We start from the raw sequence: 136913 nt of genomic DNA on the forward strand, positions 1-136913 counted from the left end.
AACACAACAGTAAATTAACTTTAACCTAATAAAAATCACTGCATTTGGCAACAGCTTGGCATCAAGCTGAGCTTCACAAAAGCACAATTGCTTAAAGTCCTGTGAGAACGAGATGTTTCCTCCTTCATTCAGGCTCTCTAACAACAGGACTTTTAGGAGACACAGACAAATGAACTCATTTAAAAGTGTCAGGCACACTGAAATGTCAGACAGCTCTTTGGGAGCTGCTCCAGTCACACACACAAAAGATCCAACAGAGAGACAGATGGAGAGCTGATGAGTTAGGCTCATCTTCTTTCTTTTTATTCCTTCTTTGAAATCCACTGGGAAATTTCCTTCGGGACAACAAACATTTCAAGGTACATTCTAATCCCAGTGGCACTTTGAGCCCTGTCATGTGAGCTGGGTCAAACAGCAGACCGGCCTTCAGCCTGAAGCTGCTTGGCATGAACAAACGCTAGTTTGTTGTTTGTACATGTGACACAACTCTTATAGTCAGATAACAAAATGTTCTTCCTCAAGCGGGGGTAAAAACATATCCGGTAACTAACTAATGGTTTTTTAAAGCCTCAGTAGTAATAAACAAATTAAATGAAAAAGGGAAAAACATCTTTATGTAGTTCTGCTCTCCTTATTCCAAGTCCCTACCACCTGTGCATATACTGTACACATGCTTCAGTGGACCCATTACTTGCAAGCAGGTCGGAAAATATATATTTTTCCCTAGCGACTAAGTTTGCCAACTGGTCTCTAGGCCTTCATCTCAGTGGCTAAGCTACTCACTGAATTTTGCACTAGTTTTCAAGTTATATTGCTAGTTTGTATTACTATATAACCACTGACTAGTTGCTGGACCCCAATTTCAAAAGTCCTGGGAACAACCCTGTGTATGTCCTCTAACTTGTGGACATGCACAAGGATAGCTGGAGACCTGACACTGAGTCGTCATCCCTGTAATACTTTACTTGGATGCAGGTGTATTTGCTCCAGCGGACTAGTCTGTGCGGACCCTTATGCTCATTGCCTGATGATCAACCTTATATAAGAGGGATCTAGGCAGACCCTAGAGGATGCGCAGCTGCAGAAAGTATAAAATCCCAGTTGGTTCCCATATGGTCTAGCGGCTAGATTTCCTGGTTTTTACCCAGGTGGCCTGGGTTCAACTCCTGGTATGGGAATAATCTTCTCCCAGTGTCAGAAACGAGCTCAACTATTGAGTTACGGCTGTCTCTTTCAATTTAAAAGTTCTAGCATCACTAACCAATACATATTTAGCAGAAAGGAAAATATGTTCAACATACACAGCATTTATGTTAAACATAAAATTCACCTTAAAGGGAAAAACAACTGCTGTCAATTTCAGAAACTCGATATGTTAATATGAGTGCATTTCTTCCAGTGACGAAAACATGATGAAGTTATAGAAGTGAAACACACTTGCATAATGTATGTCAGAATACATTTACCAACCACAACAACAACAACAAAGCGCTCGCACACACAGCAGACTCACAGCATGATTTTAAATAGGAAACAGCAGATGTTTAATAGCAAAATGACTCAAATCAGCATTTGTGAGTTTCTGTGAGTTTGTGTTTTGTGTAATGCATCCACACAGATTTCCTGAACACGAGTTCCCCCTTGGCCTCTGCATGCCAAGTGTACAGCGTAACCAGTTTTTTTTGTAACATTTTATCGATTCATCATTGACTTTTTTGTTTCACAAAGTTTCTTAAAGTCAGCCTCCAGTTCTGCAGAAATCAAATGATCTGCATCGCCTGATCAACATGCATTTATTTCCTGAAACTACTCGCAGGGACGCATCAAACCAGCGTCTTCATATCTCCGTCAGTGTTTATCTGACACACAAATCCTTATCACTAACTTCCTCCTCCTCTTCCTACTTATCCACATATCTGACTGTCTCTGGCACGGCCTGGCATATTTGACATGAAAAGCTTCATCAGGAAGAAACCAGAGTGAGCTCGAACACGTCTGCGAATAATTTCCGTATCATCTGGTAGTGAACACACAAAACAAACATGAATTATTTAGCCAGACCATAACCATAACCAACGAGCAGCTCCGGGTGTGAGAGTGTGTAAATATTTAAATGTGCAGCAACAACTTTTCTATGAGTGAAGGTCCAACATGTAGGAGTTATATTATTTCCAATGCTCTGTGGCACAAAACAATAAAGAAGTGCTGAATTAGCACGAAAGTTGGCGATCCAGGATGCAATTATACATCGCAGGTCATCGTCGTTAAAGGAGTTCTAGATGCAAGGTGTAAACAGCTAAACAACAGCTAAAGCATAAACACTTAAATCTCAGGTGCTTTGGTCTCTACACAGCAAATCCAGCATGTCCAAATTAACACTGTCGGATTTGATTTCAACACTATTAAAGTGTCTATATGGGTCCACACCAGAGAGTGTTAATTTAACTCTTTTTGGAGAGTTGGTACGTTAACTCTGATTTAGTGTTAAACACCAAATCTGTCTGGAGTTGATAATTTAACACTTGGTGTTAAGAGTTTATATATTAACTCTCAAAGAGTATTTTAGTTTAACTACGTAAGAGTTATCTTCTAATTCATTCTAAAAAGCGGGAATTTTACTGTTCTGAATTTCTAGAAATTTCTTTTGGAACTAAAAAGATGCAATGGTTTTTGGAAAACATTTATTCTGAACTGTGTACCACAATTTCAAAACATTTTCTGAAAGATGTAACAGTGTACATGTTCTCACTTTCATTAGAATTTTGTTTATCAAAAGGTCTGACATGGTAAATGCAAATAACAGCATTCTCATCACTTATTTCTTCAATACAATATGCATGTCCTTCATTCATCCCTTTGTGGAACTTCAACGCACTTCTGCTCTCCCCCATATTCCATCTTCACAAGCATATCCTGTGCGGAGACCGAATAAAAATTAGTTGACACTAATTAATGGAACAAATAAGCCAGTAAACAATTGCAGCACAGTAAAAAAAAAAAGGAATCCTCTTTGAGCCATTACTTGTGTAAAGTATTTTCCCAAAAGACAAGGACACAGGCAACAGGTAATACTGAACTAAATGTAAAACCTCAACCTTTTTCATTTTTACCTAAACCGTGTGCACAAAACTCTGGAGGGATCTATGCTAACGTAGAATCCAGTCAGGACGTCAGCTACTGCTGTTTGCTCGTTTTTTTTTATGGGCGATCGTTTTCAGGCTTCAAGTAGCACCATTATACCAACATTTAACATTCTAGACATTGTTTTAGGTGTATTTGACCAAAAGTTTGACTGAAAATTCACATGCAAGCTTTTTTTCATGGCTGTGGTATTTGCCCGCAAACAATACCTTTCAGCTAGCTAAAACAGAATATTATGCTATCACCGAGCAACATGGCTAATGCCTTTCACACAGCTTTGTCTCAACTCCAAAGAGCTACAGAAGTAAAAGCTAATAACAATAATTGAAACAATCTTTGAAAAAATGACTTACCAAGCATCGCAAACAACTCAAATATGTAGAGCAAAATGTTCTGAAATGGCTTCACTTCAGCTTCGATTGGAGCCGTGCTGGGGGCGGAGTCTGTGAATTTACTCTGTTGGTGTCATAGCCCCTCTAGGAGTTCAGAGTTAAGAAGTCAAGAGTTAATGTTTCCATTGTAACACCTCCAGATTTGACAGAGAAACACTCATTTTTAACACTCAATTTTAACTACTATCATTTTACACCTCAGAGTTACACTAAAAGAATGTGACTCTGCTTAGAGTAAAATTAACTCTACTTTTGCAAGAAGACTGTTAACACCAAAACATTTAACACTTTTGAATTTGCTGTGTAGTGGAAATTTTTTTGATTGCCACTATTTATAATCCAGTTTTTTAAGAAACTGTAGGAGTTCTAGAGAAACTTTAATTAGTAACATTAATAGATGCCAATTTCCTGCCTGTCTGCATAGCTCACGTTAGTCAGCTCGTTTAACCACGCCTGTGGCACGCTCCAGCAAATCAACAAATTCTCACCTCAGGGCAATCTGTGATTGGCTGAAAGTTTATCTCAAACTGTAAATGGAAGAACCAGCAGAGTTCATCACAAAGAGGGCAAAGTGCAAAAAAACAACGGAAGAAACAGAAGCAGATTTTACTTGGTTCACTACACCACAAAAAGTGTTTTAAGAACAATGGAGGGGCAAAAGGAAGGGGCAAAGCAAAGACACCAGCACTAGTCCAAACATGAATGAGAGCATATGTATTTCCAATTGTTCTCCCCCAAAAGAGAGAGGGGAGTATGTAATCCATTCCCTTTGTTTGTCTGTCTGTTTGTCTAGTGTCCAAAGTTTTCATGATATCATGTTCAATTCTGTGTGATGGTAGATACCAATAACAGCTTGAGCTGATTTAATTTTGGTGAAAATCTAATCAAGGTTGCACCAAATGTGAAAATCAATAAAAGCTTTATATTACCCACAATTTTCGATGGATCATCTTCAAAATCCACAGCAGTATACTATCAATTGGGGGACATGAATATATAGGATGGCTACGCACTTGAACTTGACCTTCAAGTCGATCCTCAAAATAATTTGAAGAAACAGAAATATCCAGTAATAAATTACATGAAAGAGCATGGCGAGAGCTGTACGACACACTATTTTTTAATATGTTGCCCTACAACATCACATTGTCGCCCTAGCAGGCTAAAGTCACGATATTGCAATAAAACCATCATAAAACACCAGTTTTAGTCTAGCCCTTTGCCTTAGAGGGGGGCTGTGCTCTGTGAGTGCTGTTTTCACATGTTTTTCACACTGCCCCACGTGGCAGCGTGTACAGCTACGACATAAAGACATGGAAATGCAAATGAAGTATTTTTCCTTGCAAATTATAAACAAAACACTACTGATGTTTTTTGCCATGTTTAGACAGTAAAGGCAAACTCCAGGGATACAAAATTAAACCAATCTAAAAGCCACTACAGCTCCTCTAGTGGCCGCTAGAGGCTACAGCGATTTCACAGCACATTTGCTGCCTGCTATTAAAACAAAACTGTGTTTGTCTCCTTGGAAAGTTTCCCCCTTTGTAACAACTGTAGAGCGGTTGTTCTACTGTATAACTCCAGGTAAGCGTAAGGTTTGAGGTAAGTCCATTAGGGGAGTGGCTGCTTTTTTTGGCAGGTGAGCTGTCAATCAAAGCAGCTGCAGGAAGCTGCTGTCTGCTAGTTTTTACCTCCATTCCTCAAGTCCCTGAACGAGACTTCTCCACTGTGCTTGAGCTGTTGGTGCCTTTTGAAGAATATTTTATTAAAATATCTGACAAACAGTAAGACCCATGATACACACCACTCAAGAAATGTGTGCTAACATTTTAGTGAAGAAAGGTCTAGATTTTAATTAGTTTGTTGACTGCACTGATGATCAGGAGTGTGTGTGTGTGTGTGTGTGTGTGTGTGTGTGTGTGTGTGTGTGTGTGTGTGTGTGTGTGTGTGTGTGTGTGTGTGTGTACTGCACCTAATTAGTAGTTACAGGAAAACCTAGCAGCTCTATTGTTCCAGTAGCAGAGGAATGTTTTCAGGAAACAAAAGCAAAAACTGTGCAGACCCTCTGCTAACAGTAAGAATCAGTAAGACACAGGAAATGATCCTTTGGTTTCATTAACCAGGGGCAGAATGTGTAGACAGTAACAGTAACTGTGGTCATTTTAATATCGTACAACACAGTGAAATGTATAAAACTAGGCCTTTGTCATAGTATTTTTTACACATACATATAGATGTTTTCAAAAAACAGCCTGACCAAACTTTTATGAAAGACCGGAGGAAAATTAGAGTATAATGCAAATACACTGTATTTTAGGCAGCACGTAGCAGTTTCCCTTCATGTGACTTTATCACGAAGAGACCAACAGAGGGCATTACTACCCTGCCTGGTTTTATTTGTTGGCTTAATTAAGATGAATTAAGTGAAATTTCTGAATTCAAGTAAATGTCAGTTCACTGTTGTAGCTAGCTGTGGTGACACATACTTTACATACATGCTTTATGTATGTCAACAGTCACCAGACAAAGAGGACTCAAATGCAGGACACACATGGAAGCAGAGAACAAAAAAAGAACAATATCCAGGTGTATTATTAACAAATGATAGGGCAGCATGGCGAAGAATGCATGTAAGGGGCAGTCATGAAAGCAAAAGTGAAACACAAGGAACACTGTAAGGATGAGATCATGGAAAGCTTGAGTAAACAAAAAAGACCATCTGACAATTGATCAAGAGTCGGAGAACTTAGAAGTATACGTGCAGGTGTGTCACAAACAGAAAGTGAACGGAACAAAAACTCGAGAAAGATTTCAAAATAAAACAGAAAGTGGTGAAAAAGAAACCCCAATGGCAGCAGTAAGAAGTGTCCAACAGAGGCGAAAGACACTAAATTGTCAGTCAGGAGATTCCCCTGATGCACACTGCAGGGCTGCTCCCAAAGGTGTGAGCCAGAGTGTATCTTCTCTACACCTTCCTCTTCATCACATCCTCATCGTCCCACAAACACAGCTCGTTTCACAAACCAACTCTGTAGGTTTGCCACACATGAACACACACACACATCAGCCCTACAACACAACACTTATGTGTTGACTGGGCACTTGAAGACACACTTGACATGACAAGACAATAAGACAATAAGAAAATAGCTCCACCTTTAAAGAAATGCACTCTAAAGGATGTGATCGCCTTCTCCTCATCTTCATTGTCCCCCGTCCTCGCCTGTGCTGGTGATCGCCTCCTTTTCCAACGCATCTATCTATCTATCTATCTATCTATCTATCTATCTATCTATCTATCTATCTATCGATCCTCTCACTTCACTCCTTTTCCCTTCTCTCTCCCTCTTATTTCCCTGTCCTCACCCCTTTGATTACACTTACCTCTCTCCCTCGCTGCCCCTCTCCTCGCTCTCTCTCTCTCTTTCACGTGGTCTCTTTCCAGCAATAAAAGCAGCAACAGTGACAGTTCACATGATAAACCAATCCCATGGTGTGTTCGTGTGTGTGTCCACGAGCGCATGTTTGTCCTTCCACATATCTGCACATGCTCAACGTGTCGTTTCAAATGTCACTTTAATATCCGAGCGTCACATTTGTGAGCAGTTTGTGCAGCTGTAGTATATACAAAGTTGTGCTCATGTGTATAAAGTGTGTGTACACGAGTGTGTGTACCCGCCTCTATTGCACGCCAAGCTGCAGTTGGTTCTGCTGCGTCAGCCTGCCCCCCCATAAACAATCACACACAAACACACTCACGGTGAAGCAGAAATAAACAGGCACACGCAAATAAACACAGAAAGCAACAGATGTTATACAAAAACAAATGCACCTACGCGAACAAGCTAAAAAACATGCACGTATTCAATTACGCTTTCCTGTTTTATCCTGCGGTCGCTTGTTTGTCTTACTTCATGAGTTCTAACAGCAGCTATTATTATAATTAGGTTACCATTACCATTAGATTGTAGTATCTGATACCAGGTACTTTTTTGGCAACTGGCTCAGCCGGGAATCCAAGACATCTGAAGCAATCTGAAAATGTGACATCAACTAACTGCATGCAGCCAATTGGCCATACAGTGCATTCACTCAATGAGTCATGAGTGACTCCTTCACAAAAATCTAAACTGTCAATTTTTAAAAGCTGGAAACAGCTGCAGAAAAACCGACTTCATGGTCGTCAATGTTGATCTCTGTCAGACAAAAAGCCTGTAAACAAAGGATCTGTAAGACACTGTGGTTTTCTTCTAATAACTGCTTATAATCTCATTACATAATTTTCTTAAAACAGTTAAGATGCATTCAGGCTGCTGATGGTAGTGCAGGGTGTCTACCATTTAGAAGCTTAGTGGCTCTATCCACTGGTTCCTCTCATCCTCATGTTCAAGTATCCTTTGGCGAGCACACGAGTCACATGCGTGTGAATGCTAGGATACATGCTTAGGCAGGCAGAGAAACATTCAACAAAGTGTTTGTGTGGGACTATAGCTGTGATCCTTTTTGCAGTAAGAGTTAGAATGTAACACTGTACAATAATTGGGTGGACTTGCCTATTGTTTTTATTGTTTTGGCTCTTGTTTCTATGAGTACTACAGTAACAACACTTTTCTCACTACTTAAACATCCAGGAATGCAAAAAAAGCACAAAACCCCCTCACACACACAGAATCAGACAAGGTTTGTTTAACCAAAAGATGAAAACGCAATGTCCAGATAAACTGAATCCACTTTCTGCAAAAAAGTAAAAAGCGACTGTCCATCTCACATTCACTCTAATACACTTCTAATAAAAACTGCTCTTTTTTATAACCCTAATCCTTTACAAACACACGAACAAGCCTAAAAAAGTTTGTAAGTTAAACATGGAGTGTGTTATTTGAACATGTGAACATGAGAAGGGACCATGAACTATGAAGAGGAACTAAAGGACAGGCAGGTGTGTTCTTTGTTTCTGCACTGACTCTCCATGCTGTGTGGCTGAAATAAGGTTAGTTCCTCATTTTGCCCCGCAGACCAGAACAGACCCTCATGAGGCCTCAAAAATAAATCTCAGTGCTGAAAGACACACCCAACTGTTATATAATCTCATGGCCCCATGTTATAGAGAAGATCTTTATTAACAACTGACAACTGAAATTCTTAGTCTTTATAACTCATCAGATCTTGTGCATTTCTAAATAAACTCATTTTCACCACATGCCAAAAGTTTAATGCAGCTCTAGTTAGATAAGACACAAAGCAACAATCTATTGTGGACGAGTCATGTGTTTATAGAGGTTTCAGTAAACAAAAAAGAAGCAGCAACACGTGTGAGAGGTTTGAATTGATGCAAAAATATAAGCACTGGAAGCAGAACTGCACTGCAAAATGCATTTAATTTGAGAAAGTTAGTAATAAATGTGCATTTATCACAATCTCATAATGTTCATGTTGCTTTGTTTGTGTGCAGTTTCCAGCATAGCTATTCTTTCTTTCCTTCTTTCCTTGGAGTTGAAATTAGTGTCTGGCTAACTTACAACATTTAAAAGAATAACACATTTTATTGCATCTCCATTAAAGGTGAGTGGGTGAAATGCTGAAAGCTGAAAAACAGCTTCAACTTTAGAAGATATTTAAATGAAGAGTTTGCACTGCAATCGGATCTAGTAGAGTCTGAACTGTCTACAGCTTTGTGAGGCAAAGTAAATAAGCTGTGTGAGAGTGCAACGGGGCAGCGTGCCTGTTTCACACAGGGCACTAATGACTACAGAGGGCGGATAGAGGGCATGGAGCAACACACAGGCGCACATATGAAGCCAGGACAGCTGAAAAACATGAGCTACACTGGAGACCAAAGATGGTTTCTTTACGCCAAAACTGAGCTCATGATGCACACATACAAATAAAAGCTCTGAACGTACAAGTACACAAAGGCAGTTTGGAAAAAATTTGCAAATAGCCCTTGAAAGGCATTCTGAGAACACACGTGGAGCAGGGACAGCAGATGCTGACTCGAACATATTTTTTTTTTCACCGTTTAAAATAATCCTTTGGAGTTTTTTTTAAATGAAGTTTATGTTTGATTGGTTTCTTTTAGGTCTCCTTTGGTTTTCTTTTTGAAAAGGGTCCAGGCGTTGCTTCAAGTACAAATATTTCTGATGTTTTATTGGATGAGGATGCAGGACTTTTTTTTCCAACAAAAAATGTCCCTCTAATCACGGACATGAAAGAAAAGCCTGAAAGGAAATCATACATTGCACCTATGAGAAAAAAGAGAATCTTGATAACTAAATGAGAGTTTAATGGATGCTTCAGGTTAATGTTACCCTCTTGTGCTATCTTTAAACTCTCCACGGCTATTACAGCGATTTAAGAGAATATATGCTGAGAATATAATGCTTTTCACTTTGCTGCAGTGATGTAGAAGTACACAAATTGGTCTGTATGTCTGTGGATGTGTTTTCTGTGTTGTTTAGGAAAAAGAAACAAAAATAAAATGAGATAAATAGCCAAGCATTGTGAAGTCTTTCTACAGACTGGATTTCGACTGTTAATTTGGTTGGAGAAAGGAAGAGCCAGAAATGAGATTCTTTGCATCTCTATGTTGCATTTTCAGTGGTTAAAATGTTTTATTACACATCAAAGTCACATCGTAAGAAATCTTACATTAAGTATATCTGCAAAAAAAAAAAACTAGTCGAACTAAAACTACTTGAAAAAAAACTGATTGACAATGTTAGTAAGTTTGCACTTAGCCAGGGGTTGGCTGGCTTTCCTTATGTTTCCCTCTGCAATCACAGCACTGAAAGATGGTGAAACATGTACCCTTAGTCCTGCTCCCTCCGTTCAAAGATGGCCATTTGCTTTTCACATAAATGGCCTCCTTGACTCCCCGCTCACACTATCCTACCTCCCCGCCCAGAATGTGTACATCCTCATCAGTAGAAGAGCGGCCACTGAACTGTAGGTCTAAACAGACTGCTGAGAACTGGCCTGACCAGCTAGCTGTTTTGTGTCGTGACATGCGCTTAGCCAGGTTTTGGCTGGTTTTCCTGTTTCCTTCATGGCAATCCTAAGGGGAAGAGGGAAAAGTCTGTATTCTGCTCCTGCTTGGAGAGTATTGACTGGAGGTTGCAAATGGGTATGCAGTGCTGCACTAAGAAGCTCCTTGTGATTGCTTTGTTCACTAGCACATTGTCAAAAGGCAACAGGTACCTGCCAATAACCATCCCCATTTATCCCAGTAGAGGAATAACACACGGTACACCTTGGCTTAGGGAAACATTAAAGACATGTTCCCATACCGGGAGTTGAACCCGGGCCGCCTGGGTGAAAACCAGGAATCCTAACCGCTAGACCACATGGGAGTGAGGTGCTTGCACACCACTGTAGTGAAATCAAGGACACTTTTGTAACTCTGCAGTCATGGTGAGTGCAACACAGCACCACCTTAACCACTCCCCCACTGGCTGCAGGTTCTGGTTAAAAGCAGTAACTAGTCAGGGATGACACCATGAGTGAAAACCAACAAATTAACTTGAAAACTGGTGGGAAAATTCTGCAAGTTGTTAAGACTTCAAAGCCCTCCATCAAAAGATTTACTCTTGAGCTGATTCCTGCAAGTTGGACTTGGCATACGTGTGGCAACAGAATTTAATCTCCATGCCATGTAGGACTTTCCATTTATTGGCAAGACATGAAACCCAACACCAAGGGAACTTTGCAGCTACATCTGCGTGGCAGCAGTGGGATTCGAACCCACGCCCCCGAAGAGACTGGAGCCTTAATCCAGCACCTTAGACCGCTCGGTCATGCTACCACTACAACTAGCAGCCTCCTAGCCAAGTACTAGACGGTAAAACTTGAAAAGGTGCAGCACAAACTAGAAGCCCAGAACATTCAGCAATGCTCTTAATGTTGTAGGAAAGAAATGGTCTCCTACTTCACTGAGTGTTTTTGGACAGGATGGCATCTGCCTGCCCTGGGTAAGATCCTATTGCAGCAATGAGATTTCAACCCACACGTGTGAAGAGCCCAAAGCCTTAACCCAGGTCCTTAGACCTCACAACCTAACACCTTACAATGCGGTGGACTTGAAGCACACTTGAGTGGCATGTAGTTACAGCAGGGAAACAGCAAAGCTTGCAAAGGTGTAACACAAACTGGAACGAGTTTCTTCAACTTCATAAACAGTACCTTTGCATAATACCCAAAACTGATTAACAATGGTGATCAGTTTGTTTGCACTGATTAACAATGGGCTGTTGGCTCACTTTCATCATCATTCACATGCAAATTGCCACAACCATTGATCAATGGACAGGATTACCATTCACAGAGAGTTGGGGAATGGCTGCAATCACAGCACTGAAAGATGGTGAAACATGTACCCTTAGTCCTGCTCCCTCCGTTCAAAGATGGCCATTTGCTTTTCACATAAATGGCCTCCTTGACTCCCCGCTCACACTATCCTACCTCCCCGCCCAGAATGTGTACATCCTCATCAGTAGAAGAGCGGCCACTGAACTGTAGGTCTAAACAGACTGCTGAGAACTGGCCTGACCAGCTAGCTGTTTTGTGTCATGACATGCGCTTAGCCAGGTTTTGGCTGGTTTTCCTGTTTCCTTCATGGCAATCCTAAGGGGAAGAGGGAAAAGTCTGTATTCTGCTCCTGCTTGGAGAGTATTGACTGGAGGTTGCAAATGGGTATGCAGTGCTGCACTAAGAAGCTCCTTGTGATTGCTTTGTTCACTAGCACATTGTCAAAAGGCAACAGGTACCTGCCAATAACCATCCCCATTTATCCCAGTAGAGGAATAACACACGGTACACCTTGGCTTAGGGAAACATTAAAGACATGTTCCCATACCGGGAGTTGAACCCGGGCCGCCTGGGTGAAAACCAGGAATCCTAACCGCTAGACCACATGGGAGTGAGGTGCTTGCACACCACTGTAGTGAAATCAAGGACACTTTTGTAACTCTGCAGTCATGGTGAGTGCAACACAGCACCACCTTAACCACTCCCCCACTGGCTGCAGGTTCTGGTTAAAAGCAGTAACTAGTCAGGGATGACACCATGAGTGAAAACCAACAAATTAACTTGAAAACTGGTGGGAAAATTCTGCAAGTTGTTAAGACTTCAAAGCCCTCCATCAAAAGATTTACTCTTGAGCTGATTCCTGCAAGTTGGACTTGGCATACGTGTGGCAACAGAATTTAATCTCCATGCCATGGAGGACTTTCCATTTATTGGCAAGACATGAAACCCAACACCAAGGGAACTTTGCAGCTACATCTGCGTGGCAGCAGTGGGATTCGAACCCACGCCCCCGAAGAGACTGGAGCCTTAATCCAGCACCTTAGACCGCTCGGTCATGCTACCACTACAACTAGCAGCCTCCTAGCCAAGTACTAGACGGTAAAACTTGAAAAGGTGCAGCACAAACTAGAAGCCCAGAACATTCAGCAATGCTCTTAATGTTGTAGGAAAGAAATGGTCTCCTACTTCACTGAGTGTTTTTGGACAGGATGGCATCTGCCTGCCCTGGGTAAGATCCTATTGCAGCAATGAGATTTCAACCCACACGTGTGAAGAGCCCAAAGCCTTAACCCAGGTCCTTAGACCTCACAACCTAACACCTTACAATGCGGTGGACTTGAAGCACACTTGAGTGGCATGTAGTTACAGCAGGGAAACAGCAAAGCTTGCAAAGGTGTAACACAAACTGGAACGAGTTTCTTCAACTTCATAAACAGTACCTTTGCATAATACCCAAAACTGATTAACAATGGTGATCAGTTTGTTTGCACTGATTAACAATGGGCTGTTGGCTCACTTTCATCATCATTCACATGCAAATTGCCACAACCATTGATCAATGGACAGGATTACCATTCACAGAGAGTTGGGGAATGGCTGCAATCACAGCACTGAAAGATGGTGAAACATGTACCCTTAGTCCTGCTCCCTCCGTTCAAAGATGGCCATTTGCTTTTCACATAAATGGCCTCCTTGACTCCCCGCTCACACTATCCTACCTCCCCGCCCAGAATGTGTACATCCTCATCAGTAGAAGAGCGGCCACTGAACTGTAGGTCTAAACAGACTGCTGAGAACTGGCCTGACCAGCTAGCTGTTTTGTGTCGTGACATGCGCTTAGCCAGGTTTTGGCTGGTTTTCCTGTTTCCTTCATGGCAATCCTAAGGGGAAGAGGGAAAAGTCTGTATTCTGCTCCTGCTTGGAGAGTATTGACTGGAGGTTGCAAATGGGTATGCAGTGCTGCACTAAGAAGCTCCTTGTGATTGCTTTGTTCACTAGAACATTGTCAAAAGGCAACAGGTACCTGCCAATAACCATCCCCATTTATCCCAGTAGAGGAATAACACACGGTACACCTTGGCTTAGGGAAACATTAAAGACATGTTCCCATACCGGGAGTTGAACCCGGGCCGCCTGGGTGAAAACCAGGAATCCTAACCGCTAGACCACATGGGAGTGAGGTGCTTGCACACCACTGTAGTGAAATCAAGGACACTTTTGTAACTCTGCAGTCATGGTGAGTGCAACACAGCACCACCTTAACCACTCCCCCACTGGCTGCAGGTTCTGGTTAAAAGCAGTAACTAGTCAGGGATGACACCATGAGTGAAAACCAACAAATTAACTTGAAAACTGGTGGGAAAATTCTGCAAGTTGTTAAGACTTCAAAGCCCTCCATCAAAAGATTTACTCTTGAGCTGATTCCTGCAAGTTGGACTTGGCATACGTGTGGCAACAGAATTTAATCTCCATGCCATGGAGGACTTTCCATTTATTGGCAAGACATGAAACCCAACACCAAGGGAACTTTGCAGCTACATCTGCGTGGCAGCAGTGGGATTTGAACCCACGCCCCCGAAGAGACTGGAGCCTTAATCCAGCACCTTAGACCGCTCGGTCATGCTACCACTACAACTAGCAGCCTCCTAGCCAAGTACTAGACGGTAAAACTTGAAAAGGTGCAGCACAAACTAGAAGCCCAGAACATTCAGCAATGCTCTTAATGTTGTAGGAAAGAAATGGTCTCCTACTTCACTGAGTGTTTTTGGACAGGATGGCATCTGCCTGCCCTGGGTAAGATCCTATTGCAGCAATGAGATTTCAACCCACACGTGTGAAGAGCCCAAAGCCTTAACCCAGGTCCTTAGACCTCACAACCTAACACCTTACAATGCGGTGGACTTGAAGCACACTTGAGTGGCATGTAGTTACAGCAGGGAAACAGCAAAGCTTGCAAAGGTGTAACACAAACTGGAACGAGTTTCTTCAACTTCATAAACAGTACCTTTGCATAATACCCAAAACTGATTAACAATGGTGATCAGTTTGTTTGCACTGATTAACAATGGGCTGTTGGCTCACTTTCATCATCATTCACATGCAAATTGCCACAACCATTGATCAATGGACAGGATTACCATTCACAGAGAGTTGGGGAATGGCTGCAATCACAGCACTGAAAGATGGTGAAACATGTACCCTTAGTCCTGCTCCCTCCGTTCAAAGATGGCCATTTGCTTTTCACATAAATGGCCTCCTTGACTCCCCGCTCACACTATCCTACCTCCCCGCCCAGAATGTGTACATCCTCATCAGTAGAAGAGCGGCCACTGAACTGTAGGTCTAAACAGACTGCTGAGAACTGGCCTGACCAGCTAGCTGTTTTGTGTCGTGACATGCGCTTAGCCAAGTTTTGGCTGGTTTTCCTGTTTCCTTCATGGCAATCCTAAGGGGAAGAGGGAAAAGTCTGTATTCTGCTCCTGCTTGGAGAGTATTGACTGGAGGTTGCAAATGGGTATGCAGTGCTGCACTAAGAAGCTCCTTGTGATTGCTTTGTTCACTAGAACATTGTCAAAAGGCAACAGGTACCTGCCAATAACCATCCCCATTTATCCCAGTAGAGGAGTAACACACGGTACACCTTGGCTTAGGGAAACATTAAAGACATGTTCCCATACCGGGAGTTGAACCCGAGCCGCCTGGGTGAAAACCAGGAATCCTAACCGCTAGACCACATGGGAGTGAGGTGCTTGCACACCACTGTAGTGAAATCAAGGACACTTTTGTAACTCTGCAGTCATGGTGAGTGCAACACAGCACCACCTTAACCACTCCCCCACTGGCTGCAGGTTCTGGTTAAAAGCAGTAACTAGTCAGGGATGACACCATGAGTGAAAACCAACAAATTAACTTGAAACTGGTGGGAAAATTCTGCAAGTTGTTAAGACTTCAAAGCCCTCCATCAAAAGATTTACTCTTGAGCTGATTCCTGCAAGTTGGACTTGGCATACGTGTGGCAACAGAATTTAATCTCCATGCCATGGAGGACTTTCCATTTATTGGCAAGACATGAAACCCAACACCAAGGGAACTTTGCAGCTACATCTGCGTGGCAGCAGTGGGATTCGAACCCACGCCCCCGAAGAGACTGGAGCCTTAATCCAGCACCTTAGACCGCTCGGTCATGCTACCACTACAACTAGCAGCCTCCTAGCCAAGTACTAGACGGTAAAACTTGAAAAGGTGCAGCACAAACTAGAAGCCCAGAACATTCAGCAATGCTCTTAATGTTGTAGGAAAGAAATGGTCTCCTACTTCACTGAGTGTTTTTGGACAGGATGGCATCTGCCTGCCCTGGGTAAGATCCTATTGCAGCAATGAGATTTCAACCCACACGTGTGAAGAGCCCAAAGCCTTAACCCAGGTCCTTAGACCTCACAACCTAACACCTTACAATGCGGTGGACTTGAAGCACACTTGAGTGGCATGTAGTTACAGCAGGGAAACAGCAAAGCTTGCAAAGGTGTAACACAAACTGGAACGAGTTTCTTCAACTTCATAAACAGTACCTTTGCATAATACCCAAAACTGATTAACAATGGTGATCAGTTTGTTTGCACTGATTAACAATGGGCTGTTGGCTCACTTTCATCATCATTCACATGCAAATTGCCACAACCATTGATCAATGGACAGGATTACCATTCACAGAGAGTTGGGGAATGGCTGCAATCACAGCACTGAAAGATGGTGAAACATGTACCCTTAGTCCTGCTCCCTCCGTTCAAAGATGGCCATTTGCTTTTCACATAAATGGCCTCCTTGACTCCCCGCTCACACTATCCTACCTCCCCGCCCAGAATGTGTACATCCTCATCAGTAGAAGAGCGGCCACTGAACTGTAGGTCTAAACAGACTGCTGAGAACTGGCCTGACCAGCTAGCTGTTTTGTGTCGTGACATGCGCTTAGCCAGGTTTTGGCTGGTTTTCCTGTTTCCTTCATGGCAATCCTAAGGGGAAGAGGGAAAAGTCTGTATTCTGCTCCTGCTTGGAGAGTATTGACTGGAGGTTGCAAATGGGTATGCAGTGCTGCACTAAGAAGCTCCTTGTGATTGCTTTGTTCACTAGAACATTGTCAAAAGGCAACAGGTACCTGCCAATAACCATCCCCATTTATCCCAGTAGAGGAATAACACACGGTACACCTTGGCTTAGGGAAACATTAAAGACATGTTCCCATACCAGGAGTTGAACCCGGGCCGCCTGGGTGAAAACCAGGAATCCTAACCGCTAGACCACATGGGAGTGAGGTGCTTGCACACCACTGTAGTGAAATCAAGGACACTTTTGTAACTCTGCAGTCATGGTGAGTGCAACACACACCACCTTAACCACTCCCCCACTGGCTGCAGGTTCTGGTTAAAAGCAGTAACTAGTCAGGGATGACACCATGAGTGAAAACCAACAAATTAACTTGAAAACTGGTGGGAAAATTCTGCAAGTTGTTAAGACTTCAAAGCCCTCCATCAAAAGATTTACTCTTGAGCTGATTCCTGCAAGTTGGACTTGGCATACGTGTGGCAACAGAATTTAATCTCCATGCCATGGAGGACTTTCCATTTATTGGCAAGACATGAAACCCAACACCAAGGGAACTTTGCAGCTACATCTGCGTGGCAGCAGTGGGATTCGAACCCACGCCCCCGAAGAGACTGGAGCCTTAATCCAGCACCTTAGACCGCTCGGTCATGCTACCACTACAACTAGCAGCCTCCTAGCCAGGTACTAGACGGTAAAACTTGAAAAGGCGCAGCACAAACTAGAAGCCCAGAACATTCAGCAATGCTCTTAATGTTGTAGGAAAGAAATGGTCTCCTACTTCACTGAGTGTTTTTGGACAGGATGGCATCTGCCTGCCCTGGGTAAGATCCTATTGCAGCAATGAGATTTCAACCCACACGTGTGAAGAGCCCAAAGCCTTAACCCAGGTCCTTAGACCTCACAACCTAACACCTTACAATGCGGTGGACTTGAAGCACACTTGAGTGGCATGTAGTTACAGCAGGGAAACAGCAAAGCTTGCAAAGGTGTAACACAAACTGGAACGAGTTTCTTCAACTTCATAAACAGTACCTTTGCATAATACCCAAAACTGATTAACAATGGTGATCAGTTTGTTTGCACTGATTAACAATGGGCTGTTGGCTCACTTTCATCATCATTCACATGCAAATTGCCATAACCATTGATCAATGGACAGGATTACCATTCACAGAGAGTTGGGGAATGGCTGCAATCACAGCACTGAAAGATGGTGAAACATGTACCCTTAGTCCTGCTCCCTCCGTTCAAAGATGGCCATTTGCTTTTCACATAAATGGCCTCCTTGACTCCCCGCTCACACTATCCTACCTCCCCGCCCAGAATGTGTACATCCTCATCAGTAGAAGAGCGGCCACTGAACTGTAGGTCTAAACAGACTGCTGAGAACTGGCCTGACCAGCTAGCTGTTTTGTGTCGTGACATGCGCTTAGGCAGGTTTTGGCTGGTTTTCCTGTTTCCTTCATGGCAATCCTAAGGGGAAGAGGGAAAAGTCTGTATTCTGCTCCTGCTTGGAGAGTATTGACTGGAGGTTGCAAATGGGTATGCAGTGCTGCACTAAGAAGCTCCTTGTGATTGCTTTGTTCACTAGCACATTGTCAAAAGGCAACAGGTACCTGCCAATAACCATCCCCATTTATCCCAGTAGAGGAATAACACACGGTACACCTTGGCTTAGGGAAACATTAAAGACATGTTCCCATACCGGGAGTTGAACCCGGGCCGCCTGGGTGAAAACCAGGAATCCTAACCGCTAGACCACATGGGAGTGAGGTGCTTGCACACCACTGTAGTGAAATCAAGGACACTTTTGTAACTCTGCAGTCATGGTGAGTGCAACACAGCACCACCTTAACCACTCCCCCACTGGCTGCAGGTTCTGGTTAAAAGCAGTAACTAGTCAGGGATGACACCATGAGTGAAAACCAACAAATTAACTTGAAACTGGTGGGAAAATTCTGCAAGTTGTTAAGACTTCAAAGCCCTCCATCAAAAGAATTACTCTTGAGCTGATTCCTGCAAGTTGGACTTGGCATACGTGTGGCAACAGAATTTAATCTCCATGCCATGGAGGACTTTCCATTTATTGGCAAGACATGAAACCCAACACCAAGGGAACTTTGCAGCTACATCTGCGTGGCAGCAGTGGGATTCGAACCCACGCCCCCGAAGAGACTGGAGCCTTAATCCAGCACCTTAGACCGCTCGGTCATGCTACCACTACAACTAGCAGCCTCCTAGCCAAGTACTAGACGGTAAAACTTGAAAAGGTGCAGCACAAACTAGAAGCCCAGAACATTCAGCAATGCTCTTAATGTTGTAGGAAAGAAATGGTCTCCTACTTCACTGAGTGTTTTTGGACAGGATGGCATCTGCCTGCCCTGGGTAAGATCCTATTGCAGCAATGAGATTTCAACCCACACGTGTGAAGAGCCCAAAGCCTTAACCCAGGTCCTTAGACCTCACAACCTAACACCTTACAATGCGGTGGACTTGAAGCACACTTGAGTGGCATGTAGTTACAGCAGGGAAACAGCAAAGCTTGCAAAGGTGTAACACAAACTGGAACGAGTTTCTTCAACTTCATAAACAGTACCTTTGCATAATACCCAAAACTGATTAACAATGGTGATCAGTTTGTTTGCACTGATTAACAATGGGCTGTTGGCTCACTTTCATCATCATTCACATGCAAATTGCCACAACCATTGATCAATGGACAGGATTACCATTCACAGAGAGTTGGGGAATGGCTGCAATCACAGCACTGAAAGATGGTGAAACATGTACCCTTAGTCCTGCTCCCTCCGTTCAAAGATGGCCATTTGCTTTTCACATAAATGGCCTCCTTGACTCCCCGCTCACACTATCCTACCTCCCCGCCCAGAATGTGTACATCCTCATCAGTAGAAGAGCGGCCACTGAACTGTAGGTCTAAACAGACTGCTGAGAACTGGCCTGACCAGCTAGCTGTTTTGTGTCGTGACATGCGCTTAGCCAGGTTTTGGCTGGTTTTCCTGTTTCCTTCATGGCAATCCTAAGGGGAAGAGGGAAAAGTCTGTATTCTGCTCCTGCTTGGAGAGTATTGACTGGAGGTTGCAAATGGGTATGCAGTGCTGCACTAAGAAGCTCCTTGTGATTGCTTTGTTCACTAGAACATTGTCAAAAGGCAACAGGTACCTGCCAATAACCATCCCCATTTATCCCAGTAGAGGAATAACACACGGTACACCTTGGCTTAGGGAAACATTAAAGACATGTTCCCATACCGGGAGTTGAACCCGGGCCGCCTGGGTGAAAACCAGGAATCCTAACCGCTAGACCACATGGGAGTGAGGTGCTTGCACACCACTGTAGTGAAATCAAGGACACTTTTGTAACTCTGCAGTCATGGTGAGTGCAACACAGCACCACCTTAACCACTCCCCCACTGGCTGCAGGTTCTGGTTAAAAGCAGTAACTAGTCAGGGATGACACCATGAGTGAAAACCAACAAATTAACTTGAAAACTGGTGGGAAAATTCTGCAAGTTGTTAAGACTTCAAAGCCCTCCATCAAAAGATTTACTCTTGAGCTGATTCCTGCAAGTTGGACTTGGCATACGTGTGGCAACAGAATTTAATCTCCATGCCATGGAGGACTTTCCATTTATTGGCAAGACATGAAACCCAACACCAAGGGAACTTTGCAGCTACATCTGCGTGGCAGCAGTGGGATTTGAACCCACGCCCCCGAAGAGACTGGAGCCTTAATCCAGCACCTTAGACCGCTCGGTCATGCTACCACTACAACTAGCAGCCTCCTAGCCAAGTACTAGACGGTAAAACTTGAAAAGGTGCAGCACAAACTAGAAGCCCAGAACATTCAGCAATGCTCTTAATGTTGTAGGAAAGAAATGGTCTCCTACTTCACTGAGTGTTTTTGGACAGGATGGCATCTGCCTGCCCTGGGTAAGATCCTATTGCAGCAATGAGATTTCAACCCACACGTGTGAAGAGCCCAAAGCCTTAACCCAGGTCCTTAGACCTCACAACCTAACACCTTACAATGCGGTGGACTTGAAGCACACTTGAGTGGCATGTAGTTACAGCAGGGAAACAGCAAAGCTTGCAAAGGTGTAACACAAACTGGAACGAGTTTCTTCAACTTCATAAACAGTACCTTTGCATAATACCCAAAACTGATTAACAATGGTGATCAGTTTGTTTGCACTGATTAACAATGGGCTGTTGGCTCACTTTCATCATCATTCACATGCAAATTGCCACAACCATTGATCAATGGACAGGATTACCATTCACAGAGAGTTGGGGAATGGCTGCAATCACAGCACTGAAAGATGGTGAAACATGTACCCTTAGTCCTGCTCCCTCCGTTCAAAGATGGCCATTTGCTTTTCACATAAATGGCCTCCTTGACTCCCCGCTCACACTATCCTACCTCCCCGCCCAGAATGTGTACATCCTCATCAGTAGAAGAGCGGCCACTGAACTGTAGGTCTAAACAGACTGCTGAGAACTGGCCTGACCAGCTAGCTGTTTTGTGTCGTGACATGCGCTTAGCCAAGTTTTGGCTGGTTTTCCTGTTTCCTTCATGGCAATCCTAAGGGGAAGAGGGAAAAGTCTGTATTCTGCTCCTGCTTGGAGAGTATTGACTGGAGGTTGCAAATGGGTATGCAGTGCTGCACTAAGAAGCTCCTTGTGATTGCTTTGTTCACTAGAACATTGTCAAAAGGCAACAGGTACCTGCCAATAACCATCCCCATTTATCCCAGTAGAGGAGTAACACACGGTACACCTTGGCTTAGGGAAACATTAAAGACATGTTCCCATACCGGGAGTTGAACCCGAGCCGCCTGGGTGAAAACCAGGAATCCTAACCGCTAGACCACATGGGAGTGAGGTGCTTGCACACCACTGTAGTGAAATCAAGGACACTTTTGTAACTCTGCAGTCATGGTGAGTGCAACACAGCACCACCTTAACCACTCCCCCACTGGCTGCAGGTTCTGGTTAAAAGCAGTAACTAGTCAGGGATGACACCATGAGTGAAAACCAACAAATTAACTTGAAACTGGTGGGAAAATTCTGCAAGTTGTTAAGACTTCAAAGCCCTCCATCAAAAGATTTACTCTTGAGCTGATTCCTGCAAGTTGGACTTGGCATACGTGTGGCAACAGAATTTAATCTCCATGCCATGGAGGACTTTCCATTTATTGGCAAGACATGAAACCCAACACCAAGGGAACTTTGCAGCTACATCTGCGTGGCAGCAGTGGGATTCGAACCCACGCCCCCGAAGAGACTGGAGCCTTAATCCAGCACCTTAGACCGCTCGGTCATGCTACCACTACAACTAGCAGCCTCCTAGCCAAGTACTAGACGGTAAAACTTGAAAAGGTGCAGCACAAACTAGAAGCCCAGAACATTCAGCAATGCTCTTAATGTTGTAGGAAAGAAATGGTCTCCTACTTCACTGAGTGTTTTTGGACAGGATGGCATCTGCCTGCCCTGGGTAAGATCCTATTGCAGCAATGAGATTTCAACCCACACGTGTGAAGAGCCCAAAGCCTTAACCCAGGTCCTTAGACCTCACAACCTAACACCTTACAATGCGGTGGACTTGAAGCACACTTGAGTGGCATGTAGTTACAGCAGGGAAACAGCAAAGCTTGCAAAGGTGTAACACAAACTGGAACGAGTTTCTTCAACTTCATAAACAGTACCTTTGCATAATACCCAAAACTGATTAACAATGGTGATCAGTTTGTTTGCACTGATTAACAATGGGCTGTTGGCTCACTTTCATCATCATTCACATGCAAATTGCCACAACCATTGATCAATGGACAGGATTACCATTCACAGAGAGTTGGGGAATGGCTGCAATCACAGCACTGAAAGATGGTGAAACATGTACCCTTAGTCCTGCTCCCTCCGTTCAAAGATGGCCATTTGCTTTTCACATAAATGGCCTCCTTGACTCCCCGCTCACACTATCCTACCTCCCCGCCCAGAATGTGTACATCCTCATCAGTAGAAGAGCGGCCACTGAACTGTAGGTCTAAACAGACTGCTGAGAACTGGCCTGACCAGCTAGCTGTTTTGTGTCGTGACATGCGCTTAGCCAGGTTTTGGCTGGTTTTCCTGTTTCCTTCATGGCAATCCTAAGGGGAAGAGGGAAAAGTCTGTATTCTGCTCCTGCTTGGAGAGTATTGACTGGAGGTTGCAAATGGGTATGCAGTGCTGCACTAAGAAGCTCCTTGTGATTGCTTTGTTCACTAGAACATTGTCAAAAGGCAACAGGTACCTGCCAATAACCATCCCCATTTATCCCAGTAGAGGAATAACACACGGTACACCTTGGCTTAGGGAAACATTAAAGACATGTTCCCATACCAGGAGTTGAACCCGGGCCGCCTGGGTGAAAACCAGGAATCCTAACCGCTAGACCACATGGGAGTGAGGTGCTTGCACACCACTGTAGTGAAATCAAGGACACTTTTGTAACTCTGCAGTCATGGTGAGTGCAACACACACCACCTTAACCACTCCCCCACTGGCTGCAGGTTCTGGTTAAAAGCAGTAACTAGTCAGGGATGACACCATGAGTGAAAACCAACAAATTAACTTGAAAACTGGTGGGAAAATTCTGCAAGTTGTTAAGACTTCAAAGCCCTCCATCAAAAGATTTACTCTTGAGCTGATTCCTGCAAGTTGGACTTGGCATACGTGTGGCAACAGAATTTAATCTCCATGCCATGGAGGACTTTCCATTTATTGGCAAGACATGAAACCCAACACCAAGGGAACTTTGCAGCTACATCTGCGTGGCAGCAGTGGGATTCGAACCCACGCCCCCGAAGAGACTGGAGCCTTAATCCAGCACCTTAGACCGCTCGGTCATGCTACCACTACAACTAGCAGCCTCCTAGCCAGGTACTAGACGGTAAAACTTGAAAAGGCGCAGCACAAACTAGAAGCCCAGAACATTCAGCAATGCTCTTAATGTTGTAGGAAAGAAATGGTCTCCTACTTCACTGAGTGTTTTTGGACAGGATGGCATCTGCCTGCCCTGGGTAAGATCCTATTGCAGCAATGAGATTTCAACCCACACGTGTGAAGAGCCCAAAGCCTTAACCCAGGTCCTTAGACCTCACAACCTAACACCTTACAATGCGGTGGACTTGAAGCACACTTGAGTGGCATGTAGTTACAGCAGGGAAACAGCAAAGCTTGCAAAGGTGTAACACAAACTGGAACGAGTTTCTTCAACTTCATAAACAGTACCTTTGCATAATACCCAAAACTGATTAACAATGGTGATCAGTTTGTTTGCACTGATTAACAATGGGCTGTTGGCTCACTTTCATCATCATTCACATGCAAATTGCCATAACCATTGATCAATGGACAGGATTACCATTCACAGAGAGTTGGGGAATGGCTGCAATCACAGCACTGAAAGATGGTGAAACATGTACCCTTAGTCCTGCTCCCTCCGTTCAAAGATGGCCATTTGCTTTTCACATAAATGGCCTCCTTGACTCCCCGCTCACACTATCCTACCTCCCCGCCCAGAATGTGTACATCCTCATCAGTAGAAGAGCGGCCACTGAACTGTAGGTCTAAACAGACTGCTGAGAACTGGCCTGACCAGCTAGCTGTTTTGTGTCGTGACATGCGCTTAGGCAGGTTTTGGCTGGTTTTCCTGTTTCCTTCATGGCAATCCTAAGGGGAAGAGGGAAAAGTCTGTATTCTGCTCCTGCTTGGAGAGTATTGACTGGAGGTTGCAAATGGGTATGCAGTGCTGCACTAAGAAGCTCCTTGTGATTGCTTTGTTCACTAGCACATTGTCAAAAGGCAACAGGTACCTGCCAATAACCATCCCCATTTATCCCAGTAGAGGAATAACACACGGTACACCTTGGCTTAGGGAAACATTAAAGACATGTTCCCATACCGGGAGTTGAACCCGGGCCGCCTGGGTGAAAACCAGGAATCCTAACCGCTAGACCACATGGGAGTGAGGTGCTTGCACACCACTGTAGTGAAATCAAGGACACTTTTGTAACTCTGCAGTCATGGTGAGTGCAACACAGCACCACCTTAACCACTCCCCCACTGGCTGCAGGTTCTGGTTAAAAGCAGTAACTAGTCAGGGATGACACCATGAGTGAAAACCAACAAATTAACTTGAAACTGGTGGGAAAATTCTGCAAGTTGTTAAGACTTCAAAGCCCTCCATCAAAAGAATTACTCTTGAGCTGATTCCTGCAAGTTGGACTTGGCATACGTGTGGCAACAGAATTTAATCTCCATGCCATGGAGGACTTTCCATTTATTGGCAAGACATGAAACCCAACACCAAGGGAACTTTGCAGCTACATCTGCGTGGCAGCAGTGGGATTCGAACCCACGCCCCCGAAGAGACTGGAGCCTTAATCCAGCACCTTAGACCGCTCGGTCATGCTACCACTACAACTAGCAGCCTCCTAGCCAAGTACTAGACGGTAAAACTTGAAAAGGTGCAGCACAAACTAGAAGCCCAGAACATTCAGCAATGCTCTTAATGTTGTAGGAAAGAAATGGTCTCCTACTTCACTGAGTGTTTTTGGACAGGATGGCATCTGCCTGCCCTGGGTAAGATCCTATTGCAGCAATGAGATTTCAACCCACACGTGTGAAGAGCCCAAAGCCTTAACCCAGGTCCTTAGACCTCACAACCTAACACCTTACAATGCGGTGGACTTGAAGCACACTTGAGTGGCATGTAGTTACAGCAGGGAAACAGCAAAGCTTGCAAAGGTGTAACACAAACTGGAACGAGTTTCTTCAACTTCATAAACAGTACCTTTGCATAATACCCAAAACTGATTAACAATGGTGATCAGTTTGTTTGCACTGATTAACAATGGGCTGTTGGCTCACTTTCATCATCATTCACATGCAAATTGCCACAACCATTGATCAATGGACAGGATTACCATTCACAGAGAGTTGGGGAATGGCTGCAATCACAGCACTGAAAGATGGTGAAACATGTACCCTTAGTCCTGCTCCCTCCGTTCAAAGATGGCCATTTGCTTTTCACATAAATGGCCTCCTTGACTCCCCGCTCACACTATCCTACCTCCCCGCCCAGAATGTGTACATCCTCATCAGTAGAAGAGCGGCCACTGAACTGTAGGTCTAAACAGACTGCTGAGAACTGGCCTGACCAGCTAGCTGTTTTGTGTCGTGACATGCGCTTAGCCAGGTTTTGGCTGGTTTTCCTGTTTCCTTCATGGCAATCCTAAGGGGAAGAGGGAAAAGTCTGTATTCTGCTCCTGCTTGGAGAGTATTGACTGGAGGTTGCAAATGGGTATGCAGTGCTGCACTAAGAAGCTCCTTGTGATTGCTTTGTTCACTAGAACATTGTCAAAAGGCAACAGGTACCTGCCAATAACCATCCCCATTTATCCCAGTAGAGGAATAACACACGGTACACCTTGGCTTAGGGAAACATTAAAGACATGTTCCCATACCGGGAGTTGAACCCGGGCCGCCTGGGTGAAAACCAGGAATCCTAACCGCTAGACCACATGGGAGTGAGGTGCTTGCACACCACTGTAGTGAAATCAAGGACACTTTTGTAACTCTGCAGTCATGGTGAGTGCAACACAGCACCACCTTAACCACTCCCCCACTGGCTGCAGGTTCTGGTTAAAAGCAGTAACTAGTCAGGGATGACACCATGAGTGAAAACCAACAAATTAACTTGAAAACTGGTGGGAAAATTCTGCAAGTTGTTAAGACTTCAAAGCCCTCCATCAAAAGATTTACTCTTGAGCTGATTCCTGCAAGTTGGACTTGGCATACGTGTGGCAACAGAATTTAATCTCCATGCCATGGAGGACTTTCCATTTATTGGCAAGACATGAAACCCAACACCAAGGGAACTTTGCAGCTACATCTGCGTGGCAGCAGTGGGATTTGAACCCACGCCCCCGAAGAGACTGGAGCCTTAATCCAGCACCTTAGACCGCTCGGTCATGCTACCACTACAACTAGCAGCCTCCTAGCCAAGTACTAGACGGTAAAACTTGAAAAGGTGCAGCACAAACTAGAAGCCCAGAACATTCAGCAATGCTCTTAATGTTGTAGGAAAGAAATGGTCTCCTACTTCACTGAGTGTTTTTGGACAGGATGGCATCTGCCTGCCCTGGGTAAGATCCTATTGCAGCAATGAGATTTCAACCCACACGTGTGAAGAGCCCAAAGCCTTAACCCAGGTCCTTAGACCTCACAACCTAACACCTTACAATGCGGTGGACTTGAAGCACACTTGAGTGGCATGTAGTTACAGCAGGGAAACAGCAAAGCTTGCAAAGGTGTAACACAAACTGGAACGAGTTTCTTCAACTTCATAAACAGTACCTTTGCATAATACCCAAAACTGATTAACAATGGTGATCAGTTTGTTTGCACTGATTAACAATGGGCTGTTGGCTCACTTTCATCATCATTCACATGCAAATTGCCACAACCATTGATCAATGGACAGGATTACCATTCACAGAGAGTTGGGGAATGGCTGCAATCACAGCACTGAAAGATGGTGAAACATGTACCCTTAGTCCTGCTCCCTCCGTTCAAAGATGGCCATTTGCTTTTCACATAAATGGCCTCCTTGACTCCCCGCTCACACTATCCTACCTCCCCGCCCAGAATGTGTACATCCTCATCAGTAGAAGAGCGGCCACTGAACTGTAGGTCTAAACAGACTGCTGAGAACTGGCCTGACCAGCTAGCTGTTTTGTGTCGTGACATGCGCTTAGCCAGGTTTTGGCTGGTTTTCCTGTTTCCTTCATGGCAATCCTAAGGGGAAGAGGGAAAAGTCTGTATTCTGCTCCTGCTTGGAGAGTATTGACTGGAGGTTGCAAATGGGTATGCAGTGCTGCACTAAGAAGCTCCTTGTGATTGCTTTGTTCACTAGAACATTGTCAAAAGGCAACAGGTACCTGCCAATAACCATCCCCATTTATCCCAGTAGAGGAATAACACACGGTACACCTTGGCTTAGGGAAACATTAAAGACATGTTCCCATACCGGGAGTTGAACCCGGGGCGCCTGGGTGAAAACCAGGAATCCTAACCGCTAGACCACATGGGAGTGAGGTGCTTGCACACCACTGTCGTGAAATCAAGGACACTTTTGTAACTCTGCAGTCATGGTGAGTGCAACACAGCACCACCTTAACCACTCCCCCACTGGCTGCAGGTTCTGGTTAAAAGCAGTAACTAGTCAGGGATGACACCATGAGTGAAAACCAACAAATTAACTTGAAAACTGGTGGGAAAATTCTGCAAGTTGTTAAGACTTCAAAGCCCTCCATCAAAAGATTTACTCTTGAGCTGATTCCTGCAAGTTGGACTTGGCATACGTGTGGCAACAGAATTTAATCTCCATGCCATGTAGGACTTTCCATTTATTGGCAAGACATGAAACCCAACACCAAGGGAACTTTGCAGCTACATCTGCGTGGCAGCAGTGGGATTCGAACCCACGCCCCCGAAGAGACTGGAGCCTTAATCCAGCACCTTAGACCGCTCGGTCATGCTACCACTACAGCTAGCAGCCTCCTAGCCAAGTACTAGACGGTAAAACTTGAAAAGGTGCAGCACAAACTAGAAGCCCAGAACATTCAGCAGTGCTCTTAATGTTGTAGGAAAGAAATGGTCTCCTACTTCACTGAGTGTTTTTGGACAGGATGGCATCTGCCTGCCCTGGGTAAGATCCTATTGCAGCAATGAGATTTCAACCCACACGTGTGAAGAGCCCAAAGCCTTAACCCAGGTCCTTAGACCTCACAACCTAACACCTTACAATGCGGTGGACTTGAAGCACACTTGAGTGGCATGTAGTTACAGCAGGGAAACAGCAAAGCTTGCAAAGGTGTAACACAAACTGGAACGAGTTTCTTCAACTTCATAAACAGTACCTTTGCATAATACCCAAAACTGATTAACAATGGTGATCAGTTTGTTTGCACTGATTAACAATGGGCTGTTGGCTCACTTTCATCATCATTCACATGCAAATTGCCACAACCATTGATCAATGGACAGGATTACCATTCACAGAGAGTTGGGGAATGGCTGCAATCACAGCACTGAAAGATGGTGAAACATGTACCCTTAGTCCTGCTCCCTCCGTTCAAAGATGGCCATTTGCTTTTCACATAAATGGCCTCCTTGACTCCCCGCTCACACTATCCTACCTCCCCGCCCAGAATGTGTACATCCTCATCAGTAGAAGAGCGGCCACTGAACTGTAGGTCTAAACAGACTGCTGAGAACTGGCCTGACCAGCTAGCTGTTTTGTGTCGTGACATGCGCTTAGCCAGGTTTTGGCTGGTTTTCCTGTTTCCTTCATGGCAATCCTAAGGGGAAGAGGGAAAAGTCTGTATTCTGCTCCTGCTTGGAGAGTATTGAATGGAGGTTGCAAATGGGTATGCAGTGCTGCACTAAGAAGCTCCTTGTGATTGCTTTGTTCACTAGCACATTGTCAAAAGGCAACAGGTACCTGCCAATAACCATCCCCATTTATCCCAGTAGAGGAATAACACACGGTACACCTTGGCTTAGGGAAACATTAAAGACATGTTCCCATACCGGGAGTTGAACCCGGGCCGCCTGGGTGAAAACCAGGAATCCTAACCGCTAGACCACATGGGAGTGAGGTGCTTGCACACCACTGTAGTGAAATCAAGGACACTTTTGTAACTCTGCAGTCATGGTGAGTGCAACACAGCACCACCTTAACCACTCCCCCACTGGCTGCAGGTTCTGGTTAAAAGCAGTAACTAGTCAGGGATGACACCATGAGTGAAAACCAACAAATTAACTTGAAACTGGTGGGAAAATTCTGCAAGTTGTTAAGACTTCAAAGCCCTCCATCAAAAGATTTACTCTTGAGCTGATTCCTGCAAGTTGGACTTGGCATACGTGTGGCAACAGAATTTAATCTCCATGCCATGTAGGACTTTCCATTTATTGGCAAGACATGAAACCCAACACCAAGGGAACTTTGCAGCTACATCTGCGTGGCAGCAGTGGGATTCGAACCCACGCCCCCGAAGAGACTGGAGCCTTAATCCAGCACCTTAGACCGCTCGGTCATGCTACCACTACAACTAGCAGCCTCCTAGCCAAGTACTAGACGGTAAAACTTGAAAAGGTGCAGCACAAACTAGAAGCCCAGAACATTCAGCAATGCTCTTAATGTTGTAGGAAAGAAATGGTCTCCTACTTCACTGAGTGTTTTTGGACAGGATGGCATCTGCCTGCCCTGGGTAAGATCCTATTGCAGCAATGAGATTTCAACCCACACGTGTGAAGAGCCCAAAGCCTTAACCCAGGTCCTTAGACCTCACAACCTAACACCTTACAATGCGGTGGACTTGAAGCACACTTGAGTGGCATGTAGTTACAGCAGGGAAACAGCAAAGCTTGCAAAGGTGTAACACAAACTGGAACGAGTTTCTTCAACTTCATAAACAGTACCTTTGCATAATACCCAAAACTGATTAACAATGGTGATCAGTTTGTTTGCACTGATTAACAATGGGCTGTTGGCTCACTTTCATCATCATTCACATGCAAATTGCCACAACCATTGATCAATGGACAGGATTACCATTCACAGAGAGTTGGGGAATGGCTGCAATCACAGCACTGAAAGATGGTGAAACATGTACCCTTAGTCCTGCTCCCTCCGTTCAAAGATGGCCATTTGCTTTTCACATAAATGGCCTCCTTGACTCCCCGCTCACACTATCCTACCTCCCCGCCCAGAATGTGTACATCCTCATCAGTAGAAGAGCGGCCACTGAACTGTAGGTCTAAACAGACTGCTGAGAACTGGCCTGACCAGCTAGCTGTTTTGTGTCGTGACATGCGCTTAGGCAGGTTTTGGCTGGTTTTCCTGTTTCCTTCATGGCAATCCTAAGGGGAAGAGGGAAAAGTCTGTATTCTGCTCCTGCTTGGAGAGTATTGACTGGAGGTTGCAAATGGGTATGCAGTGCTGCACTAAGAAGCTCCTTGTGATTGCTTTGTTCACTAGCACATTGTCAAAAGGCAACAGGTACCTGCCAATAACCATCCCCATTTATCCCAGTAGAGGAATAACACACGGTACACCTTGGCTTAGGGAAACATTAAAGACATGTTCCCATACCGGGAGTTGAACCCGGGCCGCCTGGGTGAAAACCAGGAATCCTAACCGCTAGACCACATGGGAGTGAGGTGCTTGCACACCACTGTAGTGAAATCAAGGACACTTTTGTAACTCTGCAGTCATGGTGAGTGCAACACAGCACCACCTTAACCACTCCCCCACTGGCTGCAGGTTCTGGTTAAAAGCAGTAACTAGTCAGGGATGACACCATGAGTGAAAACCAACAAATTAACTTGAAAACTGGTGGGAAAATTCTGCAAGTTGTTAAGACTTCAAAGCCCTCCATCAAAAGATTTACTCTTGAGCTGATTCCTGCAAGTTGGACTTGGCATACGTGTGGCAACAGAATTTAATCTCCATGCCATGTAGGACTTTCCATTTATTGGCAAGACATGAAACCCAACACCAAGGGAACTTTGCAGCTACATCTGCGTGGCAGCAGTGGGATTCGAACCCACGCCCCCGAAGAGACTGGAGCCTTAATCCAGCACCTTAGACCGCTCGGTCATGCTACCACTACAACTAGCAGCCTCCTAGCCAAGTACTAGACGGTAAAACTTGAAAAGGTGCAGCACAAACTAGAAGCCCAGAACATTCAGCAATGCTCTTAATGTTGTAGGAAAGAAATGGTCTCCTACTTCACTGAGTGTTTTTGGACAGGATGGCATCTGCCTGCCCTGGGTAAGATCCTATTGCAGCAATGAGATTTCAACCCACACGTGTGAAGAGCCCAAAGCCTTAACCCAGGTCCTTAGACCTCACAACCTAACACCTTACAATGCGGTGGACTTGAAGCACACTTGAGTGGCATGTAGTTACAGCAGGGAAACAGCAAAGCTTGCAAAGGTGTAACACAAACTGGAACGAGTTTCTTCAACTTCATAAACAGTACCTTTGCATAATACCCAAAACTGATTAACAATGGTGATCAGTTTGTTTGCACTGATTAACAATGGGCTGTTGGCTCACTTTCATCATCATTCACATGCAAATTGCCACAACCATTGATCAATGGACAGGATTACCATTCACAGAGAGTTGGGGAATGGCTGCAATCACAGCACTGAAAGATGGTGAAACATGTACCCTTAGTCCTGCTCCCTCCGTTCAAAGATGGCCATTTGCTTTTCACATAAATGGCCTCCTTGACTCCCCGCTCACACTATCCTACCTCCCCGCCCAGAATGTGTACATCCTCATCAGTAGAAGAGCGGCCACTGAACTGTAGGTCTAAACAGACTGCTGAGAACTGGCCTGACCAGCTAGCTGTTTTGTGTCGTGACATGCGCTTAGCCAGGTTTTGGCTGGTTTTCCTGTTTCCTTCATGGCAATCCTAAGGGGAAGAGGGAAAAGTCTGTATTCTGCTCCTGCTTGGAGAGTATTGACTGGAGGTTGCAAATGGGTATGCAGTGCTGCACTAAGAAGCTCCTTGTGATTGCTTTGTTCACTAGCACATTGTCAAAAGGCAACAGTTACCTGCCAATAACCATCCCCATTTATCCCAGTAGAGGAATAACACACGGTACACCTTGGCTTAGGGAAACATTAAAGACATGTTCCCATACCGGGAGTTGAACCCGGGCCGCCTGGGTGAAAACCAGGAATCCTAACCGCTAGACCACATGGGAGTGAGGTGCTTGCACACCACTGTAGTGAAATCAAGGACACTTTTGTAACTCTGCAGTCATGGTGAGTGCAACACAGCACCACCTTAACCACTCCCCCACTGGCTGCAGGTTCTGGTTAAAAGCAGTAACTAGTCAGGGATGACACCATGAGTGAAAACCAACAAATTAACTTGAAAACTGGTGGGAAAATTCTGCAAGTTGTTAAGACTTCAAAGCCCTCCATCAAAAGATTTACTCTTGAGCTGATTCCTGCAAGTTGGACTTGGCATACGTGTGGCAACAGAATTTAATCTCCATGCCATGTAGGACTTTCCATTTATTGGCAAGACATGAAACCCAACACCAAGGGAACTTTGCAGCTACATCTGCGTGGCAGCAGTGGGATTCGAACCCACGCCCCCGAAGAGACTGGAGCCTTAATCCAGCACCTTAGACCGCTCGGTCATGCTACCACTACAACTAGCAGCCTCCTAGCCAAGTACTAGACGGTAAAACTTGAAAAGGTGCAGCACAAACTAGAAGCCCAGAACATTCAGCAGTGCTCTTAATGTTGTAGGAAAGAAATGGTCTCCTACTTCACTGAGTGTTTTTGGACAGGATGGCATCTGCCTGCCCTGGGTAAGATCCTATTGCAGCAATGAGATTTCAACCCACACGTGTGAAGAGCCCAAAGCCTTAACCCAGGTCCTTAGACCTCACAACCTAACACCTTACAATGCGGTGGACTTGAAGCACACTTGAGTGGCATGTAGTTACAGCAGGGAAACAGCAAAGCTTGCAAAGGTGTAACACAAACTGGAACGAGTTTCTTCAACTTCATAAACAGTACCTTTGCATAATACCCAAAACTGATTAACAATGGTGATCAGTTTGTTTGCACTGATTAACAATGGGCTGTTGGCTCACTTTCATCATCATTCACATGCAAATTGCCACAACCATTGATCAATGGACAGGATTACCATTCACAGAGAGTTGGGGAATGGCTGCAATCACAGCACTGAAAGATGGTGAAACATGTACCCTTAGTCCTGCTCCCTCCGTTCAAAGATGGCCATTTGCTTTTCACATAAATGGCCTCCTTGACTCCCCGCTCACACTATCCTACCTCCCCGCCCAGAATGTGTACATCCTCATCAGTAGAAGAGCGGCCACTGAACTGTAGGTCTAAACAGACTGCTGAGAACTGGCCTGACCAGCTAGCTGTTTTGTGTCGTGACATGCGCTTAGCCAAGTTTTGGCTGGTTTTCCTGTTTCCTTCATGGCAATCCTAAGGGGAAGAGGGAAAAGTCTGTATTCTGCTCCTGCTTGGAGAGTATTGACTGGAGGTTGCAAATGGGTATGCAGTGCTGCACTAAGAAGCTCCTTGTGATTGCTTTGTTCACTAGAACATTGTCAAAAGGCAACAGGTACCTGCCAATAACCATCCCCATTTATCCCAGTAGAGGAATAACACACGGTACACCTTGGCTTAGGGAAACATTAAAGACATGTTCCCATACCGGGAGTTGAACCCGGGCCGCCTGGGTGAAAACCAGGAATCCTAACCGCTAGACCACATGGGAGTGAGGTGCTTGCACACCACTGTAGTGAAATCAAGGACACTTTTGTAACTCTGCAGTCATGGTGAGTGCAACACAGCACCACCTTAACCACTCCCCCACTGGCTGCAGGTTCTGGTTAAAAGCAGTAACTAGTCAGGGATGACACCATGAGTGAAAACCAACAAATTAACTTGAAAACTGGTGGGAAAATTCTGCAAGTTGTTAAGACTTCAAAGCCCTCCATCAAAAGATTTACTCTTGAGCTGATTCCTGCAAGTTGGACTTGGCATACGTGTGGCAACAGAATTTAATCTCCATGCCATGGAGGACTTTCCATTTATTGGCAAGACATGAAACCCAACACCAAGGGAACTTTGCAGCTACATCTGCGTGGCAGCAGTGGGATTCGAACCCACGCCCCCGAAGAGACTGGAGCCTTAATCCAGCACCTTAGACCGCTCGGTCATGCTACCACTACAGCTAGCAGCCTCCTAGCCAAGTACTAGACGGTAAAACTTGAAAAGGCGCAGCACAAACTAGAAGCCCAGAACATTCAGCAATGCTCTTAATGTTGTAGGAAAGAAATGGTCTCCTACTTCACTGAGTGTTTTTGGACAGGATGGCATCTGCCTGCCCTGGGTAAGATCCTATTGCAGCAATGAGATTTCAACCCACACGTGTGAAGAGCCCAAAGCCTTAACCCAGGTCCTTAGACCTCACAACCTAACACCTTACAATGCGGTGGACTTGAAGCACACTTGAGTGGCATGTAGTTACAGCAGGGAAACAGCAAAGCTTGCAAAGGTGTAACACAAACTGGAACGAGTTTCTTCAACTTCATAAACAGTACCTTTGCATAATACCCAAAACTGATTAACAATGGTGATCAGTTTGTTTGCACTGATTAACAATGGGCTGTTGGCTCACTTTCATCATCATTCACATGCAAATTGCCACAACCATTGATCAATGGACAGGATTACCATTCACAGAGAGTTGGGGAATGGCTGCAATCACAGCACTGAAAGATGGTGAAACATGTACCCTTAGTCCTGCTCCCTCCGTTCAAAGATGGCCATTTGCTTTTCACATAAATGGCCTCCTTGACTCCCCGCTCACACTATCCTACCTCCCCGCCCAGAATGTGTACATCCTCATCAGTAGAAGAGCGGCCACTGAACTGTAGGTCTAAACAGACTGCTGAGAACTGGCCTGACCAGCTAGCTGTTTTGTGTCGTGACATGCGCTTAGCCAAGTTTTGGCTGGTTTTCCTGTTTCCTTCATGGCAATCCTAAGGGGAAGAGGGAAAAGTCTGTATTCTGCTCCTGCTTGGAGAGTATTGACTGGAGGTTGCAAATGGGTATGCAGTGCTGCACTAAGAAGCTCCTTGTGATTGCTTTGTTCACTAGAACATTGTCAAAAGGCAACAGGTACCTGCCAATAACCATCCCCATTTATCCCAGTAGAGGAATAACACACGGTACACCTTGGCTTAGGGAAACATTAAAGACATGTTCCCATACCGGGAGTTGAACCCGGGCCGCCTGGGTGAAAACCAGGAATCCTAACCGCTAGACCACATGGGAGTGAGGTGCTTGCACACCACTGTAGTGAAATCAAGGACACTTTTGTAACTCTGCAGTCATGGTGAGTGCAACACAGCACCACCTTAACCACTCCCCCACTGGCTGCAGGTTCTGGTTAAAAGCAGTAACTAGTCAGGGATGACACCATGAGTGAAAACCAACAAATTAACTTGAAAACTGGTGGGAAAATTCTGCAAGTTGTTAAGACTTCAAAGCCCTCCATCAAAAGATTTACTCTTGAGCTGATTCCTGCAAGTTGGACTTGGCATACGTGTGGCAACAGAATTTAATCTCCATGCCATGGAGGACTTTCCATTTATTGGCAAGACATGAAACCCAACACCAAGGGAACTTTGCAGCTACATCTGCGTGGCAGCAGTGGGATTCGAACCCACGCCCCCGAAGAGACTGGAGCCTTAATCCAGCACCTTAGACCTCTCGGTCATGCTACCACTACAGCTAGCAGCCTCCTAGCCAAGTACTAGACGGTAAAACTTGAAAAGGCGCAGCACAAACTAGAAGCCCAGAACATTCAGCAGTGCTCTTAATGTTGTAGGAAAGAAATGGTCTCCTACTTCACTGAGTGTTTTTGGACAGGATGGCATCTGCCTGCCCTGGGTAAGATCCTATTGCAGCAATGAGATTTCAACCCACACGTGTGAAGAGCCCAAAGCCTTAACCCAGGTCCTTAGACCTCACAACCTAACACCTTACAATGCGGTGGACTTGAAGCACACTTGAGTGGCATGTAGTTACAGCAGGGAAACAGCAAAGCTTGCAAAGGTGTAACACAAACTGGAACGAGTTTCTTCAACTTCATAAACAGTACCTTTGCATAATACCCAAAACTGATTAACAATGGTGATCAGTTTGTTTGCACTGATTAACAATGGGCTGTTGGCTCACTTTCATCATCATTCACATGCAAATTGCCACAACCATTGATCAATGGACAGGATTACCATTCACAGAGAGTTGGGGAATGGCTGCAATCACAGCACTGAAAGATGGTGAAACATGTACCCTTAGTCCTGCTCCCTCCGTTCAAAGATGGCCATTTGCTTTTCACATAAATGGCCTCCTTGACTCCCCGCTCACACTATCCTACCTCCCCGCCCAGAATGTGTACATCCTCATCAGTAGAAGAGCGGCCACTGAACTGTAGGTCTAAACAGACTGCTGAGAACTGGCCTGACCAGCTAGCTGTTTTGTGTCGTGACATGCGCTTAGCCAGGTTTTGGCTGGTTTTCCTGTTTCCTTCATGGCAATCCTAAGGGGAAGAGGGAAAAGTCTGTATTCTGCTCCTGCTTGGAGAGTATTGACTGGAGGTTGCAAATGGGTATGCAGTGCTGCACTAAGAAGCTCCTTGTGATTGCTTTGTTCACTAGCACATTGTCAAAAGGCAACAGGTACCTGCCAATAACCATCCCCATTTATCCCAGTAGAGGAATAACACACGGTACACCTTGGCTTAGGGAAACATTAAAGACATGTTCCCATACCGGGAGTTGAACCCGGGCCGCCTGGGTGAAAACCAGGAATCCTAACCGCTAGACCACATGGGAGTGAGGTGCTTGCACACCACTGTAGTGAAATCAAGGACACTTTTGTAACTCTGCAGTCATGGTGAGTGCAACACAGCACCACCTTAACCACTCCCCCACTGGCTGCAGGTTCTGGTTAAAAGCAGTAACTAGTCAGGGATGACACCATGAGTGAAAACCAACAAATTAACTTGAAACTGGTGGGAAAATTCTGCAAGTTGTTAAGACTTCAAAGCCCTCCATCAAAAGATTTACTCTTGAGCTGATTCCTGCAAGTTGGACTTGGCATACGTGTGGCAACAGAATTTAATCTCCATGCCATGTAGGACTTTCCATTTATTGGCAAGACATGAAACCCAACACCAAGGGAACTTTGCAGCTACATCTGCGTGGCAGCAGTGGGATTCGAACCCACGCCCCCGAAGAGACTGGAGCCTTAATCCAGCACCTTAGACCGCTCGGTCATGCTACCACTACAACTAGCAGCCTCCTAGCCAAGTACTAGACGGTAAAACTTGAAAAGGTGCAGCACAAACTAGAAGCCCAGAACATTCAGCAATGCTCTTAATGTTGTAGGAAAGAAATGGTCTCCTACTTCACTGAGTGTTTTTGGACAGGATGGCATCTGCCTGCCCTGGGTAAGATCCTATTGCAGCAATGAGATTTCAACCCACACGTGTGAAGAGCCCAAAGCCTTAACCCAGGTCCTTAGACCTCACAACCTAACACCTTACAATGCGGTGGACTTGAAGCACACTTGAGTGGCATGTAGTTACAGCAGGGAAACAGCAAAGCTTGCAAAGGTGTAACACAAACTGGAACGAGTTTCTTCAACTTCATAAACAGTACCTTTGCATAATACCCAAAACTGATTAACAATGGTGATCAGTTTGTTTGCACTGATTAACAATGGGCTGTTGGCTCACTTTCATCATCATTCACATGCAAATTGCCACAACCATTGATCAATGGACAGGATTACCATTCACAGAGAGTTGGGGAATGGCTGCAATCACAGCACTGAAAGATGGTGAAACATGTACCCTTAGTCCTGCTCCCTCCGTTCAAAGATGGCCATTTGCTTTTCACATAAATGGCCTCCTTGACTCCCCGCTCACACTATCCTACCTCCCCGCCCAGAATGTGTACATCCTCATCAGTAGAAGAGCGGCCACTGAACTGTAGGTCTAAACAGACTGCTGAGAACTGGCCTGACCAGCTAGCTGTTTTGTGTCGTGACATGCGCTTAGCCAGGTTTTGGCTGGTTTTCCTGTTTCCTTCATGGCAATCCTAAGGGGAAGAGGGAAAAGTCTGTATTCTGCTCCTGCTTGGAGAGTATTGACTGGAGGTTGCAAATGGGTATGCAGTGCTGCACTAAGAAGCTCCTTGTGATTGCTTTGTTCACTAGAACATTGTCAAAAGGCAACAGGTACCTGCCAATAACCATCCCCATTTATCCCAGTAGAGGAATAACACACGGTACACCTTGGCTTAGGGAAACATTAAAGACATGTTCCCATACCGGGAGTTGAACCCGGGCCGCCTGGGTGAAAACCAGGAATCCTAACCGCTAGACCACATGGGAGTGAGGTGCTTGCACACCACTGTCGTGAAATCAAGGACACTTTTGTAACTCTGCAGTCATGGTGAGTGCAACACAGCACCACCTTAACCACTCCCCCACTGGCTGCAGGTTCTGGTTAAAAGCAGTAACTAGTCAGGGATGACACCATGAGTGAAAACCAACAAATTAACTTGAAAACTGGTGGGAAAATTCTGCAAGTTGTTAAGACTTCAAAGCCCTCCATCAAAAGATTTACTCTTGAGCTGATTCCTGCAAGTTGGACTTGGCATACGTGTGGCAACAGAATTTAATCTCCATGCCATGTAGGACTTTCCATTTATTGGCAAGACATGAAACCCAACACCAAGGGAACTTTGCAGCTACATCTGCGTGGCAGCAGTGGGATTCGAACCCACGCCCCCGAAGAGACTGGAGCCTTAATCCAGCACCTTAGACCGCTCGGTCATGCTACCACTACAACTAGCAGCCTCCTAGCCAAGTACTAGACGGTAAAACTTGAAAAGGTGCAGCACAAACTAGAAGCCCAGAACATTCAGCAATGCTCTTAATGTTGTAGGAAAGAAATGGTCTCCTACTTCACTGAGTGTTTTTGGACAGGATGGCATCTGCCTGCCCTGGGTAAGATCCTATTGCAGCAATGAGATTTCAACCCACACGTGTGAAGAGCCCAAAGCCTTAACCCAGGTCCTTAGACCTCACAACCTAACACCTTACAATGCGGTGGACTTGAAGCACACTTGAGTGGCATGTAGTTACAGCAGGGAAACAGCAAAGCTTGCAAAGGTGTAACACAAACTGGAACGAGTTTCTTCAACTTCATAAACAGTACCTTTGCATAATACCCAAAACTGATTAACAATGGTGATCAGTTTGTTTGCACTGATTAACAATGGGCTGTTGGCTCACTTTCATCATCATTCACATGCAAATTGCCACAACCATTGATCAATGGACAGGATTACCATTCACAGAGAGTTGGGGAATGGCTGCAATCACAGCACTGAAAGATGGTGAAACATGTACCCTTAGTCCTGCTCCCTCCGTTCAAAGATGGCCATTTGCTTTTCACATAAATGGCCTCCTTGACTCCCCGCTCACACTATCCTACCTCCCCGCCCAGAATGTGTACATCCTCATCAGTAGAAGAGCGGCCACTGAACTGTAGGTCTAAACAGACTGCTGAGAACTGGCCTGACCAGCTAGCTGTTTTGTGTCGTGACATGCGCTTAGCCAGGTTTTGGCTGGTTTTCCTGTTTCCTTCATGGCAATCCTAAGGGGAAGAGGGAAAAGTCTGTATTCTGCTCCTGCTTGGAGAGTATTGACTGGAGGTTGCAAATGGGTATGCAGTGCTGCACTAAGAAGCTCCTTGTGATTGCTTTGTTCACTAGAACATTGTCAAAAGGCAACAGGTACCTGCCAATAACCATCCCCATTTATCCCAGTAGAGGAATAACACACGGTACACCTTGGCTTAGGGAAACATTAAAGACATGTTCCCATACCGGGAGTTGAACCCGGGCCGCCTGGGTGAAAACCAGGAATCCTAACCGCTAGACCACATGGGAGTGAGGTGCTTGCACACCACTGTCGTGAAATCAAGGACACTTTTGTAACTCTGCAGTCATGGTGAGTGCAACACAGCACCACCTTAACCACTCCCCCACTGGCTGCAGGTTCTGGTTAAAAGCAGTAACTAGTCAGGGATGACACCATGAGTGAAAACCAACAAATTAACTTGAAAACTGGTGGGAAAATTCTGCAAGTTGTTAAGACTTCAAAGCCCTCCATCAAAAGATTTACTCTTGAGCTGATTCCTGCAAGTTGGACTTGGCATACGTGTGGCAACAGAATTTAATCTCCATGCCATGGAGGACTTTCCATTTATTGGCAAGACATGAAACCCAACACCAAGGGAACTTTGCAGCTACATCTGCGTGGCAGCAGTGGGATTCGAACCCACGCCCCCGAAGAGACTGGAGCCTTAATCCAGCACCTTAGACCGCTCGGTTATGCTACCACTACAGCTAGCAGCCTCCTAGCCAAGTACTAGACGGTAAAACTTGAAAAGGCGCAGCACAAACTAGAAGCCCAGAACATTCAGCAATGCTCTTAATGTTGTAGGAAAGAAATGGTCTCCTACTTCACTGAGTGTTTTTGGACAGGATGGCATCTGCCTGCCCTGGGTAAGATCCTATTGCAGCAATGAGATTTCAACCCACACGTGTGAAGAGCCCAAAGCCTTAACCCAGGTCCTTAGACCTCACAACCTAACACCTTACAATGCGGTGGACTTGAAGCACACTTGAGTGGCATGTAGTTACAGCAGGGAAACAGCAAAGCTTGCAAAGGTGTAACACAAACTGGAACGAGTTTCTTCAACTTCATAAACAGTACCTTTGCATAATACCCAAAACTGATTAACAATGGTGATCAGTTTGTTTGCACTGATTAACAATGGGCTGTTGGCTCACTTTCATCATCATTCACATGCAAATTGCCACAACCATTGATCAATGGACAGGATTACCATTCACAGAGAGTTGGGGAATGGCTGCAATCACAGCACTGAAAGATGGTGAAACATGTACCCTTAGTCCTGCTCCCTCCGTTCAAAGATGGCCATTTGCTTTTCACATAAATGGCCTCCTTGACTCCCCGCTCACACTATCCTACCTCCCCGCCCAGAATGTGTACATCCTCATCAGTAGAAGAGCGGCCACTGAACTGTAGGTCTAAACAGACTGCTGAGAACTGGCCTGACCAGCTAGCTGTTTTGTGTCGTGACATGCGCTTAGCCAGGTTTTGGCTGGTTTTCCTGTTTCCTTCATGGCAATCCTAAGGGGAAGAGGGAAAAGTCTGTATTCTGCTCCTGCTTGGAGAGTATTGACTGGAGGTTGCAAATGGGTATGCAGTGCTGCACTAAGAAGCTCCTTGTGATTGCTTTGTTCACTAGAACATTGTCAAAAGGCAACAGGTACCTGCCAATAACCATCCCCATTTATCCCAGTAGAGGAATAACACACGGTACACCTTGGCTTAGGGAAACATTAAAGACATGTTCCCATACCGGGAGTTGAACCCGGGCCGCCTGGGTGAAAACCAGGAATCCTAACCGCTAGACCACATGGGAGTGAGGTGCTTGCACACCACTGTCGTGAAATCAAGGACACTTTTGTAACTCTGCAGTCATGGTGAGTGCAACACAGCACCACCTTAACCACTCCCCCACTGGCTGCAGGTTCTGGTTAAAAGCAGTAACTAGTCAGGGATGACACCATGAGTGAAAACCAACAAATTAACTTGAAAACTGGTGGGAAAATTCTGCAAGTTGTTAAGACTTCAAAGCCCTCCATCAAAAGATTTACTCTTGAGCTGATTCCTGCAAGTTGGACTTGGCATACGTGTGGCAACAGAATTTAATCTCCATGCCATGTAGGACTTTCCATTTATTGGCAAGACATGAAACCCAACACCAAGGGAACTTTGCAGCTACATCTGCGTGGCAGCAGTGGGATTCGAACCCACGCCCCCGAAGAGACTGGAGCCTTAATCCAGCACCTTAGACCGCTCGGTCATGCTACCACTACAACTAGCAGCCTCCTAGCCAAGTACTAGACGGTAAAACTTGAAAAGGTGCAGCACAAACTAGAAGCCCAGAACATTCAGCAGTGCTCTTAATGTTGTAGGAAAGAAATGGTCTCCTACTTCACTGAGTGTTTTTGGACAGGATGGCATCTGCCTGCCCTGGGTAAGATCCTATTGCAGCAATGAGATTTCAACCCACACGTGTGAAGAGCCCAAAGCCTTAACCCAGGTCCTTAGACCTCACAACCTAACACCTTACAATGCGGTGGACTTGAAGCACACTTGAGTGGCATGTAGTTACAGCAGGGAAACAGCAAAGCTTGCAAAGGTGTAACACAAACTGGAACGAGTTTCTTCAACTTCATAAACAGTACCTTTGCATAATACCCAAAACTGATTAACAATGGTGATCAGTTTGTTTGCACTGATTAACAATGGGCTGTTGGCTCACTTTCATCATCATTCACATGCAAATTGCCACAACCATTGATCAATGGACAGGATTACCATTCACAGAGAGTTGGGGAATGGCTGCAATCACAGCACTGAAAGATGGTGAAACATGTACCCTTAGTCCTGCTCCCTCCGTTCAAAGATGGCCATTTGCTTTTCACATAAATGGCCTCCTTGACTCCCCGCTCACACTATCCTACCTCCCCGCCCAGAATGTGTACATCCTCATCAGTAGAAGAGCGGCCACTGAACTGTAGGTCTAAACAGACTGCTGAGAACTGGCCTGACCAGCTAGCTGTTTTGTGTCGTGACATGCGCTTAGCCAGGTTTTGGCTGGTTTTCCTGTTTCCTTCATGGCAATCCTAAGGGGAAGAGGGAAAAGTCTGTATTCTGCTCCTGCTTGGAGAGTATTGACTGGAGGTTGCAAATGGGTATGCAGTGCTGCACTAAGAAGCTCCTTGTGATTGCTTTGTTCACTAGCACATTGTCAAAAGGCAACAGGTACCTGCCAATCACCATCCCCATTTATCCCAGTAGAGGAATAACACACGGTACACCTTGGCTTAGGGAAACATTAAAGACATGTTCCCATACCGGGAGTTGAACCCGGGCCGCCTGGGTGAAAACCAGGAATCCTAACCGCTAGACCACATGGGAGTGAGGTGCTTGCACACCACTGTAGTGAAATCAAGGACACTTTTGTAACTCTGCAGTCATGGTGAGTGCAACACAGCACCACCTTAACCACTCCCCCACTGGCTGCAGGTTCTGGTTAAAAGCAGTAACTAGTCAGGGATGACACCATGAGTGAAAACCAACAAATTAACTTGAAACTGGTGGGAAAATTCTGCAAGTTGTTAAGACTTCAAAGCCCTCCATCAAAAGATTTACTCTTGAGCTGATTCCTGCAAGTTGGACTTGGCATACGTGTGGCAACAGAATTTAATCTCCATGCCATGTAGGACTTTCCATTTATTGGCAAGACATGAAACCCAACACCAAGGGAACTTTGCAGTTACATCTGCGTGGCAGCAGTGGGATTCGAACCCACGCCCCCGAAGAGACTGGAGCCTTAATCCAGCACCTTAGACCGCTCGGTCATGCTACCACTACAACTAGCAGCCTCCTAGCCAAGTACTAGACGGTAAAACTTGAAAAGGTGCAGCACAAACTAGAAGCCCAGAACATTCAGCAATGCTCTTAATGTTGTAGGAAAGAAATGGTCTCCTACTTCACTGAGTGTTTTTGGACAGGATGGCATCTGCCTGCCCTGGGTAAGATCCTATTGCAGCAATGAGATTTCAACCCACACGTGTGAAGAGCCCAAAGCCTTAACCCAGGTCCTTAGACCTCACAACCTAACACCTTACAATGCGGTGGACTTGAAGCACACTTGAGTGGCATGTAGTTACAGCAGGGAAACAGCAAAGCTTGCAAAGGTGTAACACAAACTGGAACGAGTTTCTTCAACTTCATAAACAGTACCTTTGCATAATACCCAAAACTGATTAACAATGGTGATCAGTTTGTTTGCACTGATTAACAATGGGCTGTTGGCTCACTTTCATCATCATTCACATGCAAATTGCCACAACCATTGATCAATGGACAGGATTACCATTCACAGAGAGTTGGGGAATGGCTGCAATCACAGCACTGAAAGATGGTGAAACATGTACCCTTAGTCCTGCTCCCTCCGTTCAAAGATGGCCATTTGCTTTTCACATAAATGGCCTCCTTGACTCCCCGCTCACACTATCCTACCTCCCCGCCCAGAATGTGTACATCCTCATCAGTAGAAGAGCGGCCACTGAACTGTAGGTCTAAACAGACTGCTGAGAACTGGCCTGACCAGCTAGCTGTTTTGTGTCGTGACATGCGCTTAGCCAGGTTTTGGCTGGTTTTCCTGTTTCCTTCATGGCAATCCTAAGGGGAAGAGGGAAAAGTCTGTATTCTGCTCCTGCTTGGAGAGTATTGACTGGAGGTTGCAAATGGGTATGCAGTGCTGCACTAAGAAGCTCCTTGTGATTGCTTTGTTCACTAGAACATTGTCAAAAGGCAACAGGTACCTGCCAATAACCATCCCCATTTATCCCAGTAGAGGAATAACACACGGTACACCTTGGCTTAGGGAAACATTAAAGACATGTTCCCATACCGGGAGTTGAACCCGGGCCGCCTGGGTGAAAACCAGGAATCCTAACCGCTAGACCACATGGGAGTGAGGTGCTTGCACACCACTGTCGTGAAATCAAGGACACTTTTGTAACTCTGCAGTCATGGTGAGTGCAACACAGCACCACCTTAACCACTCCCCCACTGGCTGCAGGTTCTGGTTAAAAGCAGTAACTAGTCAGGGATGACACCATGAGTGAAAACCAACAAATTAACTTGAAAACTGGTGGGAAAATTCTGCAAGTTGTTAAGACTTCAAAGCCCTCCATCAAAAGATTTACTCTTGAGCTGATTCCTGCAAGTTGGACTTGGCATACGTGTGGCAACAGAATTTAATCTCCATGCCATGTAGGACTTTCCATTTATTGGCAAGACATGAAACCCAACACCAAGGGAACTTTGCAGCTACATCTGCGTGGCAGCAGTGGGATTCGAACCCACGCCCCCGAAGAGACTGGAGCCTTAATCCAGCACCTTAGACCGCTCGGTCATGCTACCACTACAACTAGCAGCCTCCTAGCCAAGTACTAGACGGTAAAACTTGAAAAGGTGCAGCACAAACTAGAAGCCCAGAACATTCAGCAATGCTCTTAATGTTGTAGGAAAGAAATGGTCTCCTACTTCACTGAGTGTTTTTGGACAGGATGGCATCTGCCTGCCCTGGGTAAGATCCTATTGCAGCAATGAGATTTCAACCCACACGTGTGAAGAGCCCAAAGCCTTAACCCAGGTCCTTAGACCTCACAACCTAACACCTTACAATGCGGTGGACTTGAAGCACACTTGAGTGGCATGTAGTTACAGCAGGGAAACAGCAAAGCTTGCAAAGGTGTAACACAAACTGGAACGAGTTTCTTCAACTTCATAAACAGTACCTTTGCATAATACCCAAAACTGATTAACAATGGTGATCAGTTTGTTTGCACTGATTAACAATGGGCTGTTGGCTCACTTTCATCATCATTCACATGCAAATTGCCACAACCATTGATCAATGGACAGGATTACCATTCACAGAGAGTTGGGGAATGGCTGCAATCACAGCACTGAAAGATGGTGAAACATGTACCCTTAGTCCTGCTCCCTCCGTTCAAAGATGGCCATTTGCTTTTCACATAAATGGCCTCCTTGACTCCCCGCTCACACTATCCTACCTCCCCGCCCAGAATGTGTACATCCTCATCAGTAGAAGAGCGGCCACTGAACTGTAGGTCTAAACAGACTGCTGAGAACTGGCCTGACCAGCTAGCTGTTTTGTGTCGTGACATGCGCTTAGCCAGGTTTTGGCTGGTTTTCCTGTTTCCTTCATGGCAATCCTAAGGGGAAGAGGGAAAAGTCTGTATTCTGCTCCTGCTTGGAGAGTATTGACTGGAGGTTGCAAATGGGTATGCAGTGCTGCACTAAGAAGCTCCTTGTGATTGCTTTGTTCACTAGCACATTGTCAAAAGGCAACAGGTACCTGCCAATCACCATCCCCATTTATCCCAGTAGAGGAATAACACACGGTACACCTTGGCTTAGGGAAACATTAAAGACATGTTCCCATACCGGGAGTTGAACCCGGGCCGCCTGGGTGAAAACCAGGAATCCTAACCGCTAGACCACATGGGAGTGAGGTGCTTGCACACCACTGTAGTGAAATCAAGGACACTTTTGTAACTCTGCAGTCATGGTGAGTGCAACACAGCACCACCTTAACCACTCCCCCACTGGCTGCAGGTTCTGGTTAAAAGCAGTAACTAGTCAGGGATGACACCATGAGTGAAAACCAACAAATTAACTTGAAACTGGTGGGAAAATTCTGCAAGTTGTTAAGACTTCAAAGCCCTCCATCAAAAGATTTACTCTTGAGCTGATTCCTGCAAGTTGGACTTGGCATACGTGTGGCAACAGAATTTAATCTCCATGCCATGTAGGACTTTCCATTTATTGGCAAGACATGAAACCCAACACCAAGGGAACTTTGCAGTTACATCTGCGTGGCAGCAGTGGGATTCGAACCCACGCCCCCGAAGAGACTGGAGCCTTAATCCAGCACCTTAGACCGCTCGGTCATGCTACCACTACAACTAGCAGCCTCCTAGCCAAGTACTAGACGGTAAAACTTGAAAAGGTGCAGCACAAACTAGAAGCCCAGAACATTCAGCAATGCTCTTAATGTTGTAGGAAAGAAATGGTCTCCTACTTCACTGAGTGTTTTTGGACAGGATGGCATCTGCCTGCCCTGGGTAAGATCCTATTGCAGCAATGAGATTTCAACCCACACGTGTGAAGAGCCCAAAGCCTTAACCCAGGTCCTTAGACCTCACAACCTAACACCTTACAATGCGGTGGACTTGAAGCACACTTGAGTGGCATGTAGTTACAGCAGGGAAACAGCAAAGCTTGCAAAGGTGTAACACAAACTGGAACGAGTTTCTTCAACTTCATAAACAGTACCTTTGCATAATACCCAAAACTGATTAACAATGGTGATCAGTTTGTTTGCACTGATTAACAATGGGCTGTTGGCTCACTTTCATCATCATTCACATGCAAATTGCCACAACCATTGATCAATGGACAGGATTACCATTCACAGAGAGTTGGGGAATGGCTGCAATCACAGCACTGAAAGATGGTGAAACATGTACCCTTAGTCCTGCTCCCTCCGTTCAAAGATGGCCATTTGCTTTTCACATAAATGGCCTCCTTGACTCCCCGCTCACACTATCCTACCTCCCCGCCCAGAATGTGTACATCCTCATCAGTAGAAGAGCGGCCACTGAACTGTAGGTCTAAACAGACTGCTGAGAACTGGCCTGACCAGCTAGCTGTTTTGTGTCGTGACATGCGCTTAGCCAGGTTTTGGCTGGTTTTCCTGTTTCCTTCATGGCAATCCTAAGGGGAAGAGGGAAAAGTCTGTATTCTGCTCCTGCTTGGAGAGTATTGACTGGAGGTTGCAAATGGGTATGCAGTGCTGCACTAAGAAGCTCCTTGTGATTGCTTTGTTCACTAGCACATTGTCAAAAGGCAACAGGTACCTGCCAATCACCATCCCCATTTATCCCAGTAGAGGAATAACACACAGTACACCTTGGCTTAGGGAAACATTAAAGACATGTTCCCATACCGGGAGTTGAACCCGGGCCGCCTGGGTGAAAACCAGGAATCCTAACCGCTAGACCACATGGGAGTGAGGTGCTTGCACACCACTGTCGTGAAATCAAGGACACTTTTGTAACTCTGCAGTCATGGTGAGTGCAACACAGCACCACCTTAACCACTCCCCCACTGGCTGCAGGTTCTGGTTAAAAGCAGTAACTAGTCAGGGATGACACCATGAGTGAAAACCAACAAATTAACTTGAAAACTGGTGGGAAAATTCTGCAAGTTGTTAAGACTTCAAAGCCCTCCATCAAAAGATTTACTCTTGAGCTGATTCCTGCAAGTTGGACTTGGCATACGTGTGGCAACAGAATTTAATCTCCATGCCATGTAGGACTTTCCATTTATTGGCAAGACATGAAACCCAACACCAAGGGAACTTTGCAGTTACATCTGCGTGGCAGCAGTGGGATTCGAACCCACGCCCCCGAAGAGACTGGAGCCTTAATCCAGCACCTTAGACCGCTCGGTCATGCTACCACTACAACTAGCAGCCTCCTAGCCAAGTACTAGACGGTAAAACTTGAAAAGGTGCAGCACAAACTAGAAGCCCAGAACATTCAGCAATGCTCTTAATGTTGTAGGAAAGAAATGGTCTCCTACTTCACTGAGTGTTTTTGGACAGGATGGCATCTGCCTGCCCTGGGTAAGATCCTATTGCAGCAATGAGATTTCAACCCACACGTGTGAAGAGCCCAAAGCCTTAACCCAGGTCCTTAGACCTCACAACCTAACACCTTACAATGCGGTGGACTTGAAGCACACTTGAGTGGCATGTAGTTACAGCAGGGAAACAGCAAAGCTTGCAAAGGTGTAACACAAACTGGAACGAGTTTCTTCAACTTCATAAACAGTACCTTTGCATAATACCCAAAACTGATTAACAATGGTGATCAGTTTGTTTGCACTGATTAACAATGGGCTGTTGGCTCACTTTCATCATCATTCACATGCAAATTGCCACAACCATTGATCAATGGACAGGATTACCATTCACAGAGAGTTGGGGAATGGCTGCAATCACAGCACTGAAAGATGGTGAAACATGTACCCTTAGTCCTGCTCCCTCCGTTCAAAGATGGCCATTTGCTTTTCACATAAATGGCCTCCTTGACTCCCCGCTCACACTATCCTACCTCCCCGCCCAGAATGTGTACATCCTCATCAGTAGAAGAGCGGCCACTGAACTGTAGGTCTAAACAGACTGCTGAGAACTGGCCTGACCAGCTAGCTGTTTTGTGTCGTGACATGCGCTTAGCCAGGTTTTGGCTGGTTTTCCTGTTTCCTTCATGGCAATCCTAAGGGGAAGAGGGAAAAGTCTGTATTCTGCTCCTGCTTGGAGAGTATTGACTGGAGGTTGCAAATGGGTATGCAGTGCTGCACTAAGAAGCTCCTTGTGATTGCTTTGTTCACTAGCACATTGTCAAAAGGCAACAGGTACCTGCCAATCACCATCCCCATTTATCCCAGTAGAGGAATAACACACAGTACACCTTGGCTTAGGGAAACATTAAAGACATGTTCCCATACCGGGAGTTGAACCCGGGCCGCCTGGGTGAAAACCAGGAATCCTAACCGCTAGACCACATGGGAGTGAGGTGCTTGCACACCACTGTCGTGAAATCAAGGACACTTTTGTAACTCTGCAGTCATGGTGAGTGCAACACAGCACCACCTTAACCACTCCCCCACTGGCTGCAGGTTCTGGTTAAAAGCAGTAACTAGTCAGGGATGACACCATGAGTGAAAACCAACAAATTAACTTGAAAACTGGTGGGAAAATTCTGCAAGTTGTTAAGACTTCAAAGCCCTCCATCAAAAGATTTACTCTTGAGCTGATTCCTGCAAGTTGGACTTGGCATACGTGTGGCAACAGAATTTAATCTCCATGCCATGTAGGACTTTCCATTTATTGGCAAGACATGAAACCCAACACCAAGGGAACTTTGCAGTTACATCTGCGTGGCAGCAGTGGGATTCGAACCCACGCCCCCGAAGAGACTGGAGCCTTAATCCAGCACCTTAGACCGCTCGGTCATGCTACCACTACAACTAGCAGCCTCCTAGCCAAGTACTAGACGGTAAAACTTGAAAAGGTGCAGCACAAACTAGAAGCCCAGAACATTCAGCAATGCTCTTAATGTTGTAGGAAAGAAATGGTCTCCTACTTCACTGAGTGTTTTTGGACAGGATGGCATCTGCCTGCCCTGGGTAAGATCCTATTGCAGCAATGAGATTTCAACCCACACGTGTGAAGAGCCCAAAGCCTTAACCCAGGTCCTTAGACCTCACAACCTAACACCTTACAATGCGGTGGACTTGAAGCACACTTGAGTGGCATGTAGTTACAGCAGGGAAACAGCAAAGCTTGCAAAGGTGTAACACAAACTGGAACGAGTTTCTTCAACTTCATAAACAGTACCTTTGCATAATACCCAAAACTGATTAACAATGGTGATCAGTTTGTTTGCACTGATTAACAATGGGCTGTTGGCTCACTTTCATCATCATTCACATGCAAATTGCCACAACCATTGATCAATGGACAGGATTACCATTCACAGAGAGTTGAGGAATGGCTGCAATCACAGCACTGAAAGATGGTGAAACATGTACCCTTAGTCCTGCTCCCTCCGTTCAAAGATGGCCATTTGCTTTTCACATAAATGGCCTCCTTGACTCCCCGCTCACACTATCCTACCTCCCCGCCCAGAATGTGTACATCCTCATCAGTAGAAGAGCGGCCACTGAACTGTAGGTCTAAACAGACTGCTGAGAACTGGCCTGACCAGCTAGCTGTTTTGTGTCGTGACATGCGCTTAGCCAAGTTTTGGCTGGTTTTCCTGTTTCCTTCATGGCAATCCTAAGGGGAAGAGGGAAAAGTCTGTATTCTGCTCCTGCTTGGAGAGTATTGACTGGAGGTTGCAAATGGGTATGCAGTGCTGCACTAAGAAGCTCCTTGTGATTGCTTTGTTCACTAGAACATTGTCAAAAGGCAACAGGTACCTGCCAATAACCATCCCCATTTATCCCAGTAGAGGAATAACACACGGTACACCTTGGCTTAGGGAAACATTAAAGACATGTTCCCATACCGGGAGTTGAACCCGGGCCGCCTGGGTGAAAACCAGGAATCCTAACCGCTAGACCACATGGGAGTGAGGTGCTTGCACACCACTGTAGTGAAATCAAGGACACTTTTGTAACTCTGCAGTCATGGTGAGTGCAACACAGCACCACCTTAACCACTCCCCCACTGGCTGCAGGTTCTGGTTAAAAGCAGTAACTAGTCAGGGATGACACCATGAGTGAAAACCAACAAATTAACTTGAAAACTGGTGGGAAAATTCTGCAAGTTGTTAAGACTTCAAAGCCCTCCATCAAAAGATTTACTCTTGAGCTGATTCCTGCAAGTTGGACTTGGCATACGTGTGGCAACAGAATTTAATCTCCATGCCATGGAGGACTTTCCATTTATTGGCAAGACATGAAACCCAACACCAAGGGAACTTTGCAGCTACATCTGCGTGGCAGCAGTGGGATTCGAACCCACGCCCCCGAAGAGACTGGAGCCTTAATCCAGCACCTTAGACCGCTCGGTTATGCTACCACTACAGCTAGCAGCCTCCTAGCCAAGTACTAGACGGTAAAACTTGAAAAGGCGCAGCACAAACTAGAAGCCCAGAACATTCAGCAATGCTCTTAATGTTGTAGGAAAGAAATGGTCTCCTACTTCACTGAGTGTTTTTGGACAGGATGGCATCTGCCTGCCCTGGGTAAGATCCTATTGCAGCAATGAGATTTCAACCCACACGTGTGAAGAGCCCAAAGCCTTAACCCAGGTCCTTAGACCTCACAACCTAACACCTTACAATGCGGTGGACTTGAAGCACACTTGAGTGGCATGTAGTTACAGCAGGGAAACAGCAAAGCTTGCAAAGGTGTAACACAAACTGGAACGAGTTTCTTCAACTTCATAAACAGTACCTTTGCATAATACCCAAAACTGATTAACAATGGTGATCAGTTTGTTTGCACTGATTAACAATGGGCTGTTGGCTCACTTTCATCATCATTCACATGCAAATTGCCACAACCATTGATCAATGGACAGGATTACCATTCACAGAGAGTTGGGGAATGGCTGCAATCACAGCACTGAAAGATGGTGAAACATGTACCCTTAGTCCTGCTCCCTCCGTTCAAAGATGGCCATTTGCTTTTCACATAAATGGCCTCCTTGACTCCCCGCTCACACTATCCTACCTCCCCGCCCAGAATGTGTACATCCTCATCAGTAGAAGAGCGGCCACTGAACTGTAGGTCTAAACAGACTGCTGAGAACTGGCCTGACCAGCTAGCTGTTTTGTGTCGTGACATGCGCTTAGCCAGGTTTTGGCTGGTTTTCCTGTTTCCTTCATGGCAATCCTAAGGGGAAGAGGGAAAAGTCTGTATTCTGCTCCTGCTTGGAGAGTATTGACTGGAGGTTGCAAATGGGTATGCAGTGCTGCACTAAGAAGCTCCTTGTGATTGCTTTGTTCACTAGAACATTGTCAAAAGGCAACAGGTACCTGCCAATAACCATCCCCATTTATCCCAGTAGAGGAATAACACACGGTACACCTTGGCTTAGGGAAACATTAAAGACATGTTCCCATACCGGGAGTTGAACCCGGGCCGCCTGGGTGAAAACCAGGAATCCTAACCGCTAGACCACATGGGAGTGAGGTGCTTGCACACCACTGTCGTGAAATCAAGGACACTTTTGTAACTCTGCAGTCATGGTGAGTGCAACACAGCACCACCTTAACCACTCCCCCACTGGCTGCAGGTTCTGGTTAAAAGCAGTAACTAGTCAGGGATGACACCATGAGTGAAAACCAACAAATTAACTTGAAAACTGGTGGGAAAATTCTGCAAGTTGTTAAGACTTCAAAGCCCTCCATCAAAAGATTTACTCTTGAGCTGATTCCTGCAAGTTGGACTTGGCATACGTGTGGCAACAGAATTTAATCTCCATGCCATGTAGGACTTTCCATTTATTGGCAAGACATGAAACCCAACACCAAGGGAACTTTGCAGCTACATCTGCGTGGCAGCAGTGGGATTCGAACCCACGCCCCCGAAGAGACTGGAGCCTTAATCCAGCACCTTAGACCGCTCGGTCATGCTACCACTACAACTAGCAGCCTCCTAGCCAAGTACTAGACGGTAAAACTTGAAAAGGTGCAGCACAAACTAGAAGCCCAGAACATTCAGCAGTGCTCTTAATGTTGTAGGAAAGAAATGGTCTCCTACTTCACTGAGTGTTTTTGGACAGGATGGCATCTGCCTGCCCTGGGTAAGATCCTATTGCAGCAATGAGATTTCAACCCACACGTGTGAAGAGCCCAAAGCCTTAACCCAGGTCCTTAGACCTCACAACCTAACACCTTACAATGCGGTGGACTTGAAGCACACTTGAGTGGCATGTAGTTACAGCAGGGAAACAGCAAAGCTTGCAAAGGTGTAACACAAACTGGAACGAGTTTCTTCAACTTCATAAACAGTACCTTTGCATAATACCCAAAACTGATTAACAATGGTGATCAGTTTGTTTGCACTGATTAACAATGGGCTGTTGGCTCACTTTCATCATCATTCACATGCAAATTGCCACAACCATTGATCAATGGACAGGATTACCATTCACAGAGAGTTGGGGAATGGCTGCAATCACAGCACTGAAAGATGGTGAAACATGTACCCTTAGTCCTGCTCCCTCCGTTCAAAGATGGCCATTTGCTTTTCACATAAATGGCCTCCTTGACTCCCCGCTCACACTATCCTACCTCCCCGCCCAGAATGTGTACATCCTCATCAGTAGAAGAGCGGCCACTGAACTGTAGGTCTAAACAGACTGCTGAGAACTGGCCTGACCAGCTAGCTGTTTTGTGTCGTGACATGCGCTTAGCCAGGTTTTGGCTGGTTTTCCTGTTTCCTTCATGGCAATCCTAAGGGGAAGAGGGAAAAGTCTGTATTCTGCTCCTGCTTGGAGAGTATTGACTGGAGGTTGCAAATGGGTATGCAGTGCTGCACTAAGAAGCTCCTTGTGATTGCTTTGTTCACTAGAACATTGTCAAAAGGCAACAGGTACCTGCCAATAACCATCCCCATTTATCCCAGTAGAGGAATAACACACGGTACACCTTGGCTTAGGGAAACATTAAAGACATGTTCCCATACCGGGAGTTGAACCCGGGCCGCCTGGGTGAAAACCAGGAATCCTAACCGCTAGACCACATGGGAGTGAGGTGCTTGCACACCACTGTAGTGAAATCAAGGACACTTTTGTAACTCTGCAGTCATGGTGAGTGCAACACAGCACCACCTTAACCACTCCCCCACTGGCTGCAGGTTCTGGTTAAAAGCAGTAACTAGTCAGGGATGACACCATGAGTGAAAACCAACAAATTAACTTGAAAACTGGTGGGAAAATTCTGCAAGTTGTTAAGACTTCAAAGCCCTCCATCAAAAGATTTACTCTTGAGCTGATTCCTGCAAGTTGGACTTGGCATACGTGTGGCAACAGAATTTAATCTCCATGCCATGGAGGACTTTCCATTTATTGGCAAGACATGAAACCCAACACCAAGGGAACTTTGCAGCTACATCTGCGTGGCAGCAGTGGGATTCGAACCCACGCCCCCGAAGAGACTGGAGCCTTAATCCAGCACCTTAGACCGCTCGGTCATGCTACCACTACAACTAGCAGCCTCCTAGCCAAGTACTAGACGGTAAAACTTGAAAAGGTGCAGCACAAACTAGAAGCCCAGAACATTCAGCAGTGCTCTTAATGTTGTAGGAAAGAAATGGTCTCCTACTTCACTGAGTGTTTTTGGACAGGATGGCATCTGCCTGCCCTGGGTAAGATCCTATTGCAGCAATGAGATTTCAACCCACACGTGTGAAGAGCCCAAAGCCTTAACCCAGGTCCTTAGACCTCACAACCTAACACCTTACAATGCGGTGGACTTGAAGCACACTTGAGTGGCATGTAGTTACAGCAGGGAAACAGCAAAGCTTGCAAAGGTGTAACACAAACTGGAACGAGTTTCTTCAACTTCATAAACAGTACCTTTGCATAATACCCAAAACTGATTAACAATGGTGATCAGTTTGTTTGCACTGATTAACAATGGGCTGTTGGCTCACTTTCATCATCATTCACATGCAAATTGCCACAACCATTGATCAATGGACAGGATTACCATTCACAGAGAGTTGGGGAATGGCTGCAATCACAGCACTGAAAGATGGTGAAACATGTACCCTTAGTCCTGCTCCCTCCGTTCAAAGATGGCCATTTGCTTTTCACATAAATGGCCTCCTTGACTCCCCGCTCACACTATCCTACCTCCCCGCCCAGAATGTGTACATCCTCATCAGTAGAAGAGCGGCCACTGAACTGTAGGTCTAAACAGACTGCTGAGAACTGGCCTGACCAGCTAGCTGTTTTGTGTCGTGACATGCGCTTAGCCAGGTTTTGGCTGGTTTTCCTGTTTCCTTCATGGCAATCCTAAGGGGAAGAGGGAAAAGTCTGTATTCTGCTCCTGCTTGGAGAGTATTGACTGGAGGTTGCAAATGGGTATGCAGTGCTGCACTAAGAAGCTCCTTGTGATTGCTTTGTTCACTAGAACATTGTCAAAAGGCAACAGGTACCTGCCAATAACCATCCCCATTTATCCCAGTAGAGGAATAACACACGGTACACCTTGGCTTAGGGAAACATTAAAGACATGTTCCCATACCGGGAGTTGAACCCGGGCCGCCTGGGTGAAAACCAGGAATCCTAACCGCTAGACCACATGGGAGTGAGGTGCTTGCACACCACTGTAGTGAAATCAAGGACACTTTTGTAACTCTGCAGTCATGGTGAGTGCAACACAGCACCACCTTAACGACTCCCCCACTGGCTGCAGGTTCTGGTTAAAAGCAGTAACTAGTCAGGGATGACACCATGAGTGAAAACCAACAAATTAACTTGAAACTGGTGGGAAAATTCTGCAAGTTGTTAAGACTTCAAAGCCCTCCATCAAAAGATTTACTCTTGAGCTGATTCCTGCAAGTTGGACTTGGCATACGTGTGGCAACAGAATTTAATCTCCATGCCATGTAGGACTTTCCATTTATTGGCAAGACATGAAACCCAACACCAAGGGAACTTTGCAGCTACATCTGCGTGGCAGCAGTGGGATTCGAACCCACGCCCCCGAAGAGACTGGAGCCTTAATCCAGCACCTTAGACCGCTCGGTCATGCTACCACTACAACTAGCAGCCTCCTAGCCAAGTACTAGACGGTAAAACTTGAAAAGGTGCAGCACAAACTAGAAGCCCAGAACATTCAGCAATGCTCTTAATGTTGTAGGAAAGAAATGGTCTCCTACTTCACTGAGTGTTTTTGGACAGGATGGCATCTGCCTGCCCTGGGTAAGATCCTATTGCAGCAATGAGATTTCAACCCACACGTGTGAAGAGCCCAAAGCCTTAACCCAGGTCCTTAGACCTCACAACCTAACACCTTACAATGCGGTGGACTTGAAGCACACTTGAGTGGCATGTAGTTACAGCAGGGAAACAGCAAAGCTTGCAAAGGTGTAACACAAACTGGAACGAGTTTCTTCAACTTCATAAACAGTACCTTTGCATAATACCCAAAACTGATTAACAATGGTGATCAGTTTGTTTGCACTGATTAACAATGGGCTGTTGGCTCACTTTCATCATCATTCACATGCAAATTGCCACAACCATTGATCAATGGACAGGATTACCATTCACAGAGAGTTGGGGAATGGCTGCAATCACAGCACTGAAAGATGGTGAAACATGTACCCTTAGTCCTGCTCCCTCCGTTCAAAGATGGCCATTTGCTTTTCACATAAATGGCCTCCTTGACTCCCCGCTCACACTATCCTACCTCCCCGCCCAGAATGTGTACATCCTCATCAGTAGAAGAGCGGCCACTGAACTGTAGGTCTAAACAGACTGCTGAGAACTGGCCTGACCAGCTAGCTGTTTTGTGTCGTGACATGCGCTTAGCCAGGTTTTGGCTGGTTTTCCTGTTTCCTTCATGGCAATCCTAAGGGGAAGAGGGAAAAGTCTGTATTCTGCTCCTGCTTGGAGAGTATTGACTGGAGGTTGCAAATGGGTATGCAGTGCTGCACTAAGAAGCTCCTTGTGATTGCTTTGTTCACTAGAACATTGTCAAAAGGCAACAGGTACCTGCCAATAACCATCCCCATTTATCCCAGTAGAGGAATAACACACGGTACACCTTGGCTTAGGGAAACATTAAAGACATGTTCCCATACCGGGAGTTGAACCCGGGCCGCCTGGGTGAAAACCAGGAATCCTAACCGCTAGACCACATGGGAGTGAGGTGCTTGCACACCACTGTCGTGAAATCAAGGACACTTTTGTAACTCTGCAGTCATGGTGAGTGCAACACAGCACCACCTTAACCACTCCCCCACTGGCTGCAGGTTCTGGTTAAAAGCAGTAACTAGTCAGGGATGACACCATGAGTGAAAACCAACAAATTAACTTGAAAACTGGTGGGAAAATTCTGCAAGTTGTTAAGACTTCAAAGCCCTCCATCAAAAGATTTACTCTTGAGCTGATTCCTGCAAGTTGGACTTGGCATACGTGTGGCAACAGAATTTAATCTCCATGCCATGTAGGACTTTCCATTTATTGGCAAGACATGAAACCCAACACCAAGGGAACTTTGCAGCTACATCTGCGTGGCAGCAGTGGGATTCGAACCCACGCCCCCGAAGAGACTGGAGCCTTAATCCAGCACCTTAGACCGCTCGGTCATGCTACCACTACAACTAGCAGCCTCCTAGCCAAGTACTAGACGGTAAAACTTGAAAAGGTGCAGCACAAACTAGAAGCCCAGAACATTCAGCAATGCTCTTAATGTTGTAGGAAAGAAATGGTCTCCTACTTCACTGAGTGTTTTTGGACAGGATGGCATCTGCCTGCCCTGGGTAAGATCCTATTGCAGCAATGAGATTTCAACCCACACGTGTGAAGAGCCCAAAGCCTTAACCCAGGTCCTTAGACCTCACAACCTAACACCTTACAATGCGGTGGACTTGAAGCACACTTGAGTGGCATGTAGTTACAGCAGGGAAACAGCAAAGCTTGCAAAGGTGTAACACAAACTGGAACGAGTTTCTTCAACTTCATAAACAGTACCTTTGCATAATACCCAAAACTGATTAACAATGGTGATCAGTTTGTTTGCACTGATTAACAATGGGCTGTTGGCTCACTTTCATCATCATTCACATGCAAATTGCCACAACCATTGATCAATGGACAGGATTACCATTCACAGAGAGTTGGGGAATGGCTGCAATCACAGCACTGAAAGATGGTGAAACATGTACCCTTAGTCCTGCTCCCTCCGTTCAAAGATGGCCATTTGCTTTTCACATAAATGGCCTCCTTGACTCCCCGCTCACACTATCCTACCTCCCCGCCCAGAATGTGTACATCCTCATCAGTAGAAGAGCGGCCACTGAACTGTAGGTCTAAACAGACTGCTGAGAACTGGCCTGACCAGCTAGCTGTTTTGTGTCGTGACATGCGCTTAGCCAAGTTTTGGCTGGTTTTCCTGTTTCCTTCATGGCAATCCTAAGGGGAAGAGGGAAAAGTCTGTATTCTGCTCCTGCTTGGAGAGTATTGACTGGAGGTTGCAAATGGGTATGCAGTGCTGCACTAAGAAGCTCCTTGTGATTGCTTTGTTCACTAGAACATTGTCAAAAGGCAACAGGTACCTGCCAATAACCATCCCCATTTATCCCAGTAGAGGAATAACACACGGTACACCTTGGCTTAGGGAAACATTAAAGACATGTTCCCATACCGGGAGTTGAACCCGGGCCGCCTGGGTGAAAACCAGGAATCCTAACCGCTAGACCACATGGGAGTGAGGTGCTTGCACACCACTGTAGTGAAATCAAGGACACTTTTGTAACTCTGCAGTCATGGTGAGTGCAACACAGCACCACCTTAACCACTCCCCCACTGGCTGCAGGTTCTGGTTAAAAGCAGTAACTAGTCAGGGATGACACCATGAGTGAAAACCAACAAATTAACTTGAAAACTGGTGGGAAAATTCTGCAAGTTGTTAAGACTTCAAAGCCCTCCATCAAAAGATTTACTCTTGAGCTGATTCCTGCAAGTTGGACTTGGCATACGTGTGGCAACAGAATTTAATCTCCATGCCATGGAGGACTTTCCATTTATTGGCAAGACATGAAACCCAACACCAAGGGAACTTTGCAGCTACATCTGCGTGGCAGCAGTGGGATTCGAACCCACGCCCCCGAAGAGACTGGAGCCTTAATCCAGCACCTTAGACCGCTCGGTTATGCTACCACTACAGCTAGCAGCCTCCTAGCCAAGTACTAGACGGTAAAACTTGAAAAGGCGCAGCACAAACTAGAAGCCCAGAACATTCAGCAATGCTCTTAATGTTGTAGGAAAGAAATGGTCTCCTACTTCACTGAGTGTTTTTGGACAGGATGGCATCTGCCTGCCCTGGGTAAGATCCTATTGCAGCAATGAGATTTCAACCCACACGTGTGAAGAGCCCAAAGCCTTAACCCAGGTCCTTAGACCTCACAACCTAACACCTTACAATGCGGTGGACTTGAAGCACACTTGAGTGGCATGTAGTTACAGCAGGGAAACAGCAAAGCTTGCAAAGGTGTAACACAAACTGGAACGAGTTTCTTCAACTTCATAAACAGTACCTTTGCATAATACCCAAAACTGATTAACAATGGTGATCAGTTTGTTTGCACTGATTAACAATGGGCTGTTGGCTCACTTTCATCATCATTCACATGCAAATTGCCACAACCATTGATCAATGGACAGGATTACCATTCACAGAGAGTTGGGGAATGGCTGCAATCACAGCACTGAAAGATGGTGAAACATGTACCCTTAGTCCTGCTCCCTCCGTTCAAAGATGGCCATTTGCTTTTCACATAAATGGCCTCCTTGACTCCCCGCTCACACTATCCTACCTCCCCGCCCAGAATGTGTACATCCTCATCAGTAGAAGAGCGGCCACTGAACTGTAGGTCTAAACAGACTGCTGAGAACTGGCCTGACCAGCTAGCTGTTTTGTGTCGTGACATGCGCTTAGCCAGGTTTTGGCTGGTTTTCCTGTTTCCTTCATGGCAATCCTAAGGGGAAGAGGGAAAAGTCTGTATTCTGCTCCTGCTTGGAGAGTATTGACTGGAGGTTGCAAATGGGTATGCAGTGCTGCACTAAGAAGCTCCTTGTGATTGCTTTGTTCACTAGAACATTGTCAAAAGGCAACAGGTACCTGCCAATAACCATCCCCATTTATCCCAGTAGAGGAATAACACACGGTACACCTTGGCTTAGGGAAACATTAAAGACATGTTCCCATACCGGGAGTTGAACCCGGGCCGCCTGGGTGAAAACCAGGAATCCTAACCGCTAGACCACATGGGAGTGAGGTGCTTGCACACCACTGTCGTGAAATCAAGGACACTTTTGTAACTCTGCAGTCATGGTGAGTGCAACACAGCACCACCTTAACCACTCCCCCACTGGCTGCAGGTTCTGGTTAAAAGCAGTAACTAGTCAGGGATGACACCATGAGTGAAAACCAACAAATTAACTTGAAAACTGGTGGGAAAATTCTGCAAGTTGTTAAGACTTCAAAGCCCTCCATCAAAAGATTTACTCTTGAGCTGATTCCTGCAAGTTGGACTTGGCATACGTGTGGCAACAGAATTTAATCTCCATGCCATGTAGGACTTTCCATTTATTGGCAAGACATGAAACCCAACACCAAGGGAACTTTGCAGCTACATCTGCGTGGCAGCAGTGGGATTCGAACCCACGCCCCCGAAGAGACTGGAGCCTTAATCCAGCACCTTAGACCGCTCGGTCATGCTACCACTACAACTAGCAGCCTCCTAGCCAAGTACTAGACGGTAAAACTTGAAAAGGTGCAGCACAAACTAGAAGCCCAGAACATTCAGCAGTGCTCTTAATGTTGTAGGAAAGAAATGGTCTCCTACTTCACTGAGTGTTTTTGGACAGGATGGCATCTGCCTGCCCTGGGTAAGATCCTATTGCAGCAATGAGATTTCAACCCACACGTGTGAAGAGCCCAAAGCCTTAACCCAGGTCCTTAGACCTCACAACCTAACACCTTACAATGCGGTGGACTTGAAGCACACTTGAGTGGCATGTAGTTACAGCAGGGAAACAGCAAAGCTTGCAAAGGTGTAACACAAACTGGAACGAGTTTCTTCAACTTCATAAACAGTACCTTTGCATAATACCCAAAACTGATTAACAATGGTGATCAGTTTGTTTGCACTGATTAACAATGGGCTGTTGGCTCACTTTCATCATCATTCACATGCAAATTGCCACAACCATTGATCAATGGACAGGATTACCATTCACAGAGAGTTGGGGAATGGCTGCAATCACAGCACTGAAAGATGGTGAAACATGTACCCTTAGTCCTGCTCCCTCCGTTCAAAGATGGCCATTTGCTTTTCACATAAATGGCCTCCTTGACTCCCCGCTCACACTATCCTACCTCCCCGCCCAGAATGTGTACATCCTCATCAGTAGAAGAGCGGCCACTGAACTGTAGGTCTAAACAGACTGCTGAGAACTGGCCTGACCAGCTAGCTGTTTTGTGTCGTGACATGCGCTTAGCCAGGTTTTGGCTGGTTTTCCTGTTTCCTTCATGGCAATCCTAAGGGGAAGAGGGAAAAGTCTGTATTCTGCTCCTGCTTGGAGAGTATTGACTGGAGGTTGCAAATGGGTATGCAGTGCTGCACTAAGAAGCTCCTTGTGATTGCTTTGTTCACTAGCACATTGTCAAAAGGCAACAGGTACCTGCCAATAACCATCCCCATTTATCCCAGTAGAGGAATAACACACGGTACACCTTGGCTTAGGGAAACATTAAAGACATGTTCCCATACCGGGAGTTGAACCCGGGCCGCCTGGGTGAAAACCAGGAATCCTAACCGCTAGACCACATGGGAGTGAGGTGCTTGCACACCACTGTAGTGAAATCAAGGACACTTTTGTAACTCTGCAGTCATGGTGAGTGCAACACAGCACCACCTTAACCACTCCCCCACTGGCTGCAGGTTCTGGTTAAAAGCAGTAACTAGTCAGGGATGACACCATGAGTGAAAACCAACAAATTAACTTGAAAACTGGTGGGAAAATTCTGCAAGTTGTTAAGACTTCAAAGCCCTCCATCAAAAGATTTACTCTTGAGCTGATTCCTGCAAGTTGGACTTGGCATACGTGTGGCAACAGAATTTAATCTCCATGCCATGGAGGACTTTCCATTTATTGGCAAGACATGAAACCCAACACCAAGGGAACTTTGCAGCTACATCTGCGTGGCAGCAGTGGGATTCGAACCCACGCCCCCGAAGAGACTGGAGCCTTAATCCAGCACCTTAGACCGCTCGGTCATGCTACCACTACAACTAGCAGCCTCCTAGCCAAGTACTAGACGGTAAAACTTGAAAAGGCGCAGCACAAACTAGAAGCCCAGAACATTCAGCAATGCTCTTAATGTTGTAGGAAAGAAATGGTCTCCTACTTCACTGAGTGTTTTTGGACAGGATGGCATCTGCCTGCCCTGGGTAAGATCCTATTGCAGCAATGAGATTTCAACCCACACGTGTGAAGAGCCCAAAGCCTTAACCCAGGTCCTTAGACCTCACAACCTAACACCTTACAATGCGGTGGACTTGAAGCACACTTGAGTGGCATGTAGTTACAGCAGGGAAACAGCAAAGCTTGCAAAGGTGTAACACAAACTGGAACGAGTTTCTTCAACTTCATAAACAGTACCTTTGCATAATACCCAAAACTGATTAACAATGGTGATCAGTTTGTTTGCACTGATTAACAATGGGCTGTTGGCTCACTTTCATCATCATTCACATGCAAATTGCCACAACCATTGATCAATGGACAGGATTACCATTCACAGAGAGTTGGGGAATGGCTGCAATCACAGCACTGAAAGATGGTGAAACATGTACCCTTAGTCCTGCTCCCTCCGTTCAAAGATGGCCATTTGCTTTTCACATAAATGGCCTCCTTGACTCCCCGCTCACACTATCCTACCTCCCCGCCCAGAATGTGTACATCCTCATCAGTAGAAGAGCGGCCACTGAACTGTAGGTCTAAACAGACTGCTGAGAACTGGCCTGACCAGCTAGCTGTTTTGTGTCGTGACATGCGCTTAGCCAGGTTTTGGCTGGTTTTCCTGTTTCCTTCATGGCAATCCTAAGGGGAAGAGGGAAAAGTCTGTATTCTGCTCCTGCTTGGAGAGTATTGACTGGAGGTTGCAAATGGGTATGCAGTGCTGCACTAAGAAGCTCCTTGTGATTGCTTTGTTCACTAGAACATTGTCAAAAGGCAACAGGTACCTGCCAATAACCATCCCCATTTATCCCAGTAGAGGAATAACACACGGTACACCTTGGCTTAGGGAAACATTAAAGACATGTTCCCATACCGGGAGTTGAACCCGGGCCGCCTGGGTGAAAACCAGGAATCCTAACCGCTAGACCACATGGGAGTGAGGTGCTTGCACACCACTGTAGTGAAATCAAGGACACTTTTGTAACTCTGCAGTCATGGTGAGTGCAACACAGCACCACCTTAACCACTCCCCCACTGGCTGCAGGTTCTGGTTAAAAGCAGTAACTAGTCAGGGATGACACCATGAGTGAAAACCAACAAATTAACTTGAAAACTGGTGGGAAAATTCTGCAAGTTGTTAAGACTTCAAAGCCCTCCATCAAAAGATTTACTCTTGAGCTGATTCCTGCAAGTTGGACTTGGCATACGTGTGGCAACAGAATTTAATCTCCATGCCATGTAGGACTTTCCATTTATTGGCAAGACATGAAACCCAACACCAAGGGAACTTTGCAGCTACATCTGCGTGGCAGCAGTGGGATTCGAACCCACGCCCCCGAAGAGACTGGAGCCTTAATCCAGCACCTTAGACCGCTCGGTCATGCTACCACTACAACTAGCAGCCTCCTAGCCAAGTACTAGACGGTAAAACTTGAAAAGGTGCAGCACAAACTAGAAGCCCAGAACATTCAGCAATGCTCTTAATGTTGTAAGAAAGAAATGGCCTAGAAATACTTCACTTAGTGTTTTTGAGTGACAACCAACAAATTTACTTGAAAACTGGTGGAAAATCCTGCAAGTTGTTAAGAATTCAAAGCCCACCATCAGAAGATTTACCCTTGATGAGATTCCTGAAAGAATGTTTGAGCAGGATGGCATCTGCCTGCCCATATACGTCCATTTTCCCAAAAAACTACACAGGCTGCCTTCTGTGGTCAATGTAAATGTCACAGTAACCTTTTGTTGGTCTACAGCTAACCAAGCTTTGGTTTCTTTACAGTGCGTGAAAATTAAACATTAAAAAAGCAAAAGCAAAAATAGAAGGCTACATCTATGACAGGTCTCAAACTTCCAGTTAATATTCATGCCAGATTGACCAGTACTGAATGAGGTAACTACTGCCTGCATGTAGGCGGAGAAGAACATCTACTGGTAATATAGACTGATGACCCCTATGTAACAGACTGATTGAAAAACAGCGTTAATGCCACCCATATGCAACACCAAACTGAAAACAAAGCAAAAGCAGGCTCGGTATGACTCATGAATGACACCAAACACAAATGTGGAGACCATAAAGAATGAGGTGCTAACAGAGGAAATAGCAGGTCTGTGTGATGTTTACACACACACACACACACACACACACACACACACACACACACACACACACACACACACACACACACACACAGAGCATCATGGTTGCCAGGCAGTGGGCTGGTAGCAGAAGGCAGGAGGCATGGGCACACACACACACACACTTGTTAGGGTGTCCGGGTCCATGTGTTCAGATTCGGAACTGTGTGTTCTGCTGCTTTATCCCGTCTAAAGCTCAGCATCCTCTCCACAACACCCTGCCAATAAAAACGCCCCTGACAGCGCCGAAAGCAGCCAGGTTTCATCTCCTCTCTCCTCCTCGACTCTTTAATCAGACAACCAAAAACTAAACTACCAAAGTTTTTAACTAAGTTTGAGGACCTTTGAGAACTGACTTCTGCTTTCAAATAAATAAAGCTCCCTGTCACTCATTGTTCGAGCAAATTCCTGATCATGATTGGTATCCAATCCAATCCAATTTTATTTATAAAGTACTTTTAAAATACCCAGCACAGGACCAAAGTGCTGTACAGAAAATAAGTTAAAAGAACAATAGAATAACAGAAAACAGCAAAAAATAAATAAATAAAACACATAATGCATAAAATTAAAACAGCCCTATATTAAAAGAAAAACAAGATAAAACAGCATTGAATCAGCTAAAAACAACTAAAATTAAAGCTGCAAGCAGCGTTATGAGGGCCCTCGCACCCCCAGCGCGTCGAGCCACGCCCAACACCTAAAACAAGCACCTCCAATCTGATGTCACATTGATGGAATTCATGCATTTAACCACCAGCTAACATTTCATCTCATTCAATCATGATTATAGTCCTCCCACTAGGTGGCGCTCAAACCATTACTGACAAATGGTATTACAAACATTTCCGAGCTCGAGTCTCATCACGCCTGCGAACTTTGGGAGAGATTGGACATTGTGTTTTTGAGTGACAGCAGATTACTGCTTTTTGGCGAGTGATTGAAACTCCACGTGCCGCTATGACCACCCCGTTTCCCTGAATGTAAAAAGCTTCGCAATTTAACATCATAAAGGTCTTTAGATTCCACACACTGGAGATCGCGTCAGTTAGATGAAATCCCTTGGAGGAGTTCGTCAAAGTACGGTGCCTGAAAAGAGGGGAAAATGTCGCCAAAATTACACATTAATTTTAAAATGGCTGACTTCCTGTTGGATTTGGGATATTGCTCCAAGACACTTTTTTGTACATCTTGATATCTCCTATAAGTTTACCAGGTTTCAGACTCATAAATGAAACACATAGCAGGGGCTGATGTTTTGAAATTTTGTAGGGGGCGCTGTGGAGCCATTTTGCGCTATTCAATGAAAATGATCACATAACAAGATAGCCCTCGTCACATTGGAGGTGTGGGCCAAATTTCAAGACCTTTTAAACTTTCCAAGCCCCTCTAAAGCCACTTCATCTTTCATGGTGAACCGCCTTCCCACCAGGGTTCAGTTTAAAGTCACAATTTTCTCACTGAAGCAGCATGAGGGACAGACGGTGATATTCACCGCTTTTGAGGTGGACATGTGAAAATCAGTACAGCAAAATGAAAGACATGACATTTCCTCTTGCCACTAGGTGGCGCTCTTCGTATACCTGACAATGGGCACATCAATCTGTTCAGGGCGGGTCTGACATCATGCCTGTAAAGTCTGGTACTGATCAGACTGGATTTCATTGAGTTATACTAATTTGTTTCTTCATGGAGAGACATGAAAGTTCGCCATGCTGCTGGGGTCACACCCTTTCGCGAAAAGGGTGTGACAGTTTTCACTGTAACCCAAGACCAACTCCTTAAGGCTTTCCTGGAGAAATTTGAGGCTTCAGATGTCACCCATCACAATACTGTATCCCAAAGTGTAAAACATGGCATTTCCTGTTCCCACTAGGTGGCGCTGGCCCTTATGTCAAATATGGCAGTTGAAATATGTTCAGGGGTGGAGCCTTATCATATGTGTGCTCTTTGGTCCAGATCGGACAATGTATGACAGAATGAGAGGCAATAACATTTTCATGGCGAGTCATCGAAATTCGCCATGGCGCCACGCGTCACCGTATTGTGAAAACTCAAAAGCTCCGCAATTTAACATGGCCCAGGTGTGTAGTTGGCACTGACCAAATATGAAGGTTATACAACCAAATCCCAAGGAGGAGTTCGAAAAAGTTCGAGGCATGGAAATGGCAAAATTAGAGCCAAAATGTCACATTCACTTCTAAATTGCGGACTTCCTGTTGGGTTTGCGTCAATGGGCCCACAGACTTTTTTGTTCGTCTTGGCATGGTACAGATGTGTGCCAAATTTCATACATGTAGCTCAAACGATGTGGTCGTAGGGCTGCATTTAACAAGGCATAGGTGGCACTCTAGAGCCATTTCCCAGTGCTCATATGTAAAACCATTAAAATACAAAATTTTTCACCAGACCTGGCATGTGTGCAAAATTTCACGAGTTTTTGAGCATGTTTAGGCCCTCAAAAAGGCCCTTGTTTTGCCTGAATAATAAGAAGAAGAAGAAACGGAGCAGATACAATACTCTCGGTGCTCGGGCCCTAATAAAAATAAAAAATAAAACCAACATCTCACGTGGTGTTAAAGGCCAGGGTAAAGAGGTGGGCTTTCAAGAGTGACTTAAAAACAGGTAAAGAAGTGGCTTGTCTAATCTCTAAAGGAGCTCGTTCCACGTTCCACAGATATAGCATATCAAATAATCCTCCACGACCAAGAAGTGTTAAAAGTAATCACCATTTGTTGTGCCTACTGGGATTTCTTTTTTCAGTTCAATTCAATTTTAATTATATAGCAAAAAAAGAAAAGACCCTACAATATAGTACAAAGAAAACAGAGAATGACATTTCAAGTTTGTTTTTTTTCAAGTGACTCTTCAAAGATTGTACTTTTTTAATCCGTCTGTAAGAACTGAGGCCTAAAGGCTGCCTATGAGCTAAAAACAAGATTGACAAAATAACAAATGACAAATTGCAAAGTAAAATTCTCCACCCGGATGTCTACGTGCATGCCAGTCCTCAACTGTTCAAACAAATCTGTTCATGGAGTTGAACAGATTTGCTTGTGTTAGATTACAACATTTAAGTGCAATATCATTAAGCTACTTAAAAGAACGTCTCATCTACATTACAGAAAATTGCCTTTTTCAGGTTTACCATCACTGTGTAGCACCAGACAGTGGACACGACAATAAAACTCGCCTTACCGCCTCACCTGAATCTGTCATGTCAACAGTCATGACTGTGTCATTTTTCCTGAGAAACTAACTAATAATATGGTAGAGACAAGCACGCTGAAGAGTCAACTGGAAAACAAACAGTGTTTCCCATGGCTCAGGTAGAGTAAAATTAGGATGGCAGCTTTCTTTCAACAAGGAAAAATTACTGGTTGCCCAGTGGCTACATTGGATTTTTTTGTTTTGTTTTGTTTTTTTTCTGTTGGAGACATATTGCTAATAGTTATGGCTACCAACAACATCTGATCACCCAAATGTTGAGCATACAACACCCTGGTGAGAGGCCACCTTTCTCTGGTGGTTATATTCTTATGTATATACAAGGTTGCCAAACACCTACATCATTTTGCAGTTAAATTGCTGTCATGCAGCAACCATGTCACCGTTTGTGGAGGATTTTCTGTTTCAAATCTGAGGTTCTGGCTAGACTTTGCGACTGTAGCATTAGTGAAACATCAAAGGACCCTCTGTTAAACTTTGTGATAAGGTGATGAAGGCAAGCCATAAGCTAACGGGGCTCTATTCAAATCAGAAAAACCAAAGAAGAAGAATCAAAACAATAGAGGCAAAAAAGTGCAAGCGTCATGCTAGAACCACAAAATACTGATAATACTATCCAAAAATCAAGCACATATCTTTTGGTGTGTCACAATGTGTTTAAATCGCGGGGTCTAAAGAGAATCTTTCAGTCATCCTGAAGTTCTCCCTTCATGAAGGATATAATGTTCACTTTTTGGTCTCTTATGGGACTTGTTGAATCATACTACCTCATCTGTTTCTATCTGTCCATTACATTTATATCCGATGAAGAGAGGCCAAATATAGGAACCATTCTTCTCAGAAAAAAATCAGTTTGACTTCTCTTCCTTTCCTGTATATGGTTTGGATATCTCCCTCCTCAACAGTGAAGTAATTTCTTCTGATTTTTTTCTTTCTCTCTCTTTCTCTCTCCCATTCTCAAATACACACACACACACACACACACACACACACACACACACACACGCACGCACGCACGCACGCACGCACACACACACACACACACACACACACTCCTCTCGTCATCTGGAAGTGATTGTATCCACCATTACAGCATGCCTTGGCTGACTTTACACGTGTTGGTGTTGACAGCCAGCCCTTTGTCCATGATAGAGAGACAAGCTCTGGAGAGACACGCACTGATAAAAAAAACACCTCGTACTGCAAACACATGAAGCCTCTGTCAGCTATCCTATACGCAGGACTGCATTAGAAAAAATACTCCGAACATGCAGAAACACTGATGGATTGAGGTTTGGGGTTTTTTCTCGTTTTTTTATAGACGTGCCTGTGCATGTTTCAGGGAATTCAATGATTTAATGCATGGAGTCATGTCTGAATCGCTTCCACAACAAACCACAGGATCAATGTAAGTATTATAAAAGCTCAACTATCTAAACCAATTCCTTCCATGTTATCAAATAATTTGTCCTTTAAAGTAAAGCGTCTACTTAAGGGAGAACCTTCAAAGAAATATATACAATGACAGAAGGTCTTACAAAGGTATAAACCTGCAGGAAAACTCCAGTTCTTCTCAGTTGAAAGACATCTCTGATGAGTTTCACATGACTGTCTGCCAGTCCAGCCCATGGTTTTATTGTTTTGCTCACCCTAACTAGCTTAACAAAGCTACTCCTAAGACTACTGCACAAAATGCTAAATGGGTAAAGAGTTACTTAATTGTAGATGTTATAAAAGACACATTCTGAAGAATCCTGAGCACAAATCTGTGAGAATCTTGACATGACAAATAAGATGCATATATAGTCATTTCACAGGGCCCCCTGACTGCTTCAATAGGAATTAAGATGGTAACTCACACCCAGAACCTGAAATGCACTTGACTTATTATTCGTCATTAAGTGCAACCAACTCTGTAAAAGCAGAAGTATTGGCATTTTTAGGCCTGGAGCATTCAGGTGTGTGTTAACACAATGCCACAATCTTCCCAGAAGTGGACATCAGAGCAAAACATCTCCCCAAAATCAGACCTGCAAGAGAAACTGTAAAAAATCCAAGAGCTACATCTCAGACACAACAGGTTTCAGTTAGCATCTTAAATGTTAAAGTTCATGACCACAAAATTAAAAACACACTGAACAAGTGAGGTGTGTTTGGAAGGGTTGCCAGAAGAAAGTCTGTTCTCTCTAAAAAAATAACATCTCAGCACAGCTTAAGTTTACAAAGCTGCATTCGAACTTCTGGAATAATGTGCTTTGAAAAGAGGAGACCAAAGCGGACCAAAGTATTGTAGAGTCAAATGTGAGGCCATCTGCCTGACAGCTTAATCGGCCATGCAACAGAACAATGACCCCAAGCAGAGCAGCAAATCTACAAATGAATGGCTGCAAAATCGAAGTGTCAATGTGCTGCAGTGGCCCAGTCAAAGTCCAGAATGTCTGCAAACCTCAAAGAACTGCAGCAATGTTTTAAAAAAGAAGAGTTGGCCAAAATTCCTCTACAACGATGTGAGAGACTGATAAAGTCAACAGGAAACCATTACTTCAAGCTTTTGCTGATAAAGATGCCTCTACGAGCTAATGACTCATGGACTGCACTTAGTCTTACACGATTATATCTACTCTAGCCGAAAGAAGCAAATCATTATTTTTTATAAGATTGAAACTCTGTAAAATATCTATCCAATCAAGTTGTTGCAGTAATGAATCCACAGTGGCATAAATTGTGCCCCAAGATGACTAGTGAGTGCAATGTTGTGCCTGGAAGGACTTTAAGCAACCCAAGCAGAACTTTAAGTTTCTACTTCTGGTAGAGAGGTCTCAAAGAAAAACATTTAGGTATTAATCATTTAGTCCTGTAATTATTAGTTAGTAATGGAAGCAATGCTTACTAGGATTGGTTAATTAGATAAATACATTGGCTGTTTCCATCATTTGTGGGGGTAGTTTTTGAATCTTCTTTTCATTTGGTAATCACATGGTTTGCTTCCTTCAGAATTCAACCCTGTGCAAAATTAAATGCAATCTAGCAGACACTGACAATTGGATTGGGGCCATATTACGAACCTTGTGACAGCAATGATGTACTTCTTTATAAGAAAAGCTGAGGCTACATAGCAATCAACCAGCTTTTAGCAGTTGTTGTCTGGTTAATTGGTGCTGAAAACTGTCATTTCACAAACTATATCTAGCAACTAGATATAATAGAAACAGAATAATCCAAAATAGCATTTGAAGTCATCCATGAGTTTCTCCATGACTGCATTCAGTGAAAAGGAGTGTGTAGGAAATACCAAACCTGACCTGGCAAACCTCTGCAACTACCTTGTTAATCATCAGCTGCTGGAGTCACACTGGTCAGCTGAAACGTTTTAATATAAAACCAACCCTCATGCCTCATTCTGGATGCATCATCATGCAATGTTACAGTCACATCCCCTCGCCTGGACTTACATTTTACTAGCAGTGCATCATCCGTGGTGTATTCAGTTTAGCTTACTGTGCTTACATACCGCTGCCATCATGCAGCCTACATCTGCTCTTTGAACAATATGCCTCCACTGAGGCACACTCTGTAAACAAACACTGCCTGATAGGAATCTGCCGTATAGGAGACAGAGTAAACACCGTCCCGAGGCTTCGTCCTCAGGTCATACCGAGGAAACAGAGGAGAGAGGAGTAGAGGTGATTGGAAAGAAGAAATGTGGAAAATCTCACTGGACTCAGAGTGCTGTTCTGCACATGTACAGTATTTCATCACAGGGCCTCTTCCTGCATTATATCACTGCTGTTACCCAATCTCCTGCACTCCAGTGGCGTTTGTTATTTCTTACAGTGTGGGGAAATTTGGGGATCACTGGGACAATTCCTCTCTGGTTCTCTTTTTCTGCAGGAAAATTTACACTTTTACCGTTTAATTACAGGAGAATAAACTCCAAACCAAATCATGAAAGTTAGGAAAAGCTCTGATTAATAAAATACTATCTTAGGGAAACTGTACTTTGACTATTGGGTCAGAAGACAGATTACAAGCCCTAACCGTTGAGTGGTAAGATTAGAACAGCAGTATATGACTACCACTTCATTTACCAAACAGAGATGGAAAGCAGTAAAATGCTCATGTGAGAACTTTATCTAAGCTGATATCCACGTGGATAAAGTTGTTAGTGAAACTTGTCTGATGATGTCACTAACAACTCATGAGAGATTTGAATATATATACAGTTCTTAATCCAAATGTATTATTTTATCTTTTGTGATGACAAAGCTATTCCTCAGGATGCTGAACTACTCACTTTATGTACATTTTTACTTTACATATATTATGTCATTGTTTTACAGCTATAACATATGCGCTGATATGATGCAGAATTCAGAAAGCAGAACTGCAGAATCTGTGTCCATCTTACAGATACAGTGTGTGCTTTTGGCACAAATAAAGCTCTTAAAACATTGTCAACGCAATAAAGAAATGATACATAAAATGAAATAACTTTGGTTTGCATTTTTTAAAAGTGCTAAAAACTTGTTTTCTTAGCCACTTGGGGGCAAAGGAAAAAATAGTGAACCCAGTTTTAAAACCAATAATTTTTTAAACAAGCAGCCACTGCGTAACATTTAGATGTTAATTTCTTTTCACGCTACACAAGGAAATATATGCTGTAACTCTGTAGCTGCCAGCCAGTCTCTAACTGTGCCATTAAATGCTGAGCAGATACCGCAAAGTGGGTTTTTAGGGCTTTAATTTTGAAAAGCAAAGCTACCTGATGGAGCTAAAAACAATGCTAGTTCATGTTTAACATTGTCAGTTAGTTAATGCTTTGCTGCTATAAAAATACAGATCAATTTTTTTTCTGGCACAACCCACCTAAGAAGCCAAAAAAGGATCAACATTTTCTTTTATCAGTTATTAACAATAAAAGAGTCAAAATGAATTTTACTTGTTTTCCTTTAACAGTCCTTCGTACACATTAGTTTCACTTCATATTTTCACCTGGTTGTCCACACCACACCTGCAGTTGCTCCATATCCCACCAGAGGGGAATACCCACTGGTAAAGCAGAACTTTCCTTGAGCATTCTCCACTAAAAGTGCTTCAAGTTCTGGCAAATACGAGGCTGAAAATACATGCAAAACATTTAGGCACTAATATCAGGGCCAATTTAAATGAGCTGCAGGGTGTTTACAACAAAATCAGACTCAAACATTACTCAGTTTTCTGAGTAAGTGACACATATTTGTTTTTACAAAATTAGATGTTTGACTGCAGGGCATAGTTTCAAAGACTTTTCTTCACAAAAACAGTGACAAATGAAATATCAAATGAAGAAAAATGACAGAAATGTCTGTGTTTTTCCTTGTCTTGATCCTCCCATCCTTCCTGGATTTCCCTCCTCCTTTCTTTCTTTTCCTCTCTCTTCACTTTGTGCCTTTTCCTCGACCCATTTAATCTTTTTTTCTACTTTGCCTGTGATTTTTATCCATTTCTCTCATGCCTGTTCAAGCTGTTCACCTCTGTGTGTGTCTGTGTGTCTACACATTGACAAATTGCTGCTGATATTAGAGAAAGACACACTACATGTAGTTCACAGCATGAGGTATCAGCACAAAAGACTACAGCACACACACACACATGCACACAGGATACACTGGCTGTTTGAAGCCTATACGAGCTCTAGCAGAGGGCGCAAAATGTAAAAGTTTTGTTCCTTTTGGCTATGCATTTGTTTGTTTTATTGGTAGAACATTAAGTCCCTTTATTTAACAATAAATGTGTGTGTTTGTTTTGCTGTTGTTGTGGGGACATTATCAGGAAATGTCGATATAAATCATTAAAGTTTACACTGGGGAAGGTTTAAGATGCATAATTATAAGACAATGTCCTCTGAAGTGTCTGATGTGTGTGTGTGCGGGCGTGTGTGTGTGTGTTCCTGTCGAGCTGTCTTCGTGAGGACCGAAATCTGCATTCTACTATACTTGTGAGAACCAACAGTCACTTGTGAGGACACACTCACCGGTCCTCACAAATTTGAAGGCATTTTTGAGGCTCAAAATGTGGTTTTAGTGTCAGGGTTACAATTAGGTTATAGTTAGGTTTAGGGTAAGGGTTAGGGGTAGGGGTAGGCATTCATTTTTAATGGTTAGGGTTAGGGTAAGGGGCTAGGGAAAGCATTATGTCAATGAAGGTCCTCACTAAGATAGCTGAATGGGGTCGTGTGTGTGTGTGTGTGTGTGTGTGTGTGTGTGCGTGTGTGAAAGAGAGAGAGAGAGAGAGAGAGAGAGAGAGAGAAAGGGCCGGGCTCTCAGCCAAGACAGGAAGTTGTTAATAGGCTTTCTTCTCTGACTCCGTACCTGAAACCACAGCTCGCTTTCATAAACTGAGGTCACAACAGCACTTTCACTCTCTCTCTCCCACACACACACACACACACACACACACACACACACACACTGTGTGTAATTAACAGCCACTCTTCCCACAAAGTCTACTATCCGATTATTAAGTGATGACATGACGAATCCTACTTCCGGGTCTAAAGTAGTCTGCGTTTAATATGGCTTTTGTGTTGTTAACATGTTTAATGTTTTGTATTTTCTTCTATTTAATCTCAAAAAGCTCCTAAAACAGTCAGTGATCACTGTTGACCTCCCTCGGCTTTTATTACCGCTAATCATTTATTTAAGCTCAGTTTTTAAAACCTTAGGATGTAACTACAGCCCAGCCCATGCAGCAGTATATGAATGACTAACCTCGTATTGTGGATGGATTATCTCAGTTGTTCTCCTGGCTGAAGTTTGGTCCTTTTACAGCATCCTGCCATGCGATTACATTTGTTCCTGACCACCGAGAACACTCACGTTAACTTTTATCGAGTGGAAAAAAAGTTAGCTTGTTTATATTATGCTAACATAGCTGTGTCACTAGCGGTCACGTAGCACATCATTATATACCAGCTAGCCCAACTTCAGTAACCCTACAAACGTCACTGCTGTTTAGCTTTCTGTCTTCATTTATGTTGGAAGTGATAACAGAGCTGTACGTTTTAATTTGTTTCCAAAACCCCGCAGTCAGGACATGCTATATTGTATTTAGATAGAAGCTAGCGAGCTAACTTCCTGCTAACTTCTAACTCCGTTAAATGTCATAAATTCCGTTTTCATGGATGCCTGGATGTTGAACTCAGTTGTTACACCTGGTAGAGCAGAACGCTGATCATTTTATTAAAGATGAAAGACTTAAGACAGTGTTTTAACTCTCAGTAATGCCACAGTGATCATTTGATATATGGACCTGCAGCGGAGTTTAGGCCCAGACACGGCTAGTGACGTCAGACTGAACGATCGGATAGGGGCTTGTGCCCCACCTCCAAATAATCCTAACTTTATAAACCAATGGCTCTCTCTCACACATTAAAACTGAGCAGTCACATAAAGCCTTGCAAGAAAACACCCATACTCATGCTTTCAGAGTGAGTCAAAAACACAAAAATCATCTACTAGGATGACAGTAGTGTAACTGAGTAGGGCTGCACGATTAATCGTTAGAAAATCGCGATCTCGATTCATACTTATGTGCGATCTCATTTCCAAATGACAACGATTTAAAAAAAAAAAAAAAAAGGCGACGACGATTGTACCGCATTTTTATCCGGGACGTAATCTGCATGAAAACAAGCGCTCACTCTTCCTGCTCAACAAATGACAAGGGCGGAGCCTTATACCACGTGATACAGAAGCTGTGCCGTGTGATGCTAAAATTAGCAGGGAAAAAACAACGGAGAGCACGTCAGGGATGACGAGAAAGTGACAGGAGAAAATCTGTCCCGGTAAACCACCCAAACATCAATAACGGGAACCTTATACAGCGCTTCACTATACACGTCGAACTCCCGCAGGCACAAAGAAATTACGGAGGCTATCACTTATCACCTGACCAAAGATATGGCTCCCATCAACCCTGTGCAAAACGAGGGATTTAGGAAAATGATCAACACCCTAGACAAACGCTACACAGTGCCGTCCCGCAACTATTTTTCTATTGTTGCACTACCTGCTCTATACACGCAGTGTCGAGCAATGGTGGAGACGGAATTTCAAGCAGTACAACATTTTGCGGCAACAACAAAACATGAGACATTTGTTATTTTTATGTTTATTTATTGTTTTTATGTTCAGTCTCAACTGTTATGAAGTTGATGTGCAGTTAAGTGCAATAAATATTTATACTGGAAAAGAAAATCGTGAGAGAATCGTGATCTCAATTCTAATCCAAAAAAATCGTGATTCTCATTTTATGCAAAATCGTGCAGCCCTATAACTGAGGCTGTCTGCTGAAATACATACAAACTTAACTTCTTAACATTTGAAATGTTTCACATTTTTGGGATAAAAATTTTACCCAGAAAGATAAGTTTATGAAAGTATTTATGAAAATATGTGAGGACTTAGAAGGCTTCCCTGCAGAACACCAAGTTCAACAACACTAGCTGAACGATTCTTCCTTCAAGTATGAAACTCGTCAACTTTAGGTATTTCTTTGGTCCGAGAGGTTGTAGGTGTTAGATATACTGGTAACAATAATCTGTGGCTGTAACAGATGCATGACAGCTTGTGAAATAAAAAGATATATACCAACAGTTGCGCATGAAACACGAACAGCACTAAAAATGCACATAGCCCTCGTGCCATTGGACATGGGTTTGTTAGGTTGCTGAGCGGGTCTGGAATGAGACCAAACTGTCTTCATATAAAGAAATTGGTTAGAGTGTTCAGGAACAACCCAAGAAGCACCATGGCTAAAGCCACACCAGCACCACTGTCCACGGTAAAGGAAGTTTGTCCATCACCATGAAAGAAGCCGGAAAATCGAAAGACCAAAGAATTTACCCTAAGACAGTTTACGTCTGTGTTTGGTTAATGTCTACATGTTTCTTCAACCTTAATTTAACCAGGAACTGAAAATCCTGAGATTAAGAATGACGTTTTTGCTTGGGTGTCCTGGGAAGAACAGTCAATTTCCAAGCAGAATAGTCTTACCCAGGTTTGAACCCAGGACCCGTCTGCAGTGAGGCAGCAATGTCAAACACTGATCCACCATGCTGTTTATACATGAAAACATCTCATTAAAAGTATATACATGTCGACATTTTGAAGTTATTGTTTGTGAATTCCAAAAATTAAACTTTTAAATTATGCACTCCCAAAAAAAAACATGATCAGCTTTGGTTTAAAGTTTGTTTATGTTTGCAGCTCTGAAACTGCTAGTTTTCTGTGACATTATATAATACACCATTTTGATGAATAATTCCACCTAGTGTATGAGAATGTGCAAATGAGATTTGCCTCTGGAAATTTGGCAGATCCAAATACTGATTTCAACTAAAAACAAAAATAAGATTTTTTTTTTTTAAATAAAAATTTGGAGTGGTGGCGGGAAGTTTTTCAGTCCTGCTACCGCTGCCCTCTGAATCACCAGCTGTAGGAAGAGAGATGGTGGGGGAGGATGAGGAGAAGTGAATGTTTTGGCTCAAGGAAAGAGTTCACGGACTGTAGATATGATTAAAAAAACTGTGGGATTACAAAACACCTCCATATCCAAAGCCGCGAAGTCTAAAATCAAACGTTGACCATAGCTAAAAACAGGTTTTAGGATTATTTTTGTCTCCTGTCACAGAGGAGAGTTGGAAGATGGAAAAAGAAGAGAAAAATGTGAGAAAGGAGGGGAAGGGGATGAGATGCAGGGATACTAAGTCATGAGGGCGACATCCACCCATGGGAACGAGATAGAAGGGGGGAGGGAAAGTCTTTTAAATCATTTCCTTCCCATTGGCTCTTTGATTAAGATGATTTAGGTTCAAATAGAGGAGCAAAACAATTTCTGTGTTCTCTACATGCTGAATGATATGAACAAAATTAAAATGTCCCCTTTGTTCAGATAAGCCATCGTTTACTTGATGTTAGTATTTTCCCTGTATAATTGTCTCTACCTTAAATATAAAGCATCTTGAGGCATAGTTTCTGGTGTAATGTTGCTTTCGTTAAAGTATTTTCTAATAAATTTCTACACTTTTATGTGCTTTAGATAATAAAAACCTGCAAAAGTGGATGAATCTTTCACATATTGGTGCAGCAATTAGCAAGAACAAAAGAAAGCACCACAGTGATCTCCTGAGGCCACACCCCTATTCAGTGATGTCACAGCAGGTGCTTTGCCTTTAGCACCTCAGGGATAACACCTGCTGTGAGCTCAGGAACTAGGAATTGTCCACAAGCGGATTAAAATGTGCTTTTCATGCAAACGTCTAACACGACTGGGACTATGAGGCAGAGCAGGGAACATTTTGTTACAAGAAACTCAAAAAAAAAAAAAATCAGTGCGAGGTCAAAGAAGGAATGTGGTTTCCCACATAGTATAAAGCTGGAAACAGGCACAAAAAGAAAACACCAAACTTTGGTTCCCATTCACATACTTGGGATACTCCTGCCCCACTTTGGGTCAACAGCAGCCAACAAAAAATGGCAGGAAATGAGCCCAGTATGAAAAAGGCTGAAGAGGAGGTGTTTCAGAGGGCAAACTCCTCAAGTTTAGGCCCTTCTGAGTGACAACTTCCAGTGGAAAGTGGACACACACACATGCACACACACATTCCTTCCGCTATCACGCTTTCCAAAGCGACGACTGACATCTTCTTCCTCTCTGTATCAGTGCGACTCCTCCCCTCCTCTCCGGGCGCAGGAAGCCAGCTCCGATTCCCTCCAGTGTTTCACAGTGCAGAGATCTTGGAAGCGGCTCAGGAGATCCGACTCCTGTACAAAGTCTACACTGGGTGGAAAAAATCCCCTCATCCAGGCTGGAAACGTGTGTTTTACTGTGTGTGCAACTCCACTTTTTTTGGCAGGTGGAGAGGGGGGATTGTCAGTGGTTGTTATTGGAGAAAAAGCACAGATCCAAGATTTTTTTCTTCAAATGAATAAGAGAAAATAATGTGAGTGTTTCTCATCCTTACAAATTGGAAAACCCTCAACTATCTTAACCTAACCAAACACTAACCACAGGTGGCGCTCATTGAGCAGTGTGCTCAAACATGGGGCTGTAGTAGGAGATACTGTAAGTCTTCCATAAAGACCTCCGATGGTGGGCTCTGTTTTAAGCCTTTCCAAAACCAAACTCATGAGAGCAAGTGCAAGAAATGGATTATACTTATAAGCTGCAAATTACCTAGCTTACTTCATACAGTCAAAGCTCCAAAGCCCAGGGCATTTTATTAGAGCCTCCCGCAGTTTTTAAAAGTCCCACTCAGCATTGTGTGGTATTCATCCCAAGTTTACTTGATCATTGTGATCTAAAAACTGACTGTAGATTCAGAGTTAGAGTAAACAAACACACCACTTAGTCCTTCAAAAGTTAAAAAATACACAAAGGAATATATATTTAAAAAACTACATTCACAAATTAAATAATGCCAAATACTAATATTGCTATTAAACAATTAACCTCATCCCCAGGACCTGAGTTGGCGGTGTGGCCCATTTACTGAAGATTCTTTTTCTGCTGTTACTCAGTGAGCTATAGCTTAAGTGCAAGTGATCAGTAAATGTTATTTGTGAACAAGTAGTGTTACTGTTGTTATAGGGCTGTTTTAACCCAACGCCTGATCTTCCCCTTTCCTTAACCAAGTAATTTTTACTAGCTAAACCTAACCAGTGATAGGAAGTGAAAGTAAAAAGTCAGGTAGGCAGAGTGGGGGTGCAAATCATGAAGGTCCCAATGAACATGAACAAAGTCTCCTGGCTGGTAACGACTGACAGAGTAGAGATGCACCGACTGCAGTGTTCTTGGTTGATTCTGATTTTTTGACCTGCCAATTTCCCCCCCTAAGACCTGTAACTCCCACATATACAAACAAAAATAAACTTTTCATATTTTCAAAGCAGATATTAAACTTTGTCTCCCCCACCCCCAAACGATGAGTTGCAAGAATGAGTTGCTGTAAACCTACCATTACCTGACATATTTAAGCTTACAAAGCAAAAGCAGGTGCAGCTGAGTCACATAACAAAACAAATATCGGGTACCTACACTAATTTCCAGAATGTTTATAACTTCACGCTATACCAGGAGATCAACATTAACGCTTTTCTGTATCCCCATAATTGTCCCCCTAACTGCTTTGACCTTTTGCTTATACTGAGGCTCCTTCCTTTAGCTTTAGCTTGAGCCACTAACCCTTTGTTAGCTTCTTAAAAATGTCCATGTTCAGCTGAGTGGGGGTGATTTAGCTGGCATAGATTCGGTTTGTTGTTACAAACACTTTTGAAATTTGTGACTTCCTCATTCACAGTATGAATGTAACTACTACGTGTCCGGTTGATAATCGAACTTACGTGAGACTGACTGAAAATCAGCCGAGTCTATATCTAATCTTATAACATGACTTTACACTGTAGCTAATATTGGCACAGCTGCTCTGGAAATCTCCCAGTGTTTACTGCAACAGCTTTACTGCATTTATACTTAAAGTAGGGGAGTGTAACTGATGAGTTTAATCTTTATCTTATAACTTCAGTCGAAGCATGTACAATTAGGCCACTGCTGATTCCACTGATGTCATGAGAGATACTATTTTAGCATTAGCCATGAGCCTCTAACAGAAAGCTAAAAAGAACATTTGCCAGAAAAATCAAAGGAAAGTATCAAAAATGACATAAAATGTCTGTTTCACCTTGTGTAGTTTTTTAAAGCAAAATAGTCACAAAGAATAAAATCAGCATCAACTAAGCAGTTACTACTGATGCAAGTCTAACGTTAGCAAGAGGCTAAAGTAGTTAATAAAACAGACAACTCAAAGGAAAATGAAACAGATGGAAAATAATTATGTTTCTATTTCTTTAAATATTCAAAAAAAGTAGCCAGAATCTAGCTTCTATACAGTAGAGCCGCCAACATTACAAACCCACTACAACTGCTGAGGGGTGGGGGCTTTGATTCTTTACAAAGTTATGAGTCTTATTAATAAAAGTAAAAGCGTCTCTTTGTGTTCATTGCAGAAACTTTTTTTTTTAAAGGATTTAGCGCTTTAAGCATCACTCAGGCTCTGAGCCTGGTTCTGCAGGAGGTTTCTACCTGTTATAAGGGAGTTTTTTCTCCCCGCTGTCGCCAAGTGCTTGCTCATAGTTTGTTGGATTGTTGGAGTTACTCTTAGTAATGTAGGGTTCTTATCTTACAATACAAAGTGCTTTAAGGAGACTTAGTCCTCATTTTTTCTGTTGGTGAAATTCAAATCAGTGTTTTCCATCCTTGCTGAGACAGTAGGAGGTAAGAGAGAGGGAGAAAGAGGCGGTGAAGTTCAGATGACGATGGAAGATGAAGGCCCAGGCGGGCTTGTATTGATTATTAAGCCGTGCGCTTCGGCCCACGTGTTAGCGATACAGTAAGAGCCCACACAGGATTTTAGAAAGGAGAGCGAAGAGTGAGGAGCATCAAACACCGATGAGCTCATGTATTAAAACACACGCACACACACTGGCCAACACATGCGTGAGTTTGTCTCTGTAAAGTAAACCAGAGGATGAACTGCATTTGTTTTATCTCCCATCCTCTCCTCCTTCCAGCTCTACATCTGGTCTGTTTTAAGAGGGACTTTCTCTTTCTGTCTTATCGTGCTGTACGTGTTCACAAACACACACACACACACACACACACACACACACACACACGGCCTGCTGACAGCCTCGTAAACTCATGTTCACAGTCAGCTTGCTTTATTCATCGGCTCGCGCTCGAGCTGCAGTGCAAACACAGTCAAAGCTGCCTTCGATAAGTTTGTGCAAAGTTTGCAGAGCGAAACAGGCTCGCGACCACAGTGCAAATTTCCCATCATGCATCTGGCCATCTCTGTACCATCAGATGAAAGCATCCACAAACGTGTTAGATATTACAGAACAGTTTTTTTTATTGCGTCATTGGATCGATTTCCAGCCTTTTGTTTTTCACAGAATGTGTTTGATTCCACTGCCACGTGTAAAATCAAAACCAAACCCTCTTTATGCTAACTCTGACCGACGTCCTCACGTGGTTGTCTCTTTTCAAGTGTCGCTCCCTAATCCGTCGTAACTGGTAGGCACACGCAGCACAGTCTCACAGCAGAAGTAATAATGACTTTTAATCTGCTGATGTGTGCTCTAGGAAATTAATTTTCCCTTATTTGTTTCGTGTCTCTGAAGATAATTTTTCATCAGACCAGTCTCATGTGTGCACAGCCCAGCCCTTGTAAACAAAATGAATATTTTTTACTTTTAAATGGTGGGAAAACTCAGCTGCAAACTTTTGCAGCTTGTACCAGAGACCAGAGTTAAATCATATACATGCCAGATGTTTACACTTCTTTTCTGTTATTCTGCTTGAGCAGGAAAAACTGTATTGTTATTCAAATGACTCTAATTTGGTTTTACAGCTTTTCCTACTGATAAAGTCGTCTTTTTCATATGTTTAGATATCTCGGTGGTTAAATGTGCAGTTAAACTTCTCACACCCACAGAAAGACGAGTTTCAGTGGTCTGGTATGTATTTATGTATGTGGCCCACAGTGTAAAATGGGTTTGACGTCCCTGCCATACACAGGACAGAAGATGAATTACACTTCCAGGTCTGAAAAGAGAAGCCAACAAGGGAATCCCTTAAAGCTGCATTCTATTTTAACGACCACCAGGGGGCGAAAGCCGTGGCTGTAAAGGTCTTCCTGTCCAGTTCACTATGTTGCCCAAGGACACTTTGACACATGGAGTGGAAAAGCCAGAGATGACTATTGGTAGGCAACCTGCTCTATAACCTCAGCCACAAGTGCTACAGCACCAACATGCTTGGTATGTGTCGTATGTGGGGTTGGGGGAGCCAGGGATTGAGGCACAGACCTTCCAATTGGTAAACGACCCACTCTACCACATGAGCCACCCCAAAGAAACCAATGGGAAAATGGCCACTCAATTTGTGTTACACTGAATCGTCCACTTTGTACATTTTGTTATTTTAATGACAAATCCTTAATTACCAACAACAGAAAGAACATACTCCATAATACACGTTGGAGGTTATGAACTGATATGCATCTTTCTTTGGGTTTTTCTTATTTGGTCTTTTACCGATGCCATCCACATGTCTATCTTATAAGGGCCAGATACCAAGTGTCATGACATTTGGGCCACATCTGGCCCACCCAGGCATCTGCCATACCTCATGTCAAGCCTGGTTCGTTGATTCTTAAACCACATCTGGACCACAAGACATCTGCCAGAGTCATAACCAATCCACAACTGCCAGAATAGGTTCAAATGTGTCTGCTACACAGACCAAGCACGACACTCAAAGTTAGAAGAAAGGATGCTTCAAAACATGCCCAACGCCAGTGGATGATCATACTGACAGCACCCTTGGTAAGATGTCACTCAGTACATTTAATCAACTACTTTAGTAAAGTACCCTTAATATACATCTATTAAGGGTACAAGTGTGGATGGTACATGAGATCTTCAAGAAACTAAAGAAGTCCAGCTGTCTTCTTTCTAGGCACCCAGATACCTACACAGCGATACATTGAGTGTAACAATAAGTACTCTGAGAGCACAAACCTCTGCCAAGGCAGCTCACTCTGTGGGCCATATTTACTTTTAAGGGAACTCTATTGTATTTTGTATATATATTCATGAATGTACTTTAAGTTTGCAGCCTGCACTTTGCACGTGTAAAAAACAACTTTGTGTTATTTACCTTTAATATACCTGACATAATTATCAGTATGATAATTTATTATTACCTTTTTCTCTCTCTTAGCAATATTTTCCTTCAAGACATGACATATTTTAGAGGTCAACCTGAAAGAAGGGTACATGTGAAACCCAAAGGTGAGGTCAGAGGTCAAACGTGACATGATGTTTTACATCTTTATATGGTACTTTCTATAATTTGGACAACACACGCCACACTATCATACTGCAAGGCCTTGAAGTTGACCTTGAAGACTTTTTAATGTTAGATGACGTCACTCTACACCCCTGCAAAGATTTATCAGAATTCATTCAAAACTTTCTGAGCTACTGTGTTTGACACGATGACCATGTAAGCACGTGGTCAAAAGCACTGAATCCCCTTACTCATTCTTTACTTTTCCTTTAGCAAAGTCTTTAATCCTAACCCTCATTTCAGCACTTTGCAAAACACATATTAATACAAACTGATGTTTAAACTTCAAGCAGCACATCTGTATTTGTGCCCAGGGCTGCAGGTGAGCCTGAAACATGTGCCTGCAACAGATTTCCAGAACATCTTGGTTTCTCTGATAACTAAACACCAAATATCTAAATCTTCTGCTAATCTCTCACTTATAAAATCCACAATCTAGAGTAACCTGTTAATGAGACTCCAGCTTTCACAGCTCACATCTTGGCTCACCTGATGACGCACATGATTAATAGTGAGTCAACAACCACCTCCTGAGGGGAAACCCCCACTAGGGTTTAGATACTTGAGCCTCTCCGCTTTTTGGTTTTAGAACTGAAGAAACATCTTCAACAAACTTATGTATGTCGCTTTTTCCAAGCTCTTAGGATCAGAGTAGAGTTTCCCCTCCCCGGGAAACAGTTACACGCCTCTGCTCACACATCGTTCACGCAAGCAGAGGAGCCGGCAGCTGAGGTCAAACTGTGTTTACAGATAAACAAGAGGGAAGACCACAGCGACAAAACTCTAAAACACTCATGACATCCACGCATTTTCACCCACTTCACATTCCACTCTCCACACCCACAACGTGCTGCTTTCAGGGGCATCTGGTAAACTTGCACACCCCTGAGCCAAAGTCGCATGCCGTCCCGAACAGCTATGAAGCCTCGGTCACTGCCGAGCGGACATGAACTCCACCTCCTCAACCGTCACGTGTCAGCAAATTAAATCAAACATGTAGTTTCATCTTCCCAAAGTGACCTGCGGTGTGTCCCGCAGTAACTGAAGGCAGAGCGCTCTGCTGACAGCTGACAATAACAAACCTCACACTCGCTCACGCGCACGTGCAGGGCTGGCCCTCTGTCACTGTGGAGACTGTCACAGTGAAACCCCAGAGTGTCAGAGCGCGCGCTGACTCCACAAAACTTTCACTCAAGTCACCACACACAAGACTAAAAACAAACCAACAAACAGCTGAGCCCTTCTGCAGGAGTGAGCGCAGGTGTGAGCTCCGTCAGCTCAACTTAAGCGTCTTCTTTTTTTTCTTTTTTCTTTTTTTTTTATCTCTCTTACTTCTCGGTGGAGGTTTGCTGACCAGCTCTGCGACGTGCCTCTGCAGTCGGACCACTCTGCCCTCCAGCGCGCAGGACCGGTGGCAGATGGACACAAGGTCTCCCTCCAGCTCCTCCAGGATGCTCACCGAGTGCCGGGACAAATCCGAGAGCTGTCGGAGCACCGAGCACAGGGTGAAGCTGCACACGTCCGCCAAGTCCCCGAAAATCTCCCCTTGCTCCTGCTGGTGCTGCTGCTGCAGCCTCTTGCCGTCGGGCTTGCACACATCTTTCGGAAATATCGTGCGTTTACAAAAAGGCATGATTTCTCTCCCCTCCTCTGATTCCAAAAATATCAAACTCCTCAGACAGTCAAGTTATATCCCCGTTGATCTTCTCCCTCCGGGTGGCGCACAGCCACACGCCACGGATCCTCCGGGAGGTAAAAGTGCGCTGCTGGCTGAGCGGCTCGGAGCGAGTTGCGCGTCGTGCGCCCTCATTGTTTTTGACTGCAAGCGAATTTTTTTTTCTATTTTTTTCAGTGGAGAGGAGAGAGTCGGCTGCTGCGAGGACTGTAGTCAAGATCGGAAGAGTGTGACAGACGAGATTTCCTGTTAAAGCTTCAAAATTAAAGCCCGAATTTACTGCGTTTCTTATCGGGGACTCGCACATATAAAACCCCTGAACCGAATAGTTTTATGCAGCTTCAGCTTCACGTATAGAAACATGGTTCTGTTTTATGAGACCTTTTTGCGCTGTTATCGCCACTTTGTTAGCATTTCTTTTACTCTTTACACCCTTTTAATATTTTCAAACATGCTTTTATTATGAAAAGATTCACCCCGCGTCAGATCTTTTTATGTCGGGCTTGACGCAGCGACACAGTGCGCAACAGTCTGGTGTTTCCCTTGGAGGAAACCTGTCTGATGGAGGGAGAGATGAAGAGAGGAGGAGTAGGAGAAGAAGATGGAGGAGGACAGAGAAGGGGATGGATCAGCTCCTTCATGCAGCATCACCGCAACCACCACCACAATGCGCGTGACTGCCTTGTCTGTGCCCACGCGTGCATGTGCAAAATCGAAATAATCGAAGCGAGTGGGAGCTCGTGTCCGAAAACTTTTGCGTTCTTCCTTTCCTCACTTTATGTTTGGGGGAGCTTGCGTGGAGAGGTGTTAAGCTCAGCCACATGCAGCACCTTGCAGACTGTGAGCCAGAACACACCCAGGGTAGTCTTCACTGACTGCAGCCAGGTTTTTAACATGTGGAGCAGAGGTGCCAAACATGAGGCCCGAGGGGACCAGAATTGGCCTGGCAAAGACTCCAATCCGGCCCACTGAAAGGCTTTTGAAAACGTGAAGGAGAGCGTAGATTTTAAACTTTAAATTGTATTATCATAAGTTTTAAGCTTTTCCTGCTGATATCCCCCTGCTGATATACAAAATAATTAAGATAAATCATTAAATAACAGAGACGTTTTAGGTGAATTAACCAAAACATTGTGTTTCATAAAAAACAGGAGAAAGTCTGGGCAGTGAGCTACTAGAACTGTTTCTGTAACTCTACATATTTATTGTGTAGAAAAACTGAGACAAAATGCTTAAAATGCACTTTTTTTCTCTCTTATATTAAGATATCCCAGGGATTAAATGTTTGGTTTAACCTCTGTAAGCAGACTGAGAGGGGAGTTTCAGTGGTAGGAGGCGCTGACTTTGTTTACCTATTAAAATGGCAGCTGAGTGTAGGCATGAAATGTTTTTGGATTGTCCAGTAGCAGTTTTGACATCAATTGGCCCAAAAATGAAGATCAAAATAAGAAGCAAGATTTCTAAACAGAGCCAAACGTGTCAGCGGAGGCTGTGCGGAGTGAAAAACGAGGTCGCTTTAAAGAACTGGGTCTCAAAATGAGGAGGATACAAAAAACTGAGGAACAGAAATTCCCAAGTCAGACCGTCTCACACCCCCCACATCCCCAAATCTTTCTTCTCCATAAGCTGAATACATGTGCAGACCTCCGCTCCAGACCCAGATTTCCAGATGGGGACACAGCAGTGCTCAAACACATTACACATGCCTAACGTCATTTTATCTGAGCCAGCAGGTCGTTACAGTGACAGCTCAGATCACGAGTCCTTTGTTTCAGTCGTCTAGTCTCACAGATGTGAGGACTGATTTTTTAGAGTACCTGGTTTGACACAAACAGTACTTTCTGCGAGGGTCCATTTGTGCCAAAACTATGTTCGTGTGTCAGGATTTTTGGCCGAACTTTAAGAGTTTTTAAATCCACTGAATTTTTTTAATTTTGGAGGCAGGCTGCTTCAGAGAGAGAATCGACCATATATTTTACAGTCTGCAATTCACACTTACCACCATGTCGACTGCTGTAGCATTAAAATCATTTTAACTGACTAGCTCTGATTTGGTGACAAATTGCTAGGAAAAGGCTGCCCAACTTGGAGGAGTTTAGGTGTCTTGCGGTCTTATTGATGAGTGAGGAGAGAGGGCAGCGGGGGACTGACAGCCGCTCCTGCAGTGATGTGGATGCTGAACTGAACCAGCGTGGTGAAGAGAGAGCTGAGTGGAGCTGTGGATTTACCATTTGATCTTTGGCCCTACCCTCACCTTTGGTCACAAGCACTGGGTAGATGGACGGATGGGAAGAGATAAAGGCATGAATAATCATCTCAACTTCAGCCTTTGACACCAGACTTCTGAGTTTTTAAATATCCCCATAATGATAAAACTGTTCTGAACCAGCTGTTTGCAGTGATGATCAAACTGTCAAAAACGACACCCAAGTTTCTGAAATCACACATTCAGGGGCAAAAAACAAAATGTGTTCAGTCAAAACTGAAGTGCAGTTCAAAGTCGAAAAGAAAGTCAGTCGACACAGAGTGTAGCTATGGAAACATAATTTTGGCACAAATGGACCTCCATACTAAACTCCATCTGATGCCCGCTGGAGGAGGATGGAGAAGAAAGCTCAGATATTTTCACAGATTTTTCTTTCTGCAGTTCTTTGACATTAATATGAGTCAGTGTAAGCGCCGCCCTGTTACCCATCTAACAAAAACAAGATAAATTCAAATAACCGAGCTGCTGCTGCTGTGCCGTGTGATTAAAAAGTTAAAGATAATTCAACACAGAAACGATGTAGGTGTGTTGGGTTTCTTCTAAAGCGTAGCCCGAGGCCTCATATAGCAAACACAAATATCAGTGGGTGTAGTATTTTAACCCCAGTGGGATCTTAATATTACACCTGCACATCGCCATTTTAACATCAGCAAACAGAACTAAATATATTCCACTTAGGTGGGTGAGTACACCGCCCTGGAATTCCCTAGGAGATTTATATATATATTTGGAGATTTAGCAAAATCTCTGTGACACCCTCAGAGTCTATCAACAGTCCAGCATATCCACCTCACAATCAGATATGTACTATTAAAAGCTTTTTTATAATTAGTGCACATTGGAGTCATTCTTTACAGAAGGCAAATTAAAAAGTACACAGGGGTGTACTTTTTAATTTGCCTTCTGTTTTCCAGCATTTCCGAGCCCTTATACCACCTTAAGTTCTTGTGAAATTCTCAGGGCTGAAAAAGAAGCTCTGTAACCACAACCAAATTCATTTTACACCCACTCCGAGCGTCGCGCTCTGAAGACAAAATCTGATTTCTGTTCAGTATGATTTTCCTGTAACCCACTTTTGAGCATCAGTATCATGGGATGCATCATAGTTTCAGCAGCAGTTTAATAGTCATGATGTAGAAACAAGGTCTAGAAACAAGCATTGGTTCCCTGCATGTTTGTTCTGTTTTCTGATCATTTACTGGAGAAATATAAAAAACAAACGAGGGGGAAAAAAGCATTTTGCAAGTTTTGCGGATTTCACCGCAGCACACAGCGGGGCTTCCTTTTAACCTTAACTTCAGGCATATCAGTCTGTCCGCTTAGGAAGCAGAAACCACTGCGAGTGAGTCCATTTCAGCTGGTTTGGTGCAAATGAAAGCAAGAACAGGTTCTGCTTTGCACTCTTGCCTCACAGTAAGAAGGGTCGGGGTTTAAACGTGTGTGTTCTTCACACACTCTCTCCGGGTAGTCTGACTTCCTGCCAAAGACATGCATTTGGGTGAAATGGTGATTCTAAATGGCACATAGCTATGAACGGTTTTTATCATTTTGTATTAGCTTTTCAACAGTCTAGGGTGTCGCTTTATGGCAGCTGGGATATGCTCCAGCTCCTTTATGACCCTGAATTGGATAAAAGGAAGAAAATGGATGGGTTGGAAATGAGAGGCAACAACAGCGCATTGCTCTCTCTGATCTCAGGTTGCACGAGTAGTCCTCTTTCTCCAGGATGGCACATCCCCTCATAAGTACTGGTATGAGAAAGTTAGCTGCGTCTCGAGAGTGTGGAGGAGATACCAGGAGACAGGCTGTTAGTGGAGGAGAGCATAGAAGGGTTTTAAGTATCAGCCTCCTTGAGTGAGCCTTGAAAAGCCATACAAAATGACCTCCAGCAGGTTGCTTTGTATGATTAAACAGACTCAACAAGGGTGGCACGAGGTCCTGACGTCCTTTAGTGGGACCCGCTGCTCACAGCCCACCCAAACACCATGCGGTTAGACGGGGATTCCCAGACAACACTACAACTGCAAATCCACCACCCACTCTCAGGTTCATTTTAAAGACACATGACAGACACGAAACAGTCTGGAGATTGTGCTGCCTGTGACATCATCAACCAAAACTTCTCTTGGATATAATAAAACTGGAGTAATAAAGTGGCACGGAGCTCCAGGAAAACACACGCGGCATGGAAAGAAGCTGACTTCCCCTCACGCTGTCATGGGCGTGAGCCTCTCCTTGGGGCTAGATGGACACTTTCCACTGCAGGGTGATACTTTTAGCAGTTGTAGCTCAGTGGAAACAAAACCCGTCGCCCACAAAACTGTTCATGAGGAGGTTTGTAGTGACCGAATCATGATTTTTGGAGCAAGACAGCGCCATTATATTCAAGAGAAGGCAAACATCTCTGCAGCTCAGATCTCCAAAACATGATGGTGTAGATAGTGTGAAAAGCCAGAAGACTTATTCATTTGCGTGATCTGACGCTTCAGCTATGGCCCCGTTTTCACCAGTTTCCCACGAGTGTGACCCGAGGTCAGAACTTCCACATAGGAAAAGGAGTAGGTTACTCATCAGATGGCTTACACAACACAGGCATGAGATCCTGATCTGAAAGAGGGGGGCGTGTCTTTTCCTGCCCTTTTTCATCGCCTCTGAACACAACCCGAGCGCGAGCCAAGCCTCTCTGGTCAGCCAACATCATCATCTTCACAAAGCGGATTCCTCTACCCCGCCACAGAGTGACAAGAGGAGTGCAGAGAGAAGAAAAAAACAAACAAAAGTGGTCAGAGTATCCCTTTAAGAAATCGCATCTTTGCAGGAGCCTCTCGGGCACATGATGTGGCCCCCTGGACTCTGAGGGAGAAGGGCGGAGGGGACTTTCAGCTCCATCTCTGCCTCTCTGGAGCCGTTTTTTCTTTTTTCTTCTTCTTCTTCCTTTTTGCTTCGCAGTTGTTTTCCCCCAGCCAGCTGCTCGCATCCTCTGCCGTAAATCTTGCAGTTTATAATTTGTCCTCCGTTCACCTCCTCTCATGAGAAATGACGCATCGCAAGTTGAGGGTTTATTTCCAAAATGAGATTTGCAGAATTCAATACTCACTGTGATTAATTTGAGAATTGCTTTAATGTGTCTTCTCCCAGTGTTCTGGAGACCTTTTATCCACAATCTGATGCTTCTGCGACCGTGCATAAGCCAGCCGTAATTATGAAGCGTGAGGGGCATGGCTATGGCTGCGCTCTGATTTCCTGTTTGTTTGTCAGTATAATGTGATAATTGCCCATGACTGCAAAGAAAAGTGATGTTTTTCAGCCACTGCATGACAGATGGAAATAACCGCTGTTGCCCATTGGATTGTGGCTGCTGTTGAGAAGCTTCAAGCTTGGAATTTTGTATTAAAGTGGACCTATTATGATTTTCCTTTTTTCTGTCACACATGTGCTGTTACACATGGGTAAAGTTTCAAATAAAGAGTTAAACAAGGGTGCGATCCACAAAGCTCAGGCTTCACACTGCTCTAAACTCTCGGTTTGAGACACATTATCCTACACTTGGCTCTTTACTATGTGATTAGTAAGTCCAACTAAGGTCGTGTTAAATGTACCAGAATAATTTGTTTCCTTTACACTTATGTCCCAAACTTATATTCAAATCAATCAAATTGTTAATTTCTCTCTATTTCAATTAAGTTAAGTTTACTTAAAAAATATTGCTTACCCTGATTTGTAGTTTTTAAAAACGTCAATAATGAAAACTACAACATTCTTTCACATCATTTATTAATGCAAAATTTGTTGCAAACAGAATAAGAATCCACATCTCTAAGGGAAATTGCTGCAATTTGTATAATACAAATTACAAAACTTTTGCCTATGAACTAGTAGCTTTAAAAAGCTGTATTCAAACAAAACAGAAACAACAGACAAGAGAAATGTTAACCAATGTTTCTCTTCCTCTAAAAAAGAAAAAAAAAACCAAACTCCTTACATAAAAGAATAAAACACTACCAGCAGTATAATGTATCACAATTAGAAACTGATGCATCCACAAACTAACCAGTTTCAGACTTGCTGTTCTGCGATCCATATTTAGAAATTGCATTTTAATAAGGTAATTAGACTTAAAATTAAACTTGTGTTTTCCTTACTGCTTATTGACCACTGTCTTTCCATTCTAGTCCTTCCTTGAAGATTCTGAATGTTTTACATATTTTCTGACCTAACATACTCGCTTCAAAACAATTAATAGTCTTTAAAGTGTTACCAGTGTGCTGCAGTGTGGTAATCATGAATGGGTTTTTTTGTTTTTTTTATCCGGTTGAGTTAACACTGATTATACGCAGGGCAGCAGCTATAACTGAATAATTACAAAGTTGCTCTTCAAGCTACTCAAATGTACCACATGTGAAACATTCATTATTGAAAGTTAAAATGTTCAATCGAAACATAACACAGAACAAATGATGGTTGTACAAGAGTTTCACTCCTATTCACAAGAGCACCAGTCATTGGTAATTTACATAACAGCATTCTCTTGATGTGTTATTTTAGAAATCTTCCTATCCAGTAGCAATTTTGTTCTTCAGCCCAAAGACTTTGGGGGAGAGCTTTTCACCATCGAATCCCATCAACACTTTCTAAATGAATTCATAATAGTCCTTCAATTCCTTGGGGTAGGCTAGGTTTAGTGCATAGATTACTCCAAGAATCAATGCACAAGCTTGCGCCAGAGATCCAATGTTGTCCATGACTATCTCCCCTTCAACAAATATTCCAATGTCATCATAATGTCCATTTTGTCCATCCTCCCTGTTGATGACATAAATGCCCATGGTGTGCTTCTTCAGGTCTCTCTGGATATAATCTCCTTCAATGTCCTAAACATTTAATAAAAAGGTAAAAGAAAAAACAATTAACTCTACAATTAAATTCCAATCTAGTCGTTTGTGTGTGTGTGTGTGTGTAATACACACACACACAGATATCTATCTAAAAAGTGTGTGTATAGATGACTTGCTTACAATGACTTAAATGACTTACAAAGAACTCCCGAATAAGGCTTCCGTCCTCTTCACCAAGGTAGAGGCAAAGTGCCCTGAGAACTGCTTCCCTTTTCACTTTAACATCACTTTCAGCCTGTTTAAAGAGAGTTGCTGATTAAACCAATTTGGAAAAAAGAACAATGTCTGAAATTCGCAATAAGTAAATTTTATCATATGTCAGTTCAAACATAGTAAATAAAATTTATATATGAAATTTCAAAATTTAGATTGCTTGGCTGGTCACCTAAAACGGCTTATTGGACTCACCAGTGACCTGCCACTTAAGACAAAAGAAATCCAAATAGAATTTGCAATATTCAGATTTACCTCTTGCATGATCTGCAAGTGGTGGGCAAGTTTCTGCCCAGAAACACCGCCTTTCTTCTGGAAAACTGTCATCAACTGAGGTGTAATTCTGTCTAACTGTGCCGCGAAAGTCATCTCCAGTTGAAGTGTTGTAATACACTGGAATTCAGCATTTACCTGTATATCTCTCACACACACACACACACACACACACACACACACACACACACACACACACACACACACACACACACACACACACACACACACACACACACACACACACACACACACACAGAAGACTGGTGCTTAATCACTGGTATGATTATTTTGTTATTTCTTCATTAAATGCTACAATGCAATTGCCATCACTTCATAAAGCATGATTAGCATATGGGTTAGTATACAGTGCATGAAGGATGTTACTACTGTTAATCAAAGAAGAAATGAATGGCATCAGTCCATTTAACGGGTTTAAAGGGTTTTAAAAAGCAGATATTTGTCTGTTTCAGGTGGTTGGCAACACATTTTCCTGTGCTCTTTGTCTACTGGTGGGAGTGTCTCACCTGTGAGGTCAGCGGGGCAGAACTCTGCCATCAGCAACAGAGAGCAGAGAAAATTTAGATGTGCAACTAAAAACATGCTTGCCATGTAAGCCCCAAACATCTCTGAAATTGCTCTGCAAACTTCAGAGTACTTATACTTCAGGAGTCCTGTGGGTACCGTAAAGACTCATGTATGCAAACAAACCACATTTTTTTTTGCAATCTGATCCTTTTTCTCTTGGCTGTTTCCTTCAGGGATCACCACAGTGAATGATCCACCTCCATCTAACCCTATGCTCTGCATCCTCTTAACTCACAAGAACTAAATTCCTGTTTTTCATTTCACTTTCGCAAGTTTTTTTTTTTCTTTTGTCCTGGATAAAAGAAATTTAATCATATATATTAATTGATATTAATTAATATCAATATTAATAATCACAAGAACCCTTAAGATGAGATAGATAAACTTGTCCCTGCAATACTGTGACAAATATTGTTGTGATAAATATGTAAGGAATTTGCATGTACTTACCAAAATAACACCATCTTCTTGAATAAACAGTAACACATAAGGGGAAGAAAATCTGCCAGAAAAGGAAGACAAATAAAAATAAAAAAAAACTTTAGAAAGACAAACAATTACCGTTTCCAAGCCATTAGTGCATTACTTCATGATACTCCCTTGTAACAAAACAAATCTTACTTGTGCCTCTGTGCAAACTACAGATGGCACGATACCACTTTTTTATGTCCGATACCGATATCATAAATTTGATTATCTGCCGATGCCGATATGAATCCGATATAGTGTATTTTATAATAAATAAAACTGTTTTTATAAATATTTTGCTGCATTTTGTATAAGTTCATACTCAGTTTTAAAAACAAAACATTAAAGCTATTCTGTTATACCTGTATGCAAAAAATACACTGCACCCAAAATATTTTATACTTCAGCAATACTGATCAACCTAAAAAACTTACACCATCCTCCTTATTCAGGTATTCTAAACAGTACATAGAAATATTAAACTAACTAATAGGGCTGCCAACTCCCAGCAAAAATATTAGGAAACCACCCCGCACCCTCCGCCTGATAATGCTTAATTGACGTAATCTACTTTAATGCACAGAAATCAATTATTTTTCTATAATAATTTGATTCAACATTTTTCTTCAATACAGTTGCAGACAGCGCAGACAGCGTACCTTCCCAAAGGAAAAAGTGCTATATGTACTACTATTACTAGGGCATATATTAGACTTAATATTTACTACATACAATAATGGATCTCTATACATTTAACCAGATCACCACTTTGGTAGTAAGATTTAGAATAATTATTTATTAAAAGCTAGACATTTTAAATGAGAATAAGAAAGAAAATTATGTCTTTGTGTCTCCCTTTCCCTGTTAATGCCCTACCTGGCCCCCTGGCAAAACTTTGCTAGATCCGCCCCTGCACAGTCACCAGATGTCAGCTACCTAAAAAAGGATCCTGGAGTTATTTGTCTCTCAGAAACAGTTCATAACTTCCCTTCAACTCATTCATGTGACCTAAAATGTAAACCTGTTTCTTCATTACCAGTTCAGCTCTAATGATTCAGTAAAAACTTCTCCTGGTTTCACCTTCATGTTTCCTTCTCACCACATATCCAAACTATCATGACCAGCAGCTATTACGGCTGTGGCTCCAGAAAACATAAGCGGATACTAGAAGTAATATTAAAAAAATTCTAGCAACAGCTTATCAAGCTTAAACGTGCTGCTGTTGTTTATCTGCCGTTTTCCTCTTTCTAGCGCAAACTGGGTGACTAACAAATGAGAGAGACTAGCGACAGAAAAGCCAATCACCTGATAATCGATCAGTTTCATGATTGAAGTAGCAACAGGAGAGGGAGGGGGGAGAATGAGGGAAGAAGTTTTAGCTGTTCAGCATGAAGACACCGAATAACTCCAGCTTTGTGTCTTTTTTCATTCTAGCTGAAGTATAAAACAAATCGCTTCCTTTCCCCCTCAATACAAAACTCCGACAGCCAGTCCAGCTGTGGCTCCATACATCGGTTGTTAAGCTCAACATGGAAATACTATGCAAACATACAGAGATGAACTTACACACTTGCTTTACTTCTCTGTGTTAGTTTTCTCTGAGATTAAATGCAGCGGTTTGGAAGCACGTAGCGAGGCTTTAAATGCTAAACCAGACCGCTGACAGGTCTTGCACTCAACAGCTCTATCAAGTGAAGCAACTTCTTTTCTGAGTTAATTTCAGTTCTGACAAACATCACTCTCAGTGCCTTTTGATCTCACATTTTTGGCAACCACTGAGTTATTCTCCTCCACAGTTTACAACCATTATTTTTTTCTGCACAAAAGACGTTGTGCAACGCCAATCCTACTTATTTCCTACTGCACCCCTGACTGTGCAGGTGCGTTCAGAAGCCCCCTCCCCCGCCCGACTATTCCTTAATGCCAATGTTGTGGCGGGAGGGACGATTTCTCCACTTAAAACTGCAGGCGACTGTACAGTGAACTTTACAGCTAACTACAGAGAAATTGCCTCGTTCCATAATTTGTTAGTACAAAGTGTGCCACAAGAACTAAGCTAAAAACATATGACATTTTAACGCATCAATACAATTACTCTTTTAATAGAGCAGTAGCTAATAGAGCACATAGCTAGCTTAAGTCAAATTCATGACAAAGTTCAGAGGTGTACAACTACTTAGACTTCTTTCTCCATGTGCACACGTCTTAAAGAGTCAACATGCTTTGACTGAGGTAAAAAAATAAAACAAAAACGACCGTAAAAGGTTTACTTACCGAAGCTAGACCACCTTTATATGAAGTTGTGCGATTAACTTGAGCCCGCTTGCAGCACACAAAGAGTCCGCTTCTTCAGTCCGCGCGCAAAATGGTGGCCTGTCCTAACGCATGCGCAAAATGGCCCAGCAGGAGGCTATGAAAAACATACTTAAGCATTTTGAGCTACATTTAATTAACTAAAATTAATTGGATTAAAACGCAGGGAATGTATTCTGGAGTTACTCGAATTATATATGTAGACAGGAATTACTCATTTGAATTGAAAAGATATACCAAAATATAATATGCTATATTTAAAAGGAGACAATATCACTTTTTTCAGTGTAGTTATCCCTAACTTTTAGCTATATTAACAATTAAATGTAATTATAAACAATAATAATAACAAAATAACAATAATAACATTATTGATTTAGCTCTACAGACAAAAACAGTTTAAACTGGCTGTGAAGATGTTCATTTCACTGCTGAATTCAGGCTTTTTATTATGGGCGTCTATGAGGATTGACTCGCTTTTGAAGTTGGCCTCAAGTGGCCACTAGAGGAACTGCAGTTTTTTTAGCATTCACATATTTGCTTCACTTGTCAGTCTAAATTCTACTTCTTCTTCTTCTTCTTCTTCTTCTTGTTTTGGCGCCTCCCCTTAGGAATCGCCGAAGTGGATCATTTCCTTCCGCCTCACTCTCCCTAACCTTGTCATCCTTCACTACATCCATGAGTCTTCTCTGAGGTCTTCCCCTTTTCCTTGTGTCAGTCCGCTCCATCATCAGCATATATCCACTATCCCTCCTCTGCACATATCCAAACCATCTCAGCCTTTCATCTCTGACCTTGTCTCCAAACTGCTCATTTCTAATCCGGTCCATTCTGGTCACCAGTGGAAATCTCAGCAGCTCCTCCTCTTGTGCCACCCTCTCCAAATCATACATCACAGCAGGCCTCACTACCATCCTGTAATCCTTTCCTTTCACTCTTGCTGATGTCCTTCAGTCACAAGTTACTCCCAACTCTCATTTCCACCCACTCCACCCTGCCTGCACTCTTTTCCTCACCTGTCTGTTGCTATGGATGGTTTACCCCGGGTATACTCATCCACCCTTACTACGTCTGCTCCTTGCAGCTTCACTGTGACACCTGTCACTCTCAGATATTTATTCTGTCTTGCTTCTACTGACTTTCATTCCTCTTCTTTGCAGAGAATAACTCCACCTCTCCAGGCTCTCTTTCACCTCCCCTCTACTCTCACTACACACCACACCATCATCTGCAAACATCATAGTCCACATGCCAGTCTGTCCATCACATGCAGACAAGGAGCTCAGAGTGGCTCCCTAATGTAATCCCACCCCCAACTTGAACCCATCTGTCACTCCTACCACACATCTCACCGCTGTCTCACTGTCCTCATGCATGTCCTGCACCGCCCTCACATACTTCTCTGCCACTCCTCAAATGCTTTTTCTCTTCAAACATTAAAAGTGAAACATGTGATTTGAAGGCAGTACACTAGCATGTAGCTTAGCAGCCAAACTGCATCATTTAGCAGGAAATAACCATCTGATCTTTTCTAATTCATAATCTAATTTCCTAATCTCTATAATTGTGAGGCTAATTGCCTCTGTTTCTTCTAAATGAACCATTAGCATTTGAGATCACACACAGCTTTGGCATCATTCTTTGTCTGTATCATGAAACTGTGTTTAAAACCCCCTAAACAAGTGTTAATATGCTGTGTAAACCTCAAATACATGTTTACAACCTGAGTTGCTCATTAACAAGACATCATTAATAATTAATGGCTTAAAAGATGTTTTATGAGCATGAAAGGTTTAACTAAAACCAGCTAAAATGACAGATGTCAGCAGTTTTTTGTGGCTTTTCCAGAATGCAAATATTACTCCAAGATTGACACAGACATCAAAATAAGGTAAATGAATGACAGTGAGGTGGACTCCATCCTTTTTAAGGGCAGCATGTTTCCGAATCTCATTGAACAGCTCCCATCAGGTCGAACATTCCTGCCAGGGGCTCTACCTCTTAGGTAATCCGACTTTTACTCGTCTTATAGTTGCTTGTTTTTTAGAGCTTACAGTCTGTACTGGAACTGTTTTGGTTTGGTGGTCTCATTTTCACTTTCTGTCTCTTTTTTAATGTCAGAAGAGGAAAACTGTTCAGTATTTCACAGTAAAACCAAAGAACTGAGTAAAATAAATACATTCTATGTGTCATTTCTCTTTCTGATCCATGCTATTTATTTTTGCAATCCACCGTGGGACAGAGAGAAAGAGATCAGGTGGTTGGCGTTGGGGTGCAGACTATTGCAAAGTATGTCTGAAATGATCTGTTGCTGAAGCATTTACATTTGGATCCAGGCTGATTTGCTGAAGGAGGTACTTTGCTTTCGTTCTCAGCTGTGTCTCAGCGCTCTTCTCTGCTTTCTCTGGAGCCCAGCGAAAACTCCACCAATGCTCCACCCGAGGTTCAAGAACGCACCCCTCCTCCGCCCTGAAAAAGCACATCTGGTGCTCAGAGCAGCCCCCGGGCCCCTTTTAGCAACCCCTCCCAGACGTGAACTTGGCCTACCTAAATGTTTTTGTTCCTGCAGTCTGAGCTGGTCTTATGGAGAGGGGGATGGAGAGAGGGAAGGAGGAGGAATTTCAACATAAACTGCTTTTTATTGACACAATTGAATACATCAACATGAGAAGCTTATGAGAGACGAGGGATAGTGTGTGTGTGTGTGTGTGTGTGTGTGTGTGTGTGTGTGTGTGTGTGTGTGTGTGTGTGTGTAGGAAGCGAGGCGGAGCAGGAGGGAGTGGCCATCCATATCACTGATCTGTGACCATATCATCTAACCACTTAGTTGCCATTACAAGCAACCTGTCACTTGGTCAATCAGCCAGCTGACTGTTAACTTATTAAACCAGTCAGGGTAAACTAGTCATCAAAAAACCCGCCTTCAGCCCCCTACCTCTACCGTCAACGAGTCATTTGCCCAATCAGCAGACAGCCATTCAGGCAGTCAATCACATGGAAGCAATTGATTAGAAACAGCTGTCTTCACCCACTCCCTCCGCCTCCACTCTCTTCTTCCTCCACCTCCCGCAGAAGACTGAGTTCATTGTTTTAGCAGCTCAGCCCACTTCTGTACTCGCACAAGAAGCACGCTCCGAGGCAGTACCTCCATTACTTTGTCCACGTCTTCTCTGTTTCACGCTGCACATGCTGTACGTTTAACCACAGCGACAGGCTAGTGCTCCAATAGCTGTTGAGAAACGAATCTCAGTGGTTTACAACCTGTAGGTAAAGAAGCCCTGAGATTAATCTGCGAGGGTCACGAGACCATTACATTAATGAGGTTTTTGGACTCTGATTATCTCTAAAAATCACTGAAAAACATTGGTTGAACTACATCCACTGACACTCCAAACAGAATCGTGAAGAAGGGTTTCCTGTAGTATTTACTTTTAAGAGGTCAAAGAATGAAAAGGTTAGACGATTCATGGAAGTAATCAGAAATCCTCTGGTTAAGGACTCAGGCAATGATGATAGACACGCAACTAACTGCTTTCTTTCATGCAGTGAAGGCCACAAACACAGAGGCAAACAAACTGTTCGATGATCTCTCAGTAACTGCTGGTCCCAAAGACACAGAGACTTTAAAACAATGCACCAACTATGCATGCGTCCTATAGGTGGCCTCATAGACGGTATGAAGGACGGATGTATCTACCATGACGTTGATTATTGGTTTCTATAGCCTTGAGTTGAGCGTATCTGCCATCTTGGTGTTCTGAAACCTGGTGCGATGAGCAAGTGGCAGATCTGATAGTAAAACCACACTTTCATTGGCTAAGAACTTGTCTATCACAAGTCCTCAAAATCCATTTAAGGCAGTCATGTGTTGGCTTCAATTTTTAGATCCATTTGGCTTTAGATCCATTTTAACGTGTCGGTACCTTTTGTAAATGTTTGCCACCCTGTTTTAAACCCTTAAAGGACCAGTCTAGTGCAATGCTAGCATGAGTTAGCAGAAGGCTAGCATTTTATATACTGTTTTGTTTCACTTGGAATATATCGCCAATTCTTTATTTGTGAGACATGAAAATAAAATGTACATTTTTATATCTAAAATCAGGTGTAAATCATCAAAATTATTTTGCTCCATTCACTTTTCTTCATCGAGGACTATCTCACAAGCGCCCTCTGCTGCACCCTTTGCTGAACTGCAGCCAATTTCTGTTCAACTGAATTAATAAAAAGTTGAATGGCAAAAACACGTACTTTCATGGATTTTACTTATTTTCTCACACTCGTATCTAGGGTCCATATAAAGAAGCGTTTACTGCAATAAGACCTATTGCCCTGGAGTAGCACTACCTTTCATAAAAATCTTGTCGTTCACAGCTCAGCTACGGTGGTACCCGGGCGATTACCGCCTCTCAAGGCCAAAAATCTAGTGATTCTCAAAGTGTCTTTCCAGCAGAGCCTGGCCGAAGCTTTTTGTGGCTGGTTAGCTCAGACTTCCAGATCGACTCCCCAAAGTCTGCTGACCCTCAGCCCATCACACGCTTTGTAGCCTCTGTTGTTTCTCCCTCTGTTGAATTCTTAAAATATGCTGGGAGAGAGGCTTAGAGCAGACTTTGAGTTCCCATTTAAACATTTAAGAAATGCCCAGTGCTCATAAAGGTTTTGGAAATGGGTAAATTAGTTGCTAGGAAACATCTTTAGCTGCAGGATGTTGAAATACACACCAACTGTGAGCTGTAGCATAATAAATAGCCCAAGTACGACATATGAGACTGTGTTGTTTATTTTAATATACCCATATAAAAGTGAAACTTTGAGGCCTTGTTTTTGTCATTATTTCAAAAACATGTTAAATATTTTGGGTTGAGGCTGCAGGAGTCCCGCTGGTGTCCAAAGTCTTCCCCTTAATGTGCGTGATAGTTAAAGAACAAATAAATACGTTAGAGAAAAGGTCTGCCCAGTGTATTATTTAAGGTAAGAGCAGCTGGATGAGCTGTAAAAGCTGATAATATTAGTAAATGCGTTGTGTGTCAATATCTTTATAGTGGATGCATCCCTGCTGTGTTTCTGTGCAGCTTGTTAGATAATTCAACATGTTGGTTTTCCGGGTGGATGTTTTTCCTCTGCATTTGCTCCACAGCTCACATTCCTTTTCCATTTCCTACCAAATGCACTTCAAAGCCGCTGTGTGACTGTATGTGTGAATCAAATGCGATTGTTGCTCTGCTCTGCAAGGGGATTCAGAACAGGACCGGAGCAAACCATGCGTCTGGCGAGTCTCATGTTTCAAATGTTCAAAGACTGTGTTTGTGCATGCATGTGTGTGTGTGTGTGCATGCATGCATGTGTGTGTGTGTGTGTGTGTTTGTGCATGCACTTGTTTTTTTTATGAAATCTGGTCCCAGGCATATAAAAATGGGGACAACACTGACACTTTTGATTTGTTGCTAAAGCACAAACCTCAGAAGGTGTTTTAAGTCTGCTGTTTCCTTTCATAGCAATACATTTAAAAAAAAAAAAAAAAGCACCACTTCAAGTCATGTTAAGGTGAAAGTTGAATTTAAACAAGCTGCAATATGAACCCCAGATACTCTCAAGATCGTTCAGGTTGGGCCTTATTTTTACAGCTTTGGCCATGTTTTTATGAGTTATGAATATACTCCATACACCTAATGAATGGCTCTATTGAGAACTCAGTACTTCTGAAATAGGCAGATATATATAATGTTACAAAGTTACACACCGTTCAGCCAAATGATCTAAAACACATTATTTGAAAGGAGAAAAAAAATTGTAACCATATCCAACTACAAATATGTTAAATTACACCAAGTACAGTGTTTACAATAGACACTATTTGCTTTCCAAATCTTTTTGGCTAATAAACTTAATTTAAAGAGTGATCACATCAAAGTACAGTAACTCATTGATGTAAACAATTGCTAAAATGTCTAATTATTACCTCAAGGATAAGCGGAAGCCAATGGATGGATGGATGGATGGATATATATAGATATAAATATATCTGGAGGCGGAGTATATGACGGCAAGGTTGAGGACGGGGTAAATCCTCGGTTTACCCCAGCTGGCTGGGGTTGTGACATGCCCTGTGTTGTTCTGTGAATCCAGGAGGAGGTAGGGGTGGATCGCCTTTTCAGTTGGGCACATTTTTCTCATGTTTTGTTAGTCAGGGAGGTAAGTGATTGTCGTTTGGTTATGTGTCTTTGGGGCTAGGCAAGCAGCTTAACGCAGCTCAGGTCATACAAGCTTTGGTTAGTTTAGTTTTAGTTTATATTAAAATATATTACATATATTAAAATTATAACACGCTAATTTTTTTATGTAACATAAGCTAGCATTAAAGAGGTGTTCATTAAGAGCTCCTTTCTGGGTTTTTTTTAGCAACATTTGCAGAAGCATTAGCATTTAGCTCAAAGCTCAGAGTAAATGTTTCTAGGTTAGAAAATGATGTTAACATAAACATGCTAACCTAACAAATTCTAGTGAGTATGATAATAGCATTGATTAATAGCGTTCAGTTCAAGACACAGATTGAAAACATTAATCACAATTAGCAGAAAATATAGTTTCCTTCTACAAAATTTCATATTTAATGACCGCTCAGGAAAAACAATTCAGAATTTTGTTCTAAACAACTAGCTGAGTTGTTGACAGAAAATAGGGTAAAACCATAGCAATTTATAATAATTTGGGATTATTAATGTAAAACTACAGCTTATGTGTCAACTTTTTGCTAACATTTAAAATTATATGGGATATATTTTTGGCTTGTTAAAATGTCAAAAATGGTCAAAGTTTGATTATAAACTTCATTTAAAAAGCCAGATGTCACAACAAACGGGTAGACGGGGGAAAAAGGACACCACAAACTTGTTGATAACTATAAAGTATAGCCTGCTTATTGGTGACTTATTTTCCTGATGGGACCTTACTTTATAAAGTAAACATCATATTGCATTGCATAAGAGTCAAAACTAATAACTGATGTTATAAATTCATCAAAAAAAGATTTCCTGAGCTCAAAAATAAAGATAATTTTAGAGGGATCCAAAGGGATCGCCCCCTGCTGGGAAAGGATTTGAATCACTTTTCACGTCCATTTTTTACAGGCTCTGATTTAGGTAAATGCTCAGCTTTACCTAAATCAATGGTATTTTTTAATAGTATATGTGGCGGGGCGTGGCCTGCGGTGCCGTGCAGAGGAGGCGGACGCACCTGCACGGCATCCGCAATCACGCCCCGCCGAATTAAATATTGTACTGGGTCCTGTGGTTGTTGTTGTTGGTGTTATGTTGAGCTGGAAGCGGGAGAGCTGCAGCTCTGAGTGCGAATGTACAGCAACCGTGTAGGGATTAATAAAAGCATCAAAATGCCACTGGGTCTGCCGTGGTCGTTTACAGTATACCAATGAAATAAGTCCACTTTAAGTATAAACTGGGTGTAAAGCAGTGAAAAATGTCCATTAACAGTGACATGAAAGCATTGCTGGCTGTCTAAATTCTGTCATTTCCAGATAATGAAGCGACCAGGCTGTTCGTAGTTGCATTTTACAGATATTAGATGTTGAGCAGACCCACTGTCCTCACACACTGTCCTTACTTATGGCTGCCAGCAATGATGGATTACTGTACTGTTCAGTGTGTCAGAGAGCAGACGGTCATGGGAGTGAGCCGTGGCCCTCCGAACACTCCGACACACACGGACACACACATTCCTGCTGTGCGTGTTGTTGTGTGTCGTGTGCTGAAGGGGGCGGGGTTGGAAATCAAAGTCACGGAGGGACGAGGGCAGCAGGGTTGATCTTGTGCTCTTTTACTGCACAAACATACACACACTCGTAGGTGGAATGTGAGGGCCTGAGCAGGTTACATCACACACCAGCACATACACAGTGAGGTGGTGTTTGTCAGGCCAGGTTTCTGCAGTGCGTGAGCAGGCTGCATCCCAGCAGTCACCATATGGACGGGTACTGAAGTCAGAACACAAAGAGAGCGGCGGATGGGATAGGAGAGAAGGGGGTTGGAGCAAAGGACACAGGAATGAAGGGAGGAGGCAAAGTAGGGATTACTGTAAGCGAGGAAATAAGGAAGGAAAGAATGTAAAGGAAGCAGGCTTTTGCTTACAATGAGGAGGAAAGGCAAAGAAGGTTACACGGGATCGAGGAATGATGACACTTGGAAGTTATTTTGGACAAAAGATGGAGGCTGGAAGGATGACAGCAAAGTGGGAAATGAGAAAAGGGACAAGTCAGAAAAGACAGAGGAATATAGAATTAAAGCTGAAGTGAGGAGGGGAAAAGTGGTACTGGGAGCAGATAAGGGAGAAAGAAGGAGGAGAGGGATTGGGAGTATATAAACAGATGGATGAGTGTGAAGGAGAGATCATAGAGGGATTGACAGACGAATACAACATAGAGACTCACATGATCCACGGGGCTTCTTGCAATAAGCCTGTTTGCTCTCACTTTTTTCATGTTTTTAAAAGTAAATGGCATATAATATTCATATATGTGTAAAACCATTCACACAGTCAGTTTAGAACCACCAATGAATCTAACCTCACACATGTTTTTGGAGTGTGGGAGGAAACCGACGGACCCTGTGGCAACCCACGCAGACACATGGATAACATGCAAACTCCAGACAGCCTGGATTCAAACCCAGGATCTTTTTGCTGTGAGGTGTTGTTGCAAGCTCAAGGCTGCTGGGTACACTGCGGCCAGAAAAGGACGGACATCGTCAGCAGCAATACTCAGGCAGGCTGTCGGGTTTGAATAATGCTCAGTTGGTATGAAGGACCCCAAAGTGTGCCAAGAAAATATCCCTCACACTATTAAACCACCAGCAAGCTGAACTGTTGATGGAAGTCAGGATGGATCCATGCTTTAATCTCATTTACACCAAATTCTGACTCTAACATTTGAATTTTTACAGCATTTTTCCAATCCTCTGTTGTCCATTTTTGGTGAGCCTGCATCAACTAGCTCAGCAAAATTGCAGGTGTGGCACTCATTGTGGTCTTCTGATGCTGTAGCCCATCTGCTTCAACGTTCAACATGCTGCGTGCATTAACCTCCTAGGACCTGGCGTCCACATATGTGGACGTCACATTTTGGGTTATTTAGACCAAAATACTCAATTTTGATCTACAAGGGCCTGATATCCACTTACGAGGACATTTTACTGCTACTGTTCTATCGAAATTTTAAACGAATATCCTCATATGTGGCTCTCATTTTTCTTAGAAACAAAAATCAGGTAAAAAATAAATAAATCTGGTAATTCTTTGTTTTTACATTCATCAAGTCTCAATATGCCTGAATATCAAAGAGAAATTAAAAATGCATGCCATGAAAGAGTTCAGGTCTTAGGTTAAAAGATGCTCTTCTGCAAACCTTGGCTGGAACAACTGTTGCCTTCCTGTCAGCTCATTTTATTGTGACCTGACTTTAACAGAAGACTGCGGCTCACTGAGATCAACCCATCTGTCATCATCAGTCACTTAAAACTCGCCTTTTTCCTCCCACTCATGCGCATTAACAAGCTGTTTGAGAGGTAATATTATTAGCCAAGTGTCTACTGAGTGTACGCAATGGATCAACATTTCCATCAGGTGAATGTTAAACGTGTATCTAATGTAATTCTGCAAACAATAATTTGCCCCCCGCCCAGCCAATCGCCATGTGGTGCAGCAATCTTAACACGATTAATCTAATATGCTCAATGTTTTCTTACAGTTCTAATTGTCGTCATTTTGAAACATTCTGATCCCACATCTTTGCTCTTTCATGCCAGTTAATTGTCCCCTGTGGTTAATATTTCAGCCAAAAGAGCTTTCATAGTGAGTCAGTAACAAATGGTAGTGTTTAAACAGTTTAAACTACCCGTTAGATTTACACACCTGCATGCCAGAAAACCCACAAATTTAGGATTAAACTCATATTAAACCTGCTTCCTTCTTCAGGATCCTGCATGTTTAACAAAGAAAATGTCACAGTATTCAATTTTTCCAAGTAAAATTTAAAACACCCTGGTTTTTATTATGCTGTCATAGCCTTATTTACTTATCTGATTGTTTTCAGTGCATATTTATTGGTGATTTTAGTGACTGTTGTATATACAGTTGTTTTTGCATAACTTGCACTTTGGAGGTTCTTCAAAATGTGCCATATAAATAAAGTTTGACTTGAATCTAACTGCTGACTTTTTCTGGTTTGACCATTTTCACTCAAAAGCACCATTTAAGGAGTCATTTTTTAACCGTCTGAGACGCTTCGAGGTACTTTTAGGACATAAAGCATTAAACAGCACATTTCCAATGTAATAAAACACAAGACCAATCTGATTGTTTTGTAAATAACAGTTTATTTGAAAACCAGGGATCAGGCTGCTTTTGGGCCAGTTTAGCTGCTGCTCTGTTTGGCGGCCAGCCTCTTGTCTCTCTCCTCGGCGATGGTCAGACGGATTCCCTTTCCTCTGGGCAGGGACACCCACGGCTTGTTGCCCTGCGATCAGACAGGAGATTAGAGCAGTTAGTGCAGGTCAGAAGATAAAATGCATCTGAACAGGAAAAATATAAAGCCGGACAAATAAATTTCAACTCAAAAAGTGAATACAGACATATTCAAGATGGCCACAGTTCCACAGATTTATTTAGAACAAACGTCTTTTTAAGTGCTCAGTGTGAGAAACACAGTCTGTAACAGTAAACAAAGATCCTCAATTGTGTTAACATTTATCTGCACGCCAACACTTCTACAAGGAGCTGTCACTGAGGTGAAGAAAAGAGCAGCTCCGAGGCCGCCACATAAATGTCACGCAGCAAAGAGACGGCCGTGCCGGCGACAGATCCGATCACACCGGCCGCCAAATAAATGTCAGGCAGCAGAGAGAAGCGTTTTATTAACCACGCTCCCACCGCAGGGCCAGGTCCTCGTAATCATTAATGTGCGATTCAGTGGGACAGAGAGGAGTTCATAAAGCTTTTCACACCGCTCGGCTCCTCGCTGTGAGCCAAAATCAGCAGGAACACAAACGCAGTGTGTGTTTGCTTCGTGGCACTTCACTCCCTCTTGTGGACTCTGCCAGATCCAGTTTGCTTCAATGGCCCAGCTATTAAACATGATGGCTTTCAGTAGTGCGTTTCCTGGTATAAAGCACACAAATTTATGACTTTTCCAACATTTTCCTGTCCTTGATTTTGATTTCAGACAAAGACTTTTTAACGACATGCAGGAACCCGAGTTATGCACCCTGTCTGCATTTTGTTTCCTCCCGGAGGACGTAATCAAACGCAGCACACAGTGCTCGGCGTTAATGAGTCCAATATTAAACCATCACTGCTGTTTGTTGCTGCACAGAGCCACAGTCATGTTCCCACGCTCAGTTCACTTAAGCTGAAGTTTCCAGTGTTTGGTGATGGAGCTCAGAACTTCTTAGAGGAATTGGTAGTTTATTTTCATCACTAATCAAAACCACAAATCGTCATCATTGCTCCAAAAATCACCCGACTCATGATATAAACTCAGCTTTAATTCTCCTGTCCAGAGTAACAAATGATAGAAAACATCAACGGTCACCCAGAAGACCGTCTTTAAAGACTTATTAATAGATTCTGATGGACTACTTCTATTTTAATCTGCACAAATGTCTTTACGAGTTAATCGACTCAGCAAGAAGGTGAGAGTCAGAAGTAGCAAGTTAGGGAAACAGAAAAGAGGGAAAAGTCAGTTTGTTTACATGTAGTTAGTAAAAAAACTCAAACTACACCTTTCTGAAAGCTCTACTTTTAAATCTATGAATGAAAACCTTGTTTTACTTGAGAGGGGAAAAGATTTAATTATTAGAGAACCCTCCTGGTCATTGTAAAATTAAACACTGCTGTGCTTTTACTTGACAGTCAGCTGTTGACTATGATACTGACTGATACACCGTTAGGATACTTCAAAATACTCTGTATAATAGTAGCACTTTGAGGACATTTCTTCTCACTGGACCTAAAATTTTACATCCCCCTGGTCTGGATGCTGTGTGCTGCAGACAGCGGTGGCGTATTTCTCACCTTGCCAATGACAAAGATGTTGGAGAGCCTGGTAGCAAAGCTGTTGCCTGTGCTGTCCTTGACGTGCACCACGTCGAAGGAGCCAGGGTGACGCTCCCTGTTGGTGATCACACCGATACGCCCCAAGTTAGCACCACCGGTCACCATGCACAGGTTACCTGGAAGAGGAGGAAGATCAGCGGTCAGAGATGTTCTTCATTAACAGGAAACAAGCCTGCAGGTTGTGCAGAGAGTTGAACGTACCAGTATCAAACTTGATGAAGTCTGTGATCTTGCTGCTCTCCAGGTCGATGCGGACTGTGTCGTTGACCTTGATGAGTGGGTCGGGGTAACGGATGGTGCGGGCGTCGTGGGTCACCAGGTGAGGGATACCCTTGGTGCCGATGAGGATCTTCTTCACCTTGCACAGCTTGTACTGTAAGAGGAAGAGGAGGTGTTTTAGGAAATGCGAACAAACATGTGACATTTCCTGTAAAAACGAAATCCCCAAACCTCATCATGCACGACTGACTGAAACACTGAGAATTTGGTGATAGCGCCACCGGTTTGAATCAGCTCATGAACACCAACTCTGGCATAAACAGACTTGTGATTTTTTTTTAACCTTACAGTAACTGAGTGAGGTAACTATGCGTTTATTTGTTGGTACAAAAAGAGAGAAAAAAAACATAACTGACAAAAGAAACTCAAAAATTAAACAGTGTGGGTATGACAAACACAAAAGTGCAGATAAAAAGAGCACTATAGTAACAAATGACCTGCCTGTACTTTGAGGGTTGAGGATGAATTAAAGCTCTCACCTTGGCCTCCTCGGCGGTGATGCGGTGGACGGTGAAGCGTCCCTTCACGTCGTAGATCAGACGGAAGTGCTCGCCGGTCTTCTCGATGCTGATCACATCTGGGTACCCAAAAAAAGCAGGCGTCAGTTAAATGAATCCTGTGGTGTTTCCAACCAACAGCTCATCATCAAACTTTGTTAAAAAGCAGAAAACTTAGACTCTACCTTCAAACATTTAAGAGCTGATGTTTGGATGGTATTTAGCACCAAATTAAGGCCTCTGATGCCGAAGTTGGCAATTAAACACAGAATGAATGCCAGGATCAACTTCTTCAGGTATTTAAAATCCGACATCTATTTTAGGGCACACTTGACTTTTTAAAATTTTTTATTTTCTTTATAAATCTGGCCCCTGTAATGGACTTCCACTACCAGAAGGGGGCAGTAATGTACACAAAGAGTTTGCCAGCCAGCCAAAAACAAGCCCAGAGCAGAGAGCGCCAATAAAGAAATGCTGTGAGAGTAAGATGTGAAAAGGCAAAGGTGATGACTGCTCAGTGTGGAAATTGTAAATGGCCTGTATTTGTATAGCGCTTTACTAGTCCCTAAGGACCCCAAAGCGCTTTACGCATCCAGTCATCCATTCACACACTGGTGATGGCAAGCTACATTGTAGCCACAGCCACCCTGGGGCGCACTGACAGAGGCGAGGCTGCCGGACACTGGCGCCACCAGGCCCTCTGACCACCACCAGTAGGCAACGGGTGAAGTGTCTTGCCCAAGGACACAACGACCTTGTAACAACGACCTTGGAGCCCCAAGCCGGGGCTCGAACTGGCAACCTTCTGATTACAAGGCAAACTCCCAACTCTTGAGCCCAGTTGCCCTAAGACTAAGAAAGACTAAGGTCCACTCAGATCAAAGCTAAAACTGGTCTTCAGAGCGCTGTTCGGTGATGGGGACATCCTCAGAAGAATATGCAACAGGTTTTAATGAACGTTTTTGCTTTAAATGACACAGAAGTCAAAAAGGTAACCCAACATCAACACCTAAAAACAAGCTCATTCAAACTGACCTATAAGGTACCGAGTACATATCCAATGACACAAAACACCAGAGTCATCAATATTACAGCTGCAGTGACCAAGTGTTTAGCGTGCATGTACAGTATATAAATAGGCCATGAACATCCTGCAGTGGAGGCTTCCCTTGGATTTGGAAATTAAAAAGCCACACCTCCATGTGAGGCTGTTGGCTGGTGTTGAGGTGGAGAGAGAACTGATGGCGGCGCGACTGTCACCGCTGTCCAAACGCCTGCTCCGAATTACTGGCTTGGCTGCAGTCACTGACAAGCAAAGAGACAAAGCCGGCGTTCTGAGATTTACTTCCCTGGAATAGTTACTGAAGCAGTAACTCAGGTTATTTTGGAAACTTGCTTTTCCCAGTCTCTCCACATCTCTGATAAAGCTACAGCTGTGAGTACATGCTGCTCGTTGTTCCCACAGACTGATATCAACACAGTCCTGTAAGCATTTACACTGGAGGCTCAGGCACACACTTAACGTTACAAGTCTTCTTGGAGCTCAGAACTTCTTAGAGGAATTGGTTGTGTAATTTCAGCTCATTGCTGATCAAACCAACAAATTCATCACTGCTCCTTCTGCCCTAAACATCCAAAGACTATTTACAGAGCCACTCATTCTGAGAATCTGTCAGCAGCAAAGTTATCACAGTCAACTAAAACTAGATGTGAAAAAACTAAAAAAAGAACTACTTAAACTTTAAGACTGAAACTTTGAATCCTAAAAGAAAAAACTATAGGGGAAGCTAACACTGAAGCTGATCTAAAACTAAACCAATTACAAAACACTCAACAGCCCTGGTCAGCAGGAGAGCCAATGTAACATCACACACAGTTTACAAACTGGGATCTCACATGATTTAAGAATAAATTCAAAGTGGGGAACTTTAAACACATTTTTTATATTCAGGCTTTTCTGAACGAGCAGTAAGTGTAACTGGAGATTTCAGCTCTTGAACAGGTAGTCATCTCACTATAGGCAGCATTTGATGTTTTATTGGCAAACAAATTTGACATCATTACTTTGATTTGTGGTATTCCCACCTGTGTAGCACACACTCAGGAGTGTGTTTGGTCTAAAATAACCCTCTGCTTTGGAGAATTTTTAGTTTTATAATTTTTTCTCTCCATACAAATACAGCCTTAACTTAGCCAGTAAAATTACAAAGCTGCTGCTTTTAATTTCCTCCAGGATCTAATTTAATTTCTGGAGCCGAATATTTGGTTGTCATTTTATATTTAATAAGCAGTGCATTAAAACAGCAACTACATTAACATTTCTCTCTCTCTCTCACACACACACACACACACACACACACCGGAAAAATGAGATGATTGATGATGGAGCTCATTTTTCATAATTTAATGAAGTTGGAACATTTTGAACCCTTCAGCTGATCTGAGCTGTGGAGAAGTCTCTAAAACTCACCCATGAATCCAGCAGGGTAGGTGACATCAGTGCGGACCTTGCCGTCGATCTTGATGAACCTCTGCATGCAGATCTTCTTTACCTCGTCCCCAGTCAGGGCGTACTTGAGGCGGTTCCTCAGGAAGATGATGAGGGGCAGGCACTCCCTCAGCTTGTGGGGACCGGTGGAAGGACGAGGAGCCTGAGGAGGAGAAGGAAGCAGGCGTTATGGTCTGTAAACAAGAAGCTTTTTCATGATTTCTGTGCGTGCTCCACTTCATGATCATTAGTCAAGTATTCCCCACAAATACAATCAACTTTGTAGCAGATTCACATGTCCGCTTTATGCACTTTTATTCAAAGTTCATGCACTCGTGTTTTTGACCCTGGCTGCCCAGTTCACTCTCCTTCCTTCTAAGACACCACAGTGTTGGACCGCAATACTGCTCCTCGATCTGCACAGGAGCTCCAGTATGAGCTGAAGGTCACCAGGACACAGCATTGTTCTTATGCCACTACGCCAAGCATACCACAGGCTGCAGTGCAGAAGCAGGAGTACCAGCTACAGTCCAACATCGTAGAGCAAGAGGTCAAGTCCAGCATGAAAGACTCACTGAAGACAGCTCAGCTTTTAAGCAGCTAGGAAATCCCTTTGTTGTTTCAGCTCAGTAAAACGCAATATGACCAAAAAACATTTTTGGTATAATAAAGTAAAAACATGATAGTTCTGTGGACTTTTGTCACCCAAGCACATAACACCTGCATAGAGGGCATATCCAATTACTATTATTTGATCATTCACAGCACTCACATAAATACACACATATCAATCACAAACACACTGGGTAACCTGGCAATGTTAACAGACCATCTTACATGACTCAAAATATGTAAACACCAATTCCAGCAGAACAAACATTATCGTCTACAAAAACAGATTTAAAATGACAAAAGCGATACAGTCTCTATGCCGCCATCATTTCTCACCCAGTACCAGCAGATGAAATTTTTTACTGCAGTCACAGACCCACATTTTCCACTTTAAGCAAGTGCTACACTTTCTCCATCCTTCAGAGCGTCCTGAGTGTGTACAACTGGGAGTGAATCATATGAGCATAATCTGTGTGTTATAATGAAATATTAGCCCTCGTTTGTCGATCTCATGTAACACCATTACTTGAGCTACATGGCATGGCATCACAGTCTATTTGTTCTTTTCTACCAGACAAGAAGCTGCCACGATTTAAACAATTTCAAGCTACGGTATTCAGTCTGCTGCAAGAGTGAAAGAAAAGCAAGAAGATGGCTGATGTGACAGAAAAGGACGCTAGGGATAGGGCAGGTGACTTGCTGTGGCTAACCCTAAATGGAGCATGTTAGCATTACAGTCTGTTTCACAATAATTAACATCTTATTAATTAAAAACGCATAACCTGTCTTTTAAGTGTTGCTGTGATGCGTGACCATCTCAAATAACGGACTAAAACACATGCAGGATTAAAGACGTACACTTCAATGTTTTTTTAAACAGGCATATTCACCCTGCTCCAATCAAACTGCCTGTGATGTTACACTAGCTTTCATCTGACAGTGTTAACCACTGCGTTAATAAACAAAATCCACGGTTTCACACTGAGATACAGAAGTGAACATCCAAGGGTCTTCAGTATGTACGTGGAAACATTACTTACAAACACTCCGGTGAGCTTGTCCAGCATCCAGTGCTTCGGCGCTGCAACGCGCTTCAGGTGCTTCTTCGGTCCTCTGGCCTGCGGAATAGGCGACAAAGCCGGTTAGCAAAATGAAATACAACCGGCCTTGATTCTCCTGAGGCACGAACAAATACAGCGAGTTTATAGCAGAACCCAAACCACGTTGGGAAGGCCGGCGAGTGTGGGCCATGTTAGCATGCGGCGCTAACTGAACCCATGCTAGCACAGACTTCGGCCCAGCCGGGACACACACCGGAAACATTTGTGGCATATTTTAGGATTTAAATTGTATCTAGATTTAAAATAAATGCATAAAAATACTGCACAGCTCGGCTTCCTGGCAGTAATACTCTTTTGTTTCCTTTTTAAGCGGGCTAACAGTGATAGCCCCTACCGAGCTAGCAAGCCGCGGCTGACAAATCCGCACAGAAGGATCAGGTCGTCTTAAAATATCAATTAAGAGCAAGAATCAACGCTTTCAGCTACAATTTAAACTTCCTCCGTTTAATAAGACGCTAGAAATTAAAGTAGGACACATAAAGGTTTCGTAGTATAAAACATAAAAGTGATGTTTAGGGATTATTTCAGAGAGGAACACTGAGGGGAAACTGCTCACCATGTTGGAGTCTGCGGGGGAAAGGACCTCCAAGCTTCCGGTAACGCGTGTTAAGCCCTGCTACGGCACAGTGCGAGGGACACACCTACTGAAAGTCGCTGCTAACGTTCTTTCTTGGCTTTTATTGCTTGTGTTGTAAACTTTTTAATATCCTATTAGTAGTACCAGTGGCTACTACACCACAGCCATCTTTAAACGCTTATTTGAGCAGCCATTTTAAAATTACATTTAACTGATCACCAGGACATAATGTCATGCCAGTTTTTGTTTTGGGCTCCTGCAAACCTACCAGTTCCTTGGGTGTCCTGCCAGTCCCTGCGCCTACACCTGCTCTCAGGAGTACACTGGCCAGGCTTAAATATCAGCCACAGTCACCAGAGCGTGCTGTGTGCCCTGCACACCCACAGTTAGAGGCATCTCCACCAGAGGCCATGGCCGTCTGGTCTTTTTCTACTAGGGGTCGTCCGCTGTCTGGTCCTATTCTGTCTCCACCAGAGGTTGCCTGCGTACAGCTGTCTTCGTACAGCTGTCTGTTCCTGCTCCAACCCCAGCCAGTGGTCTGTGCTCCGCCCGAGCCAGCACTTGCCAAGCCACATCCAGCCATGCCTTCCACACCTGGTCTGGCATCAATGGCGCCGCCCATGCCTGGTCTGGCACTGCTGGCTCCTGCTAAGTCTGCCAAAGCTGGTGTGGCACCACCTGCCACAGCTGGTCTGGTACTGCCGGTATCGCCAGCGACTGCCACGCCTAGTCTGGCACTGCCATCACCTGCCAAGCCTCCCCTGCCCAGTTGGGAAATGCCAGTATTCCAAGCCTGCCACACCTGGTCTGGCACCGCCTGCCAGGCCTGGCACGCCTGCTCCAGCACCACCGGCACCTGCCACGCCTGGTCCGGCCCTGCCGGCACCTGCCAAGGCTCCCAAGGGTTTTGGTCTCTACAGTTGCCACCTGCCTGCCAAGCTGCTGGAGAAGTTCCATCACCTCCGTCAGTCCTTAGAGAGGTGCCACTGGCCACGTGGTTGGCCTCCAGAACTGCTCCTGCTTTGTTTGCTGGACTCACTGCTCCTAGTTTTTGTTTTGGACTCTGTAATCTCAAACTGACTCTGAGAAATTGCTTTATCTGTTCATAACAAACATGCTAGATTACTAAAGATCAATCTGCAGGATTATCAAAACATGTAGCAGGGTAACATAATCATAATGCAGGAGCCTTACAGGAAATTTGACCATATTACCCCAGCAGTGAAGACACTTCATTGACTCCCAGTTCAACACAGAACTCTTAGAACCCCTCTGTTAGTTCATAAAGCTCCCAGTGCCCCCAGCACACCTCTGACTATAACCCAGTCAGACCTCTTAGGTCATCAGGTGCAGATCTGTGAACTGTTCACAGAAGATCTAAGTCTGCTGAAGATGCTTTCAGCAGCTGTGGGCTGTGTCTACACTAAAAAACAGATGAAACCTTTTTCATTCTCACAAGCTTAAATTAATAACCCTGTGTGTCGGCGTTAGCTTGTCTTTTACTTCTTTGTAAAGTTTTGTTTTATTGATTTTGTTGTTTCGTGATGTGCATAGTTCTTTAAAAAAAACTTTTTTTTTCAAGTTTACGTGCTGTGAAATGTGTTATAAAAACAAAACTGACCAGTGTGATAATGATGTCAGTATCTCCAGTTTTTCAAACCTAAAACAAAGAAAACTGTATTAAACTAAGCACAGGAGTCATTATTGCTCATAGACATCAACTCAGCAGAGGCTCTTCTGGGTTATCTGGATCATTCAGGAAAAACAGAACAGATTTTTATCGTTTTATGAACAGTTTTTGCAGAATTTCACAAATAATTATCTCATTAACTCAGGAAACCAGAAAAAATACACTAATGGTTTAATGGTTTGCCAACTGTCCCAAAAAAACAAAGTTTTAGAAGTCTTTAAACACCCTAACTTAAACCTATCAGTCTTCAAGCCCCCAGCTCTACATTAATAGAGTTGGGGTTATTCACAATGTGACGATGCCTGCCGTGACCAACAGGTCCAGGTCTGTGCACTGATTTCTCCCACAGAGTAATAACAGGACCATGTTTAAAACCTCCATCTCTGGGTGGTTCAGAGCACCCTAGTCAGGAAATCCCAGGTTTGCAGGCAGCTTGCAGTCTTGTTTATACTCACTGAGATAAAACTCCTCCTTGCTTAGTGTCTTCCTTTGCCAAATGCTTCCAACTAATGCAGACATGCCATCTCCCTTTGGAGGAACAGATCCCAAAGACAAACCTGGACTCCATTCACGCCCAATGCAAACACTCCCGTGTGCATATTGGCATATTTATTCTAGTGACTGACTTTCATTTCTTATGATCCTTCCTTTTATTCACAGGTGTATATTTCAGGACAGGGGTTTCCAACAGGATCTCAAACCTACATGTCAATTACAGCATTTAGAGAGATCTGCAACATGGCCTGCAGCCAGAAGGAGCGGGGATCCATCGAGTTCAGATCTTACACGGTATAGCAGACGTCTGGGGAAGTAGTAGAAGCACTTTTTTAAAGAGTGGTATCGATTTCTGTAAGATTAAACACACTGAAGGTATAAAGTAAGGACACGTGTGTTTGATTGAAATCTCTAAAGGATTAGTAAAGGATACAGTACTGCTTAACGTGGATGGAGAGTGTAATAAAGTCCTTCATTTTTTCTTTTTACATTTAAAGTTTCTTTTAAGTAGTTGAAAAATGATGAAAAAAATCAGGTAGTTTGAATTTTTGTCTGCAGCAAATGGAAATGAAAAAGTCTTAGACAGGTTTAGTATTATTTCCTTTTTGATTTAAAATGTCAGCGTATGCACTTACCATCACAGACCAGCAGGTGGAAGCACTGGACTGCAACGTTACAGTCAGGGAGACGTGTAAGTTTTTACATTAGTTTCAGTGGAGCCTCACTTTATGTCCCAGTAATCATACATAAATTAACTGTTTATAAATGACCTTCAGATTAATTTATTTGCTTAAACATACGCACCATTATTGTTGTAGATGCTGGACCTTTATTAGCAGGTGTGTTGTTCTATATACATCAGATCAAAAGTGTTTGCAGATTTCTTTATTTCCCTCCCTCAAACTTCAGAACTGTCCCAAAAATTGAAATAATTTAAAATTGTTTGCATAACCTCCTTGATATAAAATCAACTTTGTACAGCAATCAGTCAACATATATCTGGTTTTATAATTAGGAGGTAGGGATGAGCAGGAAGGAGTTAAACTAGTGCAGACCTGGCAGGAGAGCAGTGAACCTCCTAAAAAGTGTCCTTTAAACAGAGTTATCCCTTATCTCTATCGTGTCAATGATTTTTACAGTCCTTGATGTGCTGGGACATTTTTTCATGACCCTGGAGCCCAGAGGCAGCAGTCAAGCGTGTTACAGATCCTTCCTGTCACATGAAAATTGTGAGGCTGCTTGATTAGTTGTAGAGCGTTTTCAAATATCAGTGTTGCTTTAATAAGATGCCTTTTATAGAGGGTTTCTAAGCTGTAATGATGCTATTTGTTATTCTATTAATGCTAACAAGGGGTTGCCAGGTTTTGGAAAATCCTCCTTTGTTTTGTCGCTTTAAAATGTTTTTTGTTTGTTTTAATGATTTGGGGGAGACCTCTGACATCATCAGTTAAGTCTTCCATCAATCAACAGAAGTGTAACAAACTGCACTTCCTTTACTGGAAGTTTCAAAGCATGAGTTAGTCATAGATTTCCATTTTAAAATCCCAAACTTTACAGCATTTAAAAGCTTTTTTGGATAGTTTTTCCTCTTTATAACAGCTGTAGAGGGGTGATCTTTGGGTCACCACTTTGATTGACTGCTGTCCAGACCTACACAGCTGGAGGGTTTGGTACCTACTTCACCTGCACTAATTCTGAACCGGACCTCTTTGTTGAGCTTGTGTTATTGGTGCATTTCAGAGCATTTTCAATGGAATAACCTGCTACACACTATCCAAGAACTTTGTGCTTCAGTTTTTGTGAATGACAGTGACAGATTTTAACAGGTCAATTAGTTATCAGTAATTAGCAGATAGGTGTGTTACACCTGTAAAGTTTATGAATGCCCTTCATAACCAAGCTTGCTACCATTACCTGATAACTAATTTCTCTCTGCCGGTCTTATTTTTACCTAAGCCTCGACAGATGAATTCAGACGCAACTCTCCCAGGAAATTCCCAGGGATTTCCAGGCTTGAACCAGGGATCTTCCACTTGCTAGGTTTAGCCACTACTCGACTGTCTCATACAAATATGGTAAAGCTAGCCCTAAAGAACAAACAAACAAACAAACAAATTTTTGGGAGGGGTGGACAATTAATTTAACCACGTTGTCCCACAATTTGAGATACATGGAAAGCTGGGACCAATGTGGAGGATCTTAACAATAAGTTTGTATAAACGTATCTACATTTAATAGCAGAACCAAATTCAGCTTATTGACGGGCCCTTCACAATAGTCCCGGTTTCTAATGTGGTCCCTTAGGAACATTTACTGCCCACCCCTGAATAATATGGCCCTATTGATCAACTGAGGAGCTCCAACAATGGCTGCAGACCCAGAAGAACCAGAACTGGGATCAAGATGGGTGATAGGAGCATGTGAGGCTGGCATGTACTGCAAAACAAACTAATCATACCCAATACCCAGTAGACTAAGATTCAAAACCTTCAAATGTAGCCTGGGCTGATGTACATGTCAGTCTGGCAGCCAACAGTGATAACTTTCTGTTGGAACAATAGAAGAGAATTAAATATGCTAAGATCAGCATATGCAAAGTTTGACAGCAGTCCACTTCTATGATACTGTAAAACTACGTTAGACACAAAAAGTCACCACAACCACGACTTTTCTTAAACTTTTCCAGGCCTGCCCTGTAATTTTCTATCAGCCCTTTATCACAAAATGAATTTTAATGAAGTAAAGGGCAGAGTGATAGCATCAGCAAACTTATTAATCTTCCCCACAAAATCTTATTAGTGAAACACAGCTTCACTTCATGTTTTTCTCCCAGAACTCCACGTTTCTCCTGCAGCGGCTCTACTCCCAACATTTTGAAAAACTCTCATGGAAACAAGCTCTTAATCGCCTAAAAGCCACAAGGTGGCTGACTGAGCACTCATCTGAACTCATATTCCACTTTAGAGAGAATTTCAGGTTGTTTTGTGAGTTTTGTGAAGAATAGTTTAGTTCAAAAGGTTAATTTGCAGTAGTTGAGGATCAAGAAAAAGAGGAAATGAAAGGCTCTGTACAAATCATCTCAATCATGAACTTTTTCAAGGGAGGAGAGAGTGGACCGTGTTCACACAGCAAAAAAACAAAACAAAACAAAACAAAAAAAAACCATCCTCTCAGCTGGGATTAAACTGGACTGCAAAACAACATACATACACAGACACACACACAGGGACAGTGTGAGGCAGATGGAACAAACCCTGGACTGTCTTCGATCTAAAGAATGTTATTCTGACCCACTTAGACAAAGAGACAGAGGAAGAGGAGAATCAGTGCGTCTGTCTGCTGGATTTGGAGGCAATGAGTAGCATCTTTATTTCTCTCGCCGCGTCAGTGAAGTGATTGTTAAGAAGGAAATACCCAGAAAATCCCTTTTTGAAGAGCGAATAAGGCCTCTGTCAAATTAGTCCTTCAACAGGTTCTCATTAATAGCTGGTGCTCGTGTTTCATTAAAGAAAGTCTGGGCTCATTGACTGAAACTGAGAGCCATATTCACATCGAAAAGTGGCAATGTGCAGCATGCTTGTGCGGGAAAGGGCGAAAGGACTGGATAAGTGTGTGCGTGTGTGTGAAGGCTCAGCTGCTGATAACTAAATAAATCAACAAGGATCTGCATGTTTCTTTTTCCTCCAGCAGCTTTCATCTGGGCAGATTTCCAAACTTGCAGCTTGTTTTTGAACTCTAAAACCCTGTGCGGCCTGTATAACTGAACAAGCACCTGCTTCATGCCTGCTACTCGCCTTACCTTTGTTGTAATGCCATCCCTGCGCTTCTGTGTGTGTGATGGCTTTATTTCCAAGCTTTTCTATGCCTGCAAGGATGCAAACACAGGCAGGCAGGTGTGTTGTTTTGTGTGGTCCAGGATGAAACCCACAATGCTCAGATGACAGACACACCAGGTCGAGGGTGAAAGGCCTTTGTTCCTCCCTTCTCAACTTACCACAAAAGATATACTGTAGGTCGGAGCCTCCATCCTGACACAACACAGCAAAGCCCCTATAGGTGGGTGAGGGATGGGTGAGGAGGGTCAGGTGTCAGCTTGAAGCCTTTTGAGTCAAAAGCATGTGACCATTTGTGAACTAACCCAGTAACCACATCTGTCAGGATCACAAAGGTCCTATAGTTTAGTGATGTATGTACAGCATATCGATATTCTCTTTGCATTTGCACAAACATGTCCGTGTGAATAAATCACCTGTGGGCCGTAAGACCACTAACAACCCTCTGAGATGCAGCCCTAGCTCTGAACACCAATCCTAAAAAAGAACTTTTTCTGGAAAAAAAATGGAAAACAGTTTGAAGTTTTAATCAACAACTTTTAAAAAGAACAAAAATTATACATACAGTACATGGAAGAAAGTATTGGGCAACGTGTTAATCTTTAAATTTAGGTATTTTTAGTCCCATTGCCACAGATGCAGGAAATCAGGCACCGAGCTTTTATATTGAAGAATGGATCTTTCCTATGAACTCACAGAATTCAAGTGGGATACTGTAATTGGATGCCACAGCTGCAACAAGACTGTTTGTGAAATTTCCTCCTTCCTAGATATTCCACCATCATCTGTGGTGGGATCAAAGTGGAAGCATTTCAGAACCACAGCAACTCAGCCACGATGTGGCAGACCAGGATTGTGTAGATGTCACCAATGCTCTGTTCTCAGTGACTGCAGAGCTCCAGGGCTGGAGTTTCCATGGCTAAGCTGCTCCTGTAGGTGTAAAATGTAGGTGGCCCAGTATTTTGGCCCATATTGTGGGGTTAGCATCATCTGCCAAGGATTAGTTAGACCTCACAGAGTTAAAGACACTTAGGTTTTGCAGAAATGTGACTGCTAACCATGTGACATTAACTTCCATTTTGGTTGTGTAACAGTCATGATGATCATGTAGGATCAAGAGAATAAGGCCCCAGTCATAGTGCCCTGGACACCGGTCCATGACCATCTGGCAACAACCAGTTATTCAGGAAAAGACTGCTGAAGTCCCAGACACAGGCCCACAGACTGGCCAGTGACCACCAATTTTCCCTAGTGACCAACGTGTTGCTGTGTATTCCCCAACTGGTTGGCTGCTAGCATATTACTGCAGATGACCAAAGTTTGAATGGCAAATTTGTCTACTGTAGTTAAACTGGAAATACTGTGACGTGAACTGGAGATGGAGACTGTTTGCCTTCAAAGTAAAACTTTTGTAACATGCTGGCTACAACTCTGAATACAACTTTTACTTTGGAGGCAAAGCCTCTGCATTCCTGGTTTGAATTAAATGTTTACAATTTGTACTGTCCCTGTTAGTTTGTGTGCATTTGCAGACAAACATGTAACAGGAAACCTTAGCAACGTGCTAGCAACCAAAGCAACGACTAGGGCGTTTTTGGTCAACCACCTTCTGTGCAACTGATTTTATCCAGCGGCATCCAGGAACGACTGCCAACCAGTTGGGGAACATAGTTTCTCTACAAACCAGTGGTTGTATCATGCCCAGTGTCGAAATCTTGAGAAATCTGCACTTTAATATTCTCTGAAGAGCAACTAGTGTTTTGTTGGTTTTTTTTTTTTTGCACTACTTGCCACAGTGCAACTTTTCGTATCGATACGAGACCAAGTAAATACAGGGTCAGTATTGCTGATAGCATTAACCTATAAACCTCAGCTTATGTGCAGCAATGTGTCATGATTTATAAGATGAAACCTACATTTTTAAATTCTCATCATTTGAACCACTGCGATTTTTTTTAACAAAAACAAACCTTTCAGCTTTTTATGCATTTTGAAACTGGGTTTTTGTTTGTTTTGAAAACCTAGAATGTAAATATGCCCGTCTCTGAAGCACTTTGTGCCAACTATAAATAAAATAGGCATGAATTAATGCAAAAGGGTTCAGACATGCTTCAAAGAGTGCATTTGAGTGTATTTTTCCATTTCCAGAAAAAAATAATTTAAAGCATTCATTGGTCTACATACTGAACTTGGATAAAAATAAAGTAGCTAGTACCTATCCGATACCAGTACCATATAATATTGACATTTGAATCAATCCGCCCACATCTAATATTTGGTTTGGCTGAGAACCTGGCCAATCAAAGCTGACCTGACCATTTCATAGGTGGTCTTTAAAGAGACGGGAGTTCATTTAAGGCAGAACAACAAAAGAGGCGGCGCAGCGAAGTACCATCTGAGAACATTTATTTATTTTTTGAAAATTAAGGCGTATAAACACATTCTCAGATTAAAAAACAAAATAGTGGGTTTTGGCTTCTCAGAAATGTTTCAAACCTCAATATTATCCTCCATGTCACAAACCCTCACCCTGCTTTACATGTGATAATGCTTTTCAGCTGTTACAATGTCACATGATAGGCACACATGATTCTCATATATTCACATGTTAGATTTATGTTGTGAAACTTTTCATGTAACTGGGAAGAGAAAACAAAACAAAACTGTTGCACATGTAAAATATAATTCCCTCAGAGCTTTCAACCATATCACATGGCATAGACATGGATTTGACATGCTAAGTTGGTAGTAGTTTACAGTGTAATCCAACACTTTGAGGACTGCTTCGGGGTGAACAGTACAGTTCATTTTCAGGTCACAGCTAATAGCATCAGAGAGGTCAAGAGGTCATGAGGGATTCTTGCGTAAATTTCAACCAAAAACAAAGATTTGTTTAATTCTTCATTTGCAATAAGAGATGAACAAAAGACCTCAATGAGACAGTGACAGAGGAGCTGTTTCTGTAACATGGACAGATCAAATGTGCAGCTTAGCTTGGTCTCATCCCTGCTTCACTACAATAGTCCAAATTGTAACTAAAATTGGACTAACACCAGCCTCCAGGCCTAATCACACTTCCTCATCAGGAACACGGAAGTGCAGCGACAACGGTCATGACATAAACGGACCGTTTTAAAGGGGGAGAGCAGGAAAAATAGGAATTTGACTTTGTTTGCTGCTCCGTGTAGCACAGGATCCCTGCCACTAGCTATCCCACCCTTCCTCATCAACTTTCAGGCCGGACAACAAAACACACCCATTCCACATTTCTGGATCTAACTCGCTGAGGTGACTTTAGGTTCGCTACAGAAGTGCTCCTTGTCTGCTTGTCTCCTGATGGGGGATCAGCCACCGTCTTAAATAACGTGTTGTATGACTACGGCTGTTTGAACGAAATTCAAACAAGAAAATAAAGAAGTGCACAGAGATAACCAAGTCTAAGACAATCATTTCCTTTGTGAAGCCGAGAGACAGGAGTTCCTTTCCCATGAGACCAGAGCTTAATATTGTGTATAAGAAAACAGGAAGCGTAGTGTTTGCCATCCTTTGCAATTCTCCCACAAAGTCGTGCCTCTCATTTTCCTTAATCGTCCACTTGATCAATTCAGGGCGGTACTAAGAAAAGAGGGGGGATCGAGTCCAACAGGTGTACCTTACTCCTCTCTAAAGAGGGTGGCTCGGATGTCTTTGTCAGCTCTTCTCGTGTCAGTCAACTTGTTTTCATTAAGGCCGAATGATGGAGCGATGGAGGAAACAGGATAGGAGCAGGAGTGAGTCTTAGACTCCTCGTTTCTGCTCATACTCTGCTGATGTTTCTGCTCTTTTACATCAAAGGGAAGTACAGTTCAGAGTGGGAGCACCTCTGGTTTCATCTCGGTGAAGAAAAGCAGCACTGATTCCTTTACAGAAACAAGAAAATCAAAAGCAAGCTTGTCTTTTCTTTTGTCTGCCCGTAGGAGGGTATGAAAGCAAAACAGAAACAGAGAGCGAGCCTCTAATCGCTTTTCTCCATCGGTTTGCGTCTCTTCTGTTTCCTCGTTTTATTAGCCAACAAAGGGAGGAAAGAAAAACCAAACATTGAGAGAAGTCCTCTCTCTCTCTCTCTCTCGTTGTCAATCAATTCCACTTTATCCATGTGCTTCCCCCACCCTCATAGGTCAGCATCCAGCTGGCACGTCCGACATGAAGTCGAACTCGTTCTGTCCCAGCCAGAGCTCGGGCAGCTCGTTGGCCCGGTCCAAACCTAGCTCCACCACCAGAGACATGAGGACCTCCTCGTCCACAGGGTCAAAGTCGATAATCCCACCAGCGCTGGAACTTTGGTTGGCCATGCCAATCCCGACACCCATCCCGCCTCCTCCAAGGCCTCCAGACGGTGCCAACAGCTGATTACCCGCTCCCAGCTGCGGGGGTCCAAAGCCTCTTTGAGGCCCTCCAGGCCCAGAGTGTCCGCCAGAGGCACTGGCAAGGTTTTGGTAGTGTGAGTTGAGCTTCTGCAGCTGCATGCTGGCGATGAGGTGCGGCCCCGTTTGCAGACAGAAGGGCTGCGGCTTGGAGAGAGGCGTCGAGGACAGGGCCGATCCACGAGAGGACGCGGGGCCGGTGGATGGGGAAAAGGGCGCCACGGAGGTTTTGGAGGACGGGTAGTGGAGGAGGGAGTTGAGAGGAGAGGTGGAAGAGGAAGAGGAGGAGGAGAGGTCCTTCATTGCAGCGTGGGCGTGGCCAGGAAACAGCAGTGAGGTCATCACAGGGAAAACCCAGAACCTGCAGGAGGGGGGAAAGAAGGAAGAGAGAAGAGGTGTTACGTAATGTCATCAAACTGGGACACGAGGAGGAAGAGATAAGATTGTTAGCTGAGTAGAGGCTCTGATAACCAGTTACATCATAGAGGGAAGATATCAATAATGATAAGACCTCAGTAAGATGGCTGAGACAATTCACGGTAAAACATAGAAAAAAAAATATGAAAAGATGTTCATGAAGAAGCTCTTTATTTGCTAGAAAACATTTAATTTACACTTTAAATTATTCAATTCTTCTTCTTTAACCTATGAAGTTGCATGAAGCAGGTATAACCAGTGTTTAGATAACAAGCAGAAAGTCTGAAGGTTCTCAGTCATCCAGGTCATTGGAGTCTCTTAGTCTCTTAGAACTAAAGATGCTTCTCGGATGAGAGATGAAACGTCTTCAAGAAACTTAAGTCCAGATGCTTTAGACAACAAACAAAAACGTGACTCCTCAACTTCACACACTGGACACACAAAACTATGAAAACTGTTTTCTGAAAACAGTTACAGCACATTAGCAATGCAACCTCGGAGAATATGTACAATACGTTAAACCTACGCACACGCTGCACATCATGCCTCAGTGGGACATTTACAGCCAGAGTTGCTGCTGCTTTAAAGAGGCCCACTCCTTGGCTGTCTCTTTGTGTGATGGAGAGCAGCACGCAGGTGTCTGTCGCTTCATTTTTAGCCCTTTCTCGCTCACGTCCGTCCTTCGCTCTTGTGTAAAAGCAATGCGTCATTACGGCAGCAACAATGGTAAGTTATTAAAGTAAAAGGCAGGAGCTCCTTTTTGTTTGCATTTGGCTGCTGGGTTACTCGCGTCACCACAAATTTTAGTGCAAGGCTCGAAGGGCTGTTGACGCCATGTATGCAGTGAGGCTCCAGGAGTAAATATCCCATTCATATCTTCCATCCTGCATCAGAAAGACAACCTGTCCGGGGTGTACCCCGCCTCTCGCCTGTTGGCAGCCGAGACAGGCTCCAGGCCCCCCGCATCCCTGATAAGGATAAGTGGAAGAGAATGGATGGATCCATAGGGATTTGGAAATGGAGAATGTTCACCTTCAGAGTAAAAGCTGTGAACAGCACTGCAGTCAACATGTTTCAAATGGTGCAACTTCTAATGTGAGAAGGTGGAGAAGTTCAGCCTTCTCCACTTGTGCTGTTACACTTTTTCACAGTTTCACTGCAGCTCGGAGTGTATCTGTGGTCCGTCACTTCCAATCTTATAACAACTACAGCACCAACTAAAGCAACAAGTTGGGGAATACTGGTTTGTGGAATACGTGGACCAGTCTGCAGGCCTGCACGACTAGGGCCTTACTCACGTTATACTACTGGGATCAAACCCTCACAACCACTAACAATCCTACTTTATCATCATGACTGTCACAGTTACACATTAAACGTCATGTGGGTAGTGGTCACGTGTCTGCAAAACCTTACTGTAAAGATTTTCTGAATAGAGAAAACGAATGGGGAAATTCCCTTCCTGAACTAATAATAGCACAGCTAACTTCTGTCTTGAAGAAATGGTTTGGGATGTAGAACCCAGGAAGAACCTACAGACAGCCCTTTCACACCTGTGGTGTTTAGTCAGTTGTCCTCCTTGGTGCGGCTCGTTTGTGCGGATGTGAACACAGTAATCACACTCTGGCACAAAGACCTCGATGCAGTTCCAAATGAAGTCAGCACGGTTCGTTTATTGAATTTGTCAATTTAATCCAATCTTAATCAGACACAACTAAAAGGTGTACCTTGCAAGTTTAAGCTAAACACTTTGCATTCTGGGATGTGTCCCATAGATGTTTAGCACGAGTTAGCAACTAGCCATGAAAGGAAGGTAAATTCTCCAGGTTCTCCAATAGTCTCCAACATCATCTTCTTGTATTTAACTCTGTTGCACCCGCCCCAAACACATCTGGCCAATGAGACTGAACATTCTCACATAGTTTGTAATGATGCATTATGGGTCGTTTTGAGTTTGCTTGTAGCTTTTTCCTGTAGCTTGGTTTGACAGATCAAATCAGATCAACTGATCTGGACCCGAGTAAACAAACTACAGCTTTGTGATACACATCACATACAAAAGTAACTTTGGCGTATTTCCATAAATTTTGACTTAGTCCTTCACCTTTTGGTTTTCATTCATAAATGTCAGACAAACAGCCGCTCTATTAGCCTTCCTTTGTGATGAGTTTTTAAAAGTAAAAGACTGTAGAAGTTCCAGATACCTAAAAACATTTCTTCTCACAATGAGAAATGGATTACTGGGGACACGAGTAACACATGTGACAAATGAGGAAAGGATCACAAACATCCTAAACGGTCAATTAAAAGCGTTTCCTGACAAACATGCAGCCGCTTCAGACCGCAACAACAAAGGCATTGTTGACCCAACAGGCGCGGTAAATCACTGAAGTCACATCTGTCTGGGGAACGCACCATGAGGTGAGGCATGACTGTGTGTGTGTGTGTGTGTGTGAGAGAGAGAGAGACTGATGCCTGCCTTTCCCTCTTGACCTATTGAGCAGCAAATTAACCATGAAAAAGCCTGCAAGGAGAAGGCCTGTGGGTACCTATGGGGTTAGTGAGTGTTTATAGGTGTAGGTGTGTGTGTGTGTGTGTGTGTGTGTGTGTGTGTGTGTGTGTGTGTGTGTGTGTGAGAGAGAGAGAGAGAGAGCCTTTGAGGATCTCAAAGAGTGATTGGCTCATGTGGGAGGATAAATACATATGGGCCCTGAGAAGAGGCCATATGTGCCTGTGACTGTGTGTATGTGCATGAGTGTGAGCAGCAAGAAAAAGTTGCCGAGTTGTGTGGGTAGAGATAAAAAGGGTGAGTGAAATGCAACGTGTGTGTGCAGAGAGACTCCTAAAGGCTCATGTTGTCCCTCAGCTGGTTTATATTACACACAGTTCAAACTGCATGTGTGTCCGCATACACACAATCATGCGGCTATCCTTTGAGTAAGTTAATCGCCTAATGATATGTGCTGATCCACACACACACACACACCTCTCAGCACTGGCTCTTATTTAGCGAGAACATAATTGCTACAGGCAGGCATGCAGCTGCACTCAACTGATAGAGTTAGCACACACACACACACACACACACACACACACACACACACACACACACACACACACACACACACCTGCCATTGACAGCTGTTTGGTATCTTTGTGTGTGTGCGTGCATGTGTGTTCATTATTCATTGACTGATTACTGTCAGGGCCAGACTGCACATGGTGTCTCTGCTCAACAGCTTTCCAGCACACGAGTCCAAAACACACAGACACACACACACACACATACATAAAGGTCTTGCAAAGCTTCTATGTATGGGCTCAAAATGTGGTCATAAATATTTTGTACTTGTAAATTGGTTTTGTACTTGTAAATCAGGATTTATATGTGTAAAAAAAAAAAAAAAAAAAAAAAAAAAAATTGTGTGTGCGTAAAAAAAGATTTGTGTGTGGACTTAGCCAAAAAAAAAAAACAACCCCTGCGAGTTACAAGTACGAATTTTGACCCCATTTTTCTTCCTTTCATCTGATTGGTCAATGTCGTGTCAATCACAAATGTAACAATCCAATCAGAGAACAGATGGGTTTGGCTGTCAGAGGGGCGCTTTTTTGAACATGCCAACCCAGCGTTTTCCTTAATCACCACGAAGGAAAACAGTCTGTGGTCGTCCGAGTTTGGTGATTTTTGTGTCACAGGTCTACGTGTTTAATACAGGGACTTCCACAGCCTTTTCAACAGCGCTGCGGGGTGGGGGCGGGCAGTGTTTTGGAAATGACAGTCTTCATTACAAAGCTGTCTTCGTTATGAATTAGCATAGATGTTTTTAACATTTGAAGAACTAGCAAAAAAAAAAAAAACTCTTGTAGAGGACATAAAGTCAGAGATAGAAACGACAAGGAGCAGGTGCATCTAGTAAAGGTAGAGCTGCTGCAAAAACCCACAGAGCCCAGCAGCCAGCGCAACAAATTCTGGATCTTTTGCTTTTAGTTAGCAGTTAGCATTAGCAGCACATCCTGCATCCGATGTGAAAGGACTTTTATGCTGCGCACATTTATGCTGCACACTGTGACTCACAGTAACTTTGTGTTAAACTAATCCTAAAGTAATAATGGTATTTCTAACCACTGATATACCACAACTTTATCCTTTCAACAGCTACTGAAAGTTAGGGGACCTAGCTGCTATCGGATATTTATATAGAGACCCTCCAGCTTCAAACTGTATTACCCTTCAAGGACCAGTTCAAAAAAGCGCCCCTCCGACAGCCAAACCCATCTGTTCTCTGATTGGATTGTTACATTTGTGATTGACATGACATTGGTCAATCAGATAAAAGGAAGAAAAATAGTGTCAAAATTCGTACTTGTAACTTGCAGGGTTTTTTTTTTTGGCTAAGTCCACACACAAATCTTTGTTACGCACACACAAATTCTTTTTACATATACGAAACTGATTTACAAGTACAAAATATTTATGACCACATTTTGAGCCCATTTCTATAATACATACATTTTAAACTTTATATGGTAAAACCAGCCTTAATAACAATTTTTGGCTTTGATATAGACTCCAGTGTTAAAGTGCTCCACTTTAGAGCATTAAAAAACAAACAAACAAAAAAACAACAACAAAATTTAGCAGTCTGTACCTGTGCTAGTACAACTACATGATCCTTGATGACAAAACAAAATGATGGTTGTACAGTAGCCACCTAATGCTACGTAAGCATTAGCGTTTAAAATTACATTTAATCAGTGAACAGTCTGGAGTGTTCTCTCCTCCAGAAGGAGTACGGCTCAGACTAACTTGCATTCTTTTTAAATTGCCAGCAAGGGGCGGTGCCTCTAGTTGCGACTTCAGGTTTACTTGCTGCATGTAAGGATGTACTGTGTGAGTCTTTATTCAGTCCAAGTGACATCATTGAGAAGCAATATAGATTAAAACATGCTTTTATACCACTGTTAACAACTGCAACAGCATCAATAATTACAATAATAGCACTACTACCACCATTATTAACTTTCACCACTAATACCACCACTACACTTTATTTTTTATTCATACCCCCACCACTACTATTTATACCACTATCACCATGACTACCTGCTACTACTGATACCACAACTACTGCTACTCCTACTGGCAACAACCACCCTTCTCCCCCATCACCATTACGAATAACCAAACCACTACCACCAACACCAAACATTATTATTGATCATAATGTTACAAAGAAGAAAATTATAATAAAGGCAAACCAATAAACAGAATAGCCCTATCTGCTCCCTTCTTTTATCAAATGCATCACTTTCTCCACGAGCTTCTCTATAAACACTTTCCTGATGATTTTATGGGCTTGATTGCTTCTTTCAGGTCATCTTGAATAAAACATGGAGGTAACTTTGCAATTTACAGTCATTATTAGAGTCAGAAAGGAGGATTATCCAGGGCTGAGGACCTGTCAGTCACTAGTTGTTAGCCGATAAGTGCCATTAGTTTCCTCACTCATCATGTACGGTTTTACAAAAGGACCTTACAGAAGGGCAAACTGTGACGTCACGTCCTACGTCTATGATCAAAAACCAATGAAACAAGTCAAACCACCATTGCAGCACAAGTTGCTTCTCTGAGACACATAAGTCAGATATAATAAACCTCAGAAAAATCACAAATTAAAACACATGGAAGAATCTTAACAGCAAACAGAGTGTTAGAAGCATTAAAGTCTTATTCTGAGGTACAATCAGCAGATCTGTTCCATGCTTTTTAAATCAGATTTTACCAGTGATGCTATTTCTGACTTTTTTCTTTTACATTTTGGTAACCACAGAGATTGAAATGAATAAATTCAAATAACACTTCAAAAATAACTTCCCAGGTAAGCGCCTGGAGATTATGGCCACCGTGTGGAGAGACTTCTCCGGTGTCCATTAAGCTCCGACTACATCTGGAGTGGCCATCCTTGCCTTTTGTTGCCAGCACAGTTATCGTCTCGTTCCCCTCGATCAGCTTCAGTCTTAATTGACGTTGAAGGGGCTTAATCACATCTTAAACGTTGCTCCCCAAACAAGGAGCAGAGAACACACACAAAAAAAAAAAAAATTACAGATGCTGCCACATGTGCAGAAACCCAACATGTTTTATGCAGGCCGACTTCTGCTGACCTGATGTGCCAAATTGTTTGTTACATGGAGCCATCTGGGAAGTGCTCCATGGAAGCTGGTGCATATGAGATACTTTGTAGGTCATTAAATGAACCTCTGTGTACTGAGGACTGAACTGAACCAATCAGATGAATGAACAACACTTTGAAGAGAGCAACAACAAGGAAAAGCTAGCTAAAAAAGAAGAAAACAAACCAAAAGAAAATCACAGCACAGTTGTTATGATGATGGGAGCTATCCAGAAAAGCCACAATCAGGCTGTAAATGTGGTTTTAAATGCTATAACGTTACAATCGGAGTCTATGGGGATTGACTCATTTTTTTGGAAGCAGGCTCAAGTGGCCACTAGAGGAAGTGCAGGTTTGGGGTTTTTTTGCTTCATTTTTTATTAATGAGGAAATAAAGTGAATGTATTCTTCAACAACCTCCTTCAACATTGATTATCAAAGCTGCCTGCTGGATAACTTTTCAGTTTGCAGTCAGTTGTATTGAACTTGACACTCGTTCCTCACTACATTTTCTAAATCCAACATCCCAGAGCTCTGTTATTGTTTTTTTTCTCTTTTTAGATATTTTTAAAAAGCTGGTTTCTGGTATCTGTTTGGGAAAATCTGTGTATTTAATTTCTGGGCTGAGCTTCTTTGGGTGTAAAACAGAAACTTCCTTCCTTAACGGCTTGTTTCGGTTTAAATCATCACAGACCTCGTGGTTTACACGTGCCACATATCAGAAATTGTGGGTATTTAAGCTGCCAGATGCAGTCAGAGATGAGACGGGGAGGCATAAAAGCCAAATAAAAGAAGATGAAGCTTCTTTGTTCTTGGTTTTAAAAGCAAAAATAAGGATTTTACATTGAGTTGGGAGACTTCTGCTAAAAGTGATGAATATGACTTGTTTGTCCTCTGCTAGTGCCTTCTGTTTCAGTCAGATGCGAGGATGAAGCGGGAGGGCCGGGGTTAGGAAGGATGCAGTGTGTGAAACGGCTGGACGAGGGCCAGTATTTTTTTTTCCTGTTCACAGCTGACCGGGGCTCATTGTGTTCTCCCACAGCTTTTTATGAGATTGGTGAAATCAGCCCTGGCTTCTTGTTTCCCTGTAAATTCTTTCATTAGCAATCCAGGCTCCTGTGTTGGCTTGCAGAGTGGCTCCTGTTTGTTTTAATTAGAAGCAAGGAAAGTCTGCTCTCCCTCGAAACTGACAACAACACAGTTTTCAAGCACAAAAACATCAAGAAATTATGAGAACTGAGCATTCTGATATCTTTGCGTGGCACCTTTTGTTTTCCTGGAAAGTTGAATTTTAAATTAAATGAGCAAATCCTCTGAAAGGGGTCCATTTTTGGAAGCTTTTATTTTGAAATTGACTGTCCAGCAAGTAATCAATTAAAAAATTAGCTTCCAGCACTAGTTAAAGTTAGAGTTGGATGTCTCGAGACCGGTCTTGGTCTTGACAGACTTTGGTCTTGGTCTTGTCTTAGTCTCGGATCCCTCGATCTTGTCTTGGTGTCTCGGTCTTGCTTTCTCAGATCAACATAGTGGTCGGGAGATTTGGAATCAACAGTATCCATGACACACAACGTAACGTTCGATAATGTGTCATGCGCAAAAGCATCAGCTCTAAGAGCCGTGCTTAGAGAGTGCTTTGTAGTGAATCAGAAGAGTCGACTCCCATTGAGCGAGAGCCGGCTCCTCACTTGATTTCCTTTCGCTGCTCAGCTCTCACACAGTGGCTCAGCTATGCTCCAATCCCTCCATATTGTGGCCAATCACATGCGAGGATATAGGATAATATCATTGTGTAAAAAACAGAGAGGGTGAGAGACGCAACAGTCAAGTGGAGTGTGCGTCTGTCCTCTCAGTAAGTGAGTGAGACAGCAGACAGCGGTGAGGAGGGCTGTGCGAGTGTATCACAAAAACACATAAATATGCCTGACACCTGTAAACGAATCAGCAAAAAAGTCTTTAAACTGCAGGTTTAAAGACTTTTTTTGTCTCGGTCTCGACTTTGTCTTGACTCGGTCTGTCTTGGTTTCGTCTTGGTCTCGATACCCTCTGGTCTTGGTATTGTCTTAGTCTTGGTTTAGGTGGTCTTGACTACAAGTCTAGTTAAAGTACCAATAAAGTGACTAGTTGACTACATTTACTCCCCATAACCTTTACATAGGTCTTAATTTCTCATTTGTATCCTAACATATGTACGTGTGCATTCATATTGTGAGTATTTATATAGATGTACATAATCTACATACTGTAAATACCATATACTCCATTTCTGTACCAGTATGTTTTCTCCACTATGGCAATAAGACAAATTTGACAATGAACATAATTCGGATTTTGATCCACTGTTTATGAGGAAGACTGTAAACACTTCCCACAATTTAAGTGATTTTGTCCAAGTTGGAATGACAGGATAAGCTTTTCCAAATAATTTCCTGCCACTGATTTAAACTGACAGCTAAAGTGGAGAGCAGGGGCAGAGCTGCAGTTGGGAAGCTTGCAACTTCATTAAAAGTACTCTGGTTCCACAGACCTGACACCCCGTTGATCTGAAGCTTTCCCTCCAAAAACAAAAAGTCAGGGAGTGTAAAGTCCACATGTGATCAGAATATTGCAGCAGTGCTGTGATGTATCACCAAACCACCAACTCACAAGGGTTTCAATTACACAATTAAGCCCTGAAGAGCAAAACTGAAACGTCTGTCTCCGTCTCACACACACCATATGGTGCCCACTTCCCTCCGTCCCCAGCCTGACTGGTCACTCCTTTTAATTACCTTCACACTGAGGGTAGTTAATGAGAAGCCAATTAAAAAGACCGACTTAAAAAGGAGAGAGCAGCAGCTCAAAGTCGCCCAAGTTATCCATTAAAATAAATGTAAAAAAAAAACAACAAAAAACTTCACTGCACTTGTGCCTGAAAAGGCTCCAGCTGCGGGCAGAAACCGCTTGACCTCATTTTAAAAGTGTTAAGCAAACACCGGAGAAGAGAGAAGGAAACTTTCCGCAGGATTTAGCGCACACTGACGGCTGCGGTCACAGCGCAAAACAGCGCAACGGAGTAGATGATGGACCCACCTGTGAGGAAAAGCCGCCGTCCCGTGCAGGCTGGAGAGCAAAAAGCAGACTTAAATGAAAGTGGGAGAGAAAAGTAGACTTAAAGAGCCGAGTCCGTACAGTCCGTAGCGCTGGGAATAAAAGCCGGTTGGTACCGATTTCAGAGAGAAGCTGAGAGCTGCTCAGGTCCGCTGATACGCGCACAGAGACGTCGGAGGGTTTGTCCGCTCCTCAGCGAGCGCGCTGCTGAATAAAAAGCATTTTGTGCTTCTCTTCTCACCGACCAGCCCCGGTGTGTGTGTGTGTGTGATATCTGCAAACCACGGACTGGATTCATACTGGATCCGGATCATGGAGCCGCTGAAGAGGCTTTAAATCTCAGTATAACCACGGGTCACATCACAGGGGCCATATGTTAGTCACACACTGACCGAGATTATTAGCTACTTTATACAGGAATTTCTTTATTTATTATGTCAACATATAAGTATTTCTTCCTTTAATATTTTTATAAACATATATTTATGATATATATAATTTCTTTTATAGTATTTTAAAAATCTATTATTAAAATCTGAGGCCCTGTTAATGTTCCTGTAATTCTTCCAATATCTATAACAGTTTAAATCTAAATATTCTGAGATGATGTTAATTTCATGCAAACTACAGTGCACAGATTAATGGTTTTTCTGCATATGTGTCTCACTGAGATATGTTTCTGATCACCAGAGTAAACATAAAACACGGTTTTAAAATTATATTTCATTTATTAAGGGGAAAAACCTACTTGTGAAAAAGTAATTGCCCCGCTGAGTCCCATTAGATCTGGCATAAAACTAACATAAATAAAAACAGACTTAAAAAAAATCGAACAACCTTATTTTACAATACAAAACACAATTTTAAAAGATGTCCCCCTCTCTCTGTACCGTCCTTCACTACATCCACGGATCTCCTCTATGGTCTTCTTCTTGCTTCGACACCCTTTCTGCAGTATATCCACCATCCCTAATCTGCGGATGTCCAAACCACCTCAGCCTCGCCTCTCTAACTTTGTCTCCAACTGAGACAAACTACTCGTTTCCTGTCCATTCTGGTTGCTCCCAATTAAAATCTGAGCATCCTCAGCTTGTCTTTTTGTCAGAGCCAAACCACATGTATCGCTCCAGGTCTCACTGCCATCTTATGAACCTTTCCTTTCACTCTTGTTGTCACAAATCACCTCTGACACTTGCCTCCTGTCATTATTAGGATCCCGGTCCGGCTGAGTCAGGCCTCCAGAGTTTGGGAGCTGCTGCTGTGCTGGGCAGATGTTGCTCATTCTGAAGCAAACACCATCAAGAATCAAATGGACCATTTCAGGGCCCTCTGTCTTTGTCTGTGTCACTCAGCCACAATCAGAGAGGGAGAGAGGGGTTGGTGGTCTGTGGATGATTTGCATAACTCCATGTTCTCACTGGAGATGTCTTCATGTCATTGAAGATTGGGTAGCTGCAGGTTGGAGCAGCAGAAACACTTGAGTTTAAGAGTTTGAGGCTCATAAATGGGGTTTTATGTAAGAGCTTTTAAAGTGGAAGGACATGTGTGAGAGTCCCAGTATGAGCCCACTGAAACCAGTCATAAAAATCATGGCATTTGTTGTTTTATTGCCCTCTTATACTTGAGGGGCTGAAATTTTGATATATCAAGTTATCTTTGGTTAACTACTTTTTAAATATTTAACAGTTCTTCCAGCTTCTATCTTCATCCATTCCAATTAGAAATCAATCAAATTCATGCATCCTTTACACTCAGACCACCCTGCTGAACATCAGGCATCAGCACTGACTGATTGATTCAAAAGTTTGTCTCCAAGCGGAGTTTGAATTTAACACCAAAAATCAGGTTTTCTTCTTCTCCGAACTACTTCAGCTTCCCTTATTCACAGAGGGACAAACAAAGGCTGTTTTGGGAAAAGAAAAGCCTCTCTCCCTCCTCCAACGTCAGCTAAAAAGAAAAGAGAAAGCC

General features: G+C 43.5%; 2 protein-coding genes, 1 long non-coding RNA gene and 72 other non-coding genes across 76 annotated transcripts; all 75 read right to left on the minus strand.

The window, feature by feature from the left end:
• Positions 1 to 10810: 10810 nt before the first annotated feature.
• trnae-uuc (transfer RNA glutamic acid (anticodon UUC)) lies at positions 10811 to 10882 on the minus strand. The gene has a single exon. It is a non-coding gene; the product is annotated as a tRNA-Glu (tRNA).
• A 370-nt stretch (positions 10883 to 11252) lies between these two features.
• trnal-aag (transfer RNA leucine (anticodon AAG)) lies at positions 11253 to 11334 on the minus strand. Its single transcript has one exon. It is a non-coding gene; the product is annotated as a tRNA-Leu (tRNA).
• Positions 11335 to 12375: 1041 nt separating this feature from the next.
• trnae-uuc (transfer RNA glutamic acid (anticodon UUC)) lies at positions 12376 to 12447 on the minus strand. Its single transcript has one exon. It is a non-coding gene; the product is annotated as a tRNA-Glu (tRNA).
• A 370-nt stretch (positions 12448 to 12817) lies between these two features.
• On the minus strand, positions 12818 to 12899 carry trnal-aag (transfer RNA leucine (anticodon AAG)). The gene has a single exon. It is a non-coding gene; the product is annotated as a tRNA-Leu (tRNA).
• Positions 12900 to 13940: 1041 nt separating this feature from the next.
• On the minus strand, positions 13941 to 14012 carry trnae-uuc (transfer RNA glutamic acid (anticodon UUC)). Its single transcript has one exon. It is a non-coding gene; the product is annotated as a tRNA-Glu (tRNA).
• Positions 14013 to 14382: 370 nt separating this feature from the next.
• trnal-aag (transfer RNA leucine (anticodon AAG)) lies at positions 14383 to 14464 on the minus strand. Its single transcript has one exon. It is a non-coding gene; the product is annotated as a tRNA-Leu (tRNA).
• Positions 14465 to 15505: 1041 nt separating this feature from the next.
• On the minus strand, positions 15506 to 15577 carry trnae-uuc (transfer RNA glutamic acid (anticodon UUC)). Its single transcript has one exon. It is a non-coding gene; the product is annotated as a tRNA-Glu (tRNA).
• Positions 15578 to 15946: 369 nt separating this feature from the next.
• On the minus strand, positions 15947 to 16028 carry trnal-aag (transfer RNA leucine (anticodon AAG)). The gene has a single exon. It is a non-coding gene; the product is annotated as a tRNA-Leu (tRNA).
• A 1041-nt stretch (positions 16029 to 17069) lies between these two features.
• trnae-uuc (transfer RNA glutamic acid (anticodon UUC)) lies at positions 17070 to 17141 on the minus strand. Its single transcript has one exon. It is a non-coding gene; the product is annotated as a tRNA-Glu (tRNA).
• Positions 17142 to 17510: 369 nt separating this feature from the next.
• trnal-aag (transfer RNA leucine (anticodon AAG)) lies at positions 17511 to 17592 on the minus strand. Its single transcript has one exon. It is a non-coding gene; the product is annotated as a tRNA-Leu (tRNA).
• Positions 17593 to 18633: 1041 nt separating this feature from the next.
• Positions 18634 to 18705, minus strand: trnae-uuc (transfer RNA glutamic acid (anticodon UUC)). The gene has a single exon. It is a non-coding gene; the product is annotated as a tRNA-Glu (tRNA).
• Positions 18706 to 19074: 369 nt separating this feature from the next.
• trnal-aag (transfer RNA leucine (anticodon AAG)) lies at positions 19075 to 19156 on the minus strand. Its single transcript has one exon. It is a non-coding gene; the product is annotated as a tRNA-Leu (tRNA).
• A 1041-nt stretch (positions 19157 to 20197) lies between these two features.
• Positions 20198 to 20269, minus strand: trnae-uuc (transfer RNA glutamic acid (anticodon UUC)). Its single transcript has one exon. It is a non-coding gene; the product is annotated as a tRNA-Glu (tRNA).
• A 370-nt stretch (positions 20270 to 20639) lies between these two features.
• Positions 20640 to 20721, minus strand: trnal-aag (transfer RNA leucine (anticodon AAG)). The gene has a single exon. It is a non-coding gene; the product is annotated as a tRNA-Leu (tRNA).
• Positions 20722 to 21762: 1041 nt separating this feature from the next.
• trnae-uuc (transfer RNA glutamic acid (anticodon UUC)) lies at positions 21763 to 21834 on the minus strand. Its single transcript has one exon. It is a non-coding gene; the product is annotated as a tRNA-Glu (tRNA).
• A 369-nt stretch (positions 21835 to 22203) lies between these two features.
• On the minus strand, positions 22204 to 22285 carry trnal-aag (transfer RNA leucine (anticodon AAG)). Its single transcript has one exon. It is a non-coding gene; the product is annotated as a tRNA-Leu (tRNA).
• Positions 22286 to 23326: 1041 nt separating this feature from the next.
• trnae-uuc (transfer RNA glutamic acid (anticodon UUC)) lies at positions 23327 to 23398 on the minus strand. Its single transcript has one exon. It is a non-coding gene; the product is annotated as a tRNA-Glu (tRNA).
• Positions 23399 to 23767: 369 nt separating this feature from the next.
• trnal-aag (transfer RNA leucine (anticodon AAG)) lies at positions 23768 to 23849 on the minus strand. Its single transcript has one exon. It is a non-coding gene; the product is annotated as a tRNA-Leu (tRNA).
• A 1041-nt stretch (positions 23850 to 24890) lies between these two features.
• Positions 24891 to 24962, minus strand: trnae-uuc (transfer RNA glutamic acid (anticodon UUC)). The gene has a single exon. It is a non-coding gene; the product is annotated as a tRNA-Glu (tRNA).
• Positions 24963 to 25331: 369 nt separating this feature from the next.
• On the minus strand, positions 25332 to 25413 carry trnal-aag (transfer RNA leucine (anticodon AAG)). The gene has a single exon. It is a non-coding gene; the product is annotated as a tRNA-Leu (tRNA).
• A 1041-nt stretch (positions 25414 to 26454) lies between these two features.
• Positions 26455 to 26526, minus strand: trnae-uuc (transfer RNA glutamic acid (anticodon UUC)). The gene has a single exon. It is a non-coding gene; the product is annotated as a tRNA-Glu (tRNA).
• Positions 26527 to 26896: 370 nt separating this feature from the next.
• trnal-aag (transfer RNA leucine (anticodon AAG)) lies at positions 26897 to 26978 on the minus strand. The gene has a single exon. It is a non-coding gene; the product is annotated as a tRNA-Leu (tRNA).
• A 1041-nt stretch (positions 26979 to 28019) lies between these two features.
• Positions 28020 to 28091, minus strand: trnae-uuc (transfer RNA glutamic acid (anticodon UUC)). The gene has a single exon. It is a non-coding gene; the product is annotated as a tRNA-Glu (tRNA).
• Positions 28092 to 28461: 370 nt separating this feature from the next.
• On the minus strand, positions 28462 to 28543 carry trnal-aag (transfer RNA leucine (anticodon AAG)). Its single transcript has one exon. It is a non-coding gene; the product is annotated as a tRNA-Leu (tRNA).
• Positions 28544 to 29584: 1041 nt separating this feature from the next.
• On the minus strand, positions 29585 to 29656 carry trnae-uuc (transfer RNA glutamic acid (anticodon UUC)). Its single transcript has one exon. It is a non-coding gene; the product is annotated as a tRNA-Glu (tRNA).
• Positions 29657 to 30025: 369 nt separating this feature from the next.
• trnal-aag (transfer RNA leucine (anticodon AAG)) lies at positions 30026 to 30107 on the minus strand. The gene has a single exon. It is a non-coding gene; the product is annotated as a tRNA-Leu (tRNA).
• Positions 30108 to 31148: 1041 nt separating this feature from the next.
• On the minus strand, positions 31149 to 31220 carry trnae-uuc (transfer RNA glutamic acid (anticodon UUC)). The gene has a single exon. It is a non-coding gene; the product is annotated as a tRNA-Glu (tRNA).
• A 370-nt stretch (positions 31221 to 31590) lies between these two features.
• Positions 31591 to 31672, minus strand: trnal-aag (transfer RNA leucine (anticodon AAG)). The gene has a single exon. It is a non-coding gene; the product is annotated as a tRNA-Leu (tRNA).
• Positions 31673 to 32713: 1041 nt separating this feature from the next.
• On the minus strand, positions 32714 to 32785 carry trnae-uuc (transfer RNA glutamic acid (anticodon UUC)). The gene has a single exon. It is a non-coding gene; the product is annotated as a tRNA-Glu (tRNA).
• Positions 32786 to 33155: 370 nt separating this feature from the next.
• Positions 33156 to 33237, minus strand: trnal-aag (transfer RNA leucine (anticodon AAG)). Its single transcript has one exon. It is a non-coding gene; the product is annotated as a tRNA-Leu (tRNA).
• A 1041-nt stretch (positions 33238 to 34278) lies between these two features.
• Positions 34279 to 34350, minus strand: trnae-uuc (transfer RNA glutamic acid (anticodon UUC)). Its single transcript has one exon. It is a non-coding gene; the product is annotated as a tRNA-Glu (tRNA).
• A 370-nt stretch (positions 34351 to 34720) lies between these two features.
• Positions 34721 to 34802, minus strand: trnal-aag (transfer RNA leucine (anticodon AAG)). The gene has a single exon. It is a non-coding gene; the product is annotated as a tRNA-Leu (tRNA).
• Positions 34803 to 35843: 1041 nt separating this feature from the next.
• On the minus strand, positions 35844 to 35915 carry trnae-uuc (transfer RNA glutamic acid (anticodon UUC)). Its single transcript has one exon. It is a non-coding gene; the product is annotated as a tRNA-Glu (tRNA).
• A 370-nt stretch (positions 35916 to 36285) lies between these two features.
• On the minus strand, positions 36286 to 36367 carry trnal-aag (transfer RNA leucine (anticodon AAG)). The gene has a single exon. It is a non-coding gene; the product is annotated as a tRNA-Leu (tRNA).
• Positions 36368 to 37408: 1041 nt separating this feature from the next.
• trnae-uuc (transfer RNA glutamic acid (anticodon UUC)) lies at positions 37409 to 37480 on the minus strand. The gene has a single exon. It is a non-coding gene; the product is annotated as a tRNA-Glu (tRNA).
• A 369-nt stretch (positions 37481 to 37849) lies between these two features.
• On the minus strand, positions 37850 to 37931 carry trnal-aag (transfer RNA leucine (anticodon AAG)). The gene has a single exon. It is a non-coding gene; the product is annotated as a tRNA-Leu (tRNA).
• A 1041-nt stretch (positions 37932 to 38972) lies between these two features.
• On the minus strand, positions 38973 to 39044 carry trnae-uuc (transfer RNA glutamic acid (anticodon UUC)). Its single transcript has one exon. It is a non-coding gene; the product is annotated as a tRNA-Glu (tRNA).
• A 370-nt stretch (positions 39045 to 39414) lies between these two features.
• trnal-aag (transfer RNA leucine (anticodon AAG)) lies at positions 39415 to 39496 on the minus strand. Its single transcript has one exon. It is a non-coding gene; the product is annotated as a tRNA-Leu (tRNA).
• A 1041-nt stretch (positions 39497 to 40537) lies between these two features.
• Positions 40538 to 40609, minus strand: trnae-uuc (transfer RNA glutamic acid (anticodon UUC)). The gene has a single exon. It is a non-coding gene; the product is annotated as a tRNA-Glu (tRNA).
• A 370-nt stretch (positions 40610 to 40979) lies between these two features.
• On the minus strand, positions 40980 to 41061 carry trnal-aag (transfer RNA leucine (anticodon AAG)). The gene has a single exon. It is a non-coding gene; the product is annotated as a tRNA-Leu (tRNA).
• A 1041-nt stretch (positions 41062 to 42102) lies between these two features.
• Positions 42103 to 42174, minus strand: trnae-uuc (transfer RNA glutamic acid (anticodon UUC)). Its single transcript has one exon. It is a non-coding gene; the product is annotated as a tRNA-Glu (tRNA).
• A 370-nt stretch (positions 42175 to 42544) lies between these two features.
• Positions 42545 to 42626, minus strand: trnal-aag (transfer RNA leucine (anticodon AAG)). Its single transcript has one exon. It is a non-coding gene; the product is annotated as a tRNA-Leu (tRNA).
• Positions 42627 to 43667: 1041 nt separating this feature from the next.
• trnae-uuc (transfer RNA glutamic acid (anticodon UUC)) lies at positions 43668 to 43739 on the minus strand. Its single transcript has one exon. It is a non-coding gene; the product is annotated as a tRNA-Glu (tRNA).
• A 369-nt stretch (positions 43740 to 44108) lies between these two features.
• trnal-aag (transfer RNA leucine (anticodon AAG)) lies at positions 44109 to 44190 on the minus strand. The gene has a single exon. It is a non-coding gene; the product is annotated as a tRNA-Leu (tRNA).
• Positions 44191 to 45231: 1041 nt separating this feature from the next.
• On the minus strand, positions 45232 to 45303 carry trnae-uuc (transfer RNA glutamic acid (anticodon UUC)). Its single transcript has one exon. It is a non-coding gene; the product is annotated as a tRNA-Glu (tRNA).
• A 370-nt stretch (positions 45304 to 45673) lies between these two features.
• Positions 45674 to 45755, minus strand: trnal-aag (transfer RNA leucine (anticodon AAG)). Its single transcript has one exon. It is a non-coding gene; the product is annotated as a tRNA-Leu (tRNA).
• Positions 45756 to 46796: 1041 nt separating this feature from the next.
• trnae-uuc (transfer RNA glutamic acid (anticodon UUC)) lies at positions 46797 to 46868 on the minus strand. Its single transcript has one exon. It is a non-coding gene; the product is annotated as a tRNA-Glu (tRNA).
• A 369-nt stretch (positions 46869 to 47237) lies between these two features.
• On the minus strand, positions 47238 to 47319 carry trnal-aag (transfer RNA leucine (anticodon AAG)). The gene has a single exon. It is a non-coding gene; the product is annotated as a tRNA-Leu (tRNA).
• A 1041-nt stretch (positions 47320 to 48360) lies between these two features.
• Positions 48361 to 48432, minus strand: trnae-uuc (transfer RNA glutamic acid (anticodon UUC)). The gene has a single exon. It is a non-coding gene; the product is annotated as a tRNA-Glu (tRNA).
• A 370-nt stretch (positions 48433 to 48802) lies between these two features.
• On the minus strand, positions 48803 to 48884 carry trnal-aag (transfer RNA leucine (anticodon AAG)). The gene has a single exon. It is a non-coding gene; the product is annotated as a tRNA-Leu (tRNA).
• Positions 48885 to 49925: 1041 nt separating this feature from the next.
• Positions 49926 to 49997, minus strand: trnae-uuc (transfer RNA glutamic acid (anticodon UUC)). Its single transcript has one exon. It is a non-coding gene; the product is annotated as a tRNA-Glu (tRNA).
• A 370-nt stretch (positions 49998 to 50367) lies between these two features.
• trnal-aag (transfer RNA leucine (anticodon AAG)) lies at positions 50368 to 50449 on the minus strand. The gene has a single exon. It is a non-coding gene; the product is annotated as a tRNA-Leu (tRNA).
• Positions 50450 to 51490: 1041 nt separating this feature from the next.
• Positions 51491 to 51562, minus strand: trnae-uuc (transfer RNA glutamic acid (anticodon UUC)). The gene has a single exon. It is a non-coding gene; the product is annotated as a tRNA-Glu (tRNA).
• Positions 51563 to 51932: 370 nt separating this feature from the next.
• Positions 51933 to 52014, minus strand: trnal-aag (transfer RNA leucine (anticodon AAG)). The gene has a single exon. It is a non-coding gene; the product is annotated as a tRNA-Leu (tRNA).
• Positions 52015 to 53055: 1041 nt separating this feature from the next.
• trnae-uuc (transfer RNA glutamic acid (anticodon UUC)) lies at positions 53056 to 53127 on the minus strand. The gene has a single exon. It is a non-coding gene; the product is annotated as a tRNA-Glu (tRNA).
• A 370-nt stretch (positions 53128 to 53497) lies between these two features.
• On the minus strand, positions 53498 to 53579 carry trnal-aag (transfer RNA leucine (anticodon AAG)). The gene has a single exon. It is a non-coding gene; the product is annotated as a tRNA-Leu (tRNA).
• Positions 53580 to 54620: 1041 nt separating this feature from the next.
• Positions 54621 to 54692, minus strand: trnae-uuc (transfer RNA glutamic acid (anticodon UUC)). The gene has a single exon. It is a non-coding gene; the product is annotated as a tRNA-Glu (tRNA).
• A 370-nt stretch (positions 54693 to 55062) lies between these two features.
• Positions 55063 to 55144, minus strand: trnal-aag (transfer RNA leucine (anticodon AAG)). Its single transcript has one exon. It is a non-coding gene; the product is annotated as a tRNA-Leu (tRNA).
• Positions 55145 to 56185: 1041 nt separating this feature from the next.
• On the minus strand, positions 56186 to 56257 carry trnae-uuc (transfer RNA glutamic acid (anticodon UUC)). The gene has a single exon. It is a non-coding gene; the product is annotated as a tRNA-Glu (tRNA).
• Positions 56258 to 56626: 369 nt separating this feature from the next.
• Positions 56627 to 56708, minus strand: trnal-aag (transfer RNA leucine (anticodon AAG)). Its single transcript has one exon. It is a non-coding gene; the product is annotated as a tRNA-Leu (tRNA).
• Positions 56709 to 57749: 1041 nt separating this feature from the next.
• Positions 57750 to 57821, minus strand: trnae-uuc (transfer RNA glutamic acid (anticodon UUC)). The gene has a single exon. It is a non-coding gene; the product is annotated as a tRNA-Glu (tRNA).
• Positions 57822 to 58191: 370 nt separating this feature from the next.
• On the minus strand, positions 58192 to 58273 carry trnal-aag (transfer RNA leucine (anticodon AAG)). The gene has a single exon. It is a non-coding gene; the product is annotated as a tRNA-Leu (tRNA).
• A 1041-nt stretch (positions 58274 to 59314) lies between these two features.
• trnae-uuc (transfer RNA glutamic acid (anticodon UUC)) lies at positions 59315 to 59386 on the minus strand. Its single transcript has one exon. It is a non-coding gene; the product is annotated as a tRNA-Glu (tRNA).
• Positions 59387 to 59756: 370 nt separating this feature from the next.
• Positions 59757 to 59838, minus strand: trnal-aag (transfer RNA leucine (anticodon AAG)). The gene has a single exon. It is a non-coding gene; the product is annotated as a tRNA-Leu (tRNA).
• A 1041-nt stretch (positions 59839 to 60879) lies between these two features.
• trnae-uuc (transfer RNA glutamic acid (anticodon UUC)) lies at positions 60880 to 60951 on the minus strand. Its single transcript has one exon. It is a non-coding gene; the product is annotated as a tRNA-Glu (tRNA).
• A 370-nt stretch (positions 60952 to 61321) lies between these two features.
• trnal-aag (transfer RNA leucine (anticodon AAG)) lies at positions 61322 to 61403 on the minus strand. Its single transcript has one exon. It is a non-coding gene; the product is annotated as a tRNA-Leu (tRNA).
• A 1041-nt stretch (positions 61404 to 62444) lies between these two features.
• Positions 62445 to 62516, minus strand: trnae-uuc (transfer RNA glutamic acid (anticodon UUC)). Its single transcript has one exon. It is a non-coding gene; the product is annotated as a tRNA-Glu (tRNA).
• Positions 62517 to 62886: 370 nt separating this feature from the next.
• On the minus strand, positions 62887 to 62968 carry trnal-aag (transfer RNA leucine (anticodon AAG)). The gene has a single exon. It is a non-coding gene; the product is annotated as a tRNA-Leu (tRNA).
• Positions 62969 to 64009: 1041 nt separating this feature from the next.
• Positions 64010 to 64081, minus strand: trnae-uuc (transfer RNA glutamic acid (anticodon UUC)). The gene has a single exon. It is a non-coding gene; the product is annotated as a tRNA-Glu (tRNA).
• A 370-nt stretch (positions 64082 to 64451) lies between these two features.
• On the minus strand, positions 64452 to 64533 carry trnal-aag (transfer RNA leucine (anticodon AAG)). The gene has a single exon. It is a non-coding gene; the product is annotated as a tRNA-Leu (tRNA).
• Positions 64534 to 92163: 27630 nt separating this feature from the next.
• Positions 92164 to 97110, minus strand: LOC145425469 (uncharacterized). Its single transcript, XR_013906161.1, has 3 exons — positions 93770 to 97110; positions 93441 to 93536; positions 92164 to 93277 (listed from the first exon to the last, which is right to left on the minus strand). It is a non-coding gene; the product is annotated as an uncharacterized LOC145425469 (long non-coding RNA).
• A 10405-nt stretch (positions 97111 to 107515) lies between these two features.
• On the minus strand, positions 107516 to 115131 carry rps4x (ribosomal protein S4 X-linked). Of its 2 annotated transcripts, none has more exons than XM_026162564.2 (7): positions 114827 to 115131; positions 114190 to 114267; positions 112520 to 112700; positions 110032 to 110129; positions 109475 to 109646; positions 109232 to 109389; positions 107516 to 107675 (listed from the first exon to the last, which is right to left on the minus strand). In XM_026162564.2, the coding sequence occupies exons 1-7, from the start codon at positions 114827 to 114829 to the stop codon at positions 107574 to 107576; spliced, it is 792 nt and encodes a 263-aa protein (XP_026018349.1). In that variant the 5' UTR covers positions 114830 to 115131; the 3' UTR covers positions 107516 to 107573. The 2 variants fall into 2 exon arrangements, with proteins under 2 accessions (XP_026018349.1, XP_080154638.1); XM_080298512.1 differs by having other exon boundaries at positions 114605 to 114843.
• Positions 108592 to 108664, minus strand: LOC113019816 (small nucleolar RNA SNORD61). Its single transcript, XR_003272121.1, has one exon. It is a non-coding gene; the product is annotated as a small nucleolar RNA SNORD61 (small nucleolar RNA).
• On the minus strand, positions 111589 to 111664 carry LOC113019815 (small nucleolar RNA SNORD61). Its single transcript, XR_003272120.1, has one exon. It is a non-coding gene; the product is annotated as a small nucleolar RNA SNORD61 (small nucleolar RNA).
• A 9420-nt stretch (positions 115132 to 124551) lies between the features above and the next one.
• Positions 124552 to 135165, minus strand: cited1 (Cbp/p300-interacting transactivator, with Glu/Asp-rich carboxy-terminal domain, 1). The gene is made up of 2 exons (XM_026162562.2): positions 134928 to 135165; positions 124552 to 125629 (listed from the first exon to the last, which is right to left on the minus strand). Exon 2 carries the CDS (start codon positions 125608 to 125610, stop codon positions 125023 to 125025), a length of 588 nt encoding a protein of 195 aa, XP_026018347.1. The 5' UTR covers positions 125611 to 125629; positions 134928 to 135165; the 3' UTR covers positions 124552 to 125022.
• Between the last annotated feature and the right edge of the window lie 1748 nt (positions 135166 to 136913).

Source organism: Astatotilapia calliptera, chromosome 3 (genome assembly GCF_964374335.1).
Source record: "Astatotilapia calliptera chromosome 3, fAstCal68.1, whole genome shotgun sequence".
NCBI lineage: Eukaryota > Metazoa > Chordata > Actinopteri > Cichliformes > Cichlidae > Astatotilapia > Astatotilapia calliptera.

Coding starts and splice junctions, on each gene's coding strand:
- rps4x (XM_026162564.2), bottom strand. Junction 110,130..112,519: donor CTACCCTGCTGGATTCATGG/GTGAGTTTTAGA, acceptor TTGGGTACCCAG/ATGTGATCAGCATCGAGAAG. Junction 107,676..109,231: donor ACATCTTTGTCATTGGCAAG/GTGAGAAATACG, acceptor GTCTGATCGCAG/GGCAACAAGCCGTGGGTGTC.
- cited1 (XM_026162562.2), bottom strand. CDS start 125,610: ATGACCTCACTGCTGTTTCCTGGCCACGCCCACGCTGCAATGAAGGAC.